This window comes from Bactrocera neohumeralis, chromosome 5, assembly GCF_024586455.1.
Source record: "Bactrocera neohumeralis isolate Rockhampton chromosome 5, APGP_CSIRO_Bneo_wtdbg2-racon-allhic-juicebox.fasta_v2, whole genome shotgun sequence".
Classification (NCBI taxonomy): Eukaryota; Metazoa; Arthropoda; class Insecta; order Diptera; family Tephritidae; genus Bactrocera; species Bactrocera neohumeralis.
Genome location: NC_065922.1, coordinates 52,934,058 through 53,078,236, shown reverse-complemented (window position 1 = coordinate 53,078,236; position 144,179 = coordinate 52,934,058). Strand labels below are relative to the sequence as shown.

The 144,179-nt window shown below is 35.3% G+C and overlaps 1 protein-coding gene across 4 annotated transcripts; it reads right to left on the bottom strand.

Moving 5' to 3' along the window:
• Positions 1-38,231: 38,231 nt before the first annotated feature.
• On the bottom strand, positions 38,232-135,084 carry LOC126758008 (protein folded gastrulation). Of its 4 annotated transcripts, none has more exons than XM_050471979.1 (3): positions 134,308-135,084; positions 95,033-95,129; positions 38,232-48,646 (listed from the first exon to the last, which is right to left on the bottom strand). In XM_050471979.1, the coding sequence occupies exon 3, from the start codon at positions 48,482-48,484 to the stop codon at positions 44,972-44,974; it is 3,513 nt and encodes a 1,170-aa protein (XP_050327936.1). In that variant the 5' UTR covers positions 48,485-48,646; positions 95,033-95,129; positions 134,308-135,084; the 3' UTR covers positions 38,232-44,971. The 4 variants fall into 4 exon arrangements, with proteins under 4 accessions (XP_050327936.1, XP_050327937.1, XP_050327938.1 ...); XM_050471980.1 differs by having other exon boundaries at positions 134,378-135,084; XM_050471981.1 differs by lacking the exon at positions 95,033-95,129.
• Positions 135,085-144,179: the final 9,095 nt, after the last annotated feature.

Below are 144,179 nucleotides of genomic sequence, written 5' to 3'. Positions count from 1 at the left end.
AGCGCAAAGCAAAAAAGATCCTGCCGACGCATTTTTAAAGGATACATGCGTTCACACGACTCCAGCTGGCGGGCATAGATACATTGTAATATTTATGTGTGCATATGTGTGCTGCCTTCGTTAGTGATGTTTTCAAACAACAACAACAATACAATTTTGCATTTTTCCTTCATTTACCATATTCTCATTTGCAGCGCCGACACCTTTTATCCTTGCATCATCGCTTATTTACATGGATCTTCATGTTACACACTCCCTCCCACTCACACCTAAATGGACAGCTATTTATTACGGTTACCGTTAAAAACTCTTTTCGTTTATAAACGCATAGTCTTAAGAGCCGACTCACCAGGCGGCTCGTAAATGGTGAGCAGCAACCGAGGTATGCCGACATATGTATTCCCGTGTGTCCACTAGCCGTTTTCATATTAAAAAGTGTCATGTCGCCCATTCGCCGGAGTTGTTGCCCCTTTGACATATGGCTGCACCCAAATTGCTTAATGCAAAAGTGTTGACAGCATTTTGTGTGGCCTCGTAGCGAGCTCGGCCGTGTTCGAGCCAATATTGTGCAGCATAGTTGATTGAACTCTATATACGCTATTTTGGCACAGTGGTCATCACTTTTTTATAATTATTACTGCTGTCTACTGCTGAGTCTTAATGAAACTTTACAGTTGTATTATAAGGCTTCATTGACTACGCGCTTTTCTTCTTCGCTTCTTCATCGCGTCCGCAGTGATACATCGAACTTGCCTATCAAAGCTGACCACATACGAGGGCTGCTATATATATTTCTGGCCTAATAATGAAAACAGGAATATTAATCAACGAAAATGGTTTTATTGTTTTTCAAAATATTCTCCATCAAGATTTATACACTTTTGCATGCGCTCAAACCAATTTTCGAATCACTTTTTCCACTCCGATTGAGACACCTCCAAAACATGGTTTTTGAATGCTTCAACAGCATCTTCTGGCGACGAAAATCGTTGACCACGCATTATTTTCTTAATGTGTGGGAATAAAAATAAAAAGAAGTCTTTGGGTGCCAAGTCAGGGCTGTACGGCGGATGACTCATCAATTCGACGTTTTGGCCGGTCAAAAAGGCGCTGGTTTGAGCCGATGTGTGAGAGCTCGCATTGTCATGGTGCACAATGATTCGTCTTCTCTTGTTCGTTTTTCGAATTTCCAGAAATATATATAGCAGCCTCCGTACGACTATAAACAGGTATGTTACGTCACTCTGACTATAGGAGAGAGATGAGAAATCTTTCACACTTGAGAGCTGCTGCAACATACAAAGGACTTATAACATGCTCAGAATAATTGGTTGCACAAGATAGTGATCCGAGTTACTATTAGGATCTCGGAGCATATGCACGTCTAAAATACTGGAGACGTGTCTTCCTTCTTTTTAACTGGCATGTTCGATCTAGTTGGTGGTTTTCGATCCGCGTACAGCCAGCTAGCTTGATAAATTTATTAGACTGGAATCTAGTACTACAGATAACCATATTTCGGGCCGCGGCGAAGTCGATCGGCTTCAACCACCCATTTGGGGATGTTTCCTCGTGGAGGCTGAATTTACCGACCGTAGCGCCAAAGATACCTTCTTTGCCCACCCTGGCGTTAAAGTCGACAAGCACGATATTGACATCGTGGCGGGGGCAGCTCTCATAGGCGCGCTCCAAGCGCATATAGAAGGTATCTTTGGTCACATCGTCCTTCTCTTCCTTCGGGGCGTGGGCGCAAATAAGCTATATGTTGAAGAACTTCGCTTTGATGCGGATTGTGGCTAGACGTTCATTCACCGGAGTGAATGATAGTACTCGGCGACGAAGTCTCTCTCCCACCACGAATCCAACACCAAGCTTGCGCTCCTTTATATGGCCACTGTAGTAAATGTGACAAGGACCTACTCGTCTTTGTCCTTGTTCCGTCCATCGCATTTCTTGGTCGGCGGTGATGTCAGCCTTTATTTTTGCGAGGACATCAACCAGCTGGGCAGCGGCACCTTCCCAATATACCAGACCAGACATTCCAGGTGCATGCCCTTAAATCATAATCCTTAAAGCATTTCGTCATCAAGAGGGGGGTCTCTCATTCGAGGCTATTTTTTTTTTTTTTCCTTTCATTGGATATGTGTTTTACATGGTGGGTCCCAAACCCAGCGCACAACACTGGTGAAGGATATTCCGTCTTTTCACTTTAGCTCGCCTTCAAACGGATTTTCTTAGGCTATCCAGAGCATATTTAGTCTAAGACCGGAAGTCGTGAGCTGCTTGAACCATATATAATAATGCAACATCCTCCACGTGACCTCAATGAACTAAAGCAAGTCAATTAGTTACGTGAGCCCCATGTCACTGAGAATTGCTCTCCAGAAAACAAATGCTAAGTCTGAAGAAATGTAAAAGTAACTGCGAATAAATGACTTTCAATAGACCGAGAGAGAAAGATACTCTGACCTCATTTGATTTCTAAAAGGAAACAATGAGACTACTGATCTACCTGACCTGACCTAACATACCGATAGTTGAGAGTTTTTCTAAGAACAACTTTTCGGTCAACCGTCCGTTTAGGTATCACTATAAAGGACACTTATTACAGAGGGGAAACTAAAAGTTGGATTTCTGCATCGCAGGTATATACATATATATTTCCTTAGCTGTTATATTGTTGGCGAAATCAATATTGCTCTATCATTTTCGTATCAGAAGTTTTGGTATTGAAGGAAAATGCGTTTTGGTTACTGCTCTGGTTAGTGCTCTGGTTAGTTTAAACGGCTTACTCCGTTTACTCTTCCTGAGTGGTCCTTACTAATGGTATCAACGCAAACTTTTATTGTATGTAAAGTAAGCAATATCCTCTTAGAAGCAGTCGATAAATTGTTGTAACTATAATGAGATAATTCTGCTCTTTTCCTTTGTCACTACAACCGTTGGTCAGTCTGGGCCCAGAACACAAAACTTCGCCAGTTGGCTCAATCCTTTGCGAGGTAACACCAATTACATATTCGAAGTGCAGACAAGTCGCAAGCACTTTGATTTTCCTTTGGATGCGGCCTTGATTCGTTGTCTACTCATGGGTCTCGAATCGAAGGTGTTTAATCATGCGAACGACATGCTCCAACTAGCGTATTCGTTAGATTTTTATGCGCCTAACAATATCCATGTCGCAGTAGAGCTCAAACAGTTTGTCGTTTTAACTTATGCGATATTTATCGCAGTTCCCTCTAATGCTCCAAGTACTTTCTCATCTCGATTCATCATCGTCCATGTTTCATGCGCCATATAATAGGACGGAAATGATTCCAAAGTAATGTCTATTGGTAAGAGTTAATCTATTATTGATCTTCAGGCTTAAATTATTGGTGGAATTTATGCTGGTTCCAAGTTAAGCAAAGTCATTCACTTTCTTCGGATTTATAGGAGCCAACAGTGGTGCAGTTCCCAAGACGCTAGAAATATTTGTAAGAATGAGGTAGAGTTTAGATATAAACATGCACTCATATAAGTTCCGTAGACGAAGACGCCTGCTCGAGACCCGAAACTTCAAAGAATCTTACAGAGCTCCGTTTAACCAACGGATATTCTGTTAAGCCCTTTCTAACCGATTTTTTGGTGTATCTGTTTCAGTGCGTACCAATTAGAATCAGTATCGAAATCAAAAACTGAAAATGAATTTGCAGCGATTTGCTCTGGAAACTGACCCACACACGCACACTCGTACTTGCAAACGATTATAGTAGAGTGAACCGACACACACATACTTTCACATACAACAGACAAACGATTATAACGTTATAACAGTATACTCGAAGCCTAGTAAGTACCCGATATGAGCTTGCTCTAGTGGCCACAACTAGGCATCAAGCTGAGCACTTGCCGGCGACGAGCGAGTTAAGCGCAGCAAATTGCCAAGTGACATGCAGCAACAAATCGAAACACAATAACAACGCCGACTACAATAGGCAATAACCGCTTCAAAGTGGCAAAAACAATACTCGGCACACCACTCATGTCATCGAGCAGTCAACTGGCACACATTTACATGCACACACTAACATAGATACATACATACTAGCAGATGTGTTAGTGTTTGTGCGATTTGTGGGGCGACGAAGGCGTGTGGGAAGCAGCACCGGAAAACAATTTCCAATTTTCACAGTTTACAAGCAATTGAAAAGCCGATGTGGAAAATTATGCTGTGCTGATCAGGGAAAATCGGACAGCAATAAAATTTTATTGCGCAATAAAAATGTGCTGTGCCCGGCAATTCAATTGAAGGCGAGGAATTCGAAATTTGTTTTTCGATGCCCAGCAGTGTCGAAGGAGTTGAGCTGAAATGGCAGCCGTGAACTAAGCAAATGTGTGGCTTGCCATGTGAATTGGAGCTGACCAAGGAGTTCGGGTTGTGCAAGGTAGCGGAAGCAATAAGTTAAGTGCTTGTACGTATATGCACAAGCATGTAGATTGGAAAGTAAGGGTGATGGAGTAAATTGAAAAGAAACTATTGAATTGAAAAACCTTAGTTCTAAATATATTTTAAGTTAAAATACCCAGAAATACTATGTTGAATGATAGAAGATATGGATTTTTCCGCAAAAAAGAGTAAAAAGCTCGCTTACCATAACTTTAAAGTTATACAAATTAGAGAATAATTGGCCGCTTTTAAAACTAAAACAACAAAAAAATATTTAACTTACTTCTAAATTAGTCTAAGGAACTATTCACCCTAATGTAACCTCACGTGCATAAATGGAAAAATACACCCTTTAAATTTTGCTGAGGAAACGCAAAAAAATCACAACAAAGTGCAATATCCATAAAATTGTAAAGAAAACGTACTGGGAGAGGCAGGAAAAAATGAAAACGCCAAACATGCAATCAGCTACAAATATACTTGTACATAGGTATGCACTGACCCAGCATTCATTATTGGATAATACGCGACCGAGTAGACCACATCCAGCACGCAGTGAAGAAAATATAGCAACCGTAGATGAGCAACCCACGAAGACAGTGGGGAGTCGATTCGGCCCCGTTCACAGTAACTCGACATATGAAAAGACTTGGCGGAATTTACGTCAAGATCTTATATTTAAAGTGTACAAAATACAGCTTGTGCAAGAACTGAAGCCATTCGACCTTCCCAAACGACATCGCTTCGCTCTATGAGCGCTTGATAAGTTCCAGAAAGAGGCGCTGCTTTCGAGCCAAATTTTCTTCAACGATAAGGCTCATTTCTGACTCAATGGGCATGTAAACAGCAAAATTGCCGCATATGAGGCGAAGAGCAATCTGAAGAGGTTCAAGAGCTGCCATTTCATCCAAAAGAAAACAACGGTTTGTTGTGGTTTGTGGGCCGGTGAAACCATCAGTACACATTTCTTCAAAAATAATGACAAGGCGAACATAACCGTCATTGGCGACCGTTATCGCGCCATGATAACCGACAACCCACATTTCAGATCAATCAATGGATTTATAGAGAGAACCCTTCGGTGAGCAAATAATTCCACGTTTTGGTCCGGTCGTTTGGGCACCAAGATCGTATATTATCACACCGTTAGACTTTTTCCTGTGGGAATATGTGAAGTCTGAAATTTATATGGATAATTTCGCTTCGATTCAGGCCTTGGAGCAAAAGTATTGAACCTCGAAGTAGATCATTCTTTACAAACATTGATAAGTTGAAAATGCCGCTACTCATTTAATAACCCCCGAGATACCCACTAAAATATACTACATGACTTATATTAGTAGCAAATGCATACTTTTCCGATGTTGAAAAATTACAAGTTGGAGAAATCGTCTTTGGTTTCCTTCTTCAGTTTATTTACTTCTAGCAAAATGTTGATTGAATGAATTCAAACAACCGAAACACTTTCCCGCTGACTTCCTTACCTTAAGTGTCTATGGTAGTCTTGGTATTTAGTGTGTTTCAAGTATTCAGGGTAGACAACATTACTCGAATGACTAAATATCTTCTGGTTCGTTGTGTATTTATTTAGTACCCTTATTACGGTTTTTAACTCCACTCAATTGAATTGGATTTAATACAACTCAACTTCAGGTTAACAAAACCGCTTTTTTTGTTGCTTCCGTATTGTGGCTTGCCTTATCCTGGTTCGGAGTTTTTCTCCACGAACTCAACAATTTTTTCACCTTTCTTAGTAGTACAAAATATCTCATTGAAAAGGTTTAAAATTATATTTAAAATACTGCAAGGTAACAGTTGAAACATTTTTATATACTAGTCAACCACACTAATACAAAGTTGAAATCTATAATACGACAAGTTGAAATTTGACTACTTATCAAACGAGACTTTGACGGATTGAGTTGATATCGATAACGTAAAATTTAAAACTTCAAAATAAACACAGTTGGGTCGAAAACTATAATAAGGGCTTTAACATCAGGCAAGAGAAAAACTTCTCAAAAACTTTTGTATTTTGAGAAAATTTGTGGCGTGGAAAAGCTTCGTGAAACAATCATCAGCTGTTAGGAGGTAGAAAGTTAGGTATGAGGAAAGCTATGCTAAATATTACAACTTTTAAATTACATTTTTCTTGCTAATGTGGTGGATCATGCTTTGAACTTATAAATCAAATTTCGTCTTAAACCAGTCACTTAACTTATTGAGTAGTATCCATCTGATGGAACCTTAGTGCAATATGTAGTGTGATCCTATTGTTCGTAGTCAATTCATTATCCTTAATATATAATTATCGCAGATTCTCATATCAACGAGAATCAGATCGGCATCTTTAGCTATTAAATATGGTAACAAAAGCCTTTTTCGAAGGTTTTAGGTTGGTAGATAAATCACCGATACTAAAATATTCTCACTCTGTTATATCCTCTATGAATCAATCTGTGTGCATTCTAAAGTTCATCAATACAAAATGTTTTATCAGTGCAACTTCTAAAACATCGTCAAGAAATTCTCAAACCAATAGTGTCGATTATTTTCCTACATATATAAAGCCTTGCATTCGCTTAGAAGACTTTCTATAGATTCTATGTCTGCTCTGGCTAGTTCGTTTGCTTTCACAGATACCAGAAATGTCACTATGCTCTGGAACCCATTGTTAGGTCCAGAAGAGATCAAGGCATTATTTCACTACCTTTGATGAAGGCGTAAGGGACTTTAGTAATTTCAAAGCAGCTGGACTATCCTAAGCAACCTCTTTGTCAGGACAATAAGGCTTTCTTTAAGTTCTGTAATCTCTGCTTGTAAAACACTGCAGTGGTCTGGTAGTCGGAAGACGATTGTGGTAATTTTGCTTAGAAGATATATATATATACATTTATCCCTCTGTGCCTATACATGCTTATCCTAGTCTTCTCTGGAAGGGAAGGCAATATTACGAACCGATAAGTGAACAGTTCCTTTGGTAGAAGAGGTCGTGTGCCAAACTTCAACGATATGTCAAACATTGAGAGAGAAAATCGTCTTTAACTCAGAACTCTTCATTTTAGTTAGTTTGATGACAGGAGATCTTCCGTCTTGTCCTCGTTCACAGCCAAACCCATACGTTTCGCTCCCTTATTAGCTTCTCTAGCAATAAGCTGAAGATGTCACATGATAGGGGGTCACCTTGTCTGAAACCTCGCTTGATTGATTGAGTTGTTGATTTTCTAGGCCTGAAGACACCGATAAGGTCCAATTAGTTTTTTGACGGTGGACCTCAGTCTATCACACACTACGCTCAATAAGACCTTATATGCGATATTTAGGCGGCTTATCGCAAGGTAGTTGGCGCGAATTGTGGAGTTCCTCTTTTTGTAGATTGGCCAGAGCACACTTAAATTCCAATCGTCGAGCATGCTTTCATCCGATCATATCTGGCAAAGAAGCCGATGCGTGCATACTGCTGGGTTTGTCTGTCTTAGTAGCTCGGATTGCATGCCATTAAAATCGACCGTACCTTCTATAGCTGGAAATGTAGGAGCATAGAAGCAGCGGCATAAATGGTGTCCGTGCAAAAAGAGGTGATAGCTAAATAACGAATCAGGCAAAACAACAACATGAAAAGAAGAAACCAAACGGCTCACAAACATAGACATTCGAACAACAACACTGTAAAGCAATGTTGTGGAAATTAAAAAAATTGAATAAAAGACTATAACGAAACACTGCTAATGAAGAGCAAATTGTTGTTGAGGAAAGTGGTGTTGATGGTGGGGTGTGGCAGGCCTTTGCAAGCTGCGAGAGTAAATTGTTTTCTCTTTTTATTGTAAAGGTGGTGAAACCGTTAAATGACCACAAGTATGCGCTTTCAACACGTGGATAATTTTAACGGTATGTAGAAGTGGTGTCAGCGTGGCTCTGCTTGGCGCGCGAAGTGCTGGAAAATGGTGGGGTGAGGTAGTCATTCGAGAGAGGGGCTTAAGTATACAAATATCGAACGATTAAATGATAAAACTGCAGTTAAAGAGAAATGTTTCGAGCATTTAAGTAAGCAAATAGAAAGAATATATATATTAAAGCTATAACTTACTTTCTCACTACACAAACGCACACACACCCGCGCATATTGAATCATTTGGCATGTAAAGTTAAAAGTTTGGTAATTTAAGTATATAAATATTGCAAGTTTTCTTGAAATATTTTGCTAAATGATAAGGCCAAGAAAAACACATTGTCAGCCGCAGCCAAGCGAATATGCTGGCTAAAGTTATAACTGCAGCGCCGTTATACAGTTGCATATATATACATATATGTGTGTCTGTAAGCTCTTATGCAGTTTAGCTTTCGTCGCTGCTTGAAAAGTTTTCACCCATATGTTGAGCGGCGATGTGCGATTAACGCTAAACTTTATTCGCAACAATGTTTGTGTGCAATCCTGAAAGTATGCAACGAAAATTGCAACAAATGCATGCCGCAAAGTTTGGTACTTCCCGCAGCAGCAACAGCATATGCAAATAACAATCGCATCTATGTACTTTATACATATGTATATGTATTTTCATAAGTAAACATACAAACTTCTATATATTTTCCATACAATTCGAAATTTTGCTCGGTTTGACTCATATGCGCCGGCGGATATGCAAAAATTTTACTTTCATGCAATTTAGCGTATACCCTGCATGATACGGCTACATATTTATACCCTGCACAGGGTATATTAAGTTTGCCACGATGTTTGTAACACCCAGAAGGAACCGAAGAATTTCTTCATTGTTCTCACTAATTTTTGAACAGCTGGAACTTTTTTTCAACTTCCCCGAATTTAATTGTTTTGGTTAAATGAAACTTAAAATTTCACTTTTCCAACATTATGGTATATGGTATGACACAATGTGATTAGTAGCACTGGAGATATACGACTGCAACGACATATTTTGACAAAATACGAAAAGACTTTTCGACTACCCGATATATATATGTATATCAGCTATAAACAAAAGCGCCCTGAACCGATCAGAAATATGCTTTGGTATTCTATTTCTATAACCACTAGTTCATCTGGATGTCCAAAAATCCAGGGGCGTTCGCCATCAACTGGCAAAAGGAAGATATTAGAAGAGGATGTGTTGCGTAGATTCCATCTCATCTCTTTCCAAACAGCTAATATATCTGACATCCAAGATGTTTAATGATATTGCATGAATCCTGATCGGTCAATGTTCAGTAAGAACGTCTGCAACCATTGAAAGGTGCACTTTACTGAGAACGACCTCTTATGATTTATCTTGGAGTAGACCGACTTTACGACTGCACAGCTAATGATAATTGGCCAACGCTTTCTCAGCTAGTCGGAGGCTCAATAGTCCACTAGTGAAACATAAGAAGCCAACTGAGCTCCTTGCTGTTCGTATCCCGCAGTTATATGAAGCCGATGAGGTGAGCTTATACGCCTTACAGTTTCTTGCTATACCACTGTGGCCAGGTACCCAAACCAGTACAAACGTAAAATAAGTTGATACTACAGTGCTAGTGGTAAGGAGTTTAGACCTCTTTTCACTAGTCTTACAGTGATTAGGAAGCCTAAAACTAGAGCTGAAGGAAAGTTCCCGACAGAGAACTACTCCATCAACTCTCCTTGCAAGCTTTGATTCATCCGTAAAGAAGCTCACCGTCTCTCTCCTCCAGCGAGTCTTTCCATCCCATACCTCCCTCGAAGATATGTGTATAGGGAAGCCACAGCTTATATCGACGACCTGTTAATCCAAGGATTTTGGAATTAAATCAAAGTCTGCGCGGATTCCACAGTGCCTAGGCTCAATGACATCTAAATACACAGATTCTTTGAGTTGGATAGCAGCTTTGGCGGCCATAAACCTTGCGGCTATATCCCTCGGTGCTATATACAGCAAGACATATGTTCGTAAGGTGCCACAAATACTGATGAGAGCGAGCTATTTTTTCACGAATATGGTCTTTTCCAGCGCTTTCTATGAACAAAAATTCCGTAAAAAATTTTAGGTTTAACTATCATTTCATATAGAAAAATCGTGAGAGCTCCCACTTTCTGCAAATGGCTGTTCTACAGCAATACAGGCACTGCCACTTCCACGAAAGCTTCCTGTCTTGGATTAGCACTAGGTACAAAGGTTTCTCAGCAGGCTGAAGATGTGTTCCTCCAGTTGATGGTAGATACGCCCCCAGCATTTTGTATTTCCTAGTGAATAAAACCAGCTCAGTGCTGCTAGAAATTATGGAGAGACCGTCTTCAGCAGCCTATGCTATGCCTATGAATTAGCTCATAGATGGTACTCAGAAACCTTCAGTTAAACATTCTATCCTCAAGTGGCCTAAGGTTCGTACAAACGAAGGTAAAATATAGGTATATTAGTTGAATTGCAGCATCCCTGAGTTCCCCCTAACAATTTTTCAATAATTATAGCCTCAGCTGTTGCCAAGATTGGAACTTCCGACGTGCCGAAGTTGAGTTAAGCACCCTAAACACCCTGCCAATGCGTTCTCTGCTGTACTTATATATATACTTATATACACATAAGACTATATAGCTTCATGTAAATATATATATAGCCCCATATGCTGGTGCAACTTTGCATAGTTTTCAAGTTTACACCATGCAACTAGTGTTGTTGATCGTTTGAAATATTTCGCGAGCAGCACAAGTGCACTGAAAGTGGAATATTATCATAAAATTATTTTTGCTACAAAGCAGTGAGTGCCGAAATGTTTATCTGTGTAAGTGTGTGTGTGTGTGGGTGTGTAAAAATTTGTTGAGGAAAATCTTGTGCGGATGCAAAACTTTTACGCTGATTACATAGTGGAAAAATTACATAATCTTTTAGTGTTCGAACACTTAGGAAAATCTTAACGCTTACACATATCTTTCCCCATACATACACATATTTATGTACTTGTGTGTGAATGTACTTAGCTTTTGAAGTAGTATAAACTGTTATGCTCTTTAAAGCACTTTTCCCTTCATTTATTAAAAACATATGTATCTTATGCATGCGTTTTGCTTTCAAGATGCAGTAAGGTAGAGTTTTACAACTTTGTTTGAATATTTTTGAAGTAAATTAGTCATGGAAATATGGAGGGATGTGCAATGGTTTTTGAAATGATTGCTAATTAAGGCGAAGATCTAAAACATATCCGCACTTGGTTTAAGAATAATTCAACAAATCGTCGACGCAGCTGCGATTTTCATAATTAATACCAAGAAGAGAATACTTCCTTTCCGAAACTTACAAAATTCCTGCTTCGCGAATGTTCTGCGAGCCAACGAATAGTTGTTGAAACTTCGCGTGTAAGAGATCAATTGAAAAGCCCCCAGCCTAACTTAACACAATTTTTTGGCGAACTCAGTTTTTTATTCTAGTTCTCCTCAAGGGTGATAAATTGATTATAGCGAACCAACTTTTTGATAATATTTTTGTTGAACGAGTTGTTCTTAGCTATAAAATAGGTCTTAGTTTCGGCGAACGTTGCTTTGCATTTGAGATGACGAAATGCTCGAAGCGCAGCAGTACTTTGTTCTCTGCCGTTCTTTTCATGTTTGTGATCTTTCAGGTTGCCACACATAATTGCATGAGACAATTATAGCAGCCTCTTTGTGCATTTAAATTATCTAAAAGTATTATTTAATTTCACAAAAGCCATAAAATAATTAAAGGGTTAATTTATGTAATCCAAGCCAACTCAAGCAACATACGCACACATACGCACTTGCATGTACACACCTAAATAGTAGTAGATATAAATGTGTGACAACTTTTGCAAGTACATGTCAGCCGAACTGTGACGTGCGGTCACTCTACGCAGCAAATAGAAAGCAACAACAACTGCGTGTAAATCATATGCATGGAAGTATGCGTGTTAGTGTGTGCGTATGCGCTCATTACAAGCTAAGTTACAACACATTACAAGTAAATAATTACTTTATTATCGTATTTTTTACGACAACACACACCACACACCACTCCAACGACTGTTGCATGCCACATTACCAGCATTTCCAGCGCCAAGCTTGTCAACGCCGTCGGTGTTTGCTCATTGTTGAGCTATGTGTCGTCTGCTCGGCCACAAAATAATGTCACAGTGTTGCTACACATTTTTGCTTGCCACCAGGTTTTGTCATTACCGTTGCCGTTTCGGCCATTTTCCGCATTTCGCCCATTCGACGTTGCTGTGTGGTGGCACAGTGGCGTGGTGGCTTGCGGTTTTGCGTCGCTTGTCTGTGCAGTTGTTATCATGCCATGCTATTATTGTTATTATTATGATTATGTTGCTAGCGTGTATGTCCTGTTATGTTTGTTTTATTGTTGTTTCGTGTTAAATTGCTATTTTTGGCTGTTGCCGGCATGTGTGTGTGTGTGTGGCATGTGGCATGCTCGTTGGGCTCTTGTGGTCAATTAATAAATTCATTTATGCTTTTATGTCCACCGGCACCTACCGGCAGGTAGCACTCAGCCATATGTGTATGTGTTTGTGGTTGCATATTTTGTTGTCATAATAGACTCACAGAGTGCCAGGGCGTATGCGCAACATATAACATCTATTGTGGTTGCTATTCGTTTTTATACCCTGAGCAGGGTATTTTAAGTTCGTCACGATGTCACAATGTCTTTTATAAAACTGATATCTTTTCCTATAAGGAACAGATCATATAAAATATATGTACAAGTACATATAGTAAACGATCAGCACGCCGAGCTGATTCGATTTAGCTTTGTCTGTCTGTATATAGGCGAACTAGTCTCGAAGTTTTTGAGATATCGATCTGCAATTTTGCACACGCCCGTCTCTCCTTAGGAAATTGCTTATTTCTCAAAACCGCCGATATTGGACCCCTTTAAGATACAGCTTCCATACAAACCGATCGATCCATATCCAATCTTTGTATCGAAAACTTTTTTATTTGATGCCGTATCTTCACGTAATTTAGCATGAATAATTGCTTAAGTTATCTCTACTATATCCGAACAAATAGTTCAGTTCGGTTCACTATAACATATAGCTGTCATAGAAACTGAGCATTGAAAAGAGAGTTCTTGTATGGAAAAGTTTTTATTTGACGAAATATATTCAAGAAATTTAGCGTGAATTATTTTCCAAAGCATCTCTATAATCTCCGAAAATTTCTTTTCAGATAAGACTACTATAGCATATAGCTGCCATACACACTGATCGCTGAAAATGAAGTTGTTGTATGGAAAAGTTTTTCATTTGACAAGATATCTTACTGAAATTTGTCACACATTGTTGCTTAAAGTAGCGGTATAAACTGCGAAAGAAATCTTCAGATCGGAACACTATAGCATATATGTAGCTGTCATACAATCAGAACGATAACACTGAAGTTATTGTATGGAAAACTTTTTTTAATTTGACGAGACATCTCAATGAAGAGAATAATCAAGTTCTCCTATGCAAGCTTTTTGATTTATGAAGGGTATCATAGCTTCGGTGTAACGGAAGTTAACGTTTTTTCTTGTTTTCAGCTACTTTTGCTACTTCCTTGAATCGCCAAGAACACTTTATATGACAGTATTGTTATTATATTGTTGGTGTTGTTACTGTTTTTGACTCGTATTATTGTTGTTGTGACTGTTGTTGTTATTATTGTTCTTGTTTTTGTTGACTCTTGTTGTGCTTATTAATATGGCCGCTTTTCATGTTGCCATATTTTAGGCAAAGCCAGATGTATATCTCTGTACTTATGATTGTCGTTGTTATTGCTTTTGTCAGGCGCAAAATTATAGCCTCAACGTTGCTGTCTAAATTATTACAGTTGCAGTGTACGACATTATAGTTGTTCCCTTACTGCCAGGTGTTTGTGCTACACACACACACATACCCTCATACAGGCGCACATAGCAGTAATATTTGTTTGTAGATTTGTATATATATATATATATGTATGTGTGTGCGTTGCTCATGTCAACAGCAAAACATGTATTTGCTTTGGCATTTAGTACATGCATCCGTTCATTAAATGTGCCGCGCAGTTTCCCTCGTAACCAGCAATGAGTGACATCACACACACACATCCGCAAACACATACAATGCCACAAAACACACATAAAATCTGTTGTGCCCAAGTATTTATGTGTATTTCTGCTGCTGATAATGCAATCTGGTTATCTTTGGTGTCGGCTTGTTAATTATTTGTCGTCCTGTTAATTAGCAGATAACATTTTCCCTGTGACAGTTTAATTGGTATGCGAAGAAAATTATGATTATGACAGTGTGCCTGGCAATGCGCCATTCCAAACTCATACACACATCACACTCTTACTGATACACATACTCAATCTCATATTCCCACAGACTGATACATACTTATGTATATCAAATATGCTGGTTAAAAGGCAACACAGCGTGTTTGCGAGTGGCAGCTGCAAGCGACTGCGTCAAATTAAAGTTGTTGACAGGCGTAAATATAATAACTATGCCAGGTAACGCCGAAATTTCGCAATCAAACGAGCATATCCATTAACTAAGACGTGCCGCATAACACTTGTGTTGCCAAGGAGCTCAAACTATGTGTTGCTAAAAGGTGTTGCCGGGGTTTAAATTTGCTAAATAAACGTCAAGCATGTCGACTGCAATGCGTAAGGTGATTTTCCTTTACTAATATGAAATGGCAACTCAACTATATATTTGGAAAACATTTATAAATACAGACCTACATATACATATTCATACAATGTGTTATTTTAATGATCTTCATTTCTGTCGCAACACAGAAGCAAAATTTAAATATCAAGTAAAGTTAGCAACACCTGTATTTTCAAGTATCTGGATGTACATATGAAAGGTGATCCATTTCGAGGTTCCCTTTTTTTTAAAGAAAACACAGAAATTTCAAATTTGGAGAGTGTTCATTATTATTCGAAGCAACGTTATTTGGAATTTTTTTTTTGAAGATTACCTCTTTCAAATATTGGTCGCAGCTACGTCTCAGATGATCCATCCGTTGAGTCCAATTTTCAAAGACTCGTTTGAGTATTTCGACTAGTAACTGTAGAATGCCACGCGTGATACTTTGCACCAAGGTCTGAATCGAAGCGGGTTTGTCCACATAAATTTTATACTTTACATATCCCTACAGGAGAGACTCTAACGGTTTGATATCACACGATCTTGGTGGCAAATCGAGCAGCCCGAAATGCGAAATTATTTCATCACCGAAGTCTTCTCTCAATAAATGCATTGATTGATGCGATATGTGAGATGTGGTGACTCCTTGTTGAAACCAAATGTCGCGGAGATCATGAACTTCAATTTCCGGTATCAAATAGTCGGTTATCATGGTGCGATAATGGTCACCATTGACGTTTGCGTACTCACTAGCAAGATTTTTGAAGAAATTTGGCCGATGTGATTCCACCACCTCACAAATCACACCATAATGAGTCTCATTGCTAAACAAAATTTGGCTCTTAGAACTTTTCAAGAACCCATAGAGTGAAGCGATGTCACTGCGTGCTAGACGTGGCCTATTCGGTCGAATCTTATGCAATAATAAATGCGGCGTCTCAAGATGGGTAAAGGGGGTGCGAATAGTACGCTCAGTTCTTTTGACTCCCCAAAATCGTGCTCTTTATCAACCTCTGTTATGCTTAATTAATATACACATATTAATAATCGATACATAATTATTTTATAAATTGTTCGTAAATAACCGATTTATTGGTTACTTTTTCTTGTCCCATATTTTCATAACTGAAAATCTAGAAGAAACAATAATGAAAGGAGACAAGTGGGTGAAACTGAATATTAAACACTATCTTAAGTTCAAAAAAAGTGGAGAGGAAATCTTTATATTGAAATTACGTTGAATGCTTAGGTTCAGATGTCGGCTGGTGTCAGCGAATGTTGAAACCTAATATTTCTTAAGAAGTATGTAGAGATCGCGTCTTAAATTTCGGTAAAATCTCTCTTCTGAGATATCTATTTTGAGTGTGCCGGCCAAGAATCGTTTTTAATAAGCCCCACCCAGGTACCAATGAAACGGCAACTATAGAGGATAACGTGACAAAAGCTTACGATATCTTATAAGCAGACCAATTTAAGTTGCGAAAATAGCTGAGATAGTCGGCATCACAAAAAACATTTACTTACTTCGGACAACAATCACAACCATGAGACCACTTCACAGCAATGTTTGACACTGTTTAAGGGCAAATTCAAGGAGAAGTCGTTACGTGACCGTCTGAGAAACGTGTAACAATCAGAAGTCAAGAAATGTTCCAATTCGTCGGGCCCATGGTTAAGTTAGGCTACGAACTGATACCTTTTTTTATTAAATTATCGAGGTTTGGCTCTATATGACTTATTACAAACAACCAAAATCTTTTGAAAACTTAAAAAATCACTCGCCTAGCAGAAATTTTAAACGAAGGACGGCTTTTTAAGTCCTCAAAAAGGTGTTTTTTTACTACGAGACTTACCGAAGAAGCCATTTTTGCAAAATTTTTATTATATTTTAATATTCTATTGGACATATCTTGTACCACCTGTTATATTACTTGATTAGGGCCCTATTCATCAAGCTCACCAGCGAATGCAAAATACCAGGTAAATCTCAGGCTATTACACCAAACACTTTTTAAAATTATGGCAACCGCCTAACGACAGCACTGCCATCAGCTGGTAATTCAATTAAAGACTTTTGAAGCCGCCGAGTCGGCAGCCATTTGAAGACTCCTGAAATGTCTAGCGTAGATTTTACCTTTTAATGAAGTTCAGGCTATATAGGCTTAATTGAGAGGTAGATATATTTCATTTTGTATTCGTTTCTCATTATCCCTCATTTTCGAAGATTTCAAGTATTATCGTTAACATTACTTCATTACTTCGCTTTCCTTAATCACTCTCTAAAGTTACAGAATCGCTGCTTAATCGCTATCTATATTTTATCAATCAGTTTATTTTATTCTTCCTTTCTCTGCGCTCAACTCCACCCAAAAACAGACTCAAAACTGCTTAGACGGAAATCCCTAATAAGAAGAGAATTCATTCCATTTGAGGCTTATTTGCGAGCACCTTACCAATAGCCAATAAAGACATAGACAATGCTTAGCACAAAAACATAAAATCTAAAGCTTTATTTGCTAACCGCAACCGACATTAGCAAATTGCCGAACTATAAAAACCGAAATCCTCACTAATATTGGCAAATAAGCAGCGCACAGCAGGGGCGGGCTTAGCAGTGAAGGCGAGGCAGCTAGCTGGCAGCAGAATAGTTAAGTACATGACGAGGTCGGAATAACGGTAGTAAGAAGTGCAAATAAGTTGCTAACTAGCGGCTTAAACTGTAGCAAGACTGTCTTATAAGGGTGCTAAGCTTTCTTCTTCTTCTTTTGGAGAATTGTATAAGCAATTATATAGAAGAGTGTGCATTTGTAGATATTAGATATGAAGTATGCATCTATGTAAATATGTATGTATATATAAAAGTAGCTGGTAGTTATGTAAACATTTGCGCGATACAGGTTTATCAGGAGCACTTCGCACCTTAAGCACAAAATGCATGGTTAAGAGCGTATCTCATTAAATGCTTGTATGTATGAGTATGTGTGTATGTATAATGGTACTCAGCGAGGAGCCCGTGTTGTTACGTTGAACGTGATTCTTTCGTATGGCGGGGGAAAATTGCAAAATGTTCCTGTTCACCCACGCTAACACTCCCCTGTTCATTATAGCATATACGATTGCTGTTTTCCTGCGCCTTCCAGCAATGTGTGTTTTTGAAAGTGGGAGTTTGATTACACTACTGCTGCGTTTGATGTCAGATCCCTGAATTCCGTCAGCTCTTGTATTTAGAGATATATCTAGATCCTTTTTAAACAACACTTTGTTGCTGTTCTCACTTTATGCTGTCACGGGATTCCTCTTGCCTGGAAGAGGACTTGTCATTTACGTTTAAAGTTTCTTCATAACGATTAGATCACCTCTTCAAAAATTCATATATTCACATTCTCACAACTGATTTACAAACTACAAAGGTAGAAAAAAAATTAAAGAACATTAAGATTGTAGATTAAATGTAATCTAATCACTTAAAATTTTTGGATGAAATATTGTTTTTGGATGCTTCGTTAGAGCAGCTACTTCAAACGTCTCAGTATAGCACTCATTTTTCTTACAAGGTGCGTTCCATAGTAAACAGAACTTAAAAAAAAACAGAACAAATTGTTTTTTCAATTTATTCAATTTATTTTATTCAAAACAGTCTATTTCTGCTTCAATGTAGCTTTTTTCACTATCCAAAGGCATGTCCAACGAGTATTTTAGCTCGTTGGCCGGTATGGCCAGTATGCCGGTGCAAGCCTATTGAATGGCATCTACGTCTGCATAATGCTTTCCTTTCATGCGCAAATGCGTTTTTCCGAAAAGATAGAAGTCGCACGGTGCCATATCAGGTGAATACGGGGAGTGGTTAATGGTTAAAATGTGATTTTTGGTCAAATAATCGGTCACAAGCGTCCTTCGAATGTTGTATTCTGAGCAATTTTTGGTCGTCAGTCAATTTGTGCGGAACAAACCGTGTACACACCTTTCGTAAGCCCAAATGTTCGGTCAAAATGCGATAAATCGATGTTTTGAAGATGTTCAATTCCATTTCCATGAATTTCAATGATGATTTCGGTTGATTTTTGATGAATTCACGCACAGTCCCGATGGAACTTCCGGTGATCACGGATTTTGATTGGCTCACATGGTAATCATCACTTTTGTCCTCATGATCATTTCGAAAACGTTAAAACCAGTCGTGTACTGTGCTACGGGAAAGGCAATCATTGCCATAAACTTGTTTCATCAATTGAAACGTTTCGGTAAAAGTTTTACCAATTTTAAAACAAAATGTAATGTTGGCTCTTTGTTCGAAGCGCATTTTCGCACCGATAACACAAACATACTGACACTTAAAACGCAGTAGCTTCACTTCCAATATATGAAATATCATGAAATTCTCACTAGACAATCGATAAAAATAGCAGATTCTAACGCACCAGTCGACATATAGATGGCGCCACCAGGGAGCGCTAAATTCTAAAAGTCCTGTTTACGTTGGAACGTGCTTTGTATTTCACCACACGACGTGACACATTAAGAAGATCGAAAAAACTGACCGAATTGTACGCGTCAATGATCGGAGTTGAGCATGAGTTAATTTGCACAAAAAACAAAAACAACCATAATATTAACAGCTCGATGCTCACGTCTTATCATCTGTATGAGGTCCTCTTCCCCCAAGTGGGGTGGCAAATTATTCATCCAAAACTTTGTACACATATTAATAGAATCTTTTAACTATTTTAAGATTTAGTATTAGTAAAAATGTTTATATCGAAAGGAACTACAGCTGATTTCCGGGAGCTTCTCTCGCGGTGACCACTATATCTCTGAAGTGAATCTTCTGAAACTAAAAAACCAAACAGATTTTGTTAAAGTAATATTAAATCTTGTCATTAATCGAAGGAGTAGGCAAAATAATTTTTTTTTTTTTTGACAAAATGGCGGTTTCTCAAAAAAAAATAAATTTTTAACCAAAATTTCGGCCTTAAATTGTTTATAAAAAATATTTATCGTAGTGAAAAAATCTTCCATTTATTACTAAAAAATATATTTAAAAAGCTCGTATTAAAAATTGAGACTAATCGGCTTAGCCGTAACGTTGGTCACCATGTTGGTTGGACTTTGGAAACACCATTTTGAGAAAAACGCGTTTAAAGTTTGGCCTTGTACTTCCAAGCACTCTGAAACACCTTTTTATATTTGCGAGTATCCTCGTAAATATTCACCGGAACGATATGCAATTTTCTATGTGCATATAGATTAAGAAGATAAAATTCAAAGAATCGATTTTTGAAAATTCTAACGGCATATAACCCCTTAAAAATAAGTTCTAACAGGGCGGAGTAAGATGATCAATTATTTTACAATTTTAAGGGGGTATTCTGGTATAGAAATTTAAAAAAAATCGAAATTTTTTTTTATATTTTCAAAGTTTAACTATTCAAGAATATATGTACAAGAGAATTTTTCAAAATTCAAATTATTTTCGGAGATATAGGCGTTTTTCTGACCCGGCATCCAAACTGGTTCGGCCGGAACTAATCGAACAAAAGACTTTACGCTAAACTTTAAACGCTTTTTTCTCAAAACTGACTTTTTCGGAAAGATACCCACGATTTCTCAGGTTCTACTAGACCGATTTACTTGAAATTTTTATAGAGTCTTCTTTATAGGCTTGTCTATGGTTGGAACTAGCCCCATCCCAAATTTTTATTTTTATTACTTTTAAAAAATTCGAAAAAATAGTCAGAAAAAGATGGCAGTCGCCATTTTGTGAAAAAAATTTTCCCACTTTTCCGTAGTTCCGGCCATTGCGACATTATTCTAGATTAATAATCTTTTTTTTTTTTGGTTTCAGATAACTAGGAGGGTTGAAATAATGGGTATGGTCACGTGGCTCATAATATTTGAAATTTTTTTGCTTTTTTAGTTTTTAATTTTTTTCTGTACTCTTCTTAAATTAACAAATAACTAATAAAAAAATGGACAGTAAAAATATTAATTGCCTTTTTTTTACGAAACTTTAAAAATTACCTGAAATTCATGCTTCTTGACCAGAATACCTCCTTAATGGTGTATAAGAATAGACAGCAGCAGTTTTAAACAAAAAAATAATAATGAATGAATTATTAAATTAATATTTGCATAAAAAATCAATCAAATCAAAATACAAATTTCGTTTTATTGAAGCGATTTTCTGCGAATTTTTCCAGATTTTCCCCTAAAAATACTATTTATAGTAGGTAAGGAATGCAACTCTGTAAATAGAAACAATTTATATGGTTGTGCTTGCTATAAAATGGCAGGCGGAACATTTCTATCTCCAGAAGTAAGAAAAACTGCATTCCCAACCGAAATGTTGATGGAAGATATTCGGGCTCATACCACTTGTACTTTCTAGTCAGGCTAAGCTTGAAAAGCTCCACTTAGATGTAGCCATTGTGTACGCGAATCGCTATTGGCATAAAATACTCGTACACCTTTGCGTGTGTGTATGCATAGCAAACCTTTAGGAATTACACAATACAATCTCTTACCTACGTTGAGGCTTTATTACACCAACACACCTGCACAAATGCTTGTGTTTCAATTTAAACTACTCGACGCGTTTTAGTGTGTGCTTTTAGTTGCCAGCGCGGTCGACTGCTGCCACCCATGCATACACGGCGCTGAGCTTGTTGCGAGTGGCAAGCAGCGCACGGCAACTTAAGTGTGATTATAAGCGCGTTGGTACGCGCTTACGCTTGCCAAGCACTTCATTTCAATATAAGCCATATATAGCACACTCATACAAGTATGTATATATACACTGATCCATATAAGAGGGCACATATATTACCAGAAACTCCCCAAAAATCTCCTATAATCCAGCACTTGGCAGCAACAGCGCTACGGCAGTAAGTAAACCCAGCTAACTAACCGCTGTTGCACGCGGCCACGCCTTCTTCTTCGTAAATCTTCTTAAACAGCCCACTCGCCCCTTGTTTGCTGGTATCTTTGCAGTTTTTGCTATTGCTCGTCTACCTGCCACTAAGTACCGTTAGTGCATATCGCTCGCTGACTGCTTGTTCATTTCAATTAGCCGAAACCGAAATTCACTTCATTTAGTTCCCAAATAATTTCACTCCATTTTAATGTGCAATAATGACTGTGAAATTCACATTGACTGTTTGGAAACTTATTTGGAGGGTAAAGGGATAAGGTTAGTAATTGATTGTGGTTTTGGATAGATTATCGATATCATTAGCTTGAATTTTAGTTTATGTTTTCATGGAAAGCGAACTTATGAGAAGCGCCGCAACGTATAAGCCGTGACAACTGAAAGTAGAACAACTATGGATGAGCATATCTAAGTAGTGGCATTGATATACATACATATATTCAACAAGAAAGAGAGGGCTAATTTTGTACTCTTGTAAATTTTAAAGATCAAAGACTGTAAAGTACCTTCAGGTACATAAGGTTTGTTAGTTATATGGAGTCTAGTCCCGATGTTAATCATTCTACACACAAAATTGTAGCGTTAATAAAGAAACACGCTCTCTAAATTTTATTAAGATAACTAACTTTTTGGCCTATATATACGACATAAAGACACTCGGAAGTTCCCAACCCATTTGAAGCACACATACCTACCCTTATAATGAAAGGATTCTCTGTGAATTTCAATTGTATATTTCACACATTGTCCGATATTTTCGGTAAAAATTCAACTATAAGCTGGGTCCATATGTTAAATGTAAGCGTGGCTTTAATCCGATGTCACCCATTTTCACACTGTAACATAAAAATGTCAGAAGAATGTCACATACCAAATTTTATTGAATTCAGTAGGCTGGGTCTTGAGACATGTAATTTCACCAAAAACTGGGCGGTTCTGATAAAGGATTCTTAGACCATTTTGGAAATAAATTTTTGCGAGCGTGGCGTATGTATTAAGTTATTGACTTATCGCGTTTTTAGTAGATTTTAACCGTACGGTTATATGGGGAGTGAGCGGGGTTATCATACAATTTCAAGTCTATTTACACTGCCGATAGTAGTTCTTATAATATTTGCGCTAAGGAGATATAATGTATGAGCATTAATTTTGTTAAAGGGCGGGACCACCCCTACTTCTTTACAATTGTTTGGCCACAGGTGCCACTTGGTACTAAAATTCCATGTGCCAAATTGCAGTTCTATATCTTAACTTAGTGCTTAGTCATGTCGCTTTATAAGTTTTCTGTTAATGGCGTTTTGTGTGTGTGACAGTTGTCCGATTACGCCCATCTTAAAACTCGTAATTTTTTTATACTAAGAAACACGCGTACTAAAATTCATTAGATAAGCGGCAGCAGGCCTTACAAATCGATGTCTTTATATGCTTCGAGGCTTAATTTACCACTTTCCACGAAGTCCGATATTTCCCTGATTTTCACTGGATCAAGTGGAGCGAAATGAAGCAAACTAAAAGTTGTACACCACTCAGAATTTATTGTTCTGCGCTGTTCTAGTGATGCGGTTGCGATATATCAAGTTGTTCCAAAAAACTCATGCAGTCATTTGCTTAGATTCTTCACCTGTCATGTTGTCATACACTCATTTCGGAGCACCGTGATCATATTTTGTTAAAATTTTTGTACACCAATCGACACAACTGATCCACATGGAAAGTTGTATAATATAATCGAGCAAAATTTTTGGCGATTTAGTACCAATTTTTGGTCTAGATAAATATTTTAAGTTACTGTAAACAACACAATAGCGCTCTTATGATAAAACGTTCTGATTGTGTAGAACATCAAAATTGTCAAAATTTTCGATAAGTTTCTGAGTTGCCAGATTGAAACACTAATCCAATTGCCAAATCCTGAAATATAAAATGCAATCTAAGTACCAGGCGAAAGTAAGCTACTATATCGCTATGGAAAAGCTTCTTATTAGCCCCAGCGCATATTTGGATATGGTTTAGATATTAGAGGTTCTTATTAATAGGATAATATCTACCGGTGTCTATGCCAGTAAAGAAGAAGAGGAATATCTAGACACATCACAAATATAAGTTGTGTCACAAATTTTATTAGTTCAAAAAAATATAAAAATAACTACATAGATAAACTTTAAAAGGCTTAAGGAGGTTTTGCTCAAAATATCTTCCTATCTCAAGTGTTATCTTATTATGATTTCTTTTACTTCGATAACAACTTTTTGTCTTTGATATTTACAACCTAACCTTAAATTTACATCTTTTATTTGCAGGTAAGTCCCGAAGCTGAAGACTCAAGCGATATTTCTAATGAAAACGTAACTTAAGACATTCCTGGAACAAACCGTCAAAATAATTAAGTTTATTACTTCCCGAAGGGACTCCCAAGTAAGTACCTTTCAACAGATCACTGGTCTTAAAGTATGCATAGCTGCTCAATTTCCTTTATAATCTCTGTTTAACCGATTAGAGGTTGGGCATTCTCAAAGATGGCGTTAAGCTATCCATTTCAGAGGTAAATACCTCATAATGAACTCTGGCACCTTACCTAGTATATGTATGTACCCTCTTTTTGAGAAATTTAATACTTTTGGTCCAAACACAATTTCCTAACATAGTTTTACGATACGCCCTGTAGTAGTGTTGTTCCATGACCTAGTGTATGGCTCTAACCTCCATTGCTTCAAGCTGCTTTGAAACAACTGATCGTTCCTGCGTAGCTAAAGGGACTTACGCTCCAGCGAACTGGTCTGCTTATTTTCGCGTTTTTGACTTTAAATCAAATTTGATTCTTTACTTATTCTCAATGGTTTTATAACAAGCCGGAAAATCTTCCCTTCTGGCCAATTCTCGATAGAACTCGAAGCTTGGAAAATGAAGCAGAGGAAAATATTTTGATTCTTATCACACTACTTTGTGACACCTAGTTAATTTGATTACTTATCTTACAAAGTTTAGTTTCCACTCACTTTCTTTCGTTGGTATCCTCATCTGCACTTAACACTAGGAATATTTTCTTTGATGTCATGATGAGGCATGCAACAAGAAGGAACGAGTAGTGTCTCATCCTTGCCAGTTGCTAGGTACATATAGTATGTTGACAACTTTATTCCAGTTTCCAAGTTTTCCAGGGCTATCTATGGTTCTTGAACTAAAGTTGAATCTTAGACGATTTAATTGTAATTGAGGAGGAATACGACAAAGGCGACCTTGATCCTATGCAATTGAATAACATTCATTGTTAAGCTCCGGTTTCTTATCTTGATTGGGTTTAATATTGATCTTTTGAGTTTAATGACTGTTAAACTCCAGTTTTTTCTTTTATTTGGGTTGAATCTCTCGCTTTTCCTTACCTGCGACTTGCAGCTTCAGTGTGGCTTCTAAAATCTCGACTAGACCCTTTTCCACCTCGCTGCTCTACCAAGTTTTTGTTCGTATTGGCTGGGTTGCGCCTCTTGAGGCTACTGTAAACCTATTCCCGAACCTTTCGTATAACATATTCTCGACCAATTTGTTTATTTGAGGATGTAGCTTTGGCTACTATTCTTCTTGCCGCAGTTGGTGACCTTCAGCACTCTACAATCTTCTGTCGGCTCGTCAGGATTCTGTTTTTTGAGGAGCCGCTGTGCATGCTTCGTTTTTACTGTGCGTGAGCAACTTCCCCCTCGAATTTGCCGGAATGTTTCACTATTTCCAGAATGGCGTCATCCCACAGGCATTGAAGCTTGCCAACCGTTTCCTTTACTCATAGCAGTGATGGTTCTTCCTTACATTTTAGCATCTTGACCGCATTAAGCCAGCCCACACCATCGAAAGTTGGCATAGCCGTAGCCGGTCTTCATCCAGTCTTGTGAAGAAAAAAATAGTAAAAGCTTTAAGACAACAAAAGCTTCACGAGCCTCCTCATTGGAAACTTTCAACCATTCAAAGGTCAAGCCTGACAAGAAGTTTGTAAAATGAGCTAGATTTCAACTTTACGTCTCTGCAATAATAAAAAGTTGAAACCAGTTACCACAAATCCCGAAGGAAAATGAAAAAAGATATCCTTCCCGCCACCAAAAAGCCCAATATGCGCCTATCATGACATTATCTTGTTATTTAGCTGCGAAACAAATATTTATGCAAAGCACATAGCGACATAAATTAGCCAAATACTATATATATGTATGTATGTATGTATGTGTGCCAAAAATATTTCGCATGCGAATTGTGCACACATGTAAACATTATGTAAACAAAGGCAATTTTCCTGTATCCTTTTTAACCTATTTTCGCAACAGTTGTACTTTCACTAATGGCATCTGCAACATTAAGAACATTATGTACCGTACATTAGCCGCACTGAAAGGGAACATGCATGTTCTACATTTATATCCACATTTAAATGTGTCAGCACTCACTTTTGTGTGCGTGTGTGTGTGTGAAGAAATTTTGTAAGTGTGAGTGAATTTTATATGTTGCATCGTTTGGCCTTTGAGTAACATTTGCTATTTATGTTATTTGCTCCCAAAATTCTCATACCAATCACTGGCATTGCATAAAGAAGGCTGGCACGCACACATATACACACATACATTACATGCATATGTGCGCATTGATTATGGTGAAATGTTTGAGAGTTGGCAGACAGCGTCAACTTCAATTCTTGGCAAACTGACAAACAATTTTTTGATTGAAACAAAGTGTAATGTATTTCGAATACAAGTAAATGCTCACATTCATGCTATATACACACACACTTACATAGATATACATACGCATCTTGCTATGTAGCTTTTTGGGGCAGTGTGCTTTGCGCTACCGGTCCACATAAATATATATATACCGTTATTGTATTGCGTCAGCGCGACTCGGCATATGAATATTTGACTTCGCTGAAAAATTCACTTATGAATATGAATTTGCATATGCTCAGCGCGTAGCATACATATAGGCGCACATTAAATGCCGCCTCTGTGTTTCCGCTTGCTTTCGCTGACTGCTGGTGTATGACTGTACGTACAGTGAGTGATAAAAGTGTGTACGGCATATTATGGAAGTAGCTTTTGGCAAGCGTTATCGAGCGATTGGCAGAAGAAAAATGTGGTATAAATATATATCGATAGGAAAAAAATATTTATATAAAATGGTGAAAAAATAATAGGTTGTCAAAAAAGTCTTGCGGTATTTTCGCTAGTTGGCGCTGAAAGCGCGTAGTTCTAGTTTTATTCGTCGCATCGGGTCATGCTATACCTCTTTCACGCGCTAACACGTGTTTGATTGATTGTCGTTTCTTTAAGTCGTTCGTGAGTTATAGCGTCGCAAACATGGAACAAAATAAAGAGAAAATACGGCATATTTTACAGTACTACTACGGTAAAGGCAAAAATGCATCTCAAGCCGCCAATAAAATTTGTGCAGTTTATGGACCCGATACAGTTTCCATTTCCACCGCACAACGATGGTTTCAACGTTTTCATTCTGGTGTAGAGGTGGTCGAAGATGCGCCACGCTCCGGAAGGCCTGTCGTCGAAAATTGCGATAAAATCGCTGAATTGGTCGGAAGAGACCGGCATAGTAGCAGCCGTAGCATCGGTCAAGAGCTGGGCATGATCATCAAAAATTCATTTCCATTTCAATAAAAAAGAAAAAATGCAATAAAAATACCGCAAGACTTTTTTGACAACCCCTTATATTCCAATAACTATCTCAAATAATATGTTCGACATGTACGGTAGTAGTGAATGATATATTGGGAATTTTTTATAATGTATATGAGGTCAACAATAAAACCCATTGAAGATGAAAGATAAAATAACACAAAAAAAAAAAAAAAATATTTCGGCAAGAGGAAGGAGGGGGTACTACTCGTTGCGCTCCTCAAATAGATTTTAAAGCTCAGCTAAGCTTCTCACAGCGATCTAATCCTACAAGAGGCTGCTGGTGGGTTAACCAATACACTTACATTTTTTAGTCAGTCGCTTGAATTAAAGTTAGAAATGGTTTATCTCGATTTCCGACGAAACTACGAGTCCTGTAGAAAAATGTTGTATGACCAAGTTGTAGGTAGTGAAAAAATTCATAACTCCTACTGACAGACTTTTTTCAATAACCTCAAAATTAATGTAGAAAAATTTATAGATCCCGGTTTTTGAGTATTATTTTTATCTTGAAAAAAATATTTCACAAAATTTGGTGTAAACTTACGTTGTTATGCGCGAAACATACTGTAATAATTTTTTAATTCAAAATATTTATTATTTCTTTTTATTTTGAAATACATAGTCGAAAAAAAGAATCACTTTCAATCAAATCATCTCTAGTCACTTAAAAATGCAGCCGCGAATCCTCTTTCTTTTCCCCACCTCAGATCGCCCGTAAATTATTTTCCCGTTAATATTTTTATTTTACCTTTCGTTTGCAAGGATGTGTAATCTACAATGTTCTTTTTTAATTTTTGAAGGGTTTTGTATAAGTCTACAAAAACTGTTTTACTTTTTAAATGATAATAAGAAATCAAAATAATAATAAACGAATTTCGAAGTTTTTCGAGGAATACTTCGCCTACTCGCAAATACTTTCATATAATTGCTCAAGACATATCATTTGCTGGTAAATTTACGTTAACAAAACAAAAAAAAACAATTCTCTTTCGATGAGGACTTCCTCATATCAAATGTACACAGCCTTAGCTTTGTAAATTTCATATTGAATTTAATGCATTTTTATACCTTGAACAGGGTATATTAAGTTTGCAATGATTTAACACCCAGAAAGAAACATGGGAAACCCAATAAAAGATTAGCGGAGCAAATTTTGCAGCGCCCCAAGAACATACTCATTAGTAGGAACCGCCTAAATTGGATCACTATAGACTATAGCTGACATACACACTAATCGAGCAGAACCATAAGTGACCTTGTAGGGAAAGCTTTTTTATTTGACAACATACCTACATATTTTAACGAACGTGTGTGGGTTTAGAACTTATCCAATGCTAAAACCTCCGAATAAGTTGTTCAGATCGCAATACTATAGAATAAATCTAGCAGCTAACCACACTGACCGATTAAAATCAAATTCTTCTAGGTTAACTTTTTGGAACGAAGTTCCCTAAGGCAGGCTTGGAGAAGATAGGGATTTTGCTGCGGGACCTAACTGAAAAAAAGTGATAGCAAAACCGTAAGAAAAAACCCGTAAGAAATAACCCGTAAGAAAAAGACTGTAAGATCGCTAGCTATAGCTTAACTTTAGGTTTTGCAAAATAATTTGGCATGAAAATCTGTAACATTATTGTGTATGCAAATTAGTTTTGAGTGAAGTGCGGAACACATAGAGCGCGACAGACTGCAAACTACATCTGTCAAATGTTAAAATACAGACATTCTTATGGACACTGTTATTTTGACAGCTGAACGACTACACGACTGCAGGCCGACAGTTGTTGTTCCCGCTAACTTGAATATTTCCTATAGTATTTGGCGACGGCAGTAGGACGACAGTAGAGTTTTCTTAATACTTATCTGTACTTAAATAAAAACTAATCAGCGAAATTTGAGAGAAAAATCAGGACAACCTACATAAAATTAAGCACAATTTTTTTTTGCAAATTGTATCGATTCTACATTATCCGAAGGAACTTCGTTCCTACCTGATGTCCCACGACACCACATTTCTTTTTTATTTGTGAAGGGTATCGTAATTTCGATGCAGCCGGAATTAACGTTGTTTTTTCTTGTTTTCTTAAATATTTTGATTAATGAGAGATTAAATGAGATTATCCGAAGTTTAGAATATTTATTTATACTATTTTTAACGCTGTCAAGAACACAGAATAATTCACCCATTATTTTTAATAAAATATTTTTGTCCCATCTTTACTCAATATTTTGAAAATAAACCTAAACAAAGGAAAGTCATTCGATATATAAACGAATTGACGAATGGAAGGTTCATGTTACTTGAAATCCAGTAATCGTTCAGATAATTATTAGTTTAGGCTTGAACTCTTTTTTCGCGAATCTGTATGAATTTTGTATATGAATTGTCTCGCTTTTAGTGATCTCGAATCTAGAACTGTCGTTGGCAGATCCTAATTTTTGGGAAACTTTATTCGTTTCGGATTTATTTTCGGTTTCTTCGGTTCGGTTGTTTATTATCTTAGTTAATAAGGGAGTATTCTAGTAAAGAACAAACAAATTTTATTTTTTCAAAGTTAACCTATTCAAAAATAGATCTACAAAAGAATTTTCAAATTAAAATTTTTTCGGAGATATAGGTGTGTTTCTGATTCGGGATCTAATCGAACAAAAGACATCACGCGAAACGCAACCACGTCTTGTTGGAACCAGATGTTGTCAATATCTTCTTCCAATTGCGGCCATAAAAAGTTATTTATCATCGAACTATACCGCTCTGTATTAATTTTAACGGTGCTACCAGTTCCATTTCGAATGAAGTAAGGATCAATGTTTCCATCAGACCAAAAGCCATACCAAACTGTCAATTTAGATTTAGAATCAACAGTTTTGTTTATTTACCGCACCATTTAAATGAAAGTGAGCCTCATCGGAGAAGATAATTTTCTTTAAATAAACGTTATCGTTTCAAGTTGTTCCCCAACAAAATCAGCAATTTCACAATCCTTATAGTAGTCTAATGACTTCAAATCCAAATCATTTCTCAACATCCGCCAAGTTGTGATCTGAAACAGTTCCAACTCTTGAGAACGTCTTGGAATCGACAAATTGCGGTCTTCAGCAACAATTGCCTGAACGGCAGCAACACTTTCATTACTTCGACATAATCTTTGTCTTATTGGCACTTGACCATTATGTATTTTTGATTTTCGACAAAATGCGGGCATCACGAAAATATACTTTACGCTACAGAGTGGCTTGTCAAACGAAGTTATCGATTATTACCTGAGAAATGTGTCGAAAAAGGTCAGGTAAAAATTTATTAATTTCGTTTATATTTTCAAGACTACTTTCTGTATCAACTTTAAACAGTATGTGGAAATAATACTTTAAAAAGTAAAGGTTTTGATTACTAAGTACTTATTAGCGTAGCTTAAAATTTTCGGAGAATATTGTCAAATATACATACTCGTATGTACATTCAATAGCTATCAATGTTTTTGGAATTCGCAAGTGGAGACAACCCCTTAGTAAGCACGATTACTTTTGCGCCTCACTGTACACACCCAAACATACATACATATGCGTGTGCGACCAACTCTTTTTTAAATGTACATAAATTGGCGTATTTATTTAGTCAATCTACATGAATTTATGCTTTCCGTTATGCATGCTCCACTTTGCTGCCGCCACCCCACCGCTCCCTGCTGTCCTTCAATTTATACACGGCATTTCGATTGTTATTTATTTGGTAAATATCATATTGGCATATTTTTTCCTGCTTCCGCTCCCACCACCGCTGCTGCTGCCGGCAATGTTAAGAAAGTTGCTTTCGCTGATTTCCAGGATGTGGCCATGGGCGAATCTTCGACATGAAAATGTAAACAAAGTACGATAAACGTGGCGAAAAACACGCCGAAATTACGCGCTGGCATACTTTCGGCGAGCGGGAGCGCGCTTTTTCAAGTGTGTGTATATAAGTGTGTAAAAAATATAATGTATATGTATATGAGTGTATGAGTATGGATCAGCGCTGGTGCGTACACTCGTTGCTCTGGTGTTGCTGCTACAATTTATGCGCCACACAGTGTTTCTGTTTTCATATTTGCTATTTATTTGCGCTTATGTACATATGTATATGCATGCACACTTTCACTATTTGCTTTTTTCTGGTTGTTGCCTGAATTTTAATGTACTTACTGTGGCATTTAAAAGTCATAAATCATGATTTTTCCGCACAGCCACTTCCTCCACAGCCTGACTCTCCAAAAAGCACAAGAAATTAGCAAACTGTACGCTCATGCATATGTATCTATGTATGTACGTATGATAGGCTTAATGCCTGCTAGAGTTGTTTGGCCCAATGGTATTCGCTTTATATGTCTGTATGTACATATATCTTCATAATAATTTTGACTTTTTTCGAAAATAAGTTGCAATTTTTTGAATTTATGATTTTTTCCTTGTATTGGTGAACATATATTGTTTTTGAGAGGGTAAAAAAATATAAAAAATCGGTGCTTGCATATATGTATGCACGCATAAAATATGCATACGCACACTTCGAAACATTTTTTCAAACATTTTTGAATTCCTCGAAATTTCCATTAGAAAGTTTAACGACCTTAATTAGCTCACACTGACTTGTTCGCCTGGGGAATAACGATAAAATATGAGCATAAGCGCATAATTTACATTGAGAATTTCTGCTGAATTATTTAATCTACTTTTACATGTAGGCGTGTGCGGAAACAGCAAGAAGAAAATGCAAAATAATATTAAAATTTCACAAGCTAATTCCGAAATTATTTGAAGTTATTTCAGATTTTGATTTTATTTGTGCACAGATCGCTAGAGAGTGCAATAACTTTTCAAATTTTTTGAATCATCTTTATTAAGCTATTTTTGTCTTTATTTTAACTGTGCTGCCTACTTTTAGGCTGCATCGATTTCAATACAGTACAGGGCTTTCGCTGTTATTTTAGGTTTTTATGAGAATAATAATGAAAACAAAACCTTGTTAATATGTGTAATGTAATTACTAACATAACTTCTATGTAAGCAGAATATATTTAAAAAAAATTAGGACTATGTAAAATATTTCATAGTTTATGAAAAGTGCGGAGAGAAACGGAAATGACTTAATTCCACTTATATTTGTACATAACTACCTATGCCAGTACGCTCTCCCACAGTTGTGGTAAAAATAATGGTATTAACTCAAGCCTAAAAGAACAAATATTTCCCCATTTCAGAAACAGGACACTGCCGGTCATACTACTATGAGCAAACAGTAGTAAGAGTTTGTTCTTAATTTTAAAATTCTTATTTATTCTTCAAAATTAATTTTTCAATCTTCGAAACAGTTGTCAAAGTTAATTTCCGGTACAACACTCACTCTATCCACCACAGTTAAATACTTGGGGGTGGAGATTGACACCAAACTCCTGGAAAATAAATATAAAAAAAAAGAATTAACAAAGCATACATGGCCTACTATACTTGTAAGAGAATCGTCAACAAAAATGGGGGCCTCAAACCAAGTATAATCATGTGGATGTATACGGCTGTCATAAGACTATACTTACATATGGAGCTCTGGTATGGTGGCCAGCGCTAAACAAACAATACAACATTAAAAAATTAAATAGTTTATTATACAAAGAGCAGCATGTGAGGGTATTACTGGTGCAATCAGGTCATGTTCGACTGATGCGCTCAATGTGTTCCTGCGTCCACTACCAATGGACATTTTTATTCACAAAACAACAGCTATTGAGGCGATAAGAATAAAAGAATTGGAAGGTTGGAATCAGCAGAACTACGGACATAGTTTAATCCTAAACAAGCTCACCATTAGTAAATCAGACTACATTCTCCCAAAGCTGGATTTCAATACGCACTTCCAGGTGAGGATACCATCTAGACGAGAATGGAGAAGAGGTTCAATAGGAGAGGAGGATACCATCTCAGTCTATACCGACGTTTCCAAAATGGACTGCGGAGTAGGCACGGGGGTATACTCCGCTGATCTAGGCATATCTCCCTCTATACGTCTACCGAACTCGGCTAGCATCTTCCAAGCAGAAGTACTAGACATAGAAAAAGCCTGCGAAGTTCTATCAGAAAACCACGGGAATATAAATAAAGCAACTACTATATTTACGTATAGCCAGGCGGCGCTCCTGGCCTTGTCTTCACCCATGACAAATTCCAGCATAGTTGACAACTGCAAGAGAGCACTAAGCTCAATAAAAGACAAGCTCCAACTAGACTTGATCCGGGTTCCTGGCCACAGGAACATTTTCGGTAACGAAAAAGCAGACGAGTTGGCAAAGGCAGGAGCTTTCCTCAACGAATGCGAGGCGGAGCTAATACCAAGCCCGCTAGGATCGATCAAAGGAGAGATCAATAGACAATTTCAATAAGTTGCAAATAACAGGTGGAAAAACATTACAAAATGCGTCATAACTAAACAATTATGGCCAACATATGACAGGAAAAGAACCAACGACTTATTAAATAGGTCAAGAAAAAGTATCTACAAAGTAACAGCTACCACAACAGGGCACTGGCCATTTGGGGAACATGCGTCCAAAATGGTTATGCCCTACAACGACATTCGTCGAGGCTGTGGAGTAGGAGGGAACAAGGATACAATCTTCCACTTTCTCTGCGAATGCCCAGCTCTTACACAGATCCGACAAAAAACACTTGGAATCCATCAAGCACCAAACCTTGAATGGATTTCCAAAGCATATCAGACATAAGTAGTTCATCGAAACCTCAAAATGGTTTGAGAGAGAAGGTGAAATGTAATAGCAGATACAGGAGGTTCTACAAATAGTGTATCAAAATGGCACATCAAGTGCTAATTGAGCCCGACAGGGCTGCACTCCTACCTACCTACCTACCTAATTTCCGGAATAGACTTTAATGCGCGATTCACGTTTAATGTCTTCAATTGACTCAAAACGGTTTCCTTGGAGCAGTTATTTGAATTTGCTGAATATCCAGGAGTCACATTGAGCTAAGGCAGGCAAATACAGTTGTTGCGGCACGATATAGGTTGAAAATTTGGTGAAAAACAGACGAAGAATAAATTCAATATGCGACGGTGCATTATCGTGCTACAAAAACCTGGAGTTGTAGGCCCATAATTCCGGTCTCTTCTTACGAATAGCTTCGCCCAAACGACGCACCACTCTCAAATAGTATTCCTTGTTGACAATTTGGTCGTTTGTAATGCATCCAGAGTGCACCACACCTCGATAATCGGAGAAAACTGCCAACGTTACCTCGATTTTTAACTTGCCTGGACGTGATTTTTCGACATCGGCACACCTTTGACACGATATTCGGCCGATTGATCATCTGTTTCCGAATCGTAAGCATAGATACAAGACTTGCCGTCACTAAAACGACGTTTCTTGACATCCTGAAAATCGGAAAGCATTTTTTCGTGCATTTCATTGATCGTGTTTTCACTTCACGTAGGCACAAATGATCTTCTCAAGCACCAATATCTTTATTTGAATGATATGTTTATCATCAGTTGATGTTTATGGCCGTCCTGGTCGCGGTTCGTCGTCAATTCGTTCTCGACCGTCTTTGAATAATTTCTACTATATTTTTCTTTTAATTATTTATAGTGTCTTTGAGTGTGGAACGCTTTCGTACCTTTTATCGGTGTTCGCTCGCAAAGTAAAACTTCGTGAATGATATGCTTTACTTAGAGATAACAATGATATTAACTAACTCATTCCTTCTCCCTTTATAATCACTCATCAAAATTTCACGAAATTTCGCCAAATTTTTGGCGATACTGCCTGTTGTGACCTTCCTCAAAGAGATCGCTGATTTGGACTCGTACGCTTACGATTTAGCCCACTAGTTGATTTGCCGTTATATTTACCAAGGTAGCAATGTTATATTTTTAAACAAGAAACAATGTTTTATCAAACGAAAAAATTCATGTTTTACAATCTAGACAGAATTAGCTGCGATAATGCTTCTTTGAGACCAATGCCTTAAGATCTATTAAGAAGAACAGATACTTTTTCATGGTAGAGTATAGAGAATACGAGAGTGGTTTCACCTAAATAAATAAGCGTTATTTAAAGGCCTTGACATTAACAGCTAGAAATGTTACTGGTAGCAGAGGAAAAAAAAGGAAGCCGGTCTCCACTTATGAAGTGAAGAAGATGTGTAAAGAAATATTTGATTATGATTTGTAACTTCAAAAAAGGCGATGCCACAAAATTAATTTGTATCCTCATTGGAATCATTCGTTTCGCCAAGCGATCATACTATACCATATGTTATCAATGGGCAATGGCTATGATGCGAGGCAAAAGCCCAGCGCTATAATTAAAATTTCTTCTGACTTATATCGAATTGAGCTGGGACTCGGAAGCTCATTATTATTATTTTAAAGCTGAAAATTTTAACAAGTTTTCGACCAATAAAGGCTCTGTGGGCTAATTGTTCCTGGTTTATTCACTTCCCACCTCAATATCAAGTGTCTACGTGAAAAATGGTTCTCTGAAAAAGCTATACAGCACCCGAAATCGTTTACATAATAAGATAAGCTTTTGGTTAACGTATTTACCATTTAAATATTTGTCAACTGGAACACGTAAATCCGTTGATGACTTTTTGTGGGACTAAATATAGTCGTTGATTTATGGTTCATGATGTTACTTGAGTTTTACTTCTCATCTCATAATGAAAAGACTTGCTCCGGCATAGCGTTTACAAATCGTACAAACTTCTTACCAAAATAATGCTTCGTCCTCCAAGATTCGCTTGGCATAATCGCACAGTTGAGTCGGTAATTAATAAAAAATATATACGAGTATATAGTAGACAACGCGCACCTTCAGCGACGCCGTACAGAGTGCAGCGAAGACGCGATTTCTGATGTAGAGAAGAGTATCGAAGGAACACCGTTGGGTCCTTCTGTTGTAGCTGCGCCCATTCACTTTATGGAAGATTATGCTGAACCATCTTTATTTGCGGGCTTACAAAATCCAGCACCTGAAAGAATTGAAACCGCACGATCATCAAGCGCGAGGGCAGAGAGAATCATTGGTTCACATTACTTCAAAAATGAAGCCGATTATTATGCTAAAGTTAATGGGGAACGTAGTGTCTTGTTTAATCACATTTTCGTTTCTAAATTAATTGATCTTGTTGTGGGCAACCTTTGATTCTAACCAGACAACGTTACGTGGCCTAAAGCCCGTTGGGTGTCACTCGATAACTAATAATTAATAGAAATTATGTTTGTAAATACATATGTATATATACATATATGTGTGATGATCATCATCTCTTAAACGCTTTAGGGGTCTTATGGCTTGGCAGATTTCCCTACAGATTCTTTTAGTAAATTTTCATGTTGATCCAAGTAATAAACTTGGAGATACAAAATTGAAAACTTGTGCTCGAAACTTAGTTTTTGAAGTCGCTTGGCAAGACTTCTCGTGAACTACTAAACCGATTTTCATGAAATTTTACACAGGTCTTTGAGATACAATTCTTAAAGACTTCGACGAGGACTTTTTTTCGATTTCAACTAATAGTAAAAAAAATTACGCGAAATTTTGTCAGCCAAAAATCCTATTTTCAGTTTTTTTTCCTTTGTATAAGTTTTAAGTTAAGGTTTTACCTAAAACACCTATTTTGTCCCTTTAGATGAACTTGTAAGGAATTATTCTGCCAACGCGGGCGCGTCTTTTTTCCAAGGGTTCACCGGAAGTGGCATCGCAATGGCCGAGTTTAAAATTTTTATTTTTTCCAAAAATTTCAGAATTTCTGTAATAATAGTGCATGTTGGTAACAATGAAAAATTCTAATAAAATACATATTTCATTTCTATATGAGAAAAAAATGTTGAAAAAAGGCTATTTTTACCCCATGTACCCTCTTAACTTAATTGAAAAATTATGAAACCATTTTGTAGAGTATTCAATTTTCTACACAATCTTTGAAACGAGATATTTTTTCAAGCATATGCTTGGAATCGAAATATGCATTTTATATCTAATAATGGGAAAAAGTGGAAACTGCGATAGCGAGCGCCTCCCAGTCATGCTTTGAGGATTTTCTTAAAGGATTCCTAGAATCGGGTTTTCAGAGTACCAAGTGAAAAATTTTTTTTGTTTTTTTGTGACTCACCCTAACGGTTATGCTTTAATTTACTCCCAGGTAGACTTAATATGGCGCAGTCGTAATGACTACATGCCGGCAATTCTCTTGAACAAATAAAGACCAAATCTAATTCGGTGCCAACTAAAATAAAGTTTATAACGCCTTAACCATCTCAACTCGTTTTAAATGTTACCAAAAACCGTTAGGTGGACCAGACTATTATAATCTCTTGCAACATGCTTCCTTTACAAAAAAACTAAAAATATTTAATTGTAATTCTCAGTCAACTGAATATATTTCTGCAATTGGCACTGAAATTGTACGACGAAAATCGTGAATTTAAATTAAACAAACAAGCCAGTATTTGTTGCTTTGCTGCTTATTCATGCCTACCAAAACCCAAGCGTTGGCAGATTGTAATCAAATATTTAATTGCTTTCCACTTTTGTTAAATAAAACAGCATTTTTATACAGTTTCGAATTTTGTTTTCATAAATAAAAACATTTCTTCAACGTTTTATTCTTTTCGTTTTTGTAAATATTGTGTTACACGTTATTAGCGTTTGCCCATTTATTGCTCGTTTGGCGCACAAACACACAAATGTTTACAATGTCGTCGCCGTTAGTTCGTGATTTATAGTAAAACTTACAAAACTATTTTATTTACACAAATACACATATACACATACAAATATATATATATATTTAGATTTCTGATGATTTATTGAAAATAGCAGCGGTTGCATAAAAAGCTATTAAGTAGTATTGTCGAACAATTGAAAATATTTCTACTTGCAACCAAATAATTTGCATAAATGGAATTTTCGAAATTGAAAAGTTTGAAATTTCAAGCCAAAACCATCATTAACAATTTCAATAAACGCCGCATTGTATGGTTGTTGTAGTTGTTGCACAACCTTGCATATTTGATTTTGTATTTTTTCTAAAGCTACACACATGCATTTACCGGCTTATGCAGTTATTTATTCGTTAGCTTAATAAATGGCTATGCATATTTTATATTAACAGTTATATTAGTTTTATTAATTTATTTTTACATTTTGTTACTAAAAATATGAAATTGTATATTTATTGCAAATTCCTCGCTGACTAAAAAATTGTTGTGATGCAGAAAATCACCGTTAGCATGCGCTAAAATGCATTCGAAATTAACATAACTAGCTAAATTGTCTTAGTATTTGTTGGCCTTCATTAACTCTGTTAAGCGCTGTTCACACCCAGACACACATTTGCAATATTGTGTATGTATGTATATTTATTTTTACATATGTATGTGTGTGCAGGTACTCGTATGTGTCGCTATTTTTGCTTTCGTGGTTAAATTGTAACGACTCGCAAGCTGTAGCTAGCTTCGGTTAGTCGAAAATTTGAGTTTTAAAAGTTGTCGGGTGAGTGCAAACGCAGCATAAGCCCAGTTGGTTGCCCTTCTTTAGCACTATGTTAAGTTAAATATTGCACAAAATTGAATATTAAACTGGTCTGGTTCATATTCTCAAGTCGCATGACTTCAATTTCTCTCTAATATGCATACTAAAGTAAAATTGAAAGCTTCTCTTTTTATATAAATTGTAAGAAATTAAATTTAATATATTTACTGTAGAATATATTAACCAATTTTAAATTTTCGGAAAAAAATTGTCATAATAATTGGAGGCAGAAAAAAGTCAGGAAGTATGAAGAGGTTATATCCACTTGTCATTTTCAAAAAATCGATTAATATTCATATCTTTACATATCGCATGGAAATATATTTGAAAAAAAAAATCAAAAATGTTTTTGATACGGCAAAAAGTTTCGAAGATATGACTATGATTTTTTTTTAACTTAGCCGATTAAGCTTTAAAAGAGAGTTTTTTGAAACGCTGCTTTAAGAATCGGTTATACTTTCAGTCACTTCGAATAAACAGCTCAACACTAAAGTTGGGTTAAAGTCACATTTATAAATATAAATAAATATTTCTCCAGATAATTTTAAGCAAAAAATTCTGCCTCACGGCCAGGCACCTTTTTATTTTTTTCGTAGGTCCTCTTAGAGATCGGTTATGGCATCAAAGTGCTCCCAAACTTTTCAAAAAGAATCACTGAATTTTAAAGAACAATAAATTCTGTAAATGTACATTATTTTTATTAAATTATGAAATAAAATGACTCTTGAAAAAATATTCATAAAAAAATACGATTTTTTCTGACCTGCAAATGGATAAAACTTCCTAGAAATAACGATACTTTTTTAAGAATCATCTTTCACTTTTAGTAGAAAAATCAATAACTTACTCTCTTATGTCTAAAGAGCGTGAGAGAGTTATTAAAAAAGTATAAGCACGTTCTAAGCTTTTACATTGTCTCGACTGTCTCGTATATACTTTGAGTTGTTGACTTATTAGAGACAAGCACTTTGGTACAAGTTTCCTTTTTTTCATTTTCCTTTAAGCTCTCACTCTATTAAGTATATAATTTTGTGTCAAGCTTTTCCTTTATTTTTGAGGCTTCATTTTAACATATGACGTTTAAAAGCCCAATTTAAATTTGTCAAAAATTTTCGCCTACATAAGCTTTCACTTCATCAAAGCTTTCACATTACCAAAGCTTTCATCTTGTCGTGTTGTCTAAAGATCTCGCTTTGCATAAACTTACATTTAACCAAAAGCTCTAAATAAGCTTTCGTTTTTCCAAAGCTTCCACTTTGTTTCCAACATTTGTTAACATTAGCCTTATTTCAAATTCGAACTTTTCTTTTACAGTTTTTCTTGGTTTAATGTTCGCGCTTTGATCTAAGCTTTCACTTTCTTAGTGTTTTTGTCAACCTTGTAAACGTTTTAGCTTTTATCGGTAATTTTTTCAACTTTTAAAAGCTTTGGGTTTAATCTGCCATTTTTAACACTTTTATTATGTTTGTTATTTTGGCTTTGACAAGGCTTTAAAATTTTTAAAAATTTTTCGTTTTGTTGGCAACATTCATAAAAGCCTTATTTTGAACTTCTGCTTTGTTGTACGGTTAAACTTTGTTTAAAGCCTTAAAAATGTTTAAAGTTTTCTCTATTGTTTGAGCTTTTATTTTTTTCTCAACTTTAACATAAAGCTCTGAAATTATTTAAAGCTTAAATTTTAATTCTGAGAAGTTTTCACTTTCTTCTAGGCTTTCACTTAAACCTCCGACATTATTAAGCCGAAAAGCTTTCACTTTCTTCTAAACTTGCACTTAAAGCTCCGACATTATTTAAGGCTTTCATATTGATGTATGTTTTGATTTAAGCTTTTATTTTAATTTCTTATTTTTTCGCTTTCAGTTTCTTCAAAGCTCCCGCCTTAAATCAAAATTTTACTTTATTTGGTTTATGAGTTTGAAGTTTATTCATCATCACTTTAGGTTGTTGGACTTGCTAAGCCACATAAAACATGTTCCTAGTGGTATAACATAAAACGACTGGCGCGCTGTTGTTAACTCGGCTATAATCGCCTAAGCGGTGTTTACGCCAATTAAGAAGAAGAAGTGGTATAATCCTAATCAATATAGGAATTGCCTCTCGGTTAAGTTTCGAAAACTCGCTTAATAAAGTTTGTAAGCTCTCATTGTAATTGCAATGATTTTTTTGCCATTATTATTATTATTTTTTAACAAATTGTGATGTATCATGCAATAAAATAATCTACACACATATTTTCATAGATAACAGTTATATTGGACTGACTTAAATGCTGCGTATTTCCGCTTAATAAATATTACTTTAGTACAACTTTCGTAGCTCTTACACATACAAATACGCCGAGTTTTCCCATTGAATCGGGCCATTTTGAATTATTAGTTGATATATACACACATTTTAAGGGCTTATTAGATTTACACAAAAATAAAAATAGTTCGGGCACAAGCTAAATGTTGGACTTAATTGTGTTGTTTGCTACTTAGTTATAGAAATATCGCTTAAAACTTGACATTTACAGTTATTTTTATACACAGAATATTGTTATAATACATAATAGATCTTATAATGCTAGTTAGATAAATGTACAAGTATATAATATATATAGATATTCACTTAAAATTAATACATACAAACTTACATAGTAAATTGTATAAATAATTACATAAAAAAATTATTTATTTTCATTTAAAATTAAAAAAACACATGTGTTTACTTAACACAAATAAATTTTCGCTTATTCTTTGCATTACATCACATTTGGTAAATATTGCAATGGCATTCGCCGTTTTGTGTCACTGTCGCGCAGGCAACGATTATTGATAAAGAACGCAAAACAAGGAAATACACGCAGGCAATCAAGTATACATATGTGCTGTGGGTGTGGGTGTATGTGTAATAAGCGAATTGATGCTGGCTTTCGGCATTTTAAATGCCTGGTACATGAGCACAAGCCTATCTTATGTATATTAGGGGCGTACTTAAATACGGAAGAAACAATTTAAAAAGATGTTGGAAGATTTTGGGACATTTTGACTTTGATTGTGGTTTTTGGACTTTGATTATTGTGAAATTCACAAAATTGAACACATATTAGGGTGGTTCTAATATGTGAAACATTATTTTTAAATCGGAATGCGGAGAATTCTGCGCAATAAAGTCTTGTACAATATGTATAATCACAGTTATATTAATTAGGGTGGTCCCTTATTTTAGAAAAAAACAGTTATACATATTAAAGTAGTCAATAAATCTAGAAAAAACGCTATTTACGTAAATTTCTGTGATTTTTGAAAGCTCATCCTTACGAAACATCGTTTAGTCTTTATGAAAAATTAATAAATAAATAAATTAGGGTGGTCCTTAAGTATATGTGGAAAAAATATTTTACATAAATTTTTGTGATTTGTAAAATTTCACATTTATTTGCCTTAGTTAATCCCCTCTCAACATGAATTATTACAGTTATAGAAATTAGGGTGGTCTCTTGATCCACAAAAAGCAACAGTTTACGTAAATTTCTGTAATTTTTAAAGCTCACCCCTAGCTGACATCGTTAAGCTCTTTTACAAGATGAAAAAATTTATATACATATTAGGGTAGTCCTTATATGTTGATAAACATTTTCAGGTGAATTTCTATAATTTTTTAAGTTCACCCTAATGTAATGTAAGTTTAAATTAAAATGTGGTACACTTCGGCAGCCCAATAAATGACAAAAAAGTTTTTGGGCCTCCAGAGAAAATGTTAACTATGATACCTCTGCGGTGTACCGACCTTAATCCCCTCCGATTAGGAACAAAATGTTAATATAATAACGCCAATATTACAGGTTAGGGATTAGATATTGCAAAATATCACTAATTTAAAATTTTTTAGTACCACCCTAATATCAATAAATATAAATACATACACATAAAAGTACTTGCATACAAATTTGCATGGCAGAAACACATAATATGATTCACATATTGTTTTCGTAAGTGTTTTACGATCTTTAAATCATTTGGAAATTTTCTGAAATAATTTCGGAGCCAGGCAAAACGGCGAATGACCTCATACGAAATGCGTGCAGTTTCATAAAAAACCGTTATATTTTATTTTGTTCTTGTATGCATGTTGTTGTTGTATGTGTGTACTTAAAATTGTATGTGTGAGCTTAACTACTCGTGAAACCATAGCAGCAGCAGCAGCAACAACAACAATAACACTGTTAGGTACTATGTACGTTACTTATATTTAATACAACAAATACAAAGGGGATATTTTTAATGAGTTATTAATTTTATTATATGTGTGTGTTGTAGTATATGTAATGTAAAACGAAAATCTATATAACAGCAGCAACAAAAACAATACAATAACAACAGCAACAATGGCTTAATATTTAATACATACAAGAGAAAATCAGCACAATTATTTTTTTTTTAATATTTTTTTTTGTTTTTGTTTAATGGCAATACATATTTTGCGTAGTTCCTTTTCTGCTTACTACTTTTATCATTCCTGCTTTCAGGCTTATCCGACAAGCTCGACTTTAGCGCGAATTTCACAATTCCGACATTTGCGTGGCAACGGCAACGGCAACTTTGGTGTTGATGAAACTAATTTTTCATATAAAAAATCTTTTAGTAATCTGAATAAAGTGCGTAGAAAGCTCTGTTACGTTAGTAGCTTTAAGCTCTTTTAGTTTGCGTAAAGTTTTACTACGCCTATTTGTGTTTCTACACTTTAAAGAGGCATTTCCCAAAAACAATAAAACTTTGTAAATGGGAGCTTTCATGTTTAAGTAAAGCTCCCATATTTTAATGAAGCTTTCCCACGATGGTTCAAAAATTTGCCAGTCATTGCACAACAATCATTTGAAGCGCTTAAATTTTCACACAAAAAGTGCGAAGCGCTTTTAGCAGCTTTCACTATTACTCCAGCTGCCAATTATGTAATGAAAGCTTTTAATTTTTCTACAGAATTTTATGATTTTAAATGAATTTTGAGTAAACATAAGCTTTTAACGTTTACTTAAAGTGTTGCACACCACGCAATCTGTAAATTACGTAATCTTAGAGCTTACACTTTTCGCAGGCACATCCCAAAGCGCTTTTTGAACTTTTACTTGCGCTAGAGTGCCAGAGAAGCGTGGTTCGCAAATGTACTTTGAATTTAAGTAATGAACAAATGTTTTACCGCCATACCTACAAAGCTTTCAGACACTTCGTGCGGACTAACTCCCATGCTTGCTTTTGTCTGAGCTTTCATACTTTTTATCATTTTCTGCGCTACAATGAATCTCCCAACTTCTGCGCACATTCTTTGGCGCTGCCTATTTCCCATATATGTACATATGCTTTTTCTAATATTCCCTCTCCGCGCGCGCTCGTAAAATTTGTCTACTACAAGTTTAACTGTATTTAGCTATTAAAAATTTTTCTATTTTTTCACGTTCATTGCATTGGTCTCTATTTCACTAAGCGTTAAGTTAATTATCTCTTTGTTATTGTTGTTGTTTATCTAGCGGTTTGTGTATGTAATTTGTACGAGTGCTCTTGGGAAAAACTAACCCCGCCCCATTTAATGTCAGCTTGGCCCGATTTCTCACGACTCCAATTTTCGGCAGCTTTTAAAGCTCCGAAGCATTTAAAAATTTGACTAAACCCAATACTTTGCGCCAATTTCCTTACCCACAATCTCCTTCGTTTCGTACGTGCATGCGAGACATGCCATACGAGTGGACATTGCTGTGGGAAGCAACAAACTGGGATTATTATGTTCTAACTTTGGTTTTCATTTGGCTTTCGGGAAAGGCGGACCACAAGCGAAAGAGCAGCGGTTGCTCTTCGGTCGTCGTGCCGCGATTGAGACGCCAATTGGCGGGCAACCACCAGTAGGCCGACTGCTCCATGGGTTCGTGCTCTTCTGGCACAATGACGAAGTCATCTGTTGTTTTTGTTATTGTAGCTGCTGTATCTTCAAGTGTGTTTGTTGTTGTTGCTGCTGTTGCTGCCGCTACGCTATTATCACTAAAATGATCGATTCGTATAATTTTGCTATTCCGACGACTGGGCGTATCGAAATCGCTCTTTTGGTTATTAATTATATTGTTGTTATTGTTGTTTTTCTCCATAATGCTACTTTTTTCACTTAAACTATTTTTACTTTTACTACTACTTCTGATACTGCTACTATTACTACTAATACTACCGACTGGTGTGTGCTCCGCGACCTCTGTTGTTGTGGTTGTTGTTGTTGTTGGCGTGGTTACTGCCGGTGCATTTGCTTCTGCAACGACGGTGCTGCCACCAAACCCAAAGATGGGCATAATCCGCGACCAAAGCGTTGTAGCGGCCATAAATTCTGTGTCTGTTGCCGTGGCCTCGGTCTCAAAGTCGGGTTCTGCGCTCGTATGAGTCTCGACTCCGGCGCGCTTCTTGCTTGACGATTCGCTAAGTGGCGCGTTTTCTGCTGTGGCAGACTCGGCACTTTGATTTGCACTTTCCATTTTAGTCAACGAGAGTAATTGTGCGGTTTCTGGCATTGTTGTTGTTGCAACGGTTTCGCTACTGCTCTCCGCAGGCAACGAAGACTCGTTCAATGCGGACGCATCAGCCACTTGTGTAGCTGTTTCTGCTGCTGTTGTAGTCGTCGCGTCAACGTCTTCACCCAGCTCAACCGCTTCCGCGCCACTCGCGCTGCCATGCTGATCATAATCTGCCGCGCTTGCGGCTTTCTGCTCCTCCTCAACAGGCGCTTTTGCGCTTGGCGGCGTTGAAATGGTTGTACTTTGTATTGTTGTTGCTGTTGCTGCAGTTTCTGTTGTCTTTGTAGCTGCTATTTTTGTCGCGCTCGCCTGTCGATTGCCCTTCACCAATTCATTAATCATCCGCAATTCTTGCGCGATATTTACGTCGCGCGTCACTGACGCGGCCTCCGCAGGCCGATTGTGATTGTGCGCCGCGACATTTTTATACTTATTGCTGTCATTATCGGTGTCGCTGTTGATGCTGGCGGCGACAACATTCACCAAATCGTCATTGTCGGTGTTGTTGCCACTCCTCGGCACATCATTCACCAGCGCGCTGTCGGCGCTGACACGCGTCGTCGCCTCCTCACCCGCAAGTATCTCCACGGTCTGCGGTACAACTGTGGTGACAAGACTGGGGACTTGTTTATCCGCAGCGTTGCTGCGCGCAGGTAACTGGATGGGAGTAACGGCTGCGGTGGCGACGGTAGGGGTGTGGCGAAACCGGTATGTGCTAGCTGAGTTTGCTTGCGGCGTCGTTGTTGCGCCTGACACTACATCTGCACTGGGTAACGGTTGTACGGTCGTATCTGCTGTTTCTGCGCTCTCTTCGGACGCATTTTGTAGTGTTGTTGTTGTTGTTGTTTCGTTAATTATTGTCTCAGTTTGCGTTGTTGTCTTGTCGCCAGCAACTGTCGTCTCATCTTCGACTGTGCCCGTCACCAGCGTGGTTGACGGCACATCTTCAACAGCCGTAGCTTTCGATTTTTCAAGCTCCAATTGTTGTTGCTGTGCAATGGTCTGCAAAAGCGAGAGGTTACTCTCCGCGGCCACGGCGTCAGCATCTTGCGCCTCTATCACGGTAGTTTCGTCGATTTGAAAGTTTGTAGTGCCCTCGGGCTCGGTTGTGGTTATAAAACTCGTCTCCTGTGCGTCGGTATCGTTTGCTGCCGTCGACGCCTTTAGCGCCGTCACGCTGCGTGGGTGCTCATCTTTGGCGCTCATTGACGACGTTTTTGGTGCATGACCGGCATCATGTGTATATGGCGTTGTTGCCGTAGTTGTTGTTGTTGTGGTAATGTAAGGCGCTACACTGCTCAAGGGCAAGAGTGCATCGGCGCGTAAAAAGTGCGCTATGCTGTTCTCTTGTTGTTGCGCCGCTGCCACCAAATCGCCCGCCACTGCGTCCTCCTCCGCGCCACCTGCGCGGTCAACACTGGCTGCCTGCGCAATTACCGTTGTAACCAGGTGTACACTGCTGTCATCCTTGAACAGTGATATGCGCTGCGGTTCAAGGTCGCCACCAGCATAACCACCAATCGTTTTCGCAGTGGTGCCTGCGCCCACGGCTGGCAATATAATCGCATCGATATCGCCGTCTGAGAATGCTGGCACATTGCTGTCGGCCGCAGACAAATCAGCCAGCGCTTGACTGCCATTCACTGCGCGCGTATTGTGGTCCGTGATGTTGGCATTACTCCCGGTCTCCGCGGCTATTGTTGCATTGCTATCGCTCTGCGCCGTTGCAACATTGCGCTGAAAAAATCCTTGTACCGCATCCAAAAACTGTGTTGAGTTGAAAAGTGTTGCGCCAACATCATTGTCATTGCCGGCCACGCCAGCGCGCTCGCCTTTCGAACCATTCGCGGCCAGCAATTCAGTCAATGGTCGCGCGGCGCCGCTGCCCTCCATCGCGCCAGTGCTTATATCCGCTTCATAATCGTTGGTTGGAAATTTTTGCTGAAACAGATTGAATTTCAACGGCTCATCACGCGCCGGCGGTTGCTGTGTGTTGCTTGCGCCCACAACAAGGCCACCGTTGAAGGGCTGCGGCGGCGTTTCGTACATCATCACCGGTTCACCTTCACCCAAACCCAAATCGTACTCCTCGTCACCGTAATCGATTTCGTATGCTGTGTCGGCTCCCGCTGCGCCCGCATTGCTGCCGCCGAACAAGCCCAACACCTGCTGTGTCAGCAAGTCGCTCTGATTGATGTTCACGGTTGGTATGCAGCGTGACTGGAAGAGCTGATGGCCGGGCGGACAGTCGCGAAACGGCAGCGAAAATATCGATTTCGGTGTGACTTTACGCGATTTCTCCAACTGCTTCTGTTCGGCTGGCAACATGAGCCACTCCTGCCAGGCCAGATTTTCAGCGGTGCCCTCGATGGGCTTCGACGTAATCGGCAACGCCTCGACGGCGCCCGCCCAGCGCTGCGTCGACAAGCGCAACGGTTGCAAGGGCGGTGGCAAGGCGCACACAAGCACTAACACCTGCAAAGCGGCCATGCTACAACGTCGCCATGTTGTTGCAGCGCGCCTTGCCCTCATCGTCGCCGTTGCCGCTATCATCGTCGTAGCGTCCAGCGTGTTTGTTGTCATGTGTTTCTGCATCTGACCAGCTATTGTTGTCGTTGTTGTTATGGTCGTTGAATTTGCTGTTTTCGTGTGATGTTGCATTGCTCTTGACTTAGATCCGTTACATGTAGGTGTTGTTGTTATTACTCTGCTTGCTATTGCTTGTATTCTGGTGATCATGGCATGTGTTCGTTAGCTGCGGTGTCGCTATAACTGCACGCCGTTGTTGTTGCAGCTCATTTAAATATTTCATATATTGCGGCAGCGTCGCAAACTCGTTGAAACGGCTTATATGTTGTTGTTGTTGTTCTTGTTAAAGTTGTTTCTTGAAAGTAGCTTGATCTGCAATTGTAAAAGACAAAATTGGTAGCAGTTAGTATGGCATTAATTATAGCAGTCATTTGCTTTATTGCAATTTAATTTACTCGATGGAAACTTTAATTTGACGCTAACTTAAAGGTGGAGCTTACATTCTTGTATAAACGTGGCTTATATGGCATTAACAGGTATTCTAAATCAGTAATTTTATTATAGAACCTAACAGTTGAACTAAGTTATATAAATTAATGCATATTGCTGGCGTTAATGAAGACAATTGCCCTTCTAATTGCGCTAAATTCTTCAATACTTTCGGTGTAGGTTTATTGGCGCTGGTCCCTTGAATGTACTCATTTTTATCTTATTTCTTGGACAAAAATATTTCCATATATATTTCAAAATTAATATCTGATAGATCTGTTTGAAGTTTGCTTAGAAAAATTATACACTTTTAGCAGATATTAGATAATAAATAGAAAAATAAACCTATAAATTATGCACCAAAAATTAATATTGATATGTTTTCATTAAACATACATATCAATCGCACGAGTATCTTTAAATAGCCCTGAATTTAGTCAGCGAAATTATGAATATCACCTTAATTGAGTCAATTAAAAAGTTAACTAAAAGAGTTAATACTAATTAAGTCAATTAAGTTGCTGTTTTAAGCATTTTTGCAAATAAATAGATTACAATGCGATTATGTGCGACAATTCTTGAAACATCAGCTTAATTGAGTCAATTAGTATTAATTATTGTATATGACTTGATAATTAAACTCAATTAAGCTGTTGTTTCAAGTATTTTCGCATATATCAATCTTAAAGTTCAAACAGCAGCTTAATTGAGTCAATTAGTACTAATTATTTCAGATAACTTATTAATTGACTCAATTAAGCTGTTGTTTCACGTATTTTCGCAAAGCTAACCTATATGTAGCTTTATAAATCCAAAATTACAGAAATAAAGTAAAATTTTTGCTTACAATATCCACAATGGCACTTATCGATATCAATTAATTGTCATAATTAAGCGCTCAATTAGCTGATAATCAAAAAAATTATAATGAATGGTTGTAAGATGCACTTTATTGCTGAAATATGTATGTTCAACGATATAAATTAAGGTCTTAATTGCGTACTAATTGAACAATTAACTGACGATGAAAATTAATGCAATGTTAGAAGCTCTTTTATTTCATATATGTATACATATGTATGTTTGTCGATACCAATTAAGGTCTTAATTGCGTACTAATTACTCAATTAGCTGATGATCCAAAATATTTTCATGAATTGCTTTAAGAAGCATTTTTTATTGCAGATATACATATTTATGTATGTTCTTCGACATGAATTGAAGTCTTAATTGATTACTAATTGCTAAATTAGCTGATGAAGAAAATTATTACAGTAAATTGCTTTAAAAAGCATTTTCTTTCGGATATATTTTTGGTTATCGATTCTCAAAGAATTAAAAGTCCGTGATCCCAACCTCAATTCACCGAATGTCGGTTTTGAGCGACAGACACCCTAAATTTGTTGCATAAAATGGAAATCTATTACTCAAGTTGACGTTGTTGCCCATTGATGATGTCAAAAGTTATAATAAATAATTTGGCTTAGGGGTATTAATAATATAAATAATTATACCTTACACATCATTTACATATACATTTACATTAATAGAATTACATTAATACAACCACTTGACGATTACCGTTTCTAATAAGCTAACCAAAGCTGTATGCTTGCTTTGTAAATGACTTTATATTTGATCTAAGTCAACTCAAAGCAGCTGTTATACTCTTTTCCATCTTTATACTTTTCTTAGTTTTTATTGTTTCAGTCTTTCGAGAGATACAAAAGAAATAGGAAATACAGCTGCTGCAAAAACAATGAAAAAGTTAACAAGAAACGGTAAATTTTCATCAACAACGTCAACAGTTGACAGCCAGCTACTTGAAATGCTTTTTGAACCGTTCTTGAGACACTTATTTATGTATGTGTGTATATATACAATATACAAGTGTGTATGTAAATAATGTAGAGTAAATATATGCAGTTCTTCTAAGAGTATTTTTGGTAGTAAAACGAATGGGCAAATGGTATATTAAATGTGTTAATATATACCTAAAATTTCTAATGGAGTTTAGTGTTGCTTTGTATACTATATACATACATATGTATGTATATATAATTAAGCAGGCTCTTCAGTGGTTAAGTAACTTGGTTTTAATATGTCTTTTATTGGATTTTTTAATTTGTTTTATGATATACTAAGATGGAATAGCCTTTATTGCCATTTAATAATATTATTTTCACAAAAACCCGCTAGTTAAAATAAAACATAGAAGGAGATCATATGAAGCCAAGCTCAACTACTAAATCTCGTATCTTTTTGACAAACCAGCAACTGCTATATTTTACATGGTGATGTGCCGCTAGAGCTGCAATCGCCTGTATTCAAATTTCAAAAATTGACTAGTTTCATACTAATTAAAAAAGAAACTAGTTGAAATGCGAACCCAAAATCAAGACTTAAATTAAGTAAGTGTTAAGTGAAAATAAATTTAGCAATTCCAAAAACTCCTATTTTCTTGCTAAAAGTCTGGTTTATTTTGAACTAGTTCATTTGTAGCCCGAAAAGTATTAGTTTCCAAATAGGGTTTTGCAGAGTAGTCCGTTTCTACTTCAGAATTTTTCGATATAAATTATTACTGGCCAGTTTGTACTGAATATAATACCAGAACAACATAATTATGTAACAAAGTAAGCGAGATTAATAATCTGTATACAAATTTGTATCTACACACATATGTATGTATATGAATGTGTGTAGAATTGTTGAAATGCTATTTTTAGATTTTTTTTACTTTCCCAGTTTCAGCCGTACAAATTAAAAAATTCTGAGAATGCCAAAAGCTCATCTTTATGACCGACACCGACGAAGGCGCATCAACGCAGCTGCCAGCACTTTCCGCACCATGCTCTCCTCTACACCTTTTTCTGAGAGCGGCTTTGGCTGCATTATGCAAGCCAGTTCTGCATAAATACAATGTTGTTGGGCGTGTTGATCTCATAACGGTTGTAGTTAGCATTTATACATTTGTATACATATATGTATGTATTTTTGTATGGAAGTATATGTGTGTATATGCAAGTGTAAGTTATACAATATTCAGGCTGTCAAGTAATGAAAGTGGCAAGTGCCGGGATGAGTGTGTGAAGACACTGTAAATAACGTTTTGTCAGAAAAAATACTTTCTTTAATAACTATTGCAAAATAAAAATTGCTGCATACATTTTTTTTTAATTAATAATTAAAAATAATAATACAAATAAATTTAAAAGAATTATAATTGAAAGGTAATAATTAAATAAAAAATAATAATTTAAAAAAAATTAAAAACTCATTAAAAAAAAATTTATTATTTTAAAAGATATGTCTCGTGTTACATATTTATAAATTTACTTAAAACATCATAAAAAGTATTAATAATATGATTAAAATAAATATATCTAAATATATTATATAAAAAAATATTTTAGTTATTTAAAAACAAAAATTTTTTTAGTATTTGCTTAAGAAAAATATTATCCTTGTAGAACTTCTTTTACTACAAAGAAAACAAAAATAGTATTATAAAAATATAAATCAATTAATTTAGATTAAAAAAATATTCAATAAATTGGAACAAAAAACAATTATAAATAAAAGAAAATGTAAAAAATATTTACTACGAAACTAAACAAAATATTTGATTTAATTATAAAAATTAAACTAAAATATAAAAATAAAAAATATATAGTGTTCAATTTTAAAATATTTTTTTTTAATACATAAAAAATAATATATATATAATATACATGCTAAAAATATTATTTAATTAAAATTTAATATCTTATACTATATTTACTAAAAAAACATAAAAAAATTCATTATATAATAAAATAATTACATTTCAATAAATAAAAAAATATAAAGCTTGTTCTTTTTAAATATGTATATATTTACTAAAAATATCATTCAATTAAAATTAAAAAAAAAAATCCTGTTATTTTATATTTCTTTAATATTTTTAATGGAGATGCATTGCCCACATAATCGGCTGCCACTCATACGGCGGCACATAACTAAAACTATAATTTATTAAATTGAAAATTCAAACGCAAAACATTGATAATTTAATTAAATTGCAAGTAATAAGCAAAATAAATCAACAAAACTAAACAGACGCACACAAATGCATATGTATGTACATATATGCCCACACACAGGCAGACTACGGTCTAACCAAGAATCGCATGGCATTAATGGCTGGTGCGAAAGAGTTTAATTAAAAGTGCAGCTGCAGCTGGCGATTTGCAATGCCATTCATTTGGAATTCAATGAAAAAAGTCCCACACTCCGGCACACACACAAACAAACACGCGAAAACCGCTATACAACACACCATATATTACTGTGTGTTTGGCCAGTGCATGTGCGCGCTGGGATAATCAAATGCGGAGGCGATCACCAACACTAACAACGCTTAAATGGAAATGCAGTCACGCGGACAATCAGCAAGTCGGACAGTTGGTCAGCTGTCGGTGCGAGTTGGTTAGACAGTTAGCTGTCATTGCAATGAAAAAATTCAGTTAGTCTGTCAGGCAGTCAGTCAATTAATCAATTAGGCGCGCGCAAACACATACATATATGTACACATATAAATGTATGAGTGTATTCATAAACATTTAATCATTCTTTGTCAATTTAATTGAAATGACATTAGCGTTATTAAACCACAGCTACAGCGCTGGCGCTGATGTTGTTGATGCCTCCGCTGCCGCTACCGCTGCAAAAACACCGCAGACCAACGAAACCGCAAGAGCAACAGCGGTGAATTTACAGCGCACAAAACACGGCGCTCACAGCGAAAAAGACAAAATTTATCAAAAACTGCAATTCACACGAACCACACACACACATATATAATACATACATATGCCTGCAGTAGTGTGCGCACGTCTGTGAAGTGCCAAAGCTGCTACAGCCGCCACCGGCAGTGCACCGCAATCATCTGCTGATGACAGGCGCCCTCACACTCACACACACTCATCAATGCGCCGCAAACGAAAAGTTTTGCACGAAAAACCGCAGTCACCAAGCCGCTGCCGCCAGCGCGCCACTCTCCGCAGACATTCTTCCATGCGCGCGGCTCGCTTATTTGCGCGTCAAATCATTGCATGCAGTCGGCTTTGCATTAACTTTGCTGTCAGTAAGTCAGTCAGGCAGTTGGACAATCGTTTCGTGGCAGCATCACCAGCAACGGCGGTGGCTGTTACTGCACCTGCGCGCGGCGGTGTGGCGCGCTGAATTGCTTTTGGGATTTACATTTGTTGCTGAGATTGCTCTTACTCATGTTTTTTCTGTTAATGTATTTTTATTTTTGGCGTATTTATCCCCCTGCGTTGCACTTGTGTAATGCCCACTTGTTTTGCTCTCCGCCGCCGTCAAGCCGGCTTTTAGCCGATTACATAATTTGCACTTAAATTTTTTGCAACTCCCTGCAAATGTTGCTTTTCGCGGATTAATTTCGCATTAACGAACGCTGCGCTTGCAGAAATCCGCTTGCCGCCTTACTCTTTGTTTTAGTTTAGCTTTCTACAGCTTTTAGGTTTTTGTAGAAATTTAAACAACAACAATTAAATTTAAGTGAAAATAAGTATTGTAAGTTCATAAAAATGTTTTAGTTGCTCAACGCGATATCATTTACAGCTGTTCTCTTGACAAGCTGGGAACTGGTTTATAAGAAGAGAGCAAAGAGTAGATTGAAAATTCCTTCACTCAGTATTTGCTTAAACCCGGTTTAAAGATTCATTTCGCATCGCAGATCTCAACTTAAAATTCTATTTCATCCATGAAAAACACGCAAGTCAACACTTGACACCTCTGCTATTGCGAAAGCCGCGGAGAGGGCCTGTAATGCACCTGCAGGCAATACCAGAGCCAACATCTACGTAGACAGTAGCGCATATTGGCCAGAAGTGACTTTGGAAGCAGGCCAGCAGTGGAAAGTCCAGCCAGAAGCAAGCAACTTCACTTCTACCAGGTTACAAAGGCATCGAGGGCAATGACGAGATTGCCAAGAACGGTGTACGGTTAACACCCGAAAACGTGATTAACATTGTAACACCTATTCGTTTTTCTTCCGACGATCTAGACAGAAGCATGAAAATCAAAGCCAATGGAAAGAGCTACCTTGGTGCAAAACTGTAATAGCCATGTGTAAAACGGTAGATCGGAAGTTCACAAAATTTCTCCTGGTACTCGATAGAAGATACTGTAGGAACATGATCGAAATACTACCTGTCCACTGTCTGAAGCAGGATGCAGGATATGTTTGGAGCAATTCAAAAGGGAAACAATGGATCATCTCTTGTACACTTGTTCTGTATTGCCTTACATTGTAACAAACTGGGGTCCCCCGGTATGATACAGTGGAAGAGATGTCGATAGTGAGGCCACAGAGTATGTTAAATCTCTCGTCAAGCGCAGGCATCTTAAAAGATGATTACTCTTCATGGACCTAGTGCTCACTCCATTTGGTATCGCAAAGGATCACAAAGGGTCTATGCATGACTTATTGGCCGCCTACCCGACTAACCTTACTTTATTAGGTATACCTACGGACTATGCTGATAAGCAAAACTGCCCCGGAAAACTTCCATTGTATTGTCGAGAAGTCAATTTATCTTTGGAAAGCGGCGGCCTTAATTGCACCAGTTGCCTTTTAAAATTCTGTTCAAGAACCTATCTCCATGACTCTCCTTTTTTTGTCCTCGAAAGTTTGCGAGTTGTACTTGGTTTCAGCTAGACGCCCTGTAACAATCAACTGTTTTTGACGAGCTGCCACCTCATTTTCGTTAAGTTTTTTTTTTTGTATTTCTAACTGCTAATGCTTTGGAGTCTTAAGCGAATGTCGAGCTAACTACTCGTGAAACAATGTCGGAAACTAGGATCAAGTCCAAGAAGACTATAAAAGTTTACTTTCACAATTCATCTATGGAAAACGACGGCCTGTTTTTGAAAATGCCGCTCTATAAATAATCGACATAAACGGCGAGCTCAACGAAATTCGGACAAACATATGATACCGAAAATTGAAAACATGTACTGGGCTGCACCTAGATGGCGCTACTGGTAAAGATCGGCTGACGAGCTGTCACTTTACTACCGTGAATGCATTTTTTTGCTATATTTTATAATTTTTCTTCAACTGTAAAGAACATTTTTATAAAAATTTGGAAGTTCTTTATGTTTTTTTTTTGCGCATATGCGTCAGTTATTATCAATGCTATTAAGTAGTCATTCAAAGTTCCCAATGAATGTATAAAGCTTCTAAAATTGTTTCTCGGAGCGCTGCTACTAGAAACCACCATTTTTTTTAAAGCCAACAGAAAAAAATAAAAAAATCTACTTCAATTTCTCTCTGTGTAAAGCAGAACTGCTGACGCGACAATGACATTAAACTTGCTGATAATGGTACCAACATTTGCCACAAACACTCACCGGCATAGTGCACCTGTTTTTCGGGCCCACCAACTTAGATAAGTACGCACATAAGTTACATAAGTTTTATCAAAGTACACAAGACCGTGAAATTGGAGGAAATTGATCGCCTTAGGCAACAAAACCAAGTAAACCCAGTGGCAGCAACAATAATGGTGTTGCGCATGCTCGAAAGGAATATGCGGGCTTCCACACATAAACAACTACACCAACATAATAGTGTTTATAAAGCGGCAGTGACCGATAAAGCACCGAAAAAAGTTCATAATTTCTTGTTGTTAAGTGGTTGGCGGGCTTGGTGTGGTATGGTAGGTGGTTTTGTGAGTAGTCATAGAGACACTATATACATACATACATATGTGTGTACAAATGTGTATATGTATGAATGTCAGTATGTATGTACAAGTATGTTCTAATGCGGTAGCTGTTTTAATTTAATTTTGTTTTTGTACTTTCCGAATAATTTCCCTTAGCTGATAAGCGACAAGCGTAGCATGAGCCATAATTTCAGTGATTATTACAATTATCAACGCCGAAAGCTATGTCAGTGCGTGTGTATATTTGTTATTTATGTTAATCAGATTACACTGTGACTGCATGTTCGGTCAGGCAGTCTACGTTGATAAATGGTATTCCCTGTGTGGTCACTGATATTGCACTTTATGCCACACAAGAGATTATGTGATAGCAACGGAATCCGTGCATTGACTTGAAATATTGTATAACAGAAAGCAAAAAAAAAAAAACAAATTGATAAAGGAAATTTATTATAATAACGAAAAACAACTAAAACAATAACATAAAAAGTTATAATAAATTATAAAACATTAAAAAAATAAACAAATAAATGGTAAATATAAATGAAATAGAAGGGGTAAAAAAATACTTTATAAATACTTACTAAAAAAATAAAAAAAATTAAAAATTATATTAAATTTAACATAAAAAAACCAAAATATTGTAAAATTATGAAAATTTTATAATAAAAGCAATCAAACTTAAAAATATTCCAAAAAAATTTTAATTATGCAAATCTAAATTAAAAAAGAAAAAACAGTTTTAAATTAAAAAAAAATAAATAAATAAATACAAACCCAGCAATTCCAAAAAAAAAGAATTATTATATAATAAAAGGACAAAAAATATTGACAAAAGAATTTAACAAAAAATTTTATTTATGAAAATCAAAATTAAAAACAAAATAAGAAATTCCAAATTAAAAAAAAATTGATTAAATTAATTTAAAAAAAATTAATTAAAAAAACAATAATCCGAAACACAAAACTGAAACAGATAGAATAGATAGAAAAAAATTTAAATAAAAAAAATTAATTTAAAAAAATAATTCGAAACCCAAAATAGAAGGCAAAAAAAATTTGATAAAAGATTCCAAAAATATAAAAAAAGTTTTTTATAATAATCGATATTGAAAACTAAAATAATAAATTTAAAATTTAAACAAAAACAACCCGAAAGCCAACAGTTTTTAAATTTTGTAGTATTATATAATAAAAGGCAAAAAGCAAATAATTGAAAAATTTCCAAAAAAAAATTATAAAAATCGAAAAATATAATAATTAAAAAAGTAACCAAAAGCCCAGTAGTAAAATTTTGAAATATTATATAATAGAAAACAAAAAAAATTAATTACAAAAATAGGAATTAATAAAATAAAAATTAAAAACAAAAAATTCATAAAATTAAAAATAAAAAATAAAAAAACAATAATAAAATTGGAAAAATTATCCATATATAACAAAAAATATTTCCGAAGTTAACCAAACAGAAATTATATACTCATATATGTACATATGTAAAATTATACACTCATATAGTATGTATATATACATACATATAATCGATGCTGATTCTCGGTCAAATTCCTAAAGACTCAACTTTTAATGAAATCATTTATACGCGAGGCTATTTCAAATGCATTTTTCTCGCCATTTTCACTTAATTATAAGAAAAAGCGCCTGAGACATTGCCTCTGTGCGCGGTCTCTATAAGAAAAGCTAATATTTTCCAACACAAAATAATTTACTTGCATTTCTATGACTACTACATACTACATATATATACAAACAAATACAACACACACAATAATCACTTATAATAATCGCTTTGAAAAATCTCAACCTTGTGCACTAATTACTGTATTTCGAACGCTTTGAAGTGAGATTGAAGCGCTTAAATCTTCGCGCGCTACATTTATCTTTCTAATTTATTCATAATGTACCCACATGCTCGTAAGTGTCGGAAAATGCCTGGGTGTTCTTCGTGTTTCAGTCAAAATAATTTAAAATGAAATCATAAACATTAAAGCGGGCAGCAATCGATCAGCTGTGATAGCTGCGTAAACACTTGTGGCGAGTGAGCATTAAAGATTTCAATTAAAATTGATGATTCTCTTAAAAATAATGTACAAATTTTGTTTAAAGATAAGTAAATGCGGATAATGCTTATTTAGTACAGCTAAATTCGACAACAAAAAGGATGATTGCACAGATGGAATACCACTGATTATGAATATTAAGTGAGAAAACTTATAATTTTCGTTGAGTCTGTTTGTCCGTCTGATAATCTAATCTCTCAGTTTTTGAGATATCGATGTGAAATTTGACCCATATCTTTTTCTCACCAAATAGCAGCTCGTTTGTCGGAATCGTTGATATCGGAGCCCTATAGTACAAATACGAGTATAGTATATAGCTGCTACGACAAACATGAACGTTCAGAAGCAAGTTCTTGTATAGAAAGTTTTTTTGTTTGACAAGATATACTCACTAAACTTGACATGGTATAACCTCGAAACAAATTGTTCAGATCGGTTCATTATTTCATAAAGCTCCCATACAAACTGACCGCTCAAAATCAAGTTTTTGTATGAAAAAAATTTGTATGTGTCAAGATATCTTCACGAAATTTCGCATGGGTTATTTCTAAGGCCATTGGTACAATCTCGAAAGAAATTGTCCAGATCGGATCAATATTTCATATAAGTAGCTGTCTTACAAACAGACTGATCAAAACCAAAAAAGTTTTTGTATGAAAAACTTTCTCATTTGATGAGATATCTTCAAGAAAATTTGGCATAAGTTATTGTGAAGGGTAACTGTATAATCAGTAAACAAATTGTTTAGAGCGGACCATTATTTCACATAGCTGCGACACAAACTGACCGACCAATATCAAGTTCTTGTATAGAAAACTTAAAGTTTTCGCTTTTTTTTTTTTCTTTTAATTTTATTTGGAGGTTTAAATGCTCATTATATAAAAAAAATAATATAAATATAATAACATAAAAATATATGTATGCATATATGTATGTATATAAAAAATCTTCGTGTATAGGAAAATACAAGTTTCTTTTCCGGTACATTTGAGAACCACCCTTATGTATATAATATGACTGTACAACAAGTATGCAATAACAATTTCACTATTTCTGTCTTCGACAACATAAACTACATTGTGCAAGTCACATAGATCCATCATAAACATGCTTCCACAAATATAAGCATATTTATAACCAAACATACGTTATATATAAATACACGCGGCTGGGCATAGAGCAGCATTCACCACAATCCATTGGAATGCATTTTTATTATATTGCAACATTGTAAGAAACACAACATAAACAATAACAACAACAACACGCATGCAAATCGTTAGTTAAACCGCCTCCAACTGTGCAACATAATACAAATTCTCTTAGCCGAGCCTCAAATCGAATAAACAAAGTCAGGCATTTACATGAAAATAGAAATTGAATGAAACGCAGACTGTAATAAAACTCAAATCGAAGCCAAGAGTTGGTATGATCTACTTACAAGCATACAAGCACATAAGCAACTGCATACAAACATACAAGCAAAGATGTACACACAAGCAAACATACACACATACATGCAAATATATGCAGAAGAGTTGGAGGAGGGGCCAAAAGGTGTAAAAAAGTGTGATTTGTTGCTTTTATTGTATTTTGATTGAAAACAATAATAACAACAGTTATTTATAAGCAAGTAAGTATGTGCGAATGTGACCAGCGCAACAAAAGCAATAATGCAAAGTTGCGGCGACAAGCAGATTGCATAAACCATTTTTGTGTTGCATATGTACATATGTATGTCTGTATATATTGATTATATATATATACATATATATATGTATGTATATACTTATATCTATGGGTATATCAGCATTATATATATGCATATAGTATATGCACTTCTGCAAATATGTGTATGTTTATTTGTGTAACGCCATCAAAGTGCTGCGCACAGTTTGTGGAACAACACGCCTGTGTTTATGCATTCGGCACGCGTACGCCAACGAAAAATTTATAAACAAAATATCGAATTTTCAAATTTACTTGGTAGCCACCAATTTTTTGGCTCAAACAGACAAGATTGCGTGCATTTTTGTTGTTATTGTATGGGTGTTTTTATTTATTTTTGTTTTTTGTGGATTTTGCTGTTTTTATTTGGCTCACTCTTGCTGGATAGCAGGCAATAAGAATCTGAAAAAAGTTAGCCATCAATTGGAATTTGTTCTTTGCACTTGAAGCGCTGCTTTCTAGCTGCGCATTTAGCTAGTAACGCATAGTTTCAGACTACACACATTTTCAGACTTTTATATAGTACAAATATACACTTCGTTAAATACCCAACAGGAAGTGTATTGGCTTAGGTGTGATTCTTTTTCACTAGTTATTTCACTAGTTTGCGTTTATGCGCTTTTCAACTAAAGCAACAAGGCTATTTAAAATAATAATTTAGGGTTTTTGGAATTAAATCGTTTGTACCATTTGACAAAATTTAGAGAGTGGCGAATCGAACAAGCAACCGACTTAACTGAATTAGTGATGGATCAGACAGAAGTTACCCCACTTATATCAGATATATTAATAAAGTACAGTAGAAAATAATAAAAGTTATACATTGCGACGAAAAAGCATCCGGAAATTGTAAGATTTGCCCAGTTGGTAGGACTGTCCTTAACTACCGTGCCAAATATGAGCGCGATCTGTCAACCAGTTTGTTTACAGCAACTGATTTAGCCGATACACCTCAGTAGTGTGTTGCGACTTTTACAATGGATAAAAATGTCGAACAAAGAATTTGTTTTATTAACCAATTTCGTGTACGGAATCATTGCGAATGTGGGAAAAGGCTTACGATGATTCAGTTTTATCAAAAGCACAAGTCTACAAGTGGTAAAAAGACTTAAAAGACCGGAGAAAATATGGTGCTTGAAAATCTTCAGGCAAGAGAGCTCGACATCTCTCTCGAGCCCGTTCGAATGATTTTGGTGGATATTTCGGGTATGAAACGCATTCTTGCACGACTCGTCGCGATAAAGCTGAATTTTTTTGAAAAATAGTACCGTTAAACAAGTCTTTCGACATACTTGACAGTGCAAATTCTGAAACCTCATTTATAGATAGCTTTATAACTGTCGACGAGATATGGATTTATGAGTTTGACTTGCAAAAAGTCAACAATCATCGGAATGGAAGAAAAAACGAGCCGAAACCAAAAAAACACACGAAAACCGCTCAAAACTCAAGGTGGTGCTCATTGGTTTTTTCTATATTCGTGGCTTGGTGCATCATGAATTTGTTTCGGAGGAAGAGATGGTCAATAAGGAGTTCTATATGAATGTATTGATGAGTTTTCGTGAGAACAACAGTCGAAAACGGCCGAAATTATGGAAGAAAAATTAATGAATTCTACACGATGATAATGCACCATCGCTTTGAGCCACGATTGTGGCGGTATTGAAAGCCAAAAACGCAATGAATATCATCGATCACACACCGTATTCACCAGACGTGGCTCCGTGTGATTTTTTTTCTTGTTTCCCAAACTGAAATTCCTGCTCGGTGGAAAATGTTTGCAGTCCATGGAAGAAATAAACGAAAAGGAGGAGACCATCCCAAAAAGTGCTTATGAAGAGTGTTTCGAGGACTTCAAAAATGTTTGTCATAAGTGTATTACATCTGGTTGAGATTATTTAGAAGGTGACAAAAAAATTTCGATGAATAATTAAATATTTTTCGTTTTATTTTCCATTTCCGGGTACCTTTTCGTCACAATGTATATATGTATATTATATGATCTCCGACGTTTCCTGCTGGGTCTTGACAAACTCATTTTGTATGCATTTCTATACTTTCTTCCATACTCTCGCCTCGCTCAACGTTGACTACCATGATCTATAACAGTTATTATTCTATACATTTATTACCAGTTCCGAACTTGATCTCTATGCGAATGGCTCTTGAGCTTTCCTACAGCGAATTTTATTTTTCCTTTATTTTTTTTTTAACATTTCTTCAATTTTATGAGCGCCTAGAACACTCACTTGCTAGCGCTTAAGTTGAATTTCGTGTTCCACACGCATACCACCTGTTTCACGCCGCAACCACCACCCAATCGAGCACGCCTATTTTTTCGGCAATTTATTTGTTCCTTTTGATTGCAATTTTAATTGCCGTTTTGTTTGTTTATTTTCGGCTGTTTTGCTTTTCACTTTTCGTCTGCCCACATGTCTGTGTGCGGACCACCGCCACCTGCAAGTGTGTGTGGCTTTATATTAACACACTTAACTCATTCGCTTCAAACCATTGTTGTTATGCTTTTTTGTTGTTTTTGTTTTTGTTTCGACCACATAAACTAATTTTTATTGCGCTTGTTAGCGCTGATTTGTGTGGGTTGCCGCCAGCGCTGAAATATTGCGTACGCCCAGCATCGGCCACACTCCATGCCTCTTGCATGCGAAACCATTCCGCAGCCATTCTGTATCAAACAATTGCAACATATTTGTTGCTACAAATATAAATTTGTATTTAATTGCCTAGTCTCTAGCATGTGGTCCAGCGGTCGCTTTTCATATACAATAAACACGGCATTTATTATAAATCTCCAACAAGAAAAGTCGCTGGATGGCATGCGGATATTTTCGATTTTCGCCGCCCTCCCCAGGCTCCGGGATGTTTATTTTAGCATTTAATGGCAATTTCACCATTTCTTCGGCTGGCTACCCTAATCTTTGCAATATTTCTAGCAGTCTTTGACGAGATTTTAATTTTTCGTTTTTTTTTATTTTTCTTTTTCATTTAAATTATTGCTTGTTTGTATTTACGTGACTCTGATCCGCATTCGCTTCTGTGGTCACGTAGCGCTTGTATAATGTGTAAATCGCACGTTTTTCGCTCAAATTGAAATCACTTGCAAATTTTTCTTAAACTCTGGCGGCTCTCAAATGACCTGTATTTCAACGTAATCTGAGACAATTGTATTTCTTTTTTGTAAACTCGCGAGTGGGCTGTTTATATTAGCGAATGGTACTCGCTAATAACGGTTTAATAGGCGATTTGTAAGTAAACATGATAGATTGCATATTTTATGGGGCTTTTGATTTTTACCAGCATTATCTACGGTCTATGAAATACATTTGTTAAATCAACATTTTTGGTGGCAGAAAATTAGTCTCTTGTGAGATCATGTGTTCATTTTCACGAATTATCCTAAGCAAAATTTCATTTAAAGAATATTTTGATATTTTCTGATATTTTGGTGCTTTATATTTTTATATCCAAGCCAACTTTACGCCATTAAGGGAGTTCTGCATTGACCGAAACAAATGGTAGTCCGATGGTGCAAGGTCAGGGCTATATGGTGGATGCATCACAACTTTCAAGAAGCTTTCACAGTTTTTGCTGAGTCATCAAAGATGTGTGGTCTAGCGTTGTCCTGCTGGAAGACGAATTATTTTCTGTTGATCAGTTCTGGTCGTTTTTTTTGTCGATTGCTTTGCTTCAATCTCGTCAGTTGTTGACAGTAAAATGTAGAATCAAATGTTCGACCAGGCTGGAGTTGGTCATAGTGGATGATAATTTTTTTCCCTTCCCACCAAACACTTAGCATAACCTTTCGAGGCATCAATCCTGGCTTTGCAACCATTTGCTGAGATTCATCACGCTTGCATCATGATCTTTTCCGCTCTCTTTTGTCATATTTGATCCACTTTTCGTCTCCTGTTATCATTCGTTTCAGAAATGATACGATTTATTTCATTTCGCAAAGAATCGCAGATGCTAATTCGGTCCATTTAATTTTTCACGAACAATTCTTGTGGTACCCAAACATTGAGCTTCTTTTTGTAGCCAGCCTTTTTTAAATAGTTCAAAACCTCAGTATTTTCACTCCTTCAGTATTTTCACTCTTTCTGAACAGCTGTAACTCAACTCAATTTCCCCGAATTTAAGTTTTTTGGTTGACTGAAGTAAAAATCTAACCTTTTCAACCCTGTAGACACAATGTGATTGGTAGCAGTGGAGATATACGATTGCAACGCCATCTACTGACAAAATACGAAAAGACTTTTTCGGCTACCCAATATTATATTACACAGAGTATGTTCTATCTTTCGCGATCAGTTCCAACATAGTACATACATAAGTATTTTGCCAAATACCCACAACCTTGCCGCGCCATAGCCAACGCGTCGCTGTGCTGCGAAATTTGGCATGCCACGCGTGTTTCGCAAATTTGCCGAAAAAAGGATGTCTGACTGACGGACTAGCTTGCTACAGACTACCTTATCTAATTTTTAGGTACTTGCAATTACACACACAATTATATAGATACATACATACTCTTTTGATGATGGCACGCATGCACTTTGTTATTGTTGTTCACTATCGCGCGATGTGGCGCCCAAATATTTGGCTTTTCGTGTTGTTTCTGCTTTTCGGTTTGTTTCGGCGAACACTCTCACCAAAATCACTAACTCAACAGAAAAATGCTTAGGCAAGTATGTAAGTGAGGTCGCCACAGCTGCAACGCATATACTCGTATGGTACGGTACTTATAGGTGTGTTGCAAGTAACAACAGATGCACAACTGAGGCAGGTCGGCGCATAGACTTAGCGACTCTTCACTATAATTGTGGAACTAGCGCATGCTGAGACGCGCACCGCAGGTACTTTTAGGCAGGAATGTAGGCAGGCAGTCTGACTAAATGCTTTCATAAGTACACACATATCTAACATATTTATAAATGTATGTATTTATGTATGTATGCTGACAGTCTTACATATGTATGTGCGTAGTGTTATCAGCAGCGAGGGAAAAACGCATGTTGCTTAAATGCTGAGTAAGGCTAGGAACATAGTGAAATGGCGGTGCACGCGTTGGTGAGTGGGAAGCATTGAGAGGTGAAATAAAATGTACAAGTATTTACATCGCAGATGGAACCTTACTGTATGGTGAATGATGTATCACGGATGATGAGCAGAATTTTTAAGGCTTTCGGATTTTTTTAGGAAAATGAAGCTTTCGACAATACTTTATACCACCCGAGGTTAGCAAAAAGCTGGCTTTCATGTTAGTTTCTTTGTTTTTTTGGAAAAAGCATATAGGACTGGTTTTCTGGAAAGGAAAGTGGCTAATGGTTTTCACGAAGTAAGAAGGTAAACCTCTGAGCACCGAAGACGGAGAACGCAGTAAAAACCCAAAAGTTTTTGTTACCTACAAAACATCAAAAAATATAAAAAAAAATTTTGGATGGCGTCGTAAACAACGACGACTTAATGATTCGGAGCGGTGTTTAGAGATGCTCGAACGTAATAAAACCGAGGTTCCGCATCGATATGTGACGAGAGATGGAGCATGGCTCCAACAGTCATCTAAGTGGACAACACACGATGAACCCGGTCCAAAGTGTGAAAAAACGCAACATAGCAAGCTTATGGCTTCTGTGTTTTGGACGGCGCCTGGCATAATTTTCAATGACTACTTTGAAAAAGGAAGGACCATCAGCAGCGACTATTACATAGAGTTTTTGGACCGCTTAAAGGATGAAATCGCAAAAGAACTGCCGCATTTAAAGAAAACGAAATTGCTGCTTCACTGTGACAATACTCCGTGTCACAAGTACGTGAAAACGATGGTCAAAATTTATGAATTGGGATTGGAATTACTTCCGCATCCACCGTATTCTCCAGATCTGGCCCGCAGCGACTATTTTTCTGTTCTCAGATCTCAGAAGAATATGCGATGGAAAGAGGATTTTCGTCGAATGAAAGGTTGATCGCCGAAACTGAGGACTATTTTGAAGCAAAGAACAAATTATATTAAAAAAATTATATCGAATAGTTGGAGGGTCGCTGTAATCAGTGTATGGCCTGTGAAGGGAACTATGTTGAAGAAAAAAAAGAGACGAATATTGTCAAAACAATTTGTTTTGCTATGGTAGGCGATGACTTTTCAATTGACCTGTTGTAAAGAATAATTCTACCTTTGAAGAACTCATTCCAAGTAACAAAGTAAATGCATAGAAGAATCGAAAAATACCCTATACAAAAAATCAATAGTTTTGCTCACAAAGAGTTTTCAAAATCAATTAAAAGATAAGAAAAATTAGTGATCCCAGTTCTCCTCTTGAAGTATACATTCCAAATGACTAAGGGAATGCGTAAAAAATCGAAAAAGTGTAATGCCAAAAATCACTAGGTTTGCTCATAAAAACCCTCAAAAACAATAAGTGAAAACCCAGTTCATCTTCTATTGAAGTATGCATTGTTTGGCACAACTGTCTTCGTGTCAGTCCAAGGTACACGCAGTGCCAACTTTTTAAATGCTCGGCAAGAATCTTATTGTTATTGCTTTTATCTACATATGCGCTTACCTGCCGCATTAAGTCAAAGAGATTTTAAGCGCCTTCCACTTACGATATGAAACAATAAATCAACGTCGATTGCAGTTTTATCGTTTCGCAGTCAACACTTCAGGAGAGCACATACGCACTCACGCATATATACATACATACTTGTACATCCAAACACATTTATATGCATATAGTATAGTATATTTGTATATGACCACTTAAATAACCACAATCAGCGACCCGATAACCGCTACTTAACCTTTGAACGGCGTGGAAATTACCTGCGCAGAATTGTAATGATTTCGTTCACGCTCACGAAAGGTCAGCCGAGTATGAAAAGCAAGAAAACCGCTTTAATACGAGCATAATTAGGGCACTTCGTTGTTTTGACGCGAAACGTTATTTGTCATTTGTCAGTGTGCACTCTATTGGGCCCAGCGACGATCACCGCGATCAACACGGCCATTAACAGCAGGCTCCCTCCGCTGGTGCCGCTGCCACTCACTTTCCGCTCATCATCAATCACCGTTGAGTGATTTTTGGGGATCCATTAAAATTATAAAAACAAGCAGCTTGTATTTTTCTGTTGGCATTCTTTGAAGATTTTGTGCGTGTGAAAAGAAACACACACGCATTCTTTTATTGTTGCACTTAAGCGCACGGTGCCTGAGAGCCGTCCGTTTTTCCACTTGTCACACCCGAAATGTCAAAGTGTCTGACAGTAGTAGATTCGTCATTCGTTGTTGAGTATTCGCGTCTGCGGCTGTGGTACTTTTCCTACTATTTCTTTTTTTTCATTTTTTTGTTTTCTATGCTGTTTTGTATTGGAAAATTATTGGAAATGTTTTGTGGTATTTTCAATGATATATGTATCTCGTATATGTACTTATGTACAGATATACTGTATAAATTATATACTGCAGCAAATTTCGTGACAAATGCATGGCATGCCTGGAATGTGTTTGAAATGCGAGCTTGCCGAAAATGTCCACATTTACAAGCGATTTTCTTGTATGTTTTAGCAGCGGAGTGGTATTTTATAAATAACTTGTCACATTTTTGGAAGCCTAACGAAATATTTTTCTCCACTTATTTAGTAGTTTCTAATAATAATTGTGCTATAAACACTCAAAGTAATTATATCATTATGTTATTTATGTGTATGTAGAGCTCAATGTTGGCGTGGGGCCACATTAATTTGATAAATTAAATTCTCAAGTATTTGATGTCTGACTTTCACAGATATTCGTCGTTTGTGTTACCCGTAAGCTGGTAAAGATGGATCACCAGATTCTCATAGATTGACGAAGGTTTTGTGAGCTTACCACACATTTATTAAGGAAGTTGTGGGATTCACGCAGCAAATTCGCAGTTCGCTGAAGGTGTGTCTACCGAGATATTTCAATAGCAGTTCGGCAAAAGCCGGTTAAAAAGGGGGTAATTGCAAAGAGGATTCCAAATTGCCTTCACACAAAATATTTAGATGCACTGTGAGTGATCTTATAGGACAGTGTACCGTAAAAAACAACTATAATTGCAGGACCTCGTGCAGTTCACTCTCATCTTAAGAGGGAAAAGTTCGAAGTACCTCGGAGCCAGAAGAATTTCGCAATCACATAAATTCTGGTTGTTGACGAGCGCGTACTGAGCTCACTGGAGGTCTAAAGGTCCAACACAAGACATAATTGCGACATACATTTTCCTTAACCCTTCTTAGTTTGTTATTTTACGAAATTTATAAACATTCAATGCAAGTTTTTAAACACCAGCAACTCTTCTAAAAATATTCATCAATGGTGCACCTTTTAAGCCTTTTTAGTTTGATATTAATTTATGTAATAAATTTACTGAATTAAAATCCTTAAGTTACAGTTGGCAATTTTCCTCAATGAGGTTTTCCTGTACAAGCTTTTTTAAATTCTTTCAACTTGTTAAAGATACTTTATTATATAATATTTTGTCCTGAAATTTCAAACGCTTAGTAACTTGATAGTTTTAGCTGGTAGCTTAATCTTTTTAAAATTAAGTCTTAGAATTAACAAGTTTGCAAACAACTTTCTAAAATACTTACCAAGTAAATTAAAGTTCAATTACTGCAAGTTAATAACTACAAAGTAATGTTATGCGAAAGTGAGTGCATTAGGGGGACAAACAATAACTCAACAGTACACTAAGTACTCGATAATAATTTTTCCTTTCTTAATTGAAATTAAAGTTTTTAAATTTTAGTTATTAAAATACAGATTTAATTAATTATCTAATAGCTCAATTAATAAATTGCTTAATTAACAAATTGCCTAAAAGTGCAAATAGTTAGTTTTCGAAAACACTTTCATTAAAGCTCAATTAGTTAATTGCCTAAATGCATAATTAACTAATTGCCTCGAAGCACAATTAAAAGTTTTCCGTAAAATGCTCCAAATTAAGCCCAAAAATTAATTACTTAATTAATTATTTACTTAATTAGTTTACTTAATTTTTTGAAATTACTTAATTGTATTGCAGATATTTAGTTAATTAAGCAATTAATTAATTAATTCAATATTAAATACATTTTCAAATAATTACTCAATAAATTTACATAATTAATTTACTTAATTTATTGCTTAATTACCTAATTGCCTACAATACAATTAAGCAATTTTCGAAAAGTGCTTCCAATATTAAGTAATATTAAAATCAATTATTCTCCTCTGCTCATACAGATCGCATTGACTCTTAACTCTAAACATATCAACATCATAATAGAGCAAATATTACTTAATTATCACTAAATTTAAACAAGCAATTCTGCCGAAGTAATTGAGTGAAGAAAAAGATATGAAAATTATCTTTTTTATGAAAAGTAATTTAAAAGTAAAAAAAAACTTGCCGACAAATTATTCTGCTGCAAAAGGTCTTCGTATATAACCTAGCAAACATTCTGACGCAAGCTAATTATGCCATTTAGTTCAACTGTGTCTGAACAACAACTAAGACAGCTCAATTGAATATTTTATTGTCTCAATAAGCCGAACGTTTAAATAAATTTAAAAACGTCAGAAAGAGAAAAGCAAAGTTTTGAGATCTTTAATTAAAGTTAAATTATATAATGTTTGAAGATATTAAAAAGTTTCCAAAGCTGTACAATATAAAAAGAAAATCCTCCGTGTTTTTATACCGTGAACAGGGTATATTAAGATTGCCACAAAGTTTATAACACCCAGAAGCAAACGTCACATACCTTATAAGTTATATATATTAGTATATACTATTTCAATGATCAGTGGTGACGAGCTGAGTCGATTTAGTCATGTCAGTCTATTGGTTCATCTGTATATACATAAGTGAATAGTCCCTCAGTTTTTGTTTATCGATCTAAAATTTTTCATACGCCGTTTTCTCCTCAGGAAGTTACTCACTTGTTGGAACCGCTGATATCGGATCACTATAACATATGGCTGTCATATACCTGACGGATCGAAGTCAAGTTATTTTAAGGGAAATTTTTTTAGTTGACGAGATATCTTCATAAAGTTTGATTTCAAATTATTTTGTACTTGAAGCATCCGTATAATCTCCGAAGAAATTGTTAAAATCGGATCACTAAAGCATATAGCTGTCATACAAACTGATCGATTCCACGCAAGACCTTGTGTGGAAACCTTTTTTTGGTTAAGAGGATATATTCACGAAATTTAATATAGGTTATTAGCTAAATCAACGGTAAAAGCTCCGAAGGAAGTGTTCAGATCAGATTACTATACTATATATGTAGCTGTCATACGAATTGTTAGATCGAAATCAAGTTCATGTATGAAAACTTAACTTGTAATTGTGAAGGGTATTAAAGCTTCGATGTAACCGAACCGGGTTTTTTGTTTAATTTTTCAAACTTTAGAGAATAGCAAATCGAAAAGAACCACTGGCTAAAAAACCATATACTGGCATAGTTAAGAAGACACTAATTGAAAGAGATTATAGCATTTATTAACACTTATCCCATTTTTATCTTATAATAAAATCCACTGCAGTTTTTACAACTAAATATTTATTTTGGCTTAAGGTTAAAAAGTGTCGAATTAAAGACGCTGTTATATATCATTTATCATTTTTTCAGTTTTACCAGCAAAACACTCTAACCCACCCTAATCTGCTTACATTCTCTAATGCATATTTTTAGCTACCATTCAATTGACATTCTCTTTATGGTATTTATTACAAAGCACTTACATACACACATACATATATATGTACTTATGCGTTTTTGTAGTACCAATTTCAAATTATTTTCCATTTATAACAAAAGCGCCACCTTGAAATGCGAAACCCCACAAATGGACAACATGAACCGGAGAGCCATTGGTGAAGCAAACAAGTGTTGGACAATGGCAGAGAGTGCATGCAGACAATGATATATTTCTTTATTTGTAACTAGCTAAAGACAACAAAAATATGTATAACTTTATATACGGCATATATAAATTTATACGTTCGTATATAAATATGTAATCAAGTAAGTATTTTTATTTAAGTAAATAAGCTTCTATAGGTCATCGGCGTAAATGCAAGTCATTTGTGTTGGCGAAAGAAAGAAAAACACACCGATAATTTTTGAAATGAATTGCAATAAATATTTATGTGCATTTCAGTGCAGTAGACCTCGCTTAAATGCACTTAGCTGCCTTAATGACTTAGAAGTAAAAAAAATTATATCGCTTAAGTGCAAAAGTATGAGTAACAAAAAATAATTTATTACTTAGTGTCATACTAAAGGGTGATCAATACTACTTTTTTAAAGAAAAAACACAGAAACTTCAAATTTATTGGGGAATGTTTATTACCATTTAAAGGAACATTCTTTGCTATTTGGCCATTGAAAATGTAACTCTACTTGGATTACCCGTTATATGCGTAGATGGTTCTACTTTGGTTCTACTTTGTATTTAATATGTTAACTATTAACGGTTTTTGCGCAATGTAACAGAAAACCTTTAAGTTTTTAAACTTTTTGAAGAACTCTTTGAATTACTTCATTTTTGTTATTCCTTTTTAAACCGTTAAGAGGGTTGGACTTTTTTCGTACCATATAGAAATCGTCATTCAACTGAGTGCTGTACACACTAAAAACTCCCCCTGATATCGTGGATGTTTCGCTTCACCGGTACCGCATTACTTCAGGCAAGGTTTCTAGGATGGACTTATTGCGGATCAGTTTCTACGCTCGCAGCATCCACGGACCTACGATTTTGCAGCCAGCATCATGGAATTTAGCTCTCCTTCTATTAACCCGAACTCTCCCGGGTCGAAGAGTTTGCGTCCTAGTGTGTGTTTTTAGTGCATAGTACATATTCCCCATACAGTGGCAATTTTCTGCAAGCTTTTCTCGCTGGCTATCATTTTTTCTACTAGATTCCCCGCATTAAGTTCTCCAAGCAAACTTTCTAATATTATCCCAGCTTCTTTCCATCGTCGGTACTTAAAAAAGGTATGGTTGTATCGTCCAGTGTATCGTCTCCTTAAATACTTGCAACATTTTCTGTTGCTCCCTTGTTGTACAGAAATACCCATGACCGGAGAGTATCTGTATTAATTAACTGCTCACCACACCGCTTTTCGTATTTTGCCAGATCTCTGTATCTTTGGTCCATCTTCCTTTGCGCTTCCGATCTTTCGAGAGTCCAAGTGCTAGTTTCCTGCCTGCTGTCTTGTGGGCTGTCTAGAATAGTAGTCTTCTCTCCCTTGCGTGTAGATCTATTCAGATGACACCCCTTATCACAAGCGCTGGTGGTACGCCGAGGCGATACTCAGAGATGCCATGCTCTGTAACTTAGATAGTACTTTCGGTCCATATTTCACGTTTAATGTATCCGCCCATATTTCGCTACTATACAATAGCACTGTCTGTGTTGTGTCCCTGAGGAGCTTCCTTCTACGTCCAAGCTGACCTCCAGTATTTGTCATAAGTCTGGATGGAGACATGGTTATATTAGCAGACTTTTTAGAAGCATGCTGAGTATGATCCCAGTACGCCATTTCGTTATCCATTTTTATGTCAAGATTGTTTGGGGTTTGCGTCGTTTGCATAGTGTCTGAATGAACGTGCATATTTATTTCCAGCGGTATGTGTTTTCTAGTAAGCAGGATATGCTCAGTTTTTTTCCGCGCCTAGACTAAAGCCATGTGAGTCCAGGTATGTCTGTGTTCGCAGCATGACTTGTGTTAGTTTGCGTCCGGCTACGTCGAGCGATTACGAGTTGTTATAACAGGGAAATGACGATGTGGCATAAACAACGAGGCAACAGTCATCTGACATTTCGACGTCTAGGATCCCATTGTAGCTATCGTTCCATAGGTCTGATCCAAGTATGAATCCCTGTGCTGCTCCAGCGGTGGTTTCTATCTTTGAGGGTCGTGATTTGTAATGTATACCTTATCTTTAATATATCTTCGTACAGTTTCATCAACGAAGCTCGACTTCCTACTGCCTCCATGATTTTTGCGAAATTTCGCGCTATTGAAAACTTACTGGCTTCGGGATCAATTAGGCGTAGCCCACTGTAAATGCGTATATTTTAGCGAAGAAGAGCTAGTTTTGCGGCGACATATTGCACTCTAAGTACTCGCAATGTCACAGAGAGCATGTGTACGCGGGCAACAACAAAAGCGTTTAGCGAGTTTATCGTCTTGAATTACGACTTTTAGCGTTTTTCATTGCATAAATGTCGCAGCAGCAGCAGTAGAAGAAGAAGCAGCAACAAAGAGAGCAGCGCACACATTTCCCGTAATGCAATTGTTATTGCTTATGGCAATCATATTGTGGCTGTTTATGGTTTTTTTACATGTCTGCTACTTGGTTGTTGTTATAGTTGCTGTTGTTTTGGTTTTTGTTGCATTTAAGTAGTTATTTATGTTCCGCAACTTAATTAAAACAGCCAATGTCATTGCCGAGGACAAAATGGTAAGAAGACATAGAGGAGAAGAAACAGAGCATTTCAAACACGTAGAATAGAAAGCAAAGGCAACAACAAAAACGTAACAAAGAAATATAAGCAAACAAATAATAGAAAATAAATAAAAAGCGCTTTTATATCGTCACTATTTGTCGAGTGTGGCAAGAAACGAACCCATTAAACAATATATGTGTATGTATATAAGTATGTGTGAGCGATAATGAGATAGAGTTGCTGCAGACAATATAAATGAACGGTGATATATCAGACATTACGTGGTGCTGGCCAGCAAGCTGGAGAGAACAAGAACAAGAGTGGCTTATAGCTACAAAAGGTGTACATGCATGTGTGTGTATGTGGCCGAGGGTGCTGGACAATTGAATGATATATAATAATAAATATAATAAAAATAATTTCAATTTGTATGGCAGTTATGTGCTAAAGTGGTCCGATTTGAACAATTTCTTCGAAGACTTATTTAATAGTATGTGCTAAGTTTCATGTTGATACCTTTTCAAATAAAAGAGTTTTCCATATAATGATTTCAGTTGGATTGGTCAATTTATATGGCATCTATATGCTACAGTTGTGCGATAGCGGCGTTTCCGACAAATAAGCAGCTTCTAAACGAGAAAAGTAACTGTTCAAAATTTCAGGTCGATATCTCAAACGGTGAGGGATTAGTATGCGTATGTATATATGTATAGACGGATATGGCCAAATCGGCTGACCACTTACGATAGATAAATTGTATAACAAAACTTTACCGGAACTTTTTTTCGTTATTTCGCACGATATTTTCACGGTATCAAAGCGAAAATTTTTTTTTTTTTGGCTCACCCTAATGTACACACTCATAAGCACCTTGCGACTGCCTATATTTGCATAAGCGCTTAAGCGTTGATTGTATTTACCTCTCTGCAACGTGCAACAACGGTGGCGGTCTGCCACTTTAGTAGGTGAATGAGTGTCCGACATACATACATACATTGTATGCACCTAAGTACACGCGTGTCTGCCAGCGACCAAGCCAAAGCTGTCTGGAGCATTGCGTGCGGTTTGTTGGCAAACAGTGTCGACGAAAACTATGCAAATAATGTGGAATAAAGAATAGATAAAAGTGTTGACGAACAGACGTGGTCAGCTAGACAATGACACATATGTACATACTATACATACATACATATTGGAAGCACTTCACTGCGGCAGGCATGCACAGTTACTTGACGCGTCGACCACTTGGCTGTGTTTGGGACATGTGAAACCGCCGCTGTCTGCTCGCAACATATAAACACACATACATATGTACATACAAACATACATTCATTGTTGAGTTGTTGCAACAATCGCTGTTCTATATGCAGCTGATAAGCTTTCAATGCATTTTATTACCATAAAACACAACACACATACATACATATATACACCCATGCGTATATGCCGCTATCTCCAACAGGTATTTGCATAGCTATGCCATTGATGCGGCAGCGCGCAGACTGGCACTCTCTATTTAAATGTGGCCAACTCGTGGCCATGACAGTGGCGCATGCGCATATCACTTTGATAGACTCATTAAATGCCCGTGGCGACATTGTGCTTCGCTGGACAGCCAACTAATACATGGCTGTCGGAATGCGTCAAAACAATGGCTTTGATTGATGTTGACGCCGCAGAGAAAGCCGTTAAAAATTCACAAAAAAATAGGTGTTTTCTTGTTTTGTTTTTGCTTACTTGCCTAGGAGCGCCTGTTTGACAGAATCTACGCGAAAAGAAAATTAATTGAAGTTCATAATAGCTTAATAGGCGCACGTGTATTCATAAACTCGTCTAAACTGGCCTTTAGGTGGCCAACTCGTGGCCTTTAACCGCAGCCAAAAGTAATATAAACACAAAAACACGTTTTTTTCTGCTAGCATGAGCTCTTTAAAGAACAATATGATATATCCGAGAACAATTAGGTAAGCGCCAAATAAATCAAGGAACTTTTTAAACACGAAAATATGATGCTTCAAATATTAACTTTCTCAAAACTATTATAACTAAACAGTAAGATGGCAGAGCGGATGACACTTGATGCAATACTACATATAGTGTGCGAATAGTATCAGAATCCGTGAAAGTGAACACAATAATGGTCCCAAGGATTCCGAAATCCTCTCTTATTTCGACTGCATCCCTGATAACTTGGACCGTAGCGCCGCGGAACCTACTCCTAGCGGTATCTTCCTCGCCCACATACCTTTGACATGTATGTTCGTGGGGCGGAGTCGCTGGAATAGAAGCCCAGTGAACTTTAACACGCATGGACTTCCCCAAGGGAAAAGTTGAAGGATAAGTCTTCTGCCGAAAGCTCTCTATCAACACTTTCTTCAGACTACTGTAGCATCTTTCAAGCAGAATTGTAGCAAGAATTGTCAAAGTAGCAGCAGGTGTACTTCTCCAAAGTGCGATTTCTTTTCGGGAGGTATGCATCAACTTCAATTGCAGAGCTGCTATACAAGACTTGAGCTGACAGTGAGTTCAAAGCTAGTCAAGGAGCAAATAACTTTACTAAAAATAGCGTCAAGCTATAATCCCATATTGAGCCTGCAAGAAAAGGCGCCCATATAAAAACTCCATCAGGATGGAAAAACACGGGTTCCCCCGTCTTCGTCCCTTCGAGCGCTGGATCTATAAATTTCGAGCGAGCTGAGCAAGCATTGGTCAGCAAACAGCACCTGCAGGGTTGTGAAAGCTTTTTGAGCCACATTGGAATGTGAAAGATCCATTGAACTGCTAGCACTTTGCAAGTCTCACATCGCCACAATGAAAGGCGTCCTAACTGAACACTATGCCAATGCCACTCATTCACGAGGTGAGCCTAAATATTCTGGAGGATGCAACTTGTCAAAATTGCAATAAATAAGATGAGTTGGAAACATCTAGACACTTACTTCTATACTTTTTAGCTTTCGCCAGATTAAATTTAAAGCATTTCGATTGCCATACTCTTAACGAACCTGACGTCTCTATAAGTTTGTGGTAGGCTTTAGACATGTTGCCGATATGCGAGGATCTTTTTGATCCATACCTAGTAGTTCTGACATCACATAGAACGTCTCTAGCTGTCGAAGTGGGATTACTCGTGGCCTCATGATAAATCGGCCATTTACCTAACCTAAATAGAAGGTTTGGGAGACTAAAAATTAATCAATACAGCATATAAATATAAGTATTAGCTTAACAAAACCTGGACTTAAAAACCTCTACATTGAAAGCTGAGTCATTGAGTTATTCTTAATTAAACTCTAATTCCAGGTAATTTTTGAAAATTTATAAAATATTTTATATTAATATATATATTAGAGCGGGTCTTCCACGGATCATTCCGAACAACTTGGCCTAAGAGACTAATTTTAAAAAATCTGCATAATTGTTTAATGTGAGATATATGATATAGTCGTTCGATCTTGCCGTTTCCGACATGTAATCAATATAATCAGCCCTATTCTGCATTTCGATTACGTTCCCGCTCTACGCTCCGTCTGAATCGAAAATAGGTATTCTGAGTTACGATTGGATTGAAAGAAGAAGAGGAAGAGCTGTAGCTCTTTCGAAGTCAGCTGTTTGCCTTGAAACGTGTAAAAATGAAACACAACAAAGCAAAAATACACAAATTATTGTTGGTTTATTAAAATAAAGAAATTATATCGCGTTTTTTTTAAACACTAACATGAAATCAGTAGCGGCAGCGATATTACTTGAGGAGGAGAGCAATGCATTATTCAAAATATGCCCTACATTACTCTATTAAATAAAAACAATTGCATTCAGTGCATTTTACAGCTCCTATATTAAAAAAGTAAATGCTTTTATTTAATTTCACAGCTCGTTATATAAATGAATAATAGTAAAATAAATAAAAGGCTAACAATTAAAAAATGACTACTTTGAATCCGGCTTATAATTTGGACCTAATCTTAGCATTTGCATTTTTATTTCTACTTTTTCCTTCACCAGCTCTTCCTTAATTCTATTGTGTCGCTTCTGTTCTTCAGGTTGCTTCACTGCAGTCTCCGCCAAAGTTTCTAGAGAACGATTCATGTGTCGTAAATATGAAGTAACTTCTTCCATTTTACCAAAGGCAGCTTCATTGAATTTTTTCGTCTCTGCATAAAATTCTTTTTGATTTGTATCTGTTGCTTAAGTAATGAAGAAGTGCTCTGCTTGTCTGGCCTCGCCTCTCTATTTTGGCTGCTAGCTCTACTGGTTGAAGGGATATCATCCGTTTCCAAACCCGTCAAAGCTATCACCTTTTCATCAAGTGGGCTTATGCGTTGTAAACGGCAAGGACCTCCATCGGTGCTCATCCTTTCTTTTTTGTTATGCGATAATTTTCGCTTCATGTAGCATTTCCAGTCAATCTAGATCTGCACGAAAACGTTAGATTTAACTTAATTTTTTAAAATTAATTGTAGGTAATACCTTACCTTTCTCCATGTATTGGAATCTTTTGTTGGTGGGCCAAGTGCATTTAAATTCCTTGCAACCTCCTCCCAAAACTCCTGTACTTCTTCCTTCGGTCGCTTTTGGAAGCCGTGCGCAATATCTCTTTTCGTGGCCATCATATCACACAATTTTTCGTATTGCTCTGCCGTTGTTACTTTTGACCTGCAAACATATCAAAATATATCATTTAAGCACAAACAACCAAGGACACCACCATTATGTCTTTTACAACTATAATCTTAAAGTTTTACTTACATATTTGAGGAAATTATTTTATCCAAATGCACGAAAATGAATATATAACGGCTTTCCGCCAACAAAACTTCAACGTACAAAAACGTAATTACGATCGCAATGCAGAATACATAGAATTGGAATTTTCGAAGTTGAATCGAAACGCAGAATACCAAAGTTGCCAATCGGAGAAAATTTCGATTCGAGTAGAAATGCAGAATAGGGCTGAATATCAAACTACACCTATTTAATAAATTTCGTTGGAATGTCTCAAATCTGACGAAAAAAATTTTATGATCCCTAAAAACTTCGCCTCACAAATCGCTGGCTCGAAACCGGTTTTAGGCCCATTGATAGAAGATGGAAATTAATTCAAGTTTTGCACTGCGAGCTATGATCTATTATCACTTATGGTCACTAAAGTTCAGCACTCGAAACAATTCCAGGAGCTTGCTGGGCGCGATGGTGGTGATGTGATCCTCGTCCACGTAGATGGAGGCCCATATTCTCTTTGCAAAGTTGGTCAGATTAATACAAAGAACATGTTCTGCACTCATACGTGTTTTTTCGTTTTTTGGCTCCCTATAAATCGCCTGTTCTAATATGTACGTATGTATATATTTTTATCCATATTCAATTAACTGGTTCGAAAAACTTCAAAGCTGTGTTTATTTTCGGTTTAATTTTTAAGAATTTTGCATAATGAGAAAAAATTTGCATCCAGCTAATAAAATAATTTTATGCGCTTTAAAAATGCAATTTATTAGCCCCAACGGTGAATATGAAAATAATCAAATTTAGTCATAATAAATATTGGCAATTTTTTCCTAAATAAATTTCAAACATCAAACACACAAATACAATAAAGAATTGAATACAGTTAAAAAGTTCAGAAAGCCCAACAATGGCGTTGAACTTGTTTGAATTTTCCGTATTAAAACAGCGAAATCCACACACCTTTTGTTTTAAAGTGAACGCAATATTGCGCAATAAATCGGCGCTGGTAGCATTAAGTGCACGGCATATTTTCACGCTGGCAAATATGCGTTGCCGACACATGCCGAAACAGTAAAAAATCGCACACAAATTGACAAAAACTGAACAATGTGCGAACAAAGCCGAAAAAGTGACGGAAAAAATGTTGTTGTTTATTGACTTGCTTTTAGTGCAACCGATTTCGGTTGATTTAAAACACGCGAATTTAATTTAAGAACATTCCAGTTATTGCACAACAAATGCAAAAGGCCGAACAAAAGGTACTAAAAGTTTGCATGCCACGTAAGTGGGGCGAAATGTTGAAAGCGCTTAAGTCGAATTATGCTAAAATTGGTTTTTTGATTTTCAGCAGAAATTTAAGTAGCTGCTTGAACTCAATTTCCCCATTTTTGGGTGTTACAAATGCCAATGTGTTGTTTCAGTTAAAACATAGTGTGAAATCAATTATGAATTGGCAGGAATAATACCAACCGCCTAGAATAGCATATGTGGACTTAAGTTACTTTAAGACATTGTCGCCAAAAGTGTATGCAATAGTTCAAAAAACAATGATTTCGAGCCGAATTTCGTGTGCCACAGCCGATTTATGGTCTGGGTGCAAGAAAAATCACTAAATAATTTCCTTTTTTGTTTTAAGCAATAAATATATTGAAAATAAAAACAAACGAATATTATTGATGAATTGTAATGTGCAATGAAATGTAATTAAAACTTGCCGATTCACCGTTTACGGGACTCGGCCAAAAAAATTATGTTAAAGCGCAACAAAAACAATATGAATATTTAAAATCGCATAGCCAATACAATGCGGATAAATGCTTTAAGTAATAGGCGTACAATTAAATGGGATAAACTCGGAAATATTCGGAAGAACATTTTTCAATTATTTTAGTGATTATGGAGCTACGGCGCAGACAGAAGGAGCTTTTTTTTTAAAGAATTTTAATATTTCAAAGAATACTTACATATATGTATTTATTATTTTTTCTCTGAGTTTCAAGGTAGAACAAAAGGTCTCAGTAAGCAACTTATATTATAAAAATATTTAACTTTTCTAAAAAGTTAGGTTATTTGTCCATACTCACCGTGAATAACCGTGGTAACTTTAACGAATATAGTAAGTCTGATCTACAGACTTCATTTTGGTTATAAAAAATAATAGAAATGGTATTTTGATATGCTAATAAGCTTTTTATAAAGCTTAGTCAAATGTTTCTAAGAAAACTCCCCTAAAAAATTTTAAAGATTTTTAGACTATTCAATTTCAAGCATCTGATTAACGAGACTTACTCAAAGAGCCGTGCGCCTATGCGGAAGACTGTAGAAACGGAGGTCGTAGAAAGACTGGTCCTATATGAATGAACTGTCATGATGATGCGAAATTTTGTTAATACGGAAATATAAAATTCTGTAACTTTTCATTTCTTGAAAGAGATTAAGAGTAAAGAATGCTAGTTTATTCGTTTTCTGGTGATTGGTGGATGGTTCTGGAATATACTGCTGCAGAGATATTTGAACCATGTTAATGAAAGTTTAGTAAGTGAAAAGGACTATAAATATCCACCAAACGAAGAAGTAACAGATCCATGGCCAAATACTCCATGTGAATGCTAATCCACACTTACTTTCTGTAAAGGGCCAGTGTTTTGTAGGGAACCTCAGCAAAATAAATATTGTGAAAAGGAAGTATTCAATATTAAAGCAGTCATTGGTTTCACTTTGTTGTAACATATATGTAGGTCCTAGCAAACCCTTAACGTTATGTCAGTTGTTATGCTCTTTAGACGAAACCATTAGTATACCAGTACACATTTAGGTTATTACACGATGAAACTCGTTAAAGACAATTACATTAAATAAATAGTTAGAAAGATATACCCAGAACTGTTCTGAGCAAAATCAACTAGTAGCTTCATTTCATCTTTAAGTAATCGGTTTTTGGTAATGGTGGGCTCAACGCTTAGGGGCAAAAGATATTCTCAGTCTAAAACTAGATTCTAATGAGTATTTTTTAAGCGTCTTCTCTGCGACTTTAGAGTATATGAATTGGAAACCATCAAAAATTTAATTCGCAAACCTAAAATTCTCCAATATATTTATTTATATTTACTCAAAATTAAAATCTCCAAACCCTAAATTACATCATTGTGTATGCAAATAAAAAATATTATCAAATAATTGAAAAAAGCCAATGATGTTTCAGACAAGGCGATCGTGTGATTTCTTCAATCGACTGCTGGAGAAAATAATTCGAGAATATCTCCTGTCATCAAACAAGTCGTCTATCTTGGAACCAGCATTAAAGCAAGAAAAACGTCAGCATCGTAAACCAACGCAGAATCACACTTGCAAACTTGCTACTTTGGGCTGAGTAAGCAATTGAAAAGAAAAGTCTTCTCTCGACGAACAAAGACCAAACTCTGTAAGTCCCTCATCATTCCCGTCCTGCTTTATAGTGCAGAGGCATGGACGATGAAAGCAACTGATGAGTCGGCGTTACGATTTTTCGAGAGAATGGTTCAGTGGAAGATTTATGAGCTGTACGAGATATACGACGACATTGACAAAGTTCAGCGAATTAAGAGACAGCAGCCACGTTGGCTAGGTCATGTTGACCGGATGGAAGAGAACATCCCAGCTTTGAAGATTTTTGATTAAGTACCCGCCGACTGGCGCTGTTCTAAACTCGGCTATAATTGCGTAAGCGGTTTCTACGCAAATGAAGAAGAAGATGTGCAAAAACAAAAATCGATTTTTTGAAATTCACAAGTGCTTATAACCCCTGCAAACCAAACAAGAACTTGTACTATAATGGCATTGTGCGTCTATAGTGATTGGACAGAGCTGGATGCTGTTATCGTAGGGCAATAATAACAACAAATATACATATTTTAATATATGTACATATGTATAATTATATTTGTGTGTATGTATGTATGTATGTATATGTGGCTGGAAGCACATTATTATATGTGCAAAATCAATATTATTCAATAAACATCTATTAATTTTTAATTAATTGAATACACGCGCTTTTATGCACACATATTAATTGCTTACCCTTTTATTACACATTACACGCTTATGTTATAACTCGCTTGTGAATTTAAATAATTTTTTTTCGCTCATGGATCACTTGTTTGCACGAAAAAACGCATGTTTATCCTTTAATTAATAAATAATAATATGCCTATGACAAGGCAACAACTTTATAAGCACGTATACATGTACGAGTGTGTGTGTGCGTGAACTCAAATAAAATTATTAAATGAGTGCAACCAAGTACAGTTAAATTAACACATCAGCCATATTTTTATGTTCAAAAGCGCTTGTATGCTTGTGTATGCGTGTGCGCCGCCATTCAAAAACGGTGAAATAATGAAAATTGGTAAAAAGTATTAATTGCAACCGCATATTATGACAACTTTTGTGTTCGCCAATTTTCCAATATGCACTTAATTTGTTGTTTCATTCACATTTTGTTTATTAATTTTCCACTTTTTTCACATTTTACACATTTTACACATAATTTGTTAGAAAAAATGGTTCTTTATGGTGAAATCCGCGATTGCTCTTCCCAGTGTATGTGTGTGAGCGCTTGTATGTGTAGGCCTTTCGATGACACTTTGTCATTGCGGGAACAATTCACGCTAAGTCCGTTGTTTACATGCTTTATATGAGTATAATTAGTATACAATTACATGCATACATATATATGTATATTTCTGTTGCGATTCCTATTGTTGTCAGCTTTAATAATGCGACATTTCACAACTGGACATTATTTTCGCTGTCCATAGTCGGGCAAAAATTAAATCAGTTCACTTGTTATGCGGGCACACCAACATACAGACATGTCACATACACACACACAGCCGTTGCGACAAACTCTATAGCAAATTATACACGTAACTTTTTAGTGGAAAAATATATTTTTGTTTTCGCATAGCGAATATGCTCACTTCCAGCATTTAACAAAGTTCATGGGTTCACACACACACACACATGCGCATACAAACACCATTGTGTAAGTGGCTTTATTAATACATTTGATTTTATTTTATGCGACATTGTTTTGATGGCTCCGTGAATCATGTGTTTACTAGCAACAAATACACGTGCGCATATGTGTGTGTGTAAATTTTTGTATGCTTGTATATCTTCGACTATATCAATAAAACATGCTTTGATCGCTTTGGTCGCATACAACAGTTATTTATGCTAATATGTGGACGAGTTGTTTTTGTCATTTTCGCATAACTACTTTGAAGGACTCGAGCGTCACTGGCATTCCTGAAGTGTTTCAATTGATTTTGATTGAAATGTCACAGAGGTGTTGAGTACCCAGCTATGCTTGGCACTTTGTGAACTCTGCTTGGCTGTTTTTTATACCCTGAACAAGGTATATTCAGTTTGGCACGAAGTTTAAAGCCAGAAGGAAGTGTCGGGGAACCAAAAATATGTACATATGTATGTATTTATGGCGTTTAAAAGATCAACTGCCCGGTTGAGGCCATTTGGTGTTGGTATGTCTGTTTATGCGCGAACTAGTCCAACAGTTTTCGAGTTATCGATCTGAAAATTTTTACACAGCCTTTTCTCCCCAAGAAGCTGCTCAACTGTTGGGATCATCGGTATCGGTCCGCAATAGCCTATAGTTGCCATACAAATTAAATGATCCGAATTTAGTCCTTGTACGAAAAACTTTTATATTTGACGAGATACCTTCGCCGAATTTGGCTCGAAATATTGCCTTAATCAAAAGTATAATCTACCGAAAAATTGTTCAGATCAAACCTGACTTACAAACTGAACGGTCAAAATAAAGTATTTGAATGGAAAAGTTTTTCTTTTGAAAAGATATCTTCATGAAGTTCGGCTCAAATTATTATTACAAATCACTGTACCATCTGTGAAGAAATTCTTCAGATCAGACTACTACAGCACATAGCTGCCATGCAAACTGAACGATCGGAATTAAATCCTCGCATGGAAAACTTCTTCACTTGACGAGATAACTTCATCACATTTGGCTAAGAACATTGTATAAAGCTAAGATACAATCTTCAAAAAATTTGTTAAGATCGGAGTACTATAGCATATAGCTGCCATACAAACTGAACGATCGCAATTAAGTCCTTTTATGGAAAGTTTCTTCATTGGTGTAGGGTATTATACTACATAGCTTCTCGGCAACCGTAGTTAATATTTTTTCTCGTTTTCACTTTCGATTTTCAATTGTTATTATTGTTGTTGCATGATAAAGTGAGTGTCAGAGTTTAATTTGTCAAAGCGTGAGAATATTGCAGCTCACTTTGCGTTTTGATGTGAAATGTAAATAAAGAGTCAAGTGGCAGTTTGTGTTTGAAATGATGTTAATGAATGATGACGAAAGCAAATAACATGTGAATATGGTGAAATGAAATTCGAGGTGTAGAAGAAATTTGTTTTGGTTAATAATAGAGGTGATATATGTACATTTGGACATATGTCATCGGTTTAGACAAAATAAAGGAACACTAGGGATATACATATATGTATATATGGCCAATACTAAAGAAAATTGGGAAATCTTTTCCTTCACACTTGCTTATCTTGCTATCCGAAAATATCTTCAAGTAGATTTAACGGAATTTAATGTACCTTAAAAATCAATGATTCATATTGAAAAACTTTTTATTTCCTTGATCGTGTAGTCGACCTGCAAGAGAACTTTCGCAAAATGATCAGACACTGCTAAAAATTAGCTCAAATCTGAAAATAAATTAAAATTTAGCTTAACTTTTGAGAATTTAGGTAATAATTGAGGGGCTGGTCAAAACTTTGATTTTTGACAAAATTATAGCTTTGATTAAGAGGCCTTTAAATTAAGAGGTCTTTGTTGCAGACTCTTTTCTGGAAATATAACATTTTAAGAAATACCAAAAAATTATGCTTGGAAGTGTTTAGAAAACACGAAAATCTAGTGCAATATAAAACTTACCGTCTGATCAAATTTGACCCGGACTAGTTCATGTAAACTGCTCGCAAACCGAATCAATAAAATTATATTTTCTAGATAGCTATAATTTTATGTGCTTGTGAAATTTGATCTCTTTATGTGTGTATTAGTGTGTGTTTGTCAGCTGTTTGTTTACAACGCCAAAAGTTTGTCTAGCGATTTTACCATAAAAAAAAAATCGAAGAACGTGTTTGCTTAAAATTTTGTATTTCCAGCGGGAATACACACTACAGAATAGCTAAAAATAATGCAGAAGTGCTTTGGAGAGTCTACTTCAGCACGAACACAAGTATTTGAGAGGTTCAAAGCATTTAGCGCAGGGTGTGAAGTCAGCGAGTCATCATGAGAATCGTAAAATCGAAAAAATGTAAAGAAGCAGTGCTGGATGATCATGATGTTAGAATCAAAGAGCTATTTGAGGATCTTAACAGCTCTTATAGATCAACTCAACATATTTTGGCTAATATTTTGGATATGCAGCGTGTCAATGCTAGAGGCGAACAAAAGATCTGATTCTTTAGCAGAAATGAAGTCCACTATGAATTGCAAAAGAGCTGCCTAACAACGCTGCTGAAGACCCTAAGTACATTCATATAACGCATCATTAGGGGTGACGAAACAAGGGTTTATGAATATGGCGTCGAAAATGTCAAACAATCTAGTTGGCGCTCTAAAATTGAGACGAAACCGAAAAAATAAAATTCGCTGAAATCAAGCGTTTGGATAATTGGATTAAGTGTTAACATATTTGTACGTACATTACTATTTCTTAAGCCATGCAGGAAGTTCTGATCATGCTCACCGCTCAGGGGTTTCTGTGTTGTGATACCAAGCCAGTGAAACCTTACTATTACAAAAAAAAAATAATTTTTATAACAAAAATCACGAATCAGCAGAATATCATGAGCTTCTGATTGCCTGATTTGTAATATGAAAGATCTTCTCTTAAACCCAAAAACTGTTCGAAGATGTCTTAAAATTTGTAGGACCCTTTATATCAATCCTTAGATATCCAAACACACAAAAAAAATATCTCCAGCAACTCCTACAAGCATCCAACAGTGCTGCAAGCGCTAATTATATATTTATTTAGAAGTATTTACACAAAACACAATCCATTGATCTTGAAAGTAATACGAAATCGAACTACATTCATACCACAGTCACGCCCACCAACCATTTATGTGCATTTGAATCAACCTGAATTTGGAAAAAATACATTTTTAGCACAAATTTAGACTTCATTTGGATTCTATTGCTGCACTAATTCGCCGTTGTTTGTCAATAAGCCATTACGTTATTGTTTTAACCTACTTATGGCGCGCACTGCGCACTCGATTGTTGGCAATCTAAGTTTCACATCGACATTTTAGTGTAACATTCGGCGCCGTACGAATTGAAATTCCCACAGAGTCACTGACACGACGCTGTTTGAGCGCCCGAATGATGCAATCCATGGCCGAAGTGTTATGAGTGTGAGACCGAAAAGCGACCAGTACATCACAGCGCGCTTTGACCATGAACTCTTTGCCGTAAGGCGCACAAAAATTGGCGCAATACATAGGCGCATGCGCAAACACTGGCGCACATGGCTACTCTCATATATAGATTGGTGTGTGTGTGTTTGTTGCGCTTGCAACTAACGAATTTGTAAACCAAACAGCGCGTTTCCACCTCAAAACTACACCCAACTAAGCTAACTAACACAGGCAACAATAACAACAACAATGACAACATTAGCAACTGACTAACTCCAGCCAACAATAACTCAAATTGATTGACCGCGTTTGTGTAATGCAAGTGCACACACACACAAGCGCATTAATTTATGGCTGCGTGTATGTTTACATTTACAATAATGCTTTGCGCTGTGTTGTTGGTGGCAGCTGGTGGTGCGCATGCGCGAAACGCTAAGCAGACGCCATGGCAAGTGACCGGCGAACGGCGTTGGTAATTTTATTTGGCCGCCAAGTGTTGAGCCATTTTAATGGAATTAACAGGTGACACAACAGCACACGGAACTGCCGCTGACGCACACACATGCATATACACGTTTTTACGTGTTTGTTGGTATGCACTATATGGCATGCCGTCTGCTGTCAATGCCATATCAGTTACATTTATTTGATTGTTTAATAGCTTATTGCCATTTGGAATTCACTTTTGTCGTTTGTGCTTTGACCACAAATATGTGCAGACATATATATTTTTGTAGTACAACGATTTATTGCACTATAGTATGTATGTATGTATTTTGACACTTCTTTTGGTCCCAAGCGTTTTTAGACTTCCTCGCCTTTTAAGCCGCCTCGTGTTTTATTTGTCGATTTCCGATAAATTATTTAATAAGTTATGTCAATATGTATGCTTTAGCTTATCATTTTGTAAAACCGTTGCGTACATACAGTGACTTAAAATAGTGTTCATGAGTTATATGTTGCCAATGTTGTCGTTTTCTAGTAGAAATTTAGACTTTTTTTATCAAGACTTAGCTGTACTTGTTCATACATATATATTTAGATATTTTTCTAAGGATTTTTGTCCAGTATAGATTGTAGTTCAAAATCTGCGATCTGGCGCTGCCCGAGATAATAATCTATCTATCACTCTAAATTAGCTGATGATATCTTGCCAAAAAAACAGGTTTTTCACACAAGGAATTGAGGTCGATTGGTCAGTTTGTATGGCAGCTATATGCTATAGTAGTCAAAACTGAACAAAATAGTCAGGGATTAAAGCGCTGCTTTTGGCAAAACTTTCCGCAAAATTTCGTGAGGATCTTTGGTCAAATATAAAATTTTTCCATACAAGACCTCGATTTTGATTGTTCAGTTCGTATGACAGCTATAAGCTATAGTGCTCCGATCTGAACAATTTTTTCAAAGAATGTTACCTTAAGCAATAAATTGAGCCAAATTTAGTCAAGATATCTCGCTAAATAAAGAAGTTTTCCATGGAAGAACTTGACTTTGATAAGTCAGTTTGTATAGCAGCTATATACTACATATAGCTGTCTGATATTGTCGGTTCCGACTAATGAGTAGCACCTTGTTTTGAAAAATTAAATTTCAGGTCAATATCTCAAACATTGAGTTACTAGTTCACATATATATAGATGAGCAGTCAGACGGATATATCCACATCGACTCAACTCGTTACGCTGGTCATTTATACATACATATGTATGTATACTTTATATGGTCTCCGACGTTTGTTTTCGGATGTTACAGACTTCGTAGAAGTTCAGAAACTTCAAGGAGCACAGAAACTTTAAACAAATTAAATCAGTGATGAAAAATTGAGGTTACTAGACATAATTGAAAAGGTTGTGGCACTTTTCATACCATAGACATCTCTTCAAAGGCCAACGCCCCATTATAGTAGCTGTAAGTTTGTATATACTATTTCTGGAGCTGATTAGTTGGTCCTTGATTCTATTCCTGTTAGATCTGTTTTCTTATATTGTAGCTTGTTATTGGGTCCACCTATTTGTTCAAAATACATGATCGTTCATGATAGACGACGCTGCATAGAATTCATCGAAAGAGGCTCATCTGCTTTGCCGACTTTTCTGCCTTTAAATTGCCGAAAATGTTCCTGCGGGTGGGAATTCAGCCTTCCTGCAGTTGTTGACAACGCAGGAATTAATGTGTGGCGTCGGCAAGACCAACAGCGCCGACTGGCTAGCCGTGTATGTGGTGGCTTTCTGTATCCTCCGGCAGTTAATCAATGAAATTCTCTATGCCTAGTACTTCCACTTGGAAGGTGTTGGCTGAGTTTGTAGGCGGATAGAAAGAGAGACTGGACTCGTCCGTATAGATAGTACTACCTCTACCTCGTCTTCCCCTACTAAACTTCTTCTCCTTTCAGGCTGCTCTTTGTATTCCATTTAATTTTCAGGCAATATATTTTTTATTTAATGTTAGTCACCGTACAAGTGTTCCATAAGTTAGAATTGGACCTATAAATTCACCTGTACTCATTATAGTGCGGAACTTTATTTTCAAATGCTGGAATAAATTTAAAATTTGAATCAGCTGAGCTACCCAAATTTTAAAAGACAATAAATTTTACTTCTTCGGAAAAAAGAACAAAAGGAAAGATAAGCTAAGAAACTTTAAAAAATATGAAAAGATTGTAATACAAAATAACTCAAAATTTGTAATAGTTTACTTCATTCAACTCACTTCAGATGAAGGTACACAATTATGATTTTTCTAAAATTCGAACAACTTAGGTATAATTACGATTTAGACAACTTTCGTAACAAGTCTTATTGATAACATTGATACTATAATACACCTAGATGCATCTACACAAACCTACTTACCATCAGCGTTAAGTTCTCGTTAACTTAACCAATATTTCGGCCAGTAACCGGAAAATTACCAGTTAACTTTTAGTTAAAAAATAGGTTATTTATCTAAGTATATAACGAATATTGGTTAAATTAACTAGAACTTAACAGAAGGATGGCAGCTAATTTTTCATATTTTTTTATTTTTTTTTTAATTTTTTTTTTTCTTTCTTTCTTATGCGTTCCTCTTAATGTTCATAACCAACTGAAGCAGCAATAAACCATATTCATAAAGAAGAATTTATTTTAAAAGCCACCAGAAACAAAAAAAAAAAAAAAACAGAATTAAAATAATGAGGAATATAAAAAAGAACACCAGCAACAACAACTGTCATGAAGGCGCAAATAAAATATTAAAATCACTTGCGTAATTAATGGCCAGCAGGGTTTGGTGCTGATTGCAGCTACAATTTTTAATTTTAATTTCTGCTCTTCACAGCACAACAAACACTGTTTATTGGCGTTTGTTGTAATTGTAGTATGAATTTACGGCATTGGTGTCGCCACCGGAGCGCTGTGCGGTGCTGTCGCGCCTTCCGCTCAACACTCGTGTACTTGCTGATTGCGTACGCTGATTAAGCACAGCAGCACTATCAAGCAACGCCAATCCGCTGCCGCCGTATTTCGTACACCAAAAAATACCAATATTAACAACAACAAAAAGTTTATTAATACCGCAAACGCCCGCAACTACAGAGGATGCTTCACTTTTTTTAATATGAATTCATTGGCCATTCACGCTCGCCGTCACAGTCGTGCTGGCGACAAGTTGCCGGGCTGTGCTGTTGTTGTTGCTGTTTTTGTCAGCGCAGCACTGTGAGTTGTGCGCGTCGGAAATGCGAAAGAAAACAAAATAAATAATGCGTACTCATTGGCATAAATGGCCAAATGTTCGCGCATATTTCGCGCTTTAAATATGCCAAGCGCTGCGCGTTGATAAAAAGTAAGCGCCGAGCAACAGCAATAAAACAGGTAAATTAAATTTATTGTGTAAACCTGTCGCAGCGTCGCCAAATCGAAAGTTGGTCTCATCGCGCATTACGCGCCTTTCTTTTTCGGCGCTTTGCTGATCATCGGCGATTTTTTGACTTTATTTCGCTATTATACAATACAAAGTATGCTGTTGAGGCAGAAAAATGGCGGCTTTTTTAGTTCAATGGTAGCACTAATTAAAGAAGTGCGTGGAAGACGCAGTTTTGGTGCTCTTTTTCAAAAATTGCGCATAAGCAAAAGCTTAGCAATCACTTTTGCGACTGTTTTAAAGAGGTTTGAAAAAATTCTTATGGATAAGCAGCTTTTAAAGGAGTCGAGATATATTTTGATATGTATTGTATTTATATATGTACATACATACATAAGTCCCGCATTATTTAGGAAGCCACGCTTACAGTTTATCAATTACAGCACGACGAGAAATATTTTAAATATTTTTTAATCTGCTTCCGCTTCCCAGTCCGAATTGTGATAAAAGCTTTGCAAAGGGTCAGCAAATTTCGATAATTCCCAAACTTATCCACATAACTTTCGCATGAAGTAAAGTTTGATATACCGTCCAGCATACACATGCATATGTATGTTTATGTACCCACATAAATATATTCAACGCCATACATATATGTACATATGTTCTTATATAGTCACAAAACTATAAAGGAGTATATTAATATATATATGTAGAACCAGTGAAAAAATATATAGTAGATGTACAACACCAAACGTTATAAAAGCAACTTTTCAGAGTTTGAAATGTGACCAATCGAACAAGCAACTGGTATAAGTAAGTGCAGCAAACTGGCATAATCAAGCAGAGATAGAATAACAGCGCGTTATACCTGTTCCGCATTTCGTCGAATTCACTTCTCCTAATTTCATAAAGTTGGGAACTTAAGGGTAGGAGACCCTCTACAATATCACTTTTGCCTACAGAAGTATAAGTTTGTAGAAGAATTAGAGAAGAACTACTCCAAATTAACTTTGTCATATGCCTTGAGTTGTTACTACTGTATACCCAAATGATATTAACCGAGTTTCCTTACCTAACGCAGTGAAGTGCTACGGATAGCCTTAATTGCCACTAGAAGTATTATTGGCTTGCTAATTAGAGCAAAACCCCATTTGGTGCCTTCCATTTTACACAGAATCACGATCAGAAAGACTGCATTAAACGAAGTTAGTAAGAAGCTACCTTCTGTGTATGGTTTATTGAAGCAGAATACCACTCCAGTTCATATTTCCCCCTTTGATCCGTCAGTGAATAATGGATTTCGCTCTTGGAACTCTCGATCACAGAACCTTCTCTATTGGTGAATGAAATCGCTGTGCTTAATTTCTCAAGGAGCTCATTTTCTTGGTCGCGTTGTCAATTTTGCCCGAGTTCATGTGGAATTACTATTGCAGAATCAATCAACTTGAAAGCGTTAGCGGCGACTTAACTCTCTGACGAAAAGAGGTCAAGTAGGTGTTTATCAATACGCCGTATTGGGCTGTTAAGAAAAATATTATAGAAAATGGTTTCAATTTTTACCTATTAAATCCTTAAATTAAGTATTATAATATTTAGGATAATCTTTCTATTAGTCAGTGAAGACAGAGTTTAAAAGTTAGCCTTAGCCTTAATTAATTCTACTATTCAATAAAAAGTCGACCTATTTCTTATTCATGCGAGAAGAGGCTTGTTGTGAAACCGACAAAATATTATTTCATTTCCGATATTCATGAAAACTACTATCTATTTAGAAAAACATAAGGAAAAAAAACAGCTGTTTGTGACAGCTCTCACTGCTCTCAGAGCGCTTGGCCACACTGATGTCACGGCAAATTATGCTCAATTCTTTGTGTGTCATCGATTTAATCTACTAACTTTGTAACCAGCTAACATTAATGCTTGTCTAATATAATCAATAGTTACTTATAAAATTAATATTCACCGGCTAATGTAAATAAAGCCCTTATATTTTCATTAAAGTCAATTTCAGCGCCATTTTTTAGCATAAGAATAAAATAGCAAAAAATTTTATGCAGCACTAATTAAATTCTGAGTTATTAAAAATGTTTATTATCTTTTTCTCTATCATTTCAGGTGAGTTGGAAAACAAACTTTACGTTCAAACCTATCAAAGCCATGGAAGTTATTTACCATAAATATGCGTAAGTCGGATTAATCTCTTTTTATGCGCATTTTTTAGACGCAAAACAGAAGCATGTGTCAATAAACATTAGCAAATGATAAAATTACATGCGAAGCGCTTTAATATCTCACAGTAAATGCACTGTTTTTGTATTTTTATACCCTGAACAGGGTGTAATAAGTTTGCCGCGAAGTTTGTAAAAACCAATCAGTTATTGATGATATTTTGAATACGCTTGTTTCTCACCAAGTAACTGCACATTTGTTGAAATTGGCGACAGCGGAGCACTATAGCGTATAGCTGTAGTACAAACTGACCGATCAAACTCAAGTCCTTGTATGGAAAACTTTTTATTTGACGAGAATTCTTCACAAAATTTGTTATGGAATATTATCCAGGGCAATAGTACATTCTTCGAAAAAATGTTTCAGATCGGTCCACTATATCGTATAGCTGGCATACAAACTGACTGGTAAAACTCAAGTCCTTGGATGTAAAACTTTTTTATTTCACGAGAGTTCTTCAAGAAATTTGGTAAGGATAATTATCTAAGACAACAATACATTTTTCGAAGAAATTTTTCCGATCGGAGCACTATATCGTATAGCTGTCATACAAACTGACCCATGAAACTCAAGTCCTTGTATGGAAAATATTTTTATCTGACGAGCATTCTTCACGAAATTTTGAATGGGTTACTATCCAGAACAATAGCACACTATCCTAAGAAATTTTCCAGATCGGACAACTATATCGTATAGCTGGCATACAAACTTACCTTTCAAAATCAGGTCCTTGTAAAACTCTTTTATTTGATGAGAGTTCTTCGCGAAATTTGCATACAAACTGACCAATCAAAATGAAGTTAAAGATATTTTTATACCCTTTTTTGTTACAGAAATACAACTGTGAAGGGTATTATAGCTTCGGTGCAGCCGAATTTAACATTTCATCCTGTTTTTTTTTTTGGATTCATATTATTTTTATAATAAAACAAATAAAGTATGCTTATTCATAAAAATTTTTTAATTTTAATTTTTTTACCTTAAATATTAAAATTTTATGCTGCTTAGCACCATTGAAACTAGCAATACTTTGTTGTTGTAGCTGTATTAAATTGTCAACAGAAATTTTCACAACAACAAATGCAACAATGACAACAGTGTGAACATCTGTTTGTGCCCATTGAAGCACAAGCGTTTTGGGAAAAACTGCGAAGCGTTGCCAGAACTATGCAAAATAGCATGAAAAAATGTAGACACATATAAACATTGTATATGTACATACTATGTATATTAAATAAAAAAGTGTCTCACATACATACATACATATGTATGTATGCGGGTATTTTTTCACGATCTCACTTAAACTTTTGACAATGTCACAAACGTCAATGGTAAAAAATTTATTACGCTCATGGACAGGAAAAAAATATAGTGCGACTAAATATGTGCATAAACACATACTATATGTATGTATGTATATATATAAATATTGTATGAAGATAAAAAAAAATTGTTGTCATGTATGTATGTACTTGTATAAAGGCGTATGTAAGTATGTATATGCCGCCATGGCTTGTTAGTAGCCAGTTTAAATTAAATAAATTAAAGCAATGCGTCATAACAACAAAAAAAAAAAATTCAAACAAAAAATGCAGAAAAAACATAACATGACATGGCATAGTGCGACATAGCATAGCATATCACCAAATAAATAAATAAATGCGCGTAAACGATCGCTGAATTATTCATACCAATAAATTTGCGCTGACAATGAGACAGTGAGCTGCCCGTATGCGCGTGAAAGAGATAAACGCGCTGCTGGGAAATATACAATTTTGTTGAAATAGCGATTTTTAATGAGCTACATATTTTGCCAATATCAAGTGCAAATGTCTATAAACAAGCCAATTGACAGGCTAACTGTATTATAAACTATTGACTGCACACACAGACAAATATCGCACCTACACACTCAGAGTTATCACTTAAATGTACCGTTAGTTCAATATACACATACATATGTACATACCTTTAGGTTTGATCAGCTGCCAATTAAAGCTAATAAATTTTGTTGTTTTTTGTGCGGAATTTAACAGCTGCCAGCGTTTGCTTTAATAAGTTAAATGCTGTAAGAAGAGCGAGAACAAAAAATATTTTAATTAATTAAAAGTTACAAAATTTAATTATGTGTGCGTTTCGTGCTACTCACTAAGTAAATAATGATTTAAATTGTTTTGTATATAAATTTAAACACATTTTAGCCCGTTTGTCGTGTGCAAATAGCAAATAGCGACAAATAAAATTTTGAATTATAAATTTTTGTTTATCTAATTTATTTTTTACTTTAACTCATTTGTTTGTTTAAATCATTGCTTGTGCCAAAATTAATTATAACTATAAGAGATTTGCATATATGTAAATTTTTTATTTGTTTTTTTTTCTGTCAAAATGTTTAATAATTACTGAATAAATAAAAAAATATTTTCTGTATCGAAGTCTATGGTTAAACACTGCTCTACGTGAGCATTTAGAAAACGCAAATAGCTGCATAAATTTGTGAATAACTGTAAATTTATATAACGCTAAAAAATTAATACAAATTTTACACAAAAATTATTCAAAAATAAAAAATCATAATTTAAAAAATAATAAATTTTTGAAATCAATAATTGACAAGTTTCAGGCAATATATTTATTGTTAAATAAAACCAACTTTAAAATTGAAATTCACACACAATAATAGCCACAAACAAACGCTATTAAATACCTTTCCGAAGCTTAACAGTTCTTATTACTTAAAAGGATACCCGAAATCAAGACTACTAAATTTATTTAAAGTTTTTTAACCAATTTCATTTGCTATCACTTAAAATCTAAACATAATTTTAAGTATACATATGTATGAGTGAAAAGAATTTTGAATTAAAAGGCGACAATATTACATGTGTCAAAATCTTCAAAAGTGTCTGTTTTTCGAAAAAGACAAGAAAAAACCCTTCACAAATACAAAAAATTCCTTAAAAGAAACGAGAAAAAGATTCCTTCTGATTGTTCAGCTTGTTTGGCAGCTATGTGTATGCTATAGTGAACCGACCGGAAACATTTCTGCGGAAATTGCACCGTTATCTTGGGCAATAACTCAAGGCGAGTTTCGTGAAGATACCTCATCAAATGAAAAAGTTTTCCATACAAGCACATGACTTCGATTGAACAGTTTGTATGGCAGCTAAGTATATGCCGCAAGCTATGTCATAAGTTATCGAATTTACTGGATAATTTCAAAAGGGCTTATAGACGCTTCAGATGAGTCCTTCATTCAGACAATTAGTAATAATTCCCTAAATTACATATGTATATACATACACATAAGGGCGAGACATGTTCAGAAAATAACTGAAATACTCTGAAGTACGATACAATTTTCAGCTGTATTAATTGCTAACTTTGTCTGGCGATTTTCGTTTGCTAAAAGATCAATAACAATACTGTAACGTTGCTCCAGCCTTCAGAATCGCCAACATGGCTCCGTGTCACTTCTCTCATTACCCAACATAAAGAGAGCCTTAAACGATGGTCCTTTCACGAAATCCGTGAGCACGACTAAAAGCTATCACAAAAATCGGGCAAACACCGGTTTGGCGACCTCTGGTTACACACATAAGGCCATTCCATCAGAAATAATTTTACCTCAATATTCTTCAAATTGATGTTTTGAAAATCTTAAAAAACTTTCCTTGGCAGCTGTCAAAGGTTACAAAAATTTAAACAAGTCGACAACTCAATTTAAAGCATAGTCATCTAATTTACAAATTAATTGTTTTATTTTTCAACTTAATGTCTTAATATCTCACTCAACTATCGAAATTTAAAATGAGTTGATAATTTACGAATTAATTGTTTAAGTTTTGAACTAAATTGTCTCAACTAACAATTTAATTGTCTCAATTTACAACATAATTAACGCAATTTACGAATAAGTTGACTTCAAATTGGAGTTTTTAAGCTATAAAAAAAATACTTTCCTTGACAGCTCTCAAGGATTACAAAAAATTAAACGAGTCGATGATTCAATTTGAAACAATCATGTAATTTGCAAATAAATTGTCTTATTTTTCAAATTATTTTCCTCAACTTACAACTTAATTGTCTCAATTTTCACCTAAATTTACTCAATTTAACACTTAATTGTCTCAAATTACAACTTAATTGCTTCAACTTACAGTTACTTAATTACTGTAATTTACAAATTAGTTGACTCTCTCAATTGCAATTTCGCTTCAATTTATTATTTAGCATACCCAATTTTCGATTTCATTATCTCAGCTAATTGAACACAGTGTTCTTATTTAATTAATTGTATTAAAAACCTAAATCATTTGAGAATTCAGCTAAAATTTAACGACTAACCAATCTTCAATTTGCATTGCATGCCAATCTCCACACAGTATTAAGCTTTACTCTTGTTTTTCTGCTTCAACTTTTAATTTCTCGCTTAAAATCCACCTGTCAGTCACATTTTACCCAAAAACCTGTTAGCCGCCTCATGCCAGTTATATTGGCAAGTTGATGTGGGTTCACCACACAGAATTATGTAGGCGCCACCGCACTTTATGTGATGCCGCCCACAAAAGAATAACCAAAACACCACTCTAATTTGTTGAAATTGACAGTTTAATTCAACGCATCAGTGCGTCTTTCCGACTTTCTTTTTAACTTTTCTATTTTCGCTTGCATTTTTTTCTGCTTCGGTTTTACTTTTAGTTAGTTTAGCTTTAAAAAATTCATTTTATTTATTCAGCTCCTGGAACAAATAAATGGTCATTGATTTACAAAAACAAAAAAAGGTGAAATGTGTGTGTGTAAAGTTAGAAGTCCGGCGGTGATGCGCCCTCTGTCAATGGCAAACAATGGAAATTGACAGTTTCGGTGACATTTAATTCGAAATAAATTTGTGTCAATTTCTTTTGTAGAAGGTTATAAGAAAAGGCACATTCTATGGACATACATATGCACAAATATATGTATGGATAGCGCTTTGTTTTACTAGTTAAGTTCTGAAAAAAAGTTTTGATTGTGTGGTTATGTAAGGTTGAGGTTATGTTAACTTTGTGCGACGCGGTTTATTAACATCGCATGAGTTGTTGGCATAACAGCAAGATTATGAGAAAGCTAATTCCGGAATTTTATCTTGTTTCGCATTAACGAGCAATAAATCATCACTATGCGATCTGCGCGCTGTATAAGATTTCCGAAGAGTTTGTAGATTACAAAAATACATACTTATGTGTGTCACTATAAATTATTCTTCAAAAAAGTAGTAGTACGAAAAGGTCTTTCGTTTTCAATTATAAGTATATAAAGATAATCTATAAACATTTCAAAAACAAAAGGATTACAAAAGGATCCTATGTTTCTGAAAGTGATGGGTTACTTTTTTAAGTCATCAGCAATATACATATGTATGTATTTTTACCGATTATCGGAAGCTGACCATCACGATGTTTCAAGCTATGCCCACATTCCTAAAAAATTGCAACAAATGTCAAAGGACTTTCAAAAACTCTCATGGTTAAGGAAGTTGTTTGAATCATCTCTCAACACTGATGTCAAAAAACGATTTTTTCAATTTTATCAGCACGTTATGCTTGCTTGGAGTTGAGTGCGGCAGCAGAAGTGAGATGTTGTGATACATCTATAAAGTCTTTCTGTCGTTAATTTCACTTTTCCATCACTGAGACGTGTAAAATATGAATAAGAGCCTTTACTGAGCACAGCTTTAACATTATCTTAAGCCAATAGCTATTATTACCAAGCTGCAGTCGGCTGTCGACTCCACGACAATTTCCACGACAGTCAGTTTTACTTAAGCACATATCGAACCCGGCCGAGCATAAACGGCAGCCTTCCTCAAAATTATTTCCGGAGTATTTTCTCCTCGAATTGCACCGAATCTTACTAAGTTTTTGAAGTGACTCTGTACTCTACTTAATTCTATTTTGTATTATCCTAAAAAAAATAGCTCGGAAAAGAGCAAAGAGTCATTAAAGGGACCTCGTCAGTTCAAATAATATACATATGCAGTATATATTCCAGTAAGTAGTAAATAGTTATTTTATTGCGAGGTTGTTCGTAAATGATAGGTATGAAATATTTGAGGCTACAAATCGTTTTGGAAATTACTGTACAAAAGACTTCTTCCATCACATTCTCAGTTTAAAGCTAAATCTTTTTCTCTAATACTTCTCTTCAGCAGTGCGAAATGACAGGCTCCGATTCAGAAAAAAATTTGTAACGCAGCTTTGTAGTATATATGGTATTTTATATGCACACATACCATAGCTTTAGATTACTTATTGATTGGTTAGTTATTGGGTATAATACTATAGTACTATGGTTAATGAGTTTTATAATTGTAATAGCTTGCTTAAATAAACCTAAATACTTATCTGTAATGTATAATGCATAAGTACATATGTACATACATATGTAGCATATGTAGTCATATGTATATAAATACAATTCATAAATAAATTCACTATTTATCCAGCAAGCCAACTACCGGTTAAGTAACTGGTTACCGAATGCGTTACCAGAGATATATGTTAAACTTTCTACAAGTTTTTTAATGTCCGAATTGACAAATCTTGTATCATGGGCTAATGAATATTGAAGCTTTATACATAGTATATTTTGAAGCTCCGATGACTTCCTGAGTTGTTCCACTCATTTCAATACCGTCACTGTAGCGCTCAATTGAATAACCATTACATTGTTCAAAACTTGTTTTCAGTGCCTTTCTCATTCCTAGTACTAATAAATACATATGTACATTCATACATATGTACATACATATATATAATTTATATATACGTATACTATATGTGTGTGTGTGTTCAAAGATCACTTCCACGAAATATTATTATTAAGTACTTCGTAAGTATATTTAGGGGCTCTGTATTATATTTTCCATGCGCTAATTTCGATGACTTTTTCGCATTTTAATTACAATGTCCTCCGCGCTCATTTCGCTATTTGTCAGCGCAAACACAAGCGGCGTAGGAGAGCGCACTAACACAAATGTAATTGCAGTGCACATGGATCATGCAGGGGTGTGCGTGCGTAGCGTCTTATCAGCTGACAAATTCATTACTTTTAGCTGCTGTTGCTGCTGCCAAAGGGGCTACTGCGGCTGCTGTTGATGCTGAAGCGGTTGAATTTTGTTGCTGTTGTTGTTGCTGTGGCTTATCAGTGTAACAGCGCGAAAGCAGACGACAGACAACAGCAGTACAGGGCCAAAGGCGGTAAACACAGACATAAAAAGTGTGTAAATATACAAAAATATTTATAATTGTGTTTTTATTTACATAAATACGAGTATGTATTTTACGGGTATATAAATAGTAAATAAATATAGATACATATGTATATAATACGCTATGGCAAGGCAGTAGCTCAAAACAAAGCAAAAACAAATGAAAATACACGAATTTATAAGTATTTGCATTAAAACCTACATACATACATACATATTCATTATGTATGTACATATGTATGTATGTGCTTATGTACATAGACGTATTTATATTCAAGCTCATTGACGCGCTTGCCACGCTGATAATGCGATTGTATCTACGTGCAACAAGCAACAATATGTGCATTCACAACAACAAAGCAATTGTCTATGCAAATTCAAATGTGCAAACGAGTGGCAATGACCCTGTAGGAAAAATTTCGTGGAAACAAAGCTTTGTAAATATTTTTTTTTATACCCTGAACAGTAGGCCGGGTCGATTTGTGGGGAGGCAAAAAAATCGCCCATTGCTCTATGAAAATCATATTCTAGGGATCAAAATAAGAAACTTTGCCGAAGGAACCATATCTCTGAAACGAGTTCTGATGTCCCCCAATTTGGGTCGAACTTTTGGGTAGGGGCAAATTTTGAAATAGAATTGAAATTACCATTTCATTCTTATTACCTCTGAAAGTGAGGAGAACTAAAGCAATAACCACTATGGTATTTCAAAAAAAATAATAAGTGAAGTGACCATTCCAAATCAAAAAGTTTACAATGAATCCACCATCCTCTACACCGCAAGATGAAGCAACTACATCAACAACTATCGAAAACCCAATGAGTCATATACCCAAGCATGATGTTACTGTTTTTGGTGTGTCTACTGATTTGTTAGCGTTTTCATTCGATGGCAGAAAAGATGATACTTTAACGATATATAAAATTGATGAGAAGTATCATACTAGGATGGTAAAATAACCTCATCTTGTTATTTTGAGAGAACCCAAATCTGAATTGATTGGTTACGTAAGACTGGAACATGAAACCGCTGAATACAAAACAACCAAATTAAATGGCTTTTTCAACGATAAAAATATATCACTGGATACATTAATTGGAATATTCACTGACGGTGAGTCAACAAACACTGGCCCACACGGTGGAATTATACGACGATTCGAATTGCTGTTAAAAAGACCATTGCATTGGTTTGTTTGCCTTCTACACTTCAACGAACTTCCGTTTCGGCATTTGTTTGAAGCTTTGGATAAATCAACCAGCACTGGACCAAGATCGGCAACCGGAAAACTGAGCCGTCAAATCGAAACTTGAGAAATTTTTCCGGTAAGTTATTGCTATCACTTATTTATTATAATTGCCAACCATTTTTAATTATTTTGTTATTTTATATATATTTAGGTGATGGACGGCTTCCAGAAAATTGAGTTGCAAAATATGCCCCCTGCTCCAGAAAAAAAAAGAATTTTCCACCGATTGGAAGTACTTATACGACATGGCCCATGCAATTTCTAGCGGCGTGGTTCCGGTGGATCTGGCTAACATCAAACCAGGGAAAATTGTACATTCTCAGTGGCTCACCAAGGCCGCTAGATTATTGCGATTATATGTGACAACGGGAAATCCAGATGCAAATTTAAAAATTCTGGTTGAATTTATAATTAAATGTTATGTGCCAATGTACTACAGCTCTGTCGTGTACGGCAGTGCATTATTTTTCAAGTTCATTGGTTGGTCACGATTTCTAGAACCTCGTTTACGCAAAATTGTCAATCAAGTAATTGAAGATAATTCATATTATGCGCATTCGGAAAATATCTTGTTATCAATGTTGTTTGATGATAGGAAAGAAAAGCGCGACTGTGCCATCAAGAAAATTCTACGCTATCGAACCGATGTTGACGAGCCAATGGAACTTACGAGTTTATAAAAAACCAGATATAAACTTTAATTGCACAAGTTATACGGAAATGATCAATTTAAATGATATAAATATCGTTTTTGAACCACCATTCACGCGAAGCATTCCATACGATACATTGAAAGAATATTTAAATCAAGATGATCCACCGTTTAATGATCCAAAAATTCCATCACACATACAAGGAACGGAACGACATATTCAATTGCTAGATAGCGTTTCCAAACGGGTTCTACCGGAAAATGTAGAGGCTGTTATGGCGACGACATTAGAGAGCCGTGCGAAATTGCCCAGACTTGAAAGTAAAAAAGACTTCAAACAATAATTTTTTTTAGTTTCTTTTCTATAACTCACTTAAATTAATTTTTTCATTTACATATACTTATATACTTTCTGGCAATTTGACATAGATCATAACAGAAGATAACGTTATGATTTTTGAACAATTTTTTTGAATCATCTCACTATAGCATATAGCTGCCATACAGATTGATGGACCAAAAGCAAGTTCTTGTAAAGAAAACTTTTTTATTTGACAAGACATCTTCGCATAATTTCGCAAAAACTTTATACGTAAGCCTTTTCTTAACAATAAAATGTAGAATTTTCCTACAGGGTATGTATGACAGCTCAGTCTTTCAACAAATATTGAGTTATCAAAGTGAAAACCGTATTGTATTCCCTACAAACATGTACACCTCCGCATTATACACATTTGAAAAGTGCAACGAGTGCCTGATTGCCGCGATAATCGTAAAAAAATATGCTTGCAACATGCCACACAACACACATAACGCGTTTCCTTTCATTTTTATGTATGCTTTGCACGTGTGTCAGCGTTTTGAAATTGTCAACATAATAGCGTTTGATAATGTATTTACCTTTACTTCCGATTTGGACTTGTACGTTTTGGTAATACTTGTTTAGACACCTACAACAACGCACCAAAAACCGAACCGCATTTGCATGCAACGCAGCAGGCAGGAAGTGTTTGCAGCAACTTTACCCAATTCGTACAACTGCATAATACTTCACTTTTTCGAAAAGAAAAACAAAAAATAAATGCTATTTTATCGCAAATGTGCATCTTTTTGCATATAAACAAACAAAGCGTCGAGTGGCGACGACGAGTGTGTGTAGTCTTGTTGCAGTGTAAACAGCTGCGCATTAGCGCTCATTATCGCCTGCGTGGGTGATTAGTAGATCTCTGATTTGTGAGTTCACTTGTTTGTCGGTGCGGCTGAGTGCCTTAATTGGTCTTGTGTGTGTCTGGTCTGAACAAGCAGAGGCATAACAGTTATCTACACACTTACGGTTATAGATTTAGTGATGATACAGGCAGATTTATAGACAAAAATATATACAAATATATATTTGTACATATGTATAAAGATATGTTGTTACAATCATTAGTGTGGGCGCCGCCATCGCAGCTGGTTTTGTGTTGCTGTCGAAGATCTGCTAATATCGCATCTGCAGTTGCAGATTGGCATCTATCAGTATGCGCAATCTTTTCCAATCATATGCGCAAACAGTAATCAATTATAAGATACTTGTCTGACTATTCAAGTGCACAAAAAAATTGTCTGGGGTTTTGAAAAATTTTCCATTGAACTTGTTAAACTTGAAAATGATAGCTTTTGATTTGCTTTCAAGTAATTTACCATAGATACAATTTATCTTTATGAAATCAGCAAAAAAAAATTATATTTTTAGTTATTAGAAGAGTAAGCACGTTAACTACGATTGCACCGAAGCTACAATACCTTAACAAATAGAAATTTCTGAACTTACAAAAACTTAATTTTTATCAGTCAGTTTGTATGGCAGCTACATAAGTATATATGTATGTATGTATATGCTTTAGAGTTCCAAGAGAAACTGAGATGTGCATAAGATCAGAACGATATCTTAAAAACTCAGAGACTGCTTTGTAAATATGATAGTTTACTATCAAAGCGATTGTCTTTAGGCAATATGTCGATTCAAATAAGAATTTCGATTAATTCCGATTCAATTGGATTATATTTAAAGTTTTCTATGCTCATTATTTGCATTGGGAAAAAATAATTTATAGTCAATTAAATATAATACTGTATTCCACAATAGTGTATAGCACAGAAATGAAAATTGTTTAATCGCAATGTATCGATAATAAATCGAAGTATCGATAACTGATATTTTTACTTTCGATTTGGTTTGACAACCATATAAAATGATTTGGTTACAATATTTAAAAATTTTTTAGTCGGAATGTATCGACAATCGATAATACTTCACTTCACTTCACTTACTAATATTTTTACTTTTGATTTGGCTTTATAATCCTATTAAACAATTTGTCTACAATATTTAAAAAGTTGTTGGTCGAAATGTATCGATAATAAACAAAATTATCGACTACTGATATTATTTTTTTTTTGATTTGGTTTAATAATCATATAAAATGATTTGGCTACAATGTTCAAAAATTTTTTATTCGAAATGTATCGATAATAAACCAAGTTATCGATCTCTAATATTTTTGCTTTGGGATTGGTTTTTTCTCAAATAAATTTTTGAATTTTCTCCTAAATAAAATGAAGATTTTTAAATTTGTTAATAGGCTTTATAAATTTTCCAAGAGTTTAAGGCTTGGATGAACCACTAACCTTTGCCCATAGCCGTCACTGGTTGATTACATTTGTTATCCGAAGTTGGCTGGAAAAGCCTTTCCAAACTAAGAATACTTTCAAGAATAGCATTGAACCACTAAATCGAGTCAGCTAGGCTTTCAAAGACAATGCAAAAACACTGAAAACAAAATTGCTGAATTTTTAAAATTTTGAATTCAGATTCGAATTTATTCTCAGACGATAATCATAAGCACATCGTCATTTAGAATCCAAAAAAATCATCATCGAAATTTAGTTTTTTATTGCCTACGATTCACTAGATTATATACATTCATACCTATACATACATACATACATATGTATGTAATACATATGTATGTATGTATCATAAACTTTTAAATTTCCGCTAACCCTTGTATCCAATATACCACCATTTTATAACCAAAACACACATTTTGTTTCAAAATGAGTGGTTTCTATTTTATTGTTCTTCTTTCATTATGAAAAGTTATGAAAAGTGATGTTATGATATATTTCATTTTCGGTGATGATAAGTATGTAGAAAAGTGAAACTGTTTTGCCTAAAAATAATAAATATATGCGAAAAAAATTCTGTAAAATAACAACAAATTAAAATCAGGATATTTTCGGCGAAATTTAGTATGACCAGAATGCTATTGCTGTTTATCAGCGTGTGAACAAATACCAGAAACCCGCAGAATTGGCACCAATCGCACCTGCTTTTGTTTCACTGTGTCTATCGCTGAGTTCACTGATACCTCTTCTCGCATTTGTTTGCTCTTTTATCGCTCTTCTTTGATGATTCGCGCAATGCAGTAATATACTTTTATATATGTATGTATGTATATATATGTATATATTTTTTAATAGTCACATATTTTGTTTTTGCCTACGCATTCGCATTCAATGACCGAATTATTTATGCACGAGTTCAAAGGAAAACGAGTATAAAGTGTCTTGTATTTTATATGAAACATGGGCGGCTAGGCATTTAAATTTTTGTATCGATATACTTAAGAAAATATATGTATGTTTTTATATGGATGTAGTTGTTTTAAAATGCTTATGGTTTATGTAAACTTAATTGAACTGCTTTAGGTGTGATCGATTCGCCACTTCCCTGCTCGCTTACAACAGTTATGCTCTTTTGATGAAAATAAGCACACGTTGCGACCACTAAGCCATCCATATTAATTCCAGAACACCTTTCAAAGTTGGACTGTTAACTTGTTGTTTTTTCTCTAACTCTTTATGCCATTTTATGCGATTTATACCAATTGCTTGTTCGATTCGCCACTCTTCAAGTTTGGCAAATTAAATTTAGCTCATATTGTAATTATTTTTTTGTACTTGTTATTCAAGAAAAATTTACTTTATCGCAGAACATGACATTATTCCTCTACAACTCCCTTAAACTTCAACCCACACAGTGAAATTTAGGGTAGTACAGGTTAATTTAAAATAATGAAATTAATTTTTATATATGTATGTATGTATGTTTTTAATCTTAGAGTTTGTAAATATTTTCCAGTACTCGGCATGCTCCCGAAACCTTAAAACTACAGCATAAAACGGGAACTGGTTATACGACTACCCCCAACTACACGTGTTACTTTTTATATTCGAATGTCTGCTACCATAATGTAATAAAATGATAAGGCAACATGTCAAATGACTTGACAAAAAGCAATTCGTTGCACAGAAAAAGATGAGAAACCGATTAGATGTAATATGACATGGGCAGCGAGTCCAAAGTCTGCGAACTGCTGCTGGTTTTTCTCAGAAGTCTGCGCTGAGCAGTTAGTAGGCTACACGGCAAATAGAAGAGGGCATGCCGCATAGCAGACATAGTATAACCTATGTACATAGCAGATGTAGACTACGTAGCATAAATAGCATACATATGTACATACATACACGACTTACAGACAGGGCATACTTGAAAGAAGTGCTCAAGAAAACATGCTTGTTTAGACAAATTTTAATCTAGAAGAGCGCTCTTCTATTTATTTTTATAATTTACCATAAGACCACATAGTAAACGCTTACGCTTCAAATTAAGCTATGTATGTACATATATATGCTTCTATGTTAAATATATATACATATGTACATACGTGCAATGACCTGTCAGCCAAAAGCGTTCGGTTATAAATAACAGTGAGCATTCCTTCGCGGCAATTAAGACAATTAAAGCAAGACGCGTCTGTGAATAATGAATAATCACAAAACAATATGCAGCAATTTACTAAACTTCTAAGGCAGAAAATATTAACTTTGCAGCCACTAAGCAATGGCTGCTAATTAAAATCGAAAAGCATTTATATAATTTAGCTAAAAAGGCTGTGTAGTTAACTAACTTTAGACAGCCGTCAGCTCGGATCTATCAAAAGTTGATTATGTCAGCCATTTTATAGCTGTTGCTATAAAAAAACCATGAATTATGAAAAAAAAAAAAATTTATATGAATAAAAATAAAAAAACGGGAAACTCAATACTTTTTTTGTTCGTGTTGAATACTAAACGTCTCTATAATAATTACGAGTTTCATCGGCACGCGGTCATCATTTGAAGCCGCTGGCGTTAGTAACGTTAGCTTAGCACTCATAAATATTTAATCGCTACAAAGTTTTGCATAAATTTTAAATTTTAATATTATAGTCAGAGGGTTGTGATTAGTTTTTATTTACAAATACAATAAATACAGTAAAATAGTATTTTAAGGCATGTAAGTTGCCCATAGACCAGTTAGCAGATAGCTTATATAAGCAGTTAGAGGAGTAATAAAGCTTTAAAGCCTGAAATAGTGGCACAGCTAGGTCATGAATAAAGCCTTAGAGCCTCCAATAGTAGGTCTTCCACACTTAGAACCTAAACCAATCAACTCGTTGATAGCATGGACAGGAAACTACAACTTACAACCCACAACCTGGCTAACAAAGTTCTTAAGTTAGTAGGCAGACTTCGCGGAAACCTATAATGAATCCAAGAAAAGCTACAAGGCACTAAAATATATACAAAAAGAAGCCTTATAAATTAGTAATGTCGGAAACTTCAGAATACCGCGATTAGTCGGTAAAGTAACCATATACAAAAACAAAAAACATGCAATTAAGTTTCTAAAACTGAAGAAAGCTTCAAAAGTAGATTAAAAGCTCTTAAAACTGTCAAAAAAAGCTTAAAAGCCCCACCGATTTAAAAGTGATTCTCAAAAACTAAAAACTTTCATAAAAGCTAAAAATCTCTAGCAACTTTCAAAAAGGCTTAACAACTCCGCCGATTTAAAAGTGATGTTCAAAATTTAAGAATTTTAAAAATTAAAAGCTCAAAATGTCTTTCAAAAAGCGAAGCTTAAAAGCTCCGCAGCTTTAAAAGTGATATTCAAAAACTACTAGGTATTCCTTTGAAATATTTGGGAGTTCCTTAAGCTCAACAAAACTTCATTTCAACTTTAATAGATATGTATTACATTACTAAATAAGTAAAAATTACTACTTCAAAGCCTAGTTCCATAGGTTTAAAACCGGTTTGCAGGCTTCAAGGAAAATATCAAATAAATACTAAAAAATCCTTAAGAACCGAAAATTATTCCTGAAGTGCAAACTTCTTAAATTATTTACAACAGTAACCAAAGAATACCACTATAAATCGGTCAAGTAACCTTTTTGCAAAACAACAAACGCTGCAACTAAGATTCATCGAAACTGAAGAAAATTAAATTAGCTGCTAGCAACTTCCAATGGAGCTTTAAAGCTTCTAGCAACTCTCAATAAAGCTTAAACGCTCCGATGATTTAAAAATGATGTTCAAAAATCTATATAAGTTAAATATTTGGGACTTCTTAAAACTTAAAAGCTCAACAAAGCTGTATTTCAACTTTAATAGTTATGTATCTTTTGGCACCTTACTAAGTAAATACAACTCAATAACTTCGAAATTCACTAATAAGGTTCTAAGGCTAGTTTACAGACTTGGCGGAAAATGTATAATAAATACTAAATAAAAGCACCAAGGAACTACTATTCCAGGAAGTTATTAAATTTATAAAATCCGGAAATTCAAAAACTAGTATAAGTCGGTTAAATTATCATATCCCAAAACAAAGCACCTAGCAATGTTGAATAAAGCTTAAAAGCTCCGAGGATTTAAAATTAATGTTCAAATATTCATAACTAAATATTTTTTTGAAATTTTTCGGAGTTATTAAAACTTAAAAGCTCAACAAAGCTGTTTTTTTTAAACTTAAAAGCTCAATAAGTTACCACATCAATTAGTTGGAAAAGCAGGCAGGTTAATAATGGTAATAAAAGTAAGCAACAAATATTTCTGTTAATCATAAAATAAAAAGCTAAAAAGCTTTAAAGCCGAGCATTTGAAAAATATGTACTTAAAAATTATTGTATTTTCTTGTGCTCGCAGAAACCTTCATATAAAAGCTTCCGGTATAGTTATAAGTTAGTAATTAGTTACTGCGAGCGTCACTTTTGCAAGTCTGAGCACTTTTGGAGAAAGCTTTTCAATGAAACTCGATCAGTTCAACCTCTCAACATAAACAAATTAAGAATTTAAACTTGAAATCTTTAAGCACCTAAACTTTCACCACAAACTTCTTATGAGAAGAAGTCAATATTTAATGATCTTATATTTTTTGTGAGCTTTATAGCTTCTAATCACGATTTATAGTATATTTCAGGAATTTCAATGACATGATATAATGCAAGAAGCTCTCAAGGCCTCTTCAACGACTTTTTCAAGTGCAACAAATTCACAAAAATTAACAAGTATAAAAAGCAACAATAAAATACATACATATTTATGTCTCATAAGAAAAAAAAAATTATCAAAACCGCAACAACTTAGCAGCCAACAATAAATTCTTGTCACCTTTAACGTGTTCTACGGGCTTATAAATTGCAGCTTTGGCGTCAGCTTTTAGCGGCAACAATTACGGATAAGGTACCATGCATGTATGTACATATGTACATATATATGTGATGCACTTGCTATCATCACACTGGTGCCTCGACATTTCTTATAACTTGATTATCGAAGAAAACGGTTTACACAGAAAAAGCTCACCAAAGTGACGGGCTTTGGTACCGATAAATATTTTTACTTAAAAAAATAGTAATAAACTTAAATCCAGTTTTTAATTTACATATACATATACTAAAGTGTGTGTGTGTGTGTTTGTACGTCAGCAGAAAAATGCGGTTTCTGCCAAACGCGACGCTTATGCAAAAACAACGAAGCTGAAACATTCGTACGCAAATATTAACAGTAATCACGAGCTTACAAAAAATATATATTTGTATACATTTGTATGTGTGTAGATAATTAAATAATTAGCGGTTTTATAAAAATCAAATAAAATCCAAAATCATAAATACAAAGCGGCGCGGCACTTCAAGCGCTTAATTATAAGCGCGAATACGCAAGGCGACCCGACGCAGCTCAATAACACGACCGCAACAGATAGTAGAGTATATGTATATGCACGTATGCGTGTGTATGTTAGTATGTGTAGGTAAATATACAACTCAGTTAATTAGGTATTTATGGTGAGTAGTCATCAATATGCATGAGGAGAAAGAGCTTGGCCTGATGAACGACTTTAAATTGGGGGCTTAGCTTGAAGTACTGCTGCAAAGCTAACTACTACAACAACAAGTATTACAATAAGAAATGCCAAAGAAGTAAAAAACATAATAACGAAAACAAACACAACAAAAAACATGTATAATAACAACAACAAGCACAATAAACACAACAAAAATATTTATGATAACAACAACAGACAAAATGAAAACAGTAAGCACAACAGAAAAACATGAACAATAACAAAAACTGTAAAAAATTCGAAAAACCCGTGTTTACTGTATTATTTCCCGAAGCACCACAAAAATGCTCGATTTTAAATTGCCGAAAATCACTACTAAACTAAATCTTTTATGTAATACATAAAGCCAGCGTTTGAAGGGGAAAAACCATTAATAACTAAGTGCATTGAAAAATTAAGCAGCAGCAGCTTATTTGGTGCTTTTTCTTGTTTTCAACCCATTACGAGCAAATTATAATTAATTACTATAATCGGTTTTAAATTCGGCCGCTTCGCCGTAAATATCAAATTACCTCTTCACACACACCGCTTGAACAACAATTAAAATTGCCGAAATTTTTAATAAACATATTCTACGTTTTTTAAGTTTTCCTGGTTCACTAAAGGCCAGACAAAAAAATAGGTAAAACCGTAACTTCGCTCGCCCGTAGCTATAATACACTTCACAAGTAAATAATTTTTCCATATAAGAACTTAATTAGTTTGTATGGCAGCTATATGCTATAGTCATTCGATCTGAAAGATTTTTTCAAATATTTGAAGCATTATCAGCAAAATTAACCCACGCAAAATTTCGTGTCGATATCCCGACAAATGAAAAAGTTTTCCATACAAGCACTTGATTCCGATTGTTCAGTTTGTATGGCAGCTATAAGGTATAGTGGTCCGATATCGGTGATTCTGACAAAACAGAGGCTTCTTAAGGGGAAAAGAACCAGTGCGAAATTTCAGTTCGATATCTCGAAGATTGAGGGACTAGCTCGCGCCTACTGGGTGTTACAACTTCATGACAAACTTGTTATACCCTGTTCAAGGTTTAAAAATAAACAAAAATTTAGATACATACATATGTATGTTTGCATCTGTACAAATATTATGCCAACATAAAAAGTGCTAACTGCCAAATTGGCATAAATTCGCTGTTATTGCCATTCTTATTATGAGTGTTGTTGCTTTCTTACTGCTACTCTTGCCTTTCCGTGGCTCATTTGACCCAAATTAATTGCTTGCTGAAATTGCCAAAATATGTGCCTACCATGTGGCATTCTACAACTGAGGTAGATATCATTTCAATTATTTTTTGAAGTCTTTTGATGGCGAGGAGTGGCGAAAACTGGCGTAAATGCTGTCAAATGTTTTCCGCAACATTTGAGTAGTTGAATAATAATAAGTGAGGCACTGTATAAATGACCTTAAGTTATACATTAGGGTTGTATATTTTCACTGAAATAATATATTGGTTCCATTTATCAATCCAATTTGAAATAATTTTGTTAAAAAGTAGAACAGATTGGTCGTTCTTCTAGAAGCCTTTCCCAAAAAAATTTTCACTTCAGCTAAGCTTTCTCATAAAACTGATTTTATATTTATTTAGAAACTCTCTTTTTCTTCTTTTTCTTATGAAGATCCCAGAATAGAATAGAATATAATAGAATTGAAGCTAATTAGCTTGCAAGATAGTGCAGCTTTTTCCCAAGTACTTTAGTTTGAGTACGAGCTAGGTGTCCGTTGCCTTCTTGCTTCACCTCTGTACTTCGCGTGAGCTTAGCAGCCGCTCGTAAACAACTAAATCCTGTGCGACTATGAGATATTTATCTGGCTCAGGGTAGAAAGCAGGAGATCAACTGAAATACTTGCTCGCAGAAAGGTTCATCTAAAAATTTTGTCGGGCGCTAACTGTCAAAATGATATGGAGGGATAGAGATGGAAACATGCAGACACTCGCTTTGTCGATTTTTGAGAGTATTTTGGATCAATCACAATGAACCGGCATTCTCAGTTATCTAAGTAAGATCCTCTTTTCATAACTAGAACATCTGAGAACAGAAAGAACCAGTTATTTTGATGAAATTCGTTCTACAGCCTTCCAAAATATGTAAGTGGAACTCATACATTACGAGCACAGAACTACCGAATTGAAGGTTTCTTCTCTCTCTCTCTTTCTGTTAGCTAGTACACTGTTAGTCGAAAAACTTTTTATTCACAATCAGAAAAATCTAGGCAAGAATAAGGCTAGATCATATGGTTAGTCCAATAATCAATTTATTTCACTTGGACAGATATTTGCCGTTTTTGTTACCCGTAAACTGCTTAAAATGAATGACGAGGTCCTCATATGTCGACGAAGTGCTTTGAGCTTACCACAAATTTATTAAATTTATCAATCCCAGCCATTTCACTAGGCCAAAGGTGCACTTACCGAGATATTTCAATCTCAGTCTGGCAAAGGCGGGGCAATAGAGGAGAAAGTGACTAGGTACTTCCATCTCTTCATTCTCCATACAACTTTCACAAACCGCATCCGAAAAAAAATATAGCTTCATCGAGTGTGAACCTATTTAAGTGCGGCAAGATTGGTTTTGCTAAGGAGCAGTAGTTCCTAGGATCTCTTCGGTTCACTCTGTGTCAGAATGATTACGCACTCGCAAAAGTTCTGACAGTTGACAAGTGGCCTGCCGAGCTCACTGGAGGTCCATCACCACAACGCCAGAGAACGTCGAAAAACCAACTCGCTTTTAGTCGCATGAAATTGGAGAAAGAGTCCCTAGCCAGTTTAGCTCAATAACTCTACAGTTACCGACGATTCCGCAGTGACTTGAAGCTATTGATAATGAGGGCATGCATTACCTGAATAGTTTTGAGTGCACAGTCAGCGAGCTCAAGGCCAGTATAGCCGCTCGGCTTTGAGAGTGAGAGCACACCTTTCTTAAGGCAACCACACTACGGACCAGTACATCTACTACTACATTGATTGCAGCCAGCTCCGCTTTAAAGACACTACAGTGGTCTGGTAGCCCGAAACTAAAGTTTTTGAAGACTTTCCGACAGGAGACTCTATCAGGAGACTCCGACAGAAGACTCCACCAGAAAAAACCTAACTTACTCACCATTCTACATCATAACAAAAACAAAAAGTTACAGTTAACTACTGCTTAAATTATTTTAGCTAATTACAGCTTTATTTCAGGCAAATAATGTTACATATTCCGCTCTAGAACTTCGTTATTGATTTTTTTCGGAGCGAAGTATGCAAAATTTTTAATCACAAATTCCTAACTTCATACAAATGAGTGCAGATACAGAGATACAATAGTCCAAGCCCCGGCCACACACACTCACGTACACAAAAACGACAACATTTATAATTTTTCGCCCTAACCTCACTAATCAGGTGGCCTGTGGGCCCAGCTGCCTGGACCTGCAAACGTTGGGAATATGGAAGAGGAAAATATGTTAGTATATGCTTTGATTGTGCAAGCGGAAAACGTGCATCGCGATTAAAGAAAATTTTGTCTACAACAAAACCAACAGCAACAACAACAACACTAATATGCACAATGGCCAGTAAAACAACAAAGGAACTGAAATCTGACCAAAGGTAGTGCGCCCAAACGGCAGACGCCAACTAAGCAACTGACTTTGCTGCTGCCAATCGAAGCAAGCGCCACAAAAACATGAAGGGTTCCCAGCAGATAAAATCCACGAAAGCAGCTGCAGCAACAGAGCGAACGAACAGTCGACCAAGCGTACGAACAAACGGCGCGCTGCGCCAACCAACTTTGGCTAACCGACACACTAACCAACCAACTAACTCGCAACTAACTGACTCACTGACTGCAAGAGGCGGCAGCGGGGTGTGGAGAAGTACAACAGCAGCGACGCAGCAGTGCGAGCAAATGAAACTTTCCGAAACTGGACTGACGGCCCAACTGGGACCGGGTATAACTGCGATTGCGACCGTTTGACTGTCGGACTGGGAGCGCCAAACGAGCGAGCGTGCGCGCCCGACTGCCTGTGTGTGGCTTTGGCATTTGGTAAGCGTTTCTAATAGTTTAATCCTGTGCTGCATTTAAATTTGCCAGCAGAAATGCAAAAATGAGCAGAAAACACACACACAAACAAAAGAAAAGCAAACGAACGAAATTGAAAGCAAAACAAAAAAGGAGTTAAATTAAATTTGCACTGGCGCCAGCATGTTGCATCAACATCAAGATGCCGCATGAGCTGGCGCACTTGCAACAGCGCGATGCAATGCCCAGATTAGTGTAACATGCGGCGCACAACAACAATAACAAACAAAAATGGAAAAAAAAAATAGAATGAAATACTTTGCAGGCAAAAAATTATTGCGATTTGTGCCACAATGAAAGCAAAACCGTCTAATAGCGCGCGGCGAAAAACAAATCAAGGCAAAGTAAAGGGTATGAGTGCCACAAAGCATTTTGGCTTTGAAAGAAATCACATTGGAAAGCGCCATAAACGCTAATGCGCTGTTCTTTGGCGCGACGAAGCGGCAAGCGTGGCTGGCGATCTAAGGCGTAGATAAGTAAATTAAATTGCCACATGCAAATTTGCCAGCCCGCGGTGTCTCAAAATGTGCCGTGGATGAGTTGGATGGAGTGATCGCTTGGCCGTAGATAGCTGTGTTTGTGTGTATATGTGTCTAAGTGTATGAGAACTGTTTTCATTTGTTTGCTGTTTATTTGGCTATGTTGGGAATGTTTTTTAAGCGCGGCGATGCAGCAAATTTTTCTAATATCTCAACTTCTTAAGCTCTTTTTTGTTTCTGTTGCGATTTCTTTCAATAAATTTCACTTTAGACATGAAACCGCTTGTATTTCTGTCACTTTTTGATTTTATTTTATTCTACTCAGGTATAACTTTGCATGTCATTTTGTTTGCTTCTAACAATTTCTATTTTATTATACTTTGAAGAAGGTGACGCGCTAAGTCGATTTAATCATACCTCTACATACATATGTCTGTCTGTATATACGTTAGTTAGTTTTTAAAATAACGAGTTGAAATTTTGCACACAGCCTTTTCTGCCTAGGCGGCTGTTAATTTATCGGAATCACCAATATCGCAACACTATATCATATAGCTGCCATACAAACTGATCGAACTAAATCAAGTCATTGTATGCAAAACTTTTTTATTTGACAAGATATCTTCACAAAATTTTGCTCAAATTATTTTTTAAGATATCGCTACGTTTGCTAAAGAAATTGTTGAAATTGGACAACTATAGCATAGGGCTGTCATACAAACTGAACCGTCGAACTCAAGTACTTGTATGGAAAACTTTTTCAATTAAAAAGATATCTTTATGAAATTTGCCAAGAGTTATTGTCCAAGTAAATGATATAATCTCCAAAGAAAGTTTTCAGATCGGACCACTATAACATATAGCTCCCATACAAACAGATCGACATAAACCAAGTCTTTGCATGAATAACTTTTTCAATTGACAAAATATCTCCATGATATTTGGGTCAAATTATTTCCTAAGACAACGGTACAATCTCTGAAAAACTCGTTCAGATCAGAGTATTATAACATATAGCTACCATATAAACTGAAAGATGGGAATCAAAAGATTGTATGCAAATATTTTCCATTTGGCGAGATATCTACACGAAATTTGGCATGAGATGTTGGCTATAGAAACGGTTTAGTCCCCGGAAAAATTGTTCAGGTCGGATCACTATAAAATATAGCTGCCATACAAACTGACCGATCCAACTGAAGTCCTTATATTAGAAACTTTTTTATATGAAACGATATATTAATGAAATTCGACGTGGACTAATATTCAAAGTAACGGAATAATCTCTGAATAAATTGTTCAGATCGTTATAACATATACATTTTTATACCCCTTGATGCTACAAGAAATGCACCTGTTCAGTGCAGCCGAGATTAACACTTTTTTTGTTCAATATAAAAAAAGAATTCAAATAAAGTTTGTTTTTTAATTTTTCCATTCGCCTTTGATCTACTTTCATTTAATTTATCCTATCTTTTTATTAAATGTTAATTTATTTTTTTATTTTAATTTCGTTCAATTCCATTTTATTTAATTTGAAGTGCTTGTGGCAACCAAATCGAAATTGTCAATCCAAGCAGCAACAAATTTTCCAACCAATTTATTTGCCGCTCAGGTTCAACGGCTCGTCAAAGTGTCGACGAACGTTGGCGTGTGTGACTAGTTACCGACATACACTACTATTTTTTGCCTCCTTTTGCCGCTTTATTGCTCTTCCTCATGTTACTTTTTTGTGTGCATGTCCGATTCCCGGCTTGCAACACGACGCGACGTGCCATTAGAATGTGACGCTGTGTATTAAAAAAACATGGAACCGAACCGAGCGAAACGAACGTCTCACCGCGCCACCAAGCCAGTCAGTCAGTCTGTCCATCAGGCCGCTCCGTCACATTGTAGACTAATAAATCGTGTCTGCTGGCGTGTGATGGGGCGGTTGGCGGTAAGTAGCTATGTATATATATTTATACGTGTATATATGTATATGTGTGTATGTGTGTGTCGTTCTATGTGTGTATGATGGTCGGCTTGTCGGTTGGCGGACCATTAAGCTTCTAAATGCGCGTTTGGTAGGCGTAAGAGGCGATTGACTGCAGAGTACCCAGCAACACCATAAACCGGAAGCTTTAAAATTTAGTTGTTGTGCTTTGTTTTTGTATATGTTTTACACTTTTTTATTCACAACATGTTTTTGTTTCAGGCTCTTCTCCATTATTTTATTGGTTTGTGTATCGGACTTGATTTTTTTATTCCTTTTTTTTACATTTTTTCATTACTTTTTTAATTTTTTTTATTTTAACACTGTGTTATTTATTTAATTCTGCTCTTTTTCCATTTTTTTTGCCCTGGCATGGTGATATGTTCTGTATGTTGTTGTTGTTGTTTTGCCGCTGCTAACCGACAGTCATGCCTCGCTGACTGATTTGGTTTATCGTTCTGTGAGTATTTGTTGCTGTTGCTGCTTTTATTATGTACGGTCTGTCACTCTAATTCATTGGTGGTGTAGTTGGTGCTGGTCAATGACAACAACAACAAATACAACAACCGCGCTAGCTACTAATTTAGCCGCAACGCGACTAGCGTGACTTTGGCGTTACTTGTCCAAACCGTCCGCACTCCCCACATCAGTAGCGCACTCTACCTGCATACATATATGTATGTATGTGTGTGTTTGTTGTTCCGATAGTGTTGACTTTGCTGCGGGTTGGCTGGTGTTATTGCTGCTGCTTGCTGGCTGCCTTCTGCGTTTGCTGCTTCTTCCTGCGATTTTTTATGGGAAATTCTAATTCACCTTTGTATAATCTATATGGAGGTACACAGTACATACATTTGCATATGTATGTTTGTATCTATATTTGGTGTATATGTTGTTGTTGGCATATGCGTGTGCGTTTCGAGTGATATTTCGTTGCGCGCTCCTCATTTTCACGCTTATTTGCATAAAACAAAAATTATAGCAGCAACAACAGTTGATCGCCTATGGAAATTATAAACCGAGCGCAAATTCTATGTATGTACATATGTATATGTTTGTATGTATGTATATATGACTGTGCCACATATACAAATGTATTTGAAGCCATTAAATCGGTTTAAATTAGCTGGCACCCATTATCTCCACCATATTCTTTGTAATCCGTAATATTCTCTCTTTTTTGCTTCTTTGAGAGTGTGGCTACCGAGTAACCGTAAATTCTAATTACATTTAATACGTGCAAAGTATTTTAATAATTTGATCTCACAGCTATACAAATAAATATATTTACATATACTATTGTAAACATACATATATGTGTAAGAGGTCAATTAAAAAGTCCTCGCCATACCAAAGTAAAACACTTTTTTTTTGGCAAAAGTCGCTTTTTTTTATTCAACATAGCTTCCTTCGTGGGTGATACACTAATTATACCGACTCTATAACCTTTCGATACCATTGTTGCAGTATGATTTATCCCTTGCTTCAAAATAAACCTCAGTTTCCGCGATAACCTCTTATTTCAAGGAAAATTCAATCCCAGCGAGCGTTCTTTTCTGATCTGAGGACAGGGAGTAGTTGCTGGGGGCCAGATCTGGAGAATACATTGGATGCAGAAACAATGCGAAGCTCAATTCATACATTTTTACCATTGTTTTCACCGACTTCTGACAGGTTGCATTGTCTTAGTCAAAAAGCACTTTCTACTTCTTTATATGCGAACGCTTTTCAGCAATTTCGTACTTCAAGCGGTCCAATAATGCTATGTAATAAACACTCTTGATCATCCTTCCTTTCTCAACGTAGTCAATAGAAATTATTCCATGCGTATCCCAAAATACCGACACCGTAACTTGCTAGCCGACACTTGTGTTTTATCACGCTAGGGTGCGGGTTCATCGTGTGCAGTCCCATTTAATGATTGTCGATTGGACTTCGTACTGAAATGATGCAGCCATGCTTTAACCATTGTCATATGTCGATACAAAACTGGTGTTTATTAGGCTTGAACATTTCCAAATACTGCTCCGAATCATCACCTCATCGTTGGTTGTGGTCAAGAGTGAGCTCACGCAGAACTTTCTCATACCCAAATACCCAGTTGATATCGCTAGAGTGCCTGCTATCTCGAACAACTTCACTTTACGGTCATCCAAAATTATTTTTTGGACTTTTTTGATGTTTCGATGGTAACAAACTCTTTGCATGTTAGAAATAACTACAAATCATATGGACTTAAGTCTAGGAACGCTTTGTATGTGTCAGGCCACGGAAAAGTGAAAGTATTATTGATTCCAAAATCACCAAATCTTCGAAAACAGTGTAGCATTAACATCTGTGAAGCAATGTTTTCCGAGTTAGACCTATGCTCACGACCCGGACGATCAATCGGACGATTACTGTGGCAAAAGTGAGTCGAAGTCGAAAAATTCAAAGCAGGTCAAAAATCAAGGTTATGTTGACAGTTTTCTTCGTATATCGAGGAATAGTGCATTCCGAAATTCTTTCGACCGTTCAAACTGTCATCAAAGAATACCATTTGAGTACAAAATATGCGAACTAGTTTTGTAGGTTTTAAGACCTCAATCTTAAATGCAACACACGTTATTTTCTCTCTAAGAAGCAGCTTTTTTGTCGGAACCGCCGATATCCGACGACTATAGCTTACAAACTAGCTGACGTAGATGTCATACAAATTGAACGATCGGAGTCAAGAGCTCGTAAGCATTTTTTTGCATCTGTGAAGGGTATTATAGCTTTGATCCAACCGAAAATACTTATTTTTGCTTGTTTCTACTACAAAATTAGAAAGTTTTCTTGGAATGTGAGTAGGTATGAACTTAGATATCTTATGTCATGATTTAATGTTATGATAATCATATTTCAATATGATTTTTCTGCATGTTCTGTAATACATGAGCAATCCATTATTTGATCTGATAAAAATCCAATTCTTGCACGCCAAAAGTTACTAACATTTTGAATAAATCCAACTTTTTGTTTTTTTTTTTTAATTATTTTTAGACTTTAGGTCTTTGAACGAACAAGATCTATTAGGGCCGAAGTTTTTTTTGATTTCGTTGGAAGGAAAAGAGTCACCACAGCTGGTTCTACATTTCGGGAACTAACTCTGATTTTACCCGGCCAAGCACTGTTATTTCAGGGATCTAAGCCCGTTTAGATCGTTAAGTTTTAAGTTAGGCTTGTCATCATTACTGGAACCCACGGCAGCTGGGTTGCTACGCATCCTCCTGACCCGAATCGTTAGGTAATCTCGATGACAACCAACCGGAGACTTACCAGCCAAGAGAGGAGGAGCAACAACAGCTAATCTTACAAGCGGCGTTGGCGATCGGCTATGACTCTGCTGCGTATTTTTAAAATGCATATACAGAAACCCTTCAGGATTCAAAGCAATTGATACAATAGCTTTTGCCAAATTCTCAAAAATCGTCTTTTCTATGTTGTCACACTAGGTGTGCCCTTAAAAAGAGAAGTACTTAATAAAATGCACTAAATATTTCGGAGTTCCTCTTTTTAATAAAGTTTGCTTAAAAACTGTGAAAACCGGTTGAATTAATAAAATGTCGGTTACAAGCTGGCAACATACCCACACTTCATAACTATTTACCGCCCCTCGTAAGCACAAAACGCGCTGACACCAACACACAGCCAGACAGCAAGACACTTCGAGCGACATTTGTAGGCCGACAGACAGCTGTGGCAACATACCATATGCGTGTAGCAGCAAAACAGAGTGCACATTATGCAAGCGAAAAAAACAGCAACAACGAATAAACAAAACAAAACAAAACAAAGCAAAAGCCAACAGAAAAGCAAAAGGCCAAAAGCAAGCTGGCAAGGAAAAACAGGAAGTGCGGATATAGAAATGTATTTTTGCACAGCCGCAAGCTAAATGCGAGCGCAAATATGGGCATAAACACAGACACATGTGTGCCTGTAGTTGTTGCTGTTGCTTTTTCATCTGGCTGATGAGCCGCTCACTGCGACTCAGATGTGCCGGAGCAAAGAGGTTAGCAGTAATTATGGCAAAAAACTAAGTAAATGGCGCTCCATTTTGCCTGCTACACAGCGTAAGCGCTGCGTGACAGGCGGCCGCCACAAGCTGCACACACGCGCACACACATGCAAGCATGCGAGCGGCGGAGCGCATATGTGCGCGGCATTTGGCGATGCGAAACAGATTTGCTTTGCCTTTATTATTGTTATTACTGCTGCAATTTCGTTTTTCTTTTTGCCTGTCATTTGCTGGTGTTTGTTTTCGTTGTTGTTGTTTTTATTTTGATTTCATTGCTGAAGCTACTGTTGCCGGCGACTAGCTTTGGGCGCTTTGGCACACGCACACAGAGACGCATTGACAGCGCAGATGACACATATCAATGGTTGTGGATATGTGTGTGGATGCTGTTGTTGCTTTAGTAGTTGTTGTTGTTGTTGCTGCTATTGTAACTGCCGTTTAATGCGGCTGCAATGAAAATAAACAACATAATCAAATGAGCCCATAATCATGATAATTAAAACATAATGCAAACACACACTGGCAAAAACAATAATAACAACAAAACAGAAAACAAACGAAAAATGTACGGCGCAACGATTTTTGTGTAGTGTCTTATTGTATGTGGCAATTCAATGCTCAATACAAGCAACAACATGTGCTTATATACCCATTTATATACTTATATATGTTTGTATGTATATACTACAACAACACATACATGCACATATACACATACTCATTATGTGTGCAGCTGCGGCGGAATTTTAGCTGCGTGCAAAGCTGAGTAGGACGGTCATAATTGCAACTTCAATGAAGTCATTGTTCTCAGCTGCTATTAAAACAATAACAGCAACAACAACAACAAAGTAGAGAACAAGCAACAAAATATTGCTTACTAGCAGTCAGTGGGCATGTCGGCAACATTATTATAACTTTTGAGTGCAATTGAATGCAAATTAAAGTGTTGTCTGTTTCATTACATTTCCCAGGCGTGTGTATTTATCGCGCTTAAGCATATGTTAATGTATGTAAGTAGGCACTTACATACATGCGTGTGTGTGTTTAATAACGTGTCAATTTGAGTTCACAGGTTGGATGGCTTAATATTGCTGCTGCAAATAAAGACTGTAAATAATAGAAATAAAAAACAAGTAGGTCTGACAGCAGACACGCTAGACTTTTGCATGAAATTTATTACGGATATTCGTATTCGGTATTTGGTAATCGGTTATTAATACCTGAATCTAAAGGATGTGTTACTACTTTTTCTTTAATGTAAATGCATAATTGCCAAGGTATTAAAACACATGACAAAAACACTCAATCACAATATGGATGATTTGATAAAATTTATTAAAATTGATAGTAAATTTCGCCAAAAATTAAAAAAAAAACTTTAATTAGTTGCATCGAAGCTATAACCTGTGGAGGTACGTTTTTTGTTTCATTAAAGGGTACCCAAAGAATTTTTTTTTAATTTTGATCGCTCATTTTGTAGGGCAGCTATATGCTGTAGTTGTCCAATCTGAACAATTTCTTTGTAGGTTACACCGCTGCTTCGGATATTAGCCTACACCAAATTTCGTTAAGATATCTCGTCAACTGAAAAAGTTTTTCATACCAAGACTTGAGTTTGATCGGTCAGTTTGTATGTCAGCTATACGCTGAAATAGTCCGATCTTGAAAATTTCTTCGGAAACTGCACTGTTGCTTTTGGTATTCATTCACGCCGAAAATGGCCAAGATATTTCGCTAAATGAATAAGTTTTCCATACAAGAATGCGTATTTAATTAGTCAGTTTGTATGGCAGCTATATGCTATAGAGATTGCATTTGAATAATTTACACGGGGCTTATAGCATTGCTTTAGAAAATAATCTAGGTCTAGAATGTGATTTTGATTGATTAGTTTGTATGGCAGGCATATGCTATAAACGTCCGATCTGAACAATATCTTCCGAGTTTGTAGCGTTTCCTCAGATAACAACTCTTGCCGAATTTTGTGAAGATATTCCTCTAAATAAAAAAGTTTTCCATATAATAATGTGATTTTTATCGACTAGTTTATATGACAGCTATAGGTTATAGTGATTCGATCTAAAAAATCTTCGTAAATTATATTATTGTGTTACATTATTTCTACCAAATTTCATGAAGATATCTCGTCGAATGAAACAGTTTTTCATACAAGCATTTAAATCCGATGTTCAGTTTGTATGACAGCTATATGTTATAGTTGTCCGATATTAGAGATTATGTCAAATAAACATATACTTGGAGAAGAAAGGACGAGTGGAAAATTTCAGACCGATATCTCAGAAATTAAAGAAGTAGTTCGAGTTTAAACAGACGAAGGAATAAGGCTACATTAACTTTATAATGGCTACAGTATATAAGTACATTTCAGAATATTCTCGAAATCTCGGAAATCCGACATATAGTTAATGAGAATTGAGTGTACTTATAAAACTGGTTTTAACTCAGTATAGTCGGCTCGCGAAATTGAAAAAAAAAATCGAAAGTTTGTTTTTAGAATTGGTGAGAAAAATTTCTTCGAAATGGTTGGAACGATCGTTTTCAAATGTTCACACATTCGTCTTGAAAATGATCGAAGAAATATGATTTCGAATAACATTAATAAGGAGTATCAAATATATATGATTTTGAGTAACAATTTCGATTTTTTCAGCTACTTTGAATTGTAATTTTTTTACAAAAACCGCCTGGATTCTTAAAAAGCCGTTAGTTTGTTCAAACTAATCCAAAATTTTTCAAAATTTAATTGCCGAATGTTAAAGTACATACAATTCTATAGAAGTTCATTATTTATTTATTTGTTAAATTAAATGGCTCTTTAGAAAAAATGTTTAAAAAACGTTTTTTCTGTTTGGCAAGTGAATACAATCTTTAATTTCAATTGTCGACAACGAACTGTTAATCGAATAGCCGACAAATTACAAATAGCCGGATAATGCAAAGTAAATATATTAATCGAGCCTATCCGGTTAATCCGGTTAGTCGATTAGTCGAATACCAAGAGCTCTCACAAATATGTATGTATGTACATATTTAAATTATCATATTTTGCTTATTTTCTGTGATCAATAATCAGCTGATACAATAGAAAGTGCGGAACATCAACTGAACCATTTATATACATATGTTTATATATATATGTATATACATATATAAATACTTATGAATACTAGTGCCAATAAATTGCAATATGCCTTGAAAAAAAGCTTTGATCGTATTGCTTAAGTTTCATTGATTACTTAGGCTCAGCATAGATGTTTCAAAGGCAAAATCCAAACCAAGGAAAGGCAAATTAACACTTCTAAAGTAATTGGATAACTAATTTGAGCTATTTTTTAGACACTTCTCTCTTCGCTATGCTTGAACACTATTCTCTTGTCAAAAATAAAAAAACAACTTTCGCATAAGAAAGCAATAACAAAGTGATCTAGTTAGAGTTTCAATAGCAGAGTGTGTATTGATAGATTTTTAGGGTGTATTAAATGTTTGACCAAACTATCTCAAACTGATTACGCAAATTTCTTTGATTTGTACCAGTTGGTTGTTCGATTCGCTACTCTCCACAGTTAGTCAAATAGAAGAAAATTATTTTTAGTTTATGTCAAAATATAATTTTTATAATTTCGTTAAACAAATTTAGGAAAGTTAGTTTGTTATTGTTGTCTTTGTGCTTATGGTCATTTAAAAACGTTCAAAAATTAGTTTAGCTCAATAAGCACATGGTGGGTGTTACTGCTGTAATAATTTAAACTTAGTTTGCAGATGATGTAGACATAAAACTTAACCCTGGACGGGCATCGCTATTTATACCATGTTTGCAAAACACGATGATTGTTAGCCGAATCGATTAACGAAGCTCCACCAGGGTTAAACCATTCCAGAAATAATTACTAAATATTGTAATTTAAAAGTAGTTGGCAATACTGTTTTCCTACTATCTTCCATTTTTTTTGTTTTTTTTTTTAAGTGAAAAATTAACGAAAGTACTTATATTGTCACAAAAATAATTTAATATTAGAAAAATAATGGGCAAACATTAATTGTTAACTCTTTTTGTTTATTTTCAGTGCATTTGATCGTTTTCTTCAACGGAGCTTCAATATCTGTAAGTGCTTTTTACAAGTTTTTGACATTTTGTCTTATGATGAGGCAAGCCAATGATCGATTTTACATTCCTTAACTATTTTTCGTCATAAATTTTGTTTCTCGTTTAATCGTAGCTAATATTTCAAATAATTTTGAGCAATACATTTACCATAAGTGAAATTTTCAAGAGTAAATGCTGTATAAACCCTGATCATACTTTCAAGGGCTAAAGTTTACTTTAGCGGAGAAATATTGTTAATTTTCAAAGTTTAAAGTTCACTATAGTAGTTTAATTTAACAATAGTAATAGTAAATATTTCTAGGGTTAAAGCCCACTGCAGCAGATAAATGTTGTAGAAAATCCTAGTCCTACTTTCAATGATTATAGTTCACTTCAGCAAGAAGATATCGTAAAAATTCAAGGGTTAAAGTTGACTGTCGCAGTTTAATTTAATAACTGTAATGGTAGAAATTTCAAGGGTTAAGCAGAAAAATGTTCTATAAAACCCTGGTCATATTTTTAAGGGTTAAAACTCACTTTAGCAAAAAAATATTAAAAACTTTCAGGGTTAAAGTCGACTATAACAGAAAAATTTAGTAACTGGTTTTGTTGTGGCCCATAAAGAAGTTAATTCCAAGATTGGTTCTCCATCATTAAAGTCCACTATAGCAGTTTAATAGTAATGGTGAAAATTTTAAGGATTAAAGATCACTTTAGCGGCAAAAAAGTTGCTAATTTTATACAATATCCAAAAGTAATTTTGTGCACCCCAAAGATGTATACATCTTTTCGGTATCACAGAAAAGGTGTCGCATAAAATGTTTATTAAAGCAAACTTCAAAGTCTTTTGAAGAAAATTAAGTGTTTGCACACATGACGCATAGCAACACTGTTGCGTTATCTCGCTCATCTTATCGCCGGCCGATTGACCATAGGCATTCTACCGCATAACAGCTGTTACGTTGAGCACATAATTGCATGTTCATGTAAATATTGTTGAAAATAAATTATTTCCCAGCCTCACGCTTACACAATTATTTGTAGGTACATTGTTAACTGTTATCACGATATTACGATAACAGAGTAATCAGCAATAACCTTGAGTATTATACAACAAGCAGAGAAATGCGAAATGTCAGCATCTTGAGAGTGCTAAAATTGCACAAACACGTGCGTATATACTTATGTATATATGTACATATGTATTTATGGTATATATACATAAAAATATGTATGTACATACATTTATAGAGGCATATGCGTATGCGTATGTTGCATTGTTTATCTGTTGATAAATGCGTCTGAACAGCATGCAACACACTCAATAAGCGCTCCGTGGCCATCCGCAGGTAGTCAAGCAAGTAATCAGACTTCTCGGAAAGTCTTAAGTGCTTATACTTGAAACGATTACAAATACTTTCTGAAATAATGTATGTATGCTGTGAGTGTTTTTGTGTCAAATATTTCCCTATAAATTATTGTTTTGTATCATTTATAACGGTTTCATGATATTCTCAGTGATTTTTGGAATTTCTCACAATAAATAAAATTTATTAACTTTAGATAATAGCTTGCAGTACTCAACTCAATTACTTAATTTCCGTTGATGAAAATGCCAAAAATTTAACAAAAATTTATATTTCACTTAATGAAAGCTCAACACACACACAATTGCTTACAATAAACCAGCATTGTAGTTGTAGTTGTGGATTCACTAAAATTTAATGGAATTTATGTGGCAGAGCGGGCATTAATTTCAATTAAATTGTGGAAATTTCGGAAAACTAAAGCCAATGGAAAGCTCGCATTAGTCTGGCTGGCTGCAGCAGCTTTCATTAAAGCCTTAAAGCTCCCAAATAGTAATTTGTGTGCGTGCAGTGTGAAAGTATGTGCGATAGCATTCAATTTAATAGAATTTCACCCAATTGGGGGAGTGCAAGTGCACTCGTAAGTGAGCGTGTCAATAAACTAAGTATTGAGCGCTTCAACGAGTGCTGGAGTTGAGTTATTTAGGCGATTCGACTACGGAACGAGCATTTGGTTGTTGCTGCTGCTGTTGTTGTAACATGAAGGCACGAAGTGGGGCAAATTTTGTATAATGAGCACATGAGCTGGGGCTATAGATGCATACATACATATGTATGAATATACAGAAATATTTAAATGTGTATGTATGTACATATGCATGTGGTTGAAGAAATTTGAGATAGTTTTTGACTTTATTTCTCAAGGAAAGAAAATATGCTAAAATAAAAAATAAAAAAAAATTAAAAAAAACTAATTTTTGTTTCAATTTTCTTTTAAATTTTTTTATTTAAATTTAAAAACAAAAGTAAAACATTTTTTTTTTTTACTTTTTGCATAAATTTTTTTTATAATACATTTTAAACGTTTTTTTTTTTTACTTTTTTTTAAATTTTTTTCAAATTTTTATATTTTTACAAATTTTTAAATTTCCAAAATTTTTTAATTTTTTTTTAATTTTTATTTGTTAATAGAGCATATTTTCTCTGCTGGTGAAATAAAATGAAAAACTATCTCAAGGTTTTGTAGACAAATTGCTTTCTCCAAAAAAAAATTGATATGATGGAACATTAGCTATGAAACGTTTAATTTTGATGAAGTTTTAATATTTGAAGATAAAAATTATTATTTTTTAAATATTTCATTAAAATTCTTTAAATATTTTTTTTTTTAATTTTTGAAACAAAAAAAAAAATTATTTTCGGAAAAAAAATATTTTAGTTTTAATAATATATAAATTAGTTATTTAAAAATTCATGTTTTGACAAACGTTTTAATTTTTGAAACAAGAAAGTAGGTTTGAATAAAAATCGAATATTTTTTAGTTTTAAGAAGATAAAAATTAGTTTTCTAAATATGTTATATGATTAAAAATAAAAGTGCTTTGTTCTTATAAATATTTTACTTTTTGAAACTAAAAAATTAATATAGTAAAATTAAAAAAATTTAAAAATATATACATATACATACATATATACATATGTATATAAAAAATTAAGAAAAAAACACAATTCTTTTTTTTCAGTTCATTAATTTTTAATATTCATCCCTCTCCACACCAAACCCAATTACATACCCACAAAAATCCCCGCATCTATTAATATTTCCATTTCGAATACATCTCTTTTACCGAACGAATGAGTTGTTCTTTGTTGTTATTGTAAGCAAAATTAATGCTTTATGACACAATATTTGGTAGACAAGTGTGACTGTGTGTGTGTTTGTAAAATTTTAGCAGCATTGCTGTCAGCCACAATATTCGAAATCCAGCCGTGATTTGGCCTTTTGAAAATTATGAAAAATTATGAGTCGGTCATTGAACATGCGCGAGTAGTCGCTGGGCGCCGGTGGGGGGTCAAATGGTGTGACGTGTGCGTGGTTGGCGCCAGTTGCATTGAGTAATTTAGTACGAAACGAAAGATTTCAATTTGTCAGCGTACTTTTGGGCACTCAATTAAACATTTACCAATGCTTAAAAAATTAAAATAATTTTTTTAGAAGAGCATACTTTAATTTTTGCTGCAAGATATTCAGTTTACAACAAAAATTGTTATTATACAATTTTTTTGAATTTTTGAAGACAGAAATATATGTATATGTATATTCGAAAAAAAATTTTCTTTAAAACAATTTACTTTGATATCGTAAAAAAATTCTATTTTGAAAAGACTTTAATATGTTGAAATACGAACTGTGAAAATTTTTAGTTTTGAAAATTAAATTTTAATATTTAAAGCATAAAATTACACTTCCAAAGATATTACAACATTAAAAATTTTTCTACTAATATTTTTTGACGACAAATTTTCATTTTGTTAAAAAAACATAAATTTTCAATAAACATTTAAAAAAAAATTTGGATAAATTATTTTTTATTTTTGCTGTAAGAACTTCAGTTTCTTTCAAAAAATTTTATTTTGACATTTTTTTAAACTTATAAGGAAGAAATAAATATATTTTTTTTTTGTTCAGAACAATTTAATTAGGTTTTGTAGAAAAAATTGCTATCTCCAAAATAAAATTTATATGTTGGAAAATTAGCTATGAAACGTTTAGTTTTGATCTAATTTTAATATTTGAAGAAAAAAATTATTATTCTTAAATATTTCATTGAAACTTTTTTTTAATATTTTTTTTTTAATTTTTGAAACAAAAAAAAATTGTTTTCTGAAAAAAAATATTTTAGTTTTAATAATATATAAATTAGTTTTTTAAAAAAATTGAGTTGAAAAAATTCATGTTTTGACAAACATTTTAATTTTTGAAACAAGAAAGTAGGTTTGAATAATAAACGAATATTTTTTAGTTTTAAGAAGATAAAAATTGTTTTTTTTTTAAATTTTATTATTAAAAATTTTATATTGAAAAATAAGTATATGAAGAGATACATTTTCAGCTTTTTTTTTCAGTTTTAGAAGTTAAAACTTAGTTTTCTAAAAGTAATATATTATTAAAAATTATAAATTAAAAGTTAAAAATTCTTCTAATTTTTGAAACAAAAACACATTATTTTCTGAATAAAAAATAAATATTTTTTAATTAAAATTTTAAAAATTGTCAACTTTATATAAATTTGCCACCATATGTATGTATACTATAAAAAAATAAAACCTAAAAAATCACACATCGTTAAATTTATAAAATAGGTTGAACCAAAGTCCATTTTTTATATGTACATATGTGTCAATAGATGCACGATATATGCATCTTCTTCAAGTTAAAAATAACTCGATTCGTTAATCTGACTTATTTTTAATGATGTGTTGAATTAGTCACATTTATTTATAGTAAAAAAAAAAATTTGCGCAAATTTTCAGTTCTCTCAAACAAATATTAAAATTAAATCGTCTAAATATAAGTATTCTACCTTTCTTGTGCTTTATTAATTATCCCCACTTATTAAATTTTTTATTTTATATCGAACAGTGACTATTTTAAAATACTAAATTAAATTAGTCACTGCATGATATAAAATAAAAAATTTAATATTTTAAAAATAAAATTCAATTTAGAATTATATGTAAATACACCGGTCAGCACGATTTTTTGGGTTTGACATCTACATGTTAAATTTTAGTTTCTCCTATGACAAAAATAAGGAAAAAAAAATGTTCCGGTTAAAGTTTGCTTTCGTAGAAATTAGAGCAATTTTTCGATGGTTTTTATATTTTTTCTATACTTTCACTATAGATTATAATTATAAAACCTTTTTTTAGATACAAGAGTCGTTTTTATTCAAGATGTGTGATAAACAATAATATATAAATGTAAAATAACAAGAAATTACTGTCCAAAAGTGAATATTTTTTGTATTTCTTTTATGCTCATATGAGCTCTCTTGTATTAAACCCCAAATATACTTATCGATGTAGATCAGCCCAAAGCAAACTTAAAGAACTAAAGATTAATATTTAAGGGTTTTTCAATGTCTAGAATCAGAATTCAAGTAAGGGAACAGAAACCCCCAAAAAAATATTTCTTTTGTTGACCGGTGATATTATAAAAATAACATTAATAAAAGATGATTTTTTCAAAATACTATTCATTGAAATATTTTTGAAAGTTTTGAATAAAAAATCTCGAAACTGTTTTACTATCACAGGTATAAGAACCTACGAGTTAAAATAAAATTTGAGTACAAGAAAAAAAAAAGAAATTATGAAAATAAAGACGTCTAAACTTAGCAGAGCTTAGTAGTGGTCGATGTTTCAAGATTTTTAATAAAAATTTAAAAGTTGTTACGGAAAAATTGAATAAAAACTTATTTGGAAAACAAATCAAAATATCCAATTTAGCTTAAGTCGACTTAAGCGATTTTAAAGTAAACGCACAATTATCGTAGTACACACGACAATAAAAAGAACGAAAATGGTTAACTCACAAATATAATAGATTTCTAACTAGAACTTGATTTTGAACGTTTAGTTTGTATGACAGTTATATGCTATAATGGTCTGATCTGAACAATTTTGCTGAGATTGCAATGGCTATAACCCATGACAAATTTCTTGAAGATATCTCGTTAAATGAAAAAGTTTTCCATACAAAAATGTGATTTCAAATGGCCAGTTTGTATGAAATCTATGCGCTGTAGTGATTCTCTCTGGAAAATTTCTTCGCAGTTTATAATATTGTCTTAGGCAGTAATCTATGCCAAATTTTGTGAAGATATCTTATCAAATGAAAAAGTTTTCCATATAAGCATTTGAATCCGATTCTTTAGTATGTTTGACAGCTATATGCTGTAGTGATTTGATGTCGGCGGTTCCAACAAATGAGCACCTTTTTGGTGAAAAAAGAAAGTGTGTAAAATTTCAGGTCAGTATCTCAAAAACTGAGGGACTAGGTTGAGTATACACAGACGGATACAATACAATATCGAAATTCTCTTTGGCTAAATCGACTCAGCTTGTCACGCAGATCATTTACATACATATAGTACATACATATTTGATAGGGTATCTCCAAGCTATAATTAATAGTCTCCCATATGAATGACTAACGTAATCCAAAAAGGAAAACAAAAATACGGTTTGCCTAGTTTCCTAATTAGTATTTTGCTACTAAACATAATTTCTACACAAACCTCTTTACATACATATACCAACATATTTCAGCCAACACCATTTCAACAACAAAACTAACTTTCATCTTTTAAACTATTAAAGCGCTTATGTGAAATCAGCGCGATTTATCAGATCTTCGGGTGATCTTCATGCGTTCCCAACAGCTGCGACCGTGATTAAGAGCATAACTCACTAGCACGAGCAATTAAAAACAGCAACAACTCTGCAATAGTGGTACCCACGCTGCTCCAAATATTAGCAAATAAATAGAAAAGCAGAAGAATTAAGCTATTAAGTTAAATAATTTATCATTTGACTAAATCGCTGGGAAATAAAACTTTCATCACGAAATTCATGTGCAAAAAAGCAGAAAAAACTCAAAAAAAAAAAAAAAACACGAAAACTTAGCAGATAATAAATACAAAAAAAAATAAAATACATATATAAAGAAACATGGCAGCAGCAACACTATGATAGGGAGAAGAAATGAAAAAAAACTACGCGCTGGTGGCCAGGTATTTTCGGGGGAGGCGGCGTGGCGTAGGTATTGCTTGCAGACACGCATACTTTGCCGGTTTCGAAGGCAAATAGTGTGATACGGCTGCGAATTGTGTCAGCGCGTACGAAATTTCTTTATTAACAATGCAAAATTCGCAAACAAAGCGACGGCACATGAGCGTTTGAGGCGAAAAGGGAGCACCGAAGATTAGGCAAGAGTTAGTGAGACGATTTTTATACGCCTTTGTTTGACTTTGCGGTTGATTTGCGGCGCTAATTGCACACTATACAGAATTTGTAAGTCGATTGAAGCGAACATTTCTTATTATCAGTGCTAGAGCACGCGCGCTCTCTCTCTTACACCCACGCTACACTTTAGTGGTTGCTTTCGCAAGTGAAGCAGCGCGATGTTTTTTGAAAATTTCGCAAATTTTCCGCAATATTTTCACAAATTATATGATTTTTATTAGCGATTTTAGAATTTCTTCAGCTCAAATGCTGTCTTTAAGCAAGCCATATTGACACGCTTGAGTGCAGCAGCCCAATATTGTGATACAGGCTTTACTACGCTCTGCGCGTTGGCGCTACTTTGTTGTTGCTTTCCACTGATAACATTAAGAACATGAAATAAAACATTAATTTGTTTATTTTGCCTCGTTTACGCTTTCATTTCATTGCCGCAACTCGGCTGTTGCAAGTGTTTTATTGCGGTATATCCGCTTCCCACAGCCGAGACGGAGCATGCGATAAATAAAGCAAAGGAGAACGCTATAAGAAAAGAAAACTGCAGTGGCGGAACGCGAAGTAGCAATTACTTAAATATGCGGCAAATTAATGCAAAAGAAATACAAAATCTCGAATTTCAAAAATTTTTTGAAAAGAATATTCAATATTAAAAAATGCAATATTTTTGAAAGAAATTTCAATATTTTTTTGAAATAAATTCAATGTTTTTTGTTTTTAAATATTTCATACATATGTATTTTTGGACAAAAATTAAAATTTTTTGAAAAGAATTTCAATATTTTTTTTGATAAAAAAATCAATACTTTTTTAATTATAATATAACAGTTTTTTTGAAAATACATTTTTTTAATATTCAAAATTTTTTAATCAAAAATTCAATGATTTTGTGAAAACTTGAAAAGTTTTTGAAGAGAGTTTCAATATTTTTTTGAAAAAAAATTTAATATTAAAAAAGCAAAAGTTTTTGAAAGAGTTTCAATATCGGATCATATACTCGTATGTGCATACATACATACATATGTATGTATATATGTATATCATATATTCTTTTAGTTTCAATAGTTTTTTCATTAAAGATTTTTTTTTATTTTCAATCTTTTTTTGTTAAAAAATTCAATGGTTTACTGAAAAAATTTATGATTTTTTGAAAAGTTTTACAAAAAAAATTTAATTAAAAAATAAATAGTTTTACGAAAAAAATGTAAATTTAAAAAGGTGTAGTATTTTTTGAAAGAAATTTCAATATTGTTTTTTTTTGTGAAAAATTTGCATACAATATTTTAATATGAATATTTTTTTTATGAAAAATTTGATACTTTTTTGATATAAAATTTAATATTTATTTTTGAAAAAAAATTTAATATTTTTTTAACTAAAGATTTTTAAACAAAAAATTAAAAAAATTTTTTTTGGAAATATGCAATATCGTTTTGATAAAAATTTCAATACATTTTTCAAAGAATTTCAATATTTTTTTTAATTTCAAGTGTTTTATGAAAAAAATTTAAATTAAAAAATGCAGAATTCAATTTTAATTAAAGAGTTTTTGTAAACAAAATTTTTTAAATTTCCAATATAAAAACTTTAGTAATAAAAAATAAATTCTATAAGAATTTCAATATTTGTTTTAATTTTTTGTTTTTTATAATAAAGTTTTTTTCAAATATTCAAAGTATTAAATTTTTGTTTAATATACATATGCCTTCGTTATGTTCAAAATATATTTTAGCAAAAATGTTCAGATTTTTTCGAATCCTATTTTCAATATTCACCCTCTTATGTACAATATGCATTTGTAAATATGTATATATTTTACCTTCAAAAATACATTTTCTTGCCGAAAAGACGCAACAACTGTTATTATTTCTGGACTTCGCGCTGCTTACCGATTTTTCGTTTTGAGGTCACAATATTTTCAGCTTTGTTTTGCTATAGCTTAAGCACACAAAGCCACAAATCGCTTGCTATTTCCAAATTTCACACAATTTCGCACTTGAAATTTCGAAATTCAAATATTCACGCCGATCTGCCGATCTTTACGATTAACACTCACTGCTTTATTGCAACACTTCTACACTTTTGCACAGATCCACTTGTAACTTTTACTGCTTCTTCTTCTAAATTTATTTTTTAATTTCTCTTATTTAACACTCGTTAACGTTGACTTTGTAATAAATTAGTGATATACATATATAGGCATATCGTCGTTTTTTGGTTGGGCTTGATTGGATTTTATTAATATGTATATATATTTTTGTTTTACACTAAACACTTTGTATTCGTAGACTGTTGCACACACACAAGTAAGCTTGAAATATATTTCTTTTTAAAAACAGACACGTAAATGTAGCTTGATTACTTTTCTTTTGCTTTTTTGTATTCTGTTTTGTAATGAATTCTAATTTTTTTCACACCATATATGCTCATTCTTTGTTGTTATCAATAATCTTTATAAGTTATTTCGCTTGCGCGACGATCGCCGTGTTTTTCGTCCGTTCGAAACGGTATCTCGATTTTGACTGAACTACAGTTGCTAGAGTTTGTGTTGAAAATGCATCAATATTAGCAGCTAGAGCATAAAGTCGCGCAGTCCAACGAAATCATGCCGCCGACCAACGAAGATCGCCCACGGCAGAAGAGACAAGAGCGCAACGGCGCGCTATGAGTGGCTGAAATGACCGAAAAGAAGAAAGGAAAACTCTGTTAATGCGGCTGTTGATGGTCAACGGGTTGCGCTCTCGCACAAAAGAGCTGAGAGCATCAGCTGTGCATGCAGAGAGCGCGCGAGCAAGCGGCGGTGGCGCGAGTGCGTGCGAAGAATGGTAGCTTAAGCGAGAATAAACAATATGTTTTATATCAAGTACGGCTTGAAATATGGGTTTTGTTGTTAAAAGTGTGTTATTTGTAGCGCTCAGCTTGCATTTTAGTTTTAGCTGAGTTTTTATTGCTCTTAAAACTATTAGAAAAAGGCACAGATCTTCCATAAGCCGAACTAAAGTGCCAGTTATGTATATACATACAATGTGATGTTGTTTATAACACTAATGATACTAAGTAAATCTTCATTAGAACATCTCCAGTGCATTTGAAGCTCACTTATCTCATCCGTAAATCCGTCACGTGTCACACTTTCCAACTGCTTTCAGTCAGCAACACTTTTCAACGGCTTCTTCAACGCCGACGCACCTTATACTGCAGCCAAACAGACATACATACAAACATATATATGTACTATATGTACTTACATATGTACATATGTATTATGGTCATCAGACCGCGCTAAAAAGTCAAACAATACAACCATACTATTAACATGTGTTTAACACTACTTTGTCAGAACATACCCTGTCGGAACATCCAAGCTGAGTCTGAAGATTCCGCTACTGATTAGACACTAATCTGATATACATATGTATATAGAACATGAAGATATGTACATATAATATAATATTTTTTGACGTAAGTCAATTGTCTTTTCTTCACGAAGAATCGATTTTAACAGACATAAGATTTGAATACAAGAAAGTTCCAAAAAATTTCATATTTTATCCATTAATACTCAATACTTTTTTGAAAAAAATTAAAAAAATTTTGAAAATAGTTTTAATAATTTTTGAAGAAAATTTCAATATTTTTTGAAAGAAATTTCCTTAGCTTTACAAAAAAAAATTAATGCAACAAAAAATATTTTTGATAACATTAAAAATGGTTCATATATACATACATACATACATAAGTATGTATGTATGTATGTACATACATATATGCATATACATATATTTTTCTTTAATTTCAATATTTTTTCCACAAAAAATTCAATTTTTTTGTAATTAAAGTTTTTTCAAATATCCAATACCTTTTTGCTTCTAATTTAAATATTTTTTTGAAAAACATTTTACATTTGATAATTTCAATATATATTTTTTTTTTTAATTTCAAATTTTTTCATAATTTTATTACTAAAAAAATACAACCTTGTTTTGAAATAAATTTCAATAGTTTTACGAAAAAAAATTTTAGTGCTAAGAAATTAAATTTTTTTGTTTGAAAAATGTTTCATCAATTTTTTTAGGTTAAATATTATTTTGACACAAAATTCAGTAATCTTTTAAGTAAAGTTGTTTTTCAATTTAACATTTTGTCAAACATTCAATATCTTTTTGATAAAAATTTCACTTTTTTTTGAATAAATATTAAAGTTTCCATATTTTTGTGGAAAATAATTAAATTAAATTATTTTTTTAAAAGAATTTTAATACTTTTTACTTTAAAATTTAAATAGTTTTAAGAAAAAAATTGTATTACCAAAAAAATTCAATAATTTTTTTGAAAGAAATTTTAATGGTTTTACGAAAAAAATTGTATTACTTAAAAATTCAATATTTGTTTTGTTTTGAAATATGTCTCATATACATTTTTTTTTTAATTTAAAAATTTTTTTATAAAGCATTCAATATTTTTGTCAATTAAAAATTTTTTGACAATAAATTTTTTTCAAATATTCAATATATTTTTTATGAAAACTTCAATCTAATTTTTGAAACAAAAAATATAATTTATTGAAAAGAATTTCAATATTTTTTTGAAAAAAATGTCAATAGTTTTATGTAAAAAAAATGTAGTACTAAAATATTCAATATTTTTTTAATAAAAAGATTTTTTTAATAAAAAAGTTTTTTTTTTGAATATATTCTTGAATAACAAATTTTTTGAGGAAAATTTCAATATTTAAAAAAGTCCGAACAATACTTTAGAGATCTTTTAGTTATAAGCATCTATTCAGTTTAACGATGGCTGAATAAAGCGCTGAAAGCCTTAGAGCCGTATAATACTAGTCAAATGCCAACTTAATTCGCTTGGACTACTTTGAGGGCCCTTATGGGTAAAAAATGACCTACGACGTCGTCAAATTCTCAGCGCGCTTCTTCTCTGCTAATGCTTAGCGAATCGAAACAGCTGATTCAGAGTTGCCAATAAACGAACTTTCGTAAACTTTTGTGCTTTTTGAATTATTTCATGATATTCCCAAAAAATTTGCTAAACCTAACCAAATTAGTATAAAGTACCAACTCCTTACCTGCCCACTGATTCAGAAGGCAGCATTTACCGCGTAAGCACATTATTATAACAGCTGTTTATGCGTCGCTGACTCTCTCAACTCTTGCTAGATTGATTTCTCCCGCAATGCTGGCCATCGGACGCGTTGCCATAAGAAAAATCACCGATCGATTTAACAATCCGGCTAACGTGCACGCACCTACACACCAATACATGTATGTATGTACATATATGTATGTGCCGAGTACTTTCTGCAATGAAAGTCGTTTCCCAGCCATAAACAATCGGACACACATGCGCACAGGCAGCTCCCTATATCTCAAAACTAAGCCAAAACCATAAAGTTTTTTACATTGTGTCCACATATATATGTATATATGTATGTACATTATTATATTACAGTCGATGAGCGTTTATTTGATCTCACTTATTGCCGATCTGATTGTCTACCGCGTGGCTTAAGTAGCGCTGTTAATCATGTGTTTTAACAGTGCTGCACTGCTGTTAGCTTTGTTGGGGGTGTTAACAGCGAATGTTAATATAAGGTCTCTGTTGTTAAGAAGCATAAATAAATGCAGTGAGCGCAGGTACTGTTAATGAGAGAACTTTAGTGTTAGCAGTATGGCAGTGGTTAGCATTTGTTGTTGACAAAGTGAATAACAGGCGGCTTAATATCGTAAACACATAGCTCTTGCAGTTATCGTAATTTTTTCATATACATAGGTTGCCTTTGATATTTCGGGATTTGGCAAACTTAATGTTGGAATCTGGCAATTGACAACTGACAACTTGAACGTAAAGTTTGACATGTTTGGTGTTACACTTACATAGAACGTTTTGTCATAGATGCGCTATTTGTGTTGTTTACAGTTGCTTCAAATATTCATGTCGGCCAAAAAATTTAACAAATTGCAAACATTTTCGCGCAATTATTTTTTCAAACTTTCGAAAGGGTTTAACTCGGCAACAGTTGGCATCGATGAACTTAATTCAGTTTTTGGCGATAAAACTGCATATAGGACCAGTGTTTATCGCTAGTATGATGAATTCAATCGTGGTCGTAGATTGCTCTAAGACTAATTTCGTGAAGGTCATCAAAAATCAGTTGCTGTTCAGGAATTTATTGGTGCCTTGCGCAAACTGATACTGCAAGATCGTCATGTGAACTATCGTGAGAGTTGTCTTTTTTAAACTATAACATTAGGGGGGCCAGCATACATTTAATATTGCACAATCATGGTAGGAATATTTTTTACGCGGGATCCCACACAGTTAATCGATAGCTCAATAAAAATACTCGTGTCGATTAGTCGGGAGCAGTGTTGCGGAAGCGTGGATTTACTTATTTTATTAAGTTCTGCAGCTCGAATTATTTTCTCCAGCAGCAGATTGAAGAAGTCACACGATAGGGAGTCTTTTTGTCTGAAACCTCGCTTGTTATCGAACGGCTCGAAGAGATCCTTCCCGATCCTGATGGAGCTTTTGGTATTGGTCAACGTGGACTTCACTCTTTCACACAGTACGCTCGGTAGAACCTTATATGCAATGTTGAGGAGGCTTATCCCACTACAAGGTCTGTCGCAAAAGAAACAGGACTGTTAGAAAAAACAACAAAAAATTTATATTTTTCAAAAGTTATATTTTTTTATTCAAAGTAGTTTTCTTGCGCTTCGACACAGCGTTTAGCCCGGTCAATTGAGTGTTTAAGGTCATTTTTCGGAATGCTCTTGAGAATATCGGTCGTCGCCTTTTGGATAGCTGAAATGCCCCGAAACCAGTGTCCTTTCATGGGCAAATGAAGTTTTCTAAATAGGTAAAAATCACAGGGTGCCAGATCAGGTGAGTAGGGTGAGTGATTAATGGTTAATATGGAGTTTTTTGTCAAAAAATCAGTGACAAGCCTCGACCGATGGCACGTTGCATTATCATGCAACAGGCGCTAGGACCCTGCCTCACGGTACTACTAATCGAACTTAATCATTGTGGTCGAGCACGACGAATGCTCGACAAAAGACGCTTCATAGCACCAAGGTAAAACACAGCATTAATCGTTTGGCCAGGTGGGACGAACTCTCGGTGTACAATACCCTCGGAATCGTAAAAACAAATCAGCATTGCCTTTATTTTTGACTTCTGAAGACGACATACTTCTGATCGTCACAGAGGACCTCACGACCTTCTGGGAATCGCTTAAACCACTCATGCACATTACTACGGGATAGGCACTGATCACCATAAACTTTTTTCATCATTTGAAATGTTTTAGTAAACGTTTTCCCAAGTTTAAAACAAAATTTAATATTTGCTCTTTGCATTTTACGACCCATGACCAAAAGCTGCTGTCACTTTTTGATCGATAACATCGATTGTAGTTATCCAATTGTCTTAAAATTTTTACGAAAAGTCAACAAGAGATCAAATTTTTATTTCATATACCCACCAATAGGTGGCGCCACCAGAAACAGTTATGTTTAAAAAGTTCTGTTTCTTTTGCGACAGACCATGTATAATTGGCACAAATTGTAGGGTCCCTCTTTTTGTGGATTGGGCAGAGCACGTTATTCTACAAAGAAGCTGATGTATTTGAATACCTCGGACGGCAATCCGTCGGCTCTCTCTGCTTTGTTGTTTTTCAGACGGTTAATTGCTATACGAACTTTTTCTTGGTCGGGCAATGGAACGTGTGCTCAAAAAATCGTCATTAATTGGAGAATCGGGTTCACTATCTCCTAGTGTTATGCTTTCAATGTCATTCAGCAAGCTGGAGAAGTGTTCCCTCCATAATTTCGGTGTGCTCTGGGCATCACCCACTAGATCACCTCTGGGGTACTACATGATGTGTGTGCTTATATATGTAAGCGTAAGCTGCAACAATATTTTCGTAAAAAAATACCACATATAGCCTACATAGCTATTTTTGTTCACACACACCAACTAAAGTGCTGCTGCACAACGCCAACTGTGACAGAGATGCCACTTATATTTGCTTAAGAGCTCATTAAGCGTGATATGTAACATGCTTCATCTTTGTGTGTTAGATATGAGTAGCAATTATGGATATACATACATACATATGTACATATATGTTTTTTTTTGTACATATATGTATGTATGTGATTGTGTTAATAAGTATGTATGCGCATGTGGTTGTAAAATAAACCCCCAGCCCCCACATTGTTCTTATGCCACTCCAAAAAAGTTGTTGTTGCATACTTTTCAATTTAATTTCGTGCGTAATGCGAGATTTCTATATACAAGTGTGGGTGTGTGCGTGCAGACATATTTCACTTTTATTGCATTTATGCTGTGCAAGCTGAGTCTGTGTTATTATGCGGCCGAAACATACACAATGTAAACAAATTTGGCCAACAAAAAAGCATTTTATTGCCAAGAATTCGCACAGCTGAATTAAAGCGGAAAATGCTCGCGAACTTTTTACCGAGCTTTTCAGCCCACGCAAGTACATTTGCACACACATGCATACTTGTAGTTACATGCGTGGAAGTGTATAGGTAATTGTTTTTGTTGTTGCGCAATTTATTTGCAGGAAAATCGCGTTTCCTTCTTTATTTCGAATTTAAACAGGCGTTTCAGCTTTACGATTGCCTTCCGCCGCACGAAAAGTTACACTGGTAATGCACATACATATGTACATGCATATGTGCATATGTATTCGTGTATATTTACACGTTGTGTCCTATAAAACATTTTTAATTGCGTTAAGTTTTGCATTTTAAAAATGTAAATCGAAATTGTGATATTAACACTTCCGGTAATATTTGTTTTCGCACTCCACACACATACACACATATTCTTATATTTATAGCATTTTTTTTAAATTGCACTTTTTCACATGTTTTTCAAGTATGTTGTGCGTAATAAATATTTAATGCATTTTATGCGTAAATCGAATTTTTTGCATTTGCTTATTTAGGTCACGTTTCGGCTGCCGCCGCCAGCGCAGTGGGTTGAAGGCTTGTTTTTTAGTTGTTCGAAATTTCTGTAAACATTTTCCTGCATACGTGCTGTAAATGCAGCATAGGAAGGACGCTCGGTTGGAGGACACTAAATTTCAAGTGACAACATAATATTTAGCATATAATATTTTTTGGAAAATAATCAAAATTTGCTTGGTTGTTGACATTGAAAACACCAAATAAGTAGAATCAAAAGTGCTTAAGGTTCAATTAAAACAATATTGACCGCCAACGTTTTTGGAATATTAGTAAAGTAAAAAATGATGTCATATTCGAAAAGTAGTTCAAATTTATTTTAAAGGACCTAGATAAACACCTGGTTGGATCTTCTTCTTCTTACTGGCGTGTCAACAACAGCCCGCCAGTCCTTTCTTCTTTGCGCTATTTGGCAGCAATTTGACAAACCAAATGCAGTCAGGTGCTTCTCCACCTGATCTATCGAACCTGCACAGCTGGAGTGTTCTCTTTCATCCGGACAATATGACCTAGCCAGTACAGCCGCTGTCTCTTGATTCTATGAACTATGTTAATGTCGGCGTATATCTTGTACAGCTTATTGTTCCATTGACTGCGGTAGTCACCGTTGCCAATGAACAAAGGGCCATAAATCTTCCGTAGAATCGTTCTCTCGAACATTCTTAAGACTGACTCATCAGATGACGACATTGTTCGTGCCGCCTGGTCTTTGTTCGTCCGGTGAGGGCTTTACTTTTTAATTGCCCACTCAGTCCAAAGTAGCACACGTAGGCAAGAGTGATTCTGCTGATTAGATTTCAAAGCTGTTTTTGTTGTTGGTATTGATAGTGGTTCCAAGATGGGCGAAATTATCATCGGCTTCAAAGTTACTGTCAACAGCGACGTGCGAGCCAAGACGTGAAAGCGATGGCTGTTTGTTTGATGACAGGGATATTTCGTCTTGTCCTCGTTCATAATAAAACCCATAGGCTTTGCTTTCTCATCCAGTCTGGAGAAAGCAGAACTAACGGCGCGGTTGTTGACCCAAAGTCCCTCTTTGTGTGCATTTGGCAGAGCTTACTTAGGTTCCAATCGCCGAGCATGCTTTCTTTCGACCATATCTTTCAAAAAAGCTGATGAATGCACTTTTTCAGTTCGTCGCCGCCGTTTGTGAATAGCTCAGCTGGTAATGCATCGGCCCTTGCCACTTTGTTGTTCTTCAGACGGGTAATTGCTATTAGAATCTCATCAAAGGAGGGGAATGGAACATCTATTCCATAGACATCAATTGGGTAATCGAGTTCGCCAGCTCCAGATATTACACTCTCACAGCCGTTCAGCAGGTTGGATATGTGTTCCCTCCTGGTTGGGTTGGTTGGTTGAAAATGGAGACATTTGAGCGCCAGGCGGCCGGCAGCCGTACTTCGGCCATCATTAAGTCCATTATGTTCGCGGGTGGTGACGAAATTTAGATGATTTTTCCAGCCTAGCTGTTCAATAACTCTTAAGTTGGAGCATTGGGAGCTGCGAAATATATTCCATCTCATCCGACTGAAGGCTGAGAATTTGTATAGATAATGTTTCAGCATCTTTTCAACCTCCCCGCATGCTTTGCATTCCACCCATTCCGCGTAATCCCCTTTTACCATTTTCTGAAGGTACCATCTCAAAAGTAGGTACCTCATATTCACCCCGAGAATATTACTAAGTTCCCTTTTGCATAAAGAAGTAAAAGATTTTTGGTCTGTTCACCATCAACACTATCCGAAACTAACTTAGTGGTATGCATGGGGTTGCTCGTGTTCCAAGGCCTAAGGTGTATCTATGCAATTCATTGCTTCAAACGACACTTGGAGGAGCTAAATGGTCTTGGACAGCTTAGGGAAATCGTCAGCTGTCATCCAACGGGATTTTTTTCTATTCCAATATCACAGTGTATCCAGATGATGAGAATCGAGTTACTCGCTGAGCGGTCACTGGAAGGTTCATGAACTAGTTTGGTTAGAGCAGAAGCTCACTTAACAAATTCAGTTATGCCCACGATTTCGGTTTAAAAGACAAAATTATAGTCATTTAGTTTGAAACAACGTTCTGTGTATGGAAGCCCGTTCCTGTTCTTATTTCCTCCTTTGATCCGTCAATGAATATGTAAGATTCGCCGCTGGAACTATCGATGACAGAACCATTGGTCTATTCTTCTCTAATGGGGAATTGAAACGCTGTCCTCAATTACTCAAGATTATCCTTTTCTAATTATTCATTCAGGTGGAGTATGATATCAAGACTATAGCGACCAAATTTGATACCAATGACCGCTGATCAACGCATTGATTTGATCCGCTGTCCTTTTGAACGTCATGGGGTAAGGTTGTTGTTAGCAGGTACCCACGTTAAACACACCGGACGTTGTCAACAGTGAAGATTTTCGATTCAGTACCCTCCGGTCTAGGCAGAGGAAGAGAAGGACACCCACTCCGTTGGATATATTAGGTGCCGAAGGACCAGCTACACTTTGCATCACGAATTGACGCCAAATAGCGAAAAGGGGATTCAACTGGGGCGCTCTTGTTAACTCGGCTATAACCGCGTAAGCGGTGACTAAACAAATAAAGAAGAAGAAGACATTTTGATAAAAAAAACGAGTGCAATTTAATGATGTCTTACAACCATTTCGAACGAAATTTTTCATTGTCCATGT

Coding starts and splice junctions, on each gene's coding strand:
- LOC126758008 (XM_050471979.1), bottom strand. CDS start 48,484: ATGATCACCAGAATACAAGCAATAGCAAGCAGAGTAATAACAACAACA.